The sequence below is a fragment of the Mesocricetus auratus genome, unplaced genomic scaffold (genome assembly GCF_017639785.1).
Source record: "Mesocricetus auratus isolate SY011 unplaced genomic scaffold, BCM_Maur_2.0 Super-Scaffold_100048, whole genome shotgun sequence".
NCBI classification, from domain to species: Eukaryota; Metazoa; Chordata; class Mammalia; order Rodentia; family Cricetidae; genus Mesocricetus; species Mesocricetus auratus.
In genome coordinates this window covers 5027605-5170635 of record NW_024429225.1, presented here as the reverse complement: position 1 = coordinate 5170635, position 143031 = coordinate 5027605, and the positions used below count along the sequence as shown (strand labels likewise).

General features: G+C 46.5%; 1 protein-coding gene and 4 long non-coding RNA genes across 10 annotated transcripts; 3 read left to right on the top strand and 2 right to left on the bottom strand.

The window, feature by feature from the left end:
- Positions 1 to 14803: 14803 nt before the first annotated feature.
- Positions 14804 to 19384, bottom strand: LOC121136120. The gene is made up of 3 exons (XR_005873247.1): positions 19208 to 19384; positions 18428 to 18557; positions 14804 to 15294 (listed from the first exon to the last, which is right to left on the bottom strand). It is a non-coding gene; the product is annotated as an uncharacterized LOC121136120 (long non-coding RNA).
- LOC121136121 lies at positions 15723 to 19470 on the top strand. Its single transcript, XR_005873248.1, has 2 exons — positions 15723 to 17574; positions 17726 to 19470. It is a non-coding gene; the product is annotated as an uncharacterized LOC121136121 (long non-coding RNA).
- Positions 19471 to 25483: 6013 nt separating this feature from the next.
- On the top strand, positions 25484 to 29526 carry LOC110339248. Its single transcript, XR_002381361.2, has 3 exons — positions 25484 to 26008; positions 27005 to 27152; positions 28049 to 29526. It is a non-coding gene; the product is annotated as an uncharacterized LOC110339248 (long non-coding RNA).
- A 22205-nt stretch (positions 29527 to 51731) lies between these two features.
- Positions 51732 to 118517, top strand: Fermt2 (FERM domain containing kindlin 2). 6 transcript variants are annotated; one of them, XM_040735730.1, is made up of 18 exons: positions 51732 to 51856; positions 52177 to 52342; positions 74771 to 75004; positions 96831 to 96965; positions 101364 to 101396; positions 101686 to 101911; positions 102163 to 102265; positions 105129 to 105236; positions 108365 to 108499; positions 109132 to 109181; positions 110260 to 110384; positions 112239 to 112345; positions 112468 to 112689; positions 114268 to 114291; positions 114798 to 114818; positions 115325 to 115449; positions 115707 to 115848; positions 117263 to 118517. In XM_040735730.1, exons 2-18 carry the CDS (start codon positions 52186 to 52188, stop codon positions 117434 to 117436), a joined length of 2121 nt encoding a protein of 706 aa, XP_040591664.1. In that variant the 5' UTR covers positions 51732 to 51856; positions 52177 to 52185; the 3' UTR covers positions 117437 to 118517. The 6 variants fall into 6 exon arrangements, with proteins under 6 accessions (XP_040591664.1, XP_012980501.2, XP_021078497.2 ...); XM_013125047.3 differs by lacking the exons at positions 51732 to 51856; positions 114268 to 114291 and having other exon boundaries at positions 51991 to 52342; XM_021222838.2 differs by lacking the exons at positions 51732 to 51856; positions 101364 to 101396 and having other exon boundaries at positions 51992 to 52342.
- Positions 105236 to 110005, bottom strand: LOC121136089. Its single transcript, XR_005873218.1, has 3 exons — positions 109711 to 110005; positions 108541 to 108574; positions 105236 to 108114 (listed from the first exon to the last, which is right to left on the bottom strand). It is a non-coding gene; the product is annotated as an uncharacterized LOC121136089 (long non-coding RNA).
- Positions 118518 to 143031: the final 24514 nt, after the last annotated feature.

Sequence of the window (143031 nt, the reverse complement as noted above, 5' to 3'; positions counted from 1 at the left end):
TCTTTTTTTATTTTTAAATGATTTATTTATTTTTATTTTATATGAGTTGTTGTTTTGCCTGCCTGCACGTCTGGGTGTCAGATCCCCTGGAACTGGAGTTACAGACAGGTGTAAGCTGCCATGTGGATGCTGGGAATTGAACCCGGGTCCTCTGGAAGAGCAGCCAGTGCTCTAACCACTAAGTCATCTCTCCAACCCTGGCTTTCTTTAATTCTTAATTTTTATTCAGTAGTTCAAACTGGAACATGAAAATCGAGGGAATGTGCTTTCACATTTTCTCTTTCTACCAAAAATTTGCTTGTTGTGCCCAAATTCTGAACCCCAAAATCACCAAGAGACCCTTTCCGACAAAAAAGCAATAAGTCTTTTATTATTAAATAGTTAACTGCATTAACGCCAGCCATCGTCCATTCACTGATGGTGTGAGAAGGTCCCAGAAAAGCCGCGAGGTGGGGAACTTCTTGGGGTGTGCAAGGGGAGTGGCCTATAGGCCCTCCAGGGCAGTCGCTGTGCTGTGCACGAAACTGTTAAGCCACTTTTACAGTAAAGTGCCATAAAGCGCGTCAGCTGACTTCTGATTGGTTCCTTGCCGCGTGGAGGGTAACTGATGTAGGGCAGCTCCTGCAACCAGAAGGCTGGAAACTAAGCGCTAGGCAGGGACCTTTGTCTCTCTAGGTCTTTTCTGCAGCCGGTCATGGCTGCTAAGGCAGGGGGCTGGGTGAGGGTCTGGTCCCTTCATTGCTCAGTGCATTGATTTGTATGAATATATAGCAGCATTCCTCGTCTGCAGGCGGCCTTGATGTTACAAAGCGGTTAGTACCATTCTTTGCGGATCGGTTCCACTGCCCTCCTAGATGCAGGAGGGGAAAAAGCCTGAGCTTCCTTCCGTCCCTGCCTTCACAACCCCCTTCCGTCCCTGCCTCCCCACAGCTTTCCAGCCTCACACTGCAGAGATGTGTGTCAAAGGAGACAAGCCAGCAAAAGCAAGAAACAGAAGTTCATCTGGTTAATATGCACACTCCGTAATCAGATCCTCACTGCGATGGTACTTGTTCAGTCCTCATTGGCGTGAATGATGTTCTTGTTTGAATCCAAATCCTGCCAGTACCCAACCCCCAGACTGGATTTCCCTGGAGCGCCGTGGTTCTTAGAGCACTGCCAAGGAATAGCAAAGGCTAGAGGCCTCCCTTTCCGTACAACATCCCCAATTCTTGATGCTGGTGAACCTGAAGATGTAGCAAAGGGATTTGATTACTGTCAGAGTGTTTGATTTCTTTCTTTCTTTGTTTGTTTTCTCCAGACAAGGTTTCTCTGTGTAACAGTTCTGGCTGTCCTGGAACTCAGTAAACCAGGCTGGTCTTGAACTCACAGACATGCACCTACCTCTGCCTCCTGAGTGCTGGGGTCAAAGGCCCTGCTGAGAGTTGACTTCTTACAAATGCAAAATACTTCATTTCCACAGTCACGTGCCACATAGAAGATAGGAGAAAGGCGACGTAGGTGCACAATGCCCAAAAGACATACTGTCGTCTGTGATGGGTAGAACACATTTTTACCATGTGTATAGCTTTGGATTCAATCCAGCATCACAGAAGAAAAAGTGAAAACAAAACAAAGTCTTCACACTAGCCAGAGGGAAATGTTCCTGGCCTTTCAGTCAACGGTGGACATCCTTGGGATTGAACCCAGGCCCTTACACACATGCTTGGTGCGTGCTCTCCCAGTGAGCTACATCCCCAATCCCCACCCCCCACCCCCCCACCCCCGTCCCCACCCCTGCAACTTTTCCTTTCATTTTGAGACAGTCTCTCTAAGTTACCCAGGCTGGCCTCGAACCTGCAATCCTCTCTCCTTGCCCTCCTTCATAGGCCCAACCCACTTCGTTTTTTAAATTAAAAATAGATTTTTCTATACAATATATTCTGATTAGGGTTTTCCCTCCCCCAATTCATCTCAGATCCTTCCTGCCTCCTCTCCCATCAAATCCACTTGCTTTCTCTCATTAGAAAACAAATAGGCATCTAAAAATGTAAAGTAAAATAAAAGCAAAGTGGTAGGACAAAATGAACAAAAGAAAAAGCACAGTAAACACACACAGACAAAGAGACACATGTTCCCACATACAGGAATCTCATAGAAACAAAACTGGAAGCCAGAATATATACACAAAGGATCTGTAAGGTTAAAAAAAACCAAAAGGCTGTGTGGGACGCACGTATCTTTGGTCCCAGCACTGGGGAGGCAGAGGCGGGCAGATCGCTCACTGAGTTTGAGGACAGCATAGTCTACAAAGTGAGTTCCTGGTCAGCCAGAGCTACACAAAGAAACCATCTCAAAAATACCAAAAGAAGGGGAAAAAAAGCCCAATAAAACACTAGATAAGACATGTACCAGCTGGGCGTTGGTGGTGGCGCATGCCTTTAATCCCAGCACTCGGAAGACAGAGGTAGGCAGATCTCTGTGAGTTCGAGGCCACCTTGGTCTACAGAGTAAGTTCCAGGACAGCCTCCAAAACAATACAGAGAAACCCTGTCTCGAAAAACAAAAAAGACAGGTGCCAGGCCTTTTCCTTTTGGGCCACCAACCAGCTCCCAAATCACGACAGAGATGTCTTACTGGTTTTGGATGCTCAGCCTGTTTAGGCATGTTTCTCCTAATCTACCCTTCCCTCTGTTTATCTTGCTCTCACAGCTTCTGCGTCTGGCTGGCCGGGGCTGCCTAGCTTCTGGGCATCTGCCTCATTCTCCTCCAGTTCAACTCTTCCCACTAGACTAGATTTCTCCTCCTATTTATCCTCTCTGCCTGCCAGCCCCGCCTACCCTTTCTCCTGCCTAGCTATTGGCCCTTCGGCTTTTTATTAGACCCATCAGGTGCCTTGGGCAGGCAAAGTGAAACAAATGAGAACATCTTTTCATAATTAAACAAATGCAGCATAAGCAAATGTAACACTCCTTCACACATTAAAGTGAAATTCCATAGCATGAACAAATGGAGTGCATCTTTACCTAGTGAAAATAATATTCCACAAGAGACAAAGGACCTCCAAAGATGCCACTGAGATCACTCGGTGTTGGCCATCTACTGGGGCATGGGACCGCCCTTAAGAGTGATTTCTGTCACCAGTGAGTCTCCATCGGAGAAAAGTAAGCAAGCAGCTGTCAGTTGGAAAGAGCTTCTGGGCTAGGGATGTAGGGATGGAGCTTGTGTCCCCTTCTCTCAGCACTGGGACCCCATCTGGTGCTGACCTCTGTACGTCCTGTGAGTTCATATGTGCATCGGTCCTACTGACTTCAGAAGACCTTCTTTGATGTCCTCCATCCCCTCTGGCTCCTTGCCCTCTTCCACAGGGTTCCCTGAGCCCTTACAGAACAGATTTGATGGAAATATCCCATTCAGGACCGAATGTTCCAAGGTCTCTCAGTCTCTGCACATTGACTGCCTGGGGGTCTCTGTGTTTGTTCTCATTTACTTCGGGGGAAGCTTCTCTGATGATGGCTGAGCAAGACTGACCTATGAGTATAGCAAGATGTCATTACAAGTCATTTTGTTGCTACACTCCTTTAGCAGAGCCGTTGTATTTAGTTTTCCTCTAGGTCCATAGCCTGTTGAGTCTCAGGGTTTGGGCCACTTAAGTAGTGTCAAGCAGGGGTTCTATCTCATGGAATGGGCCTTAAATCCAACCAGATAGTGGTTGGTTAGTTCCACAAGATTCTGTGACACTGCTGCCCAGTGTATCCTTCGGGTAGGTCTCCATTGTAGATCACAGGGTTTGTAGCTGGTTGGAGCTTACCTTTCCGCTACTGTGAGCACTAGCCCACAGAGGTGAAGGCTTTAGGTGGACACCAGCTTGACTTCTCTACGTTCAGTTAGTGTTGCCAATCCACTTTCTTGATAGATTTTTTAATGCATCCTTTTTGCCATATAACCCATAAATAGTTGATATGTAATAAGTGGGTTTACAACCTTCACCCTCTGGACTAATACACCACCTAATTTTCAGCCATCCTCCTCTTGGTGGCACCACCCGTTTCTCTGGAATCTCCTGTTCATCAAGGAGCCAGCAGTTCAGGGGGCCACTCAGTCAGCCTTATCGCCAGATAGAAGTGAGCTGTCTGTCGCTTAAAGGTGCCCCTCGCTGAGCCTTCGCTTCATCTGCTTCCTCTGGGACGTGGGGGCTGGAGCACTGTGCTCCCTATTACGGTGGGTTTTAATGTCAACTTGCCGCAGATTAGAGTCACCTGAGTTGGGAGCCTCACCTGGAGAACTGGCCAGTAGAGCCCCACCCTATGAGTGAGCTGCATGTTCTAGTTACGGCACATGAGAAACAGTGTGGACAGAGAAGGCTTGCCTGTGTGTGGCTCACTCGCCTACCTCTTACTGAGGAGTTGATTCCTTTGCTGATATTACCCAGCATTTCTGGGTTTCCATCGTGGACCGAGGACCAGCTTTCCCCAGGAACCTTCCAGGTTTGGGGCATCAGATTGGGACAGCAACCACAGGGTTGTCAGCCTCTCCGATGAGAGACAACTACTGTGGTTGTCCCTGACTGCTGAGCCACCCCACCTTGAGGACCAAGCAACTCTGGGTTCTCAGCCTCTCAGATGTGACTCAGATGCTGTTGCTATTTTAAAGTAGGCTTAGCTTAATAAAGTCTTGAAGGGGCTGCAGAGACGGCTCCCAGGTTAAGAGCACTGGCTACTCTTCCCAGAAGCTATGTAATGGCTCAAAACCATTTGTAACTCCAATCCCAGGAGATCTGACACTGTCTTCCCTCCTCTGCAGGCACCAGATATGTACATGGTACACAGGCACACATCCAGGCAAAACACCCATACACATAAAGTAAAAATATAGGGAAAATTAAATAAATAAATTCTTGAAATACACACACACACATATATGTACACACACATCAGTTAGGGATGATGGGGGTGGACTCCCCCACTTTCAGCAGCTGTAACAAAATATATGAGCTGGGATAATATATAAAGAGAACAAGTTTATCTAATTCATAATTTTAAAGGTTCGAGAGCATGGTGCCAAGACCTGCTCAGCCCTGGTGAAGATCTGGTCTTGTTCACACAGTAAACAGCATCCTGGTAGGATTGAATGCAAAAGGAAAAAATGGAGCCAGAACATAGAGAGGCCCAGTCTTCACAGAACTGTTTTGGGAGAGCTAACCAGGACTTCAAAAGAACTGTATTTGTCTCTTCTGGGAGTCATGTCCCCAATGACTTAATCATCTCCTATTAGACTTTTTATTGTTTTGAGACAGGGTTTCACTGTGTAACCCTGGCTATCCTGGAACTCACTCTGTAGACCAGGCTGGCCTCAAATTTACAGAGACCCGCCTGCCTCTGCCTCCCGAGTGCTGGGGTTAAAGTCGTGCGCCCCCACTTGACTAGAGCTTTTTAAAGGGCCCACCACTTATAAATATGATTTCTCTAAGAACCAACCGTCCAGTGCTGAGCCCTGGGGTGACATGCCACATACAATCCACTGCATTTGAACTTCTAGATGGTGGAGAGGGTGGAGGGATCTAGGTTGGGCTGTGCAGTCCTCTAGAGATGCAGCAGCCATCTACACACAAAATGCTGAACACTGGTTTTAATGTGGAGTTGAATAAGGTGATATTCATTGTCAACAGGAGTGAAGACGAAAGTTCCTGTCCCACCAGGTCCTGCCACCCTCCAGCCCCAAATAAGCACACAGATGCTACATTATTTACTAAACTGTGTGGCCAATGGCTAGGGCTTCCTACTGGCTCACTCTCCCTTAATTATTAACCCAAAACTACTCATCTACGTATTTCTATATGGCCTTATCTTACCAGAGAACGCCCGGTGTGTCCCATCTTCCTGGTCTCTACACGGAGTCCCCTCGAGGCCTCTCTGCCTCCCTTCCCAGCATTCTCTTCCTCTCCTAGCCACTCCTGTCTTCCTGCCTCTACTGGCCAGTCAGTGTTTTATTCATCAGCCAATAAGAGAAGCATGTGCAGAAGGACAACCCCCATCACAGGAGTGCCAGCTGAAGAACCTGAAGACCTCCAGAGTGTGCCCAACAGAGTGACAGACCCAGAGGCACAGCTCGAGCCAGGGAAGTGACACACATTTTCCTTTGCCACTGTACCCGCAGGAAATATGGAGCCTGGGTATGGTCACACCTGTAATCCCAGTGCTCAAGAGGCTCAGGCTAGATCACCATAAGTCCACATCCATCCTGGGCTACATTGTGAGCTCCACGATAGCCCGTGTGAGAGCCTATCTCCACACGAACTCAATACTAGAGAAGAAATTTAGGCAGAGGCAGTGTTTAGCGAGGTGAAGGAGGGGTCGGTCAGCACCCCCTGGATATTCACGCCTCAGAACCCATCGTTAAAGTAGAGGATGGTCAGTAGCATTTCTTCACTGAGGCTGGTGTGCCCTCTCCCCATCCACTCAGAGAGCTAGCTCCCAACCTACTCATATTGCCGGGCCTCCCAGACACCCCCAGGCCTCGCAATGCCTATTCTGCCTTTCCAGTTTTCTCAAAGTGAGAGATTACCTGCATCCTGAGCAAGAGGGGTCTTCAGTCAAGCCCACATTGTCTAAGGGAGACATAGACACCTTTTTTTTTTTTTTTTTTTTTTTTTTTTTTTGGTTTTTACGAGACAGGGTTTCTCTGTATTGTTTCGGAGGCTGTCGGTCCAGCCCGGCCTCGAACTCACAGAGATCCACCTGCCTCTGCCTCCTGAGTGCTGGGATTAAAGGCGTGCACCACCACCGCCCGGCGAGACGTAGACACTTTGGTAAATCCTGGAAGAAGCTCACCCTACCTCTGAAGCACATGGAGTACGTGTTGGCTCCCTCTAAATGTGAATGCAGACACGTTGTGTGGGTCGGGATGCAACAGAGTCCAAGAGAAAGCAAGCCGGGGGACACGTCAGTCATCAGAGTGCCGGCCTGGCGTACAGGAGGACACGTCAGTCATCAGAGTGCCGGCCTGGCGTACAGGAGGACACGTCAGTCATCAGAGTGCCGGCCTGGCGTACAGGAGGACACGTCAGTCATCAGAGTGCCGGCCTGGCGTACAGGAGGACACGTCAGTCATCAGAGTGCCGGCCTGGCGTACAGGAGGACACGTCCGTCATCAGAGTGCCGGCCTGGCGTACAGGAGACCCTGCTTTGGCTCATCAGCACCTCAGACAGGGCAGCACACTAGTGCATGCCTGTAATCCCACCATTCAGGAGGCGCAGGCAGGAGGATCAGAAACTCGAGGTCTTCCTTGGTCTGAGGCAAGCCTAGGTTTCATGAAACTCTGTCTCAATGAGTGAATAAAATGGCAGAAGTCAATTACTGTAAGCCCGCTGTGTCACTGCAAGTCAAGGGAACAGTGTGGCCAGATTAGGGTCTGTGGGATGGATTTATGGCTCTCAGATCCTGTGAAAATTGACAGATTTGGTTTCCCTTTGAATCGGTTCTCTCTTACTAACCTGCTTAGCGTGTTGGAGGATGAGGGAATAAAGACGAGAGCATTCTGCCCATGTAAGGGTTAACCCTCCACTCTATCTCATGAAAAGGGTACCCAGCTGCTGGTAGAAAAGGGTTTGCTCCTCCCCAATGATGGCCACAGCTCTCCACTTGTTGGCAATCCAGCATCATGTGCACGTGAGACCCAAGGACTTTTTTTTTTAGCTTTTTTAATTAATTTAGTTTTTTTACATTCCAATCCCAGTTCCCCCTCCCTCCTCTCCTCCCACTCCCTCCACTCTTCCCTCCTCCTATCTGCTCCACAGAGAGGGTAAGGCCTCTACGAGGTCTAGTAAGTCTGTCCCATCATCTCCTTGAGACAGGACCAAGGCCCCTCTCCACCCCACACCCCTGTGTCTAGGCTGAGCAAGGTTTCTCTTCATATGGAATGGGCTCCACTAAGTCAGTCTGTGCATTAGTGTTAGATCTTGGACACACTGCCAGTGGCCTCATATATTGTCCCAGGGACATCTTTTGAGGCTCCATCATCTTGGGCAGGTTTTAATCAAGATTGGTCTCCATCAGGCAACAAGGTTTTCAGGTCGGTTCTCAGAGCAGAGAAATAAAAGGCCCCTTCCCATCACATGGCATGCTGACAGACACATTACGGTTTTTCTACCGAAAGATGTGCAGTAAGGACTCAGAAAGGCATGGTGGGAGAGGATGCCGAGGATGCCGAGGTGGCCTGACAGTGCACAGAGAAGTCCTCTGAATAACTGTGCCCATTCCCGACCCTGCTGGACAGATAAGGGGTTCTGAGGTGACCCCTCATTTGTCCATTTGTCACCTTCAGCTAATGAGATCAGCTGAATGCTTCAGCTAATGAGACATTGTCCCACAGACTCGGAGGAACCATCTGGGGAGGATGCTGCAGTCTGGTGGGCGGAGGGATTCTTATAACTTTCTAGTTTCCCCAGTGCCCTGCAGTATTGTGTCTGCAGATAAAAGGAAACGCGCAGAGGAGGCTCTGCAGATGGCGGCGTCAAATGACAGCATTCAAGTTACTCTGGGGGTCATGCTTTTGTGTCTGTAAGTGCTCAGTTTGCTGGGCAAAGGTTATTGATTTTCATTCTATTTTTCTTCTTGTTTTCAAAGAACTCTGTAGCTGTTTCTATCACAGTGCTGGAAGTCTGACTCACCAAGCTGGCCACTATTTTGGATTTGCCTCTTTATATCGGGAGATTTCCTATCAGGAGGGACATTTCACATTTTCTGTGTCTGGGGCCTTCGCAGTATGACGTTGACAAATTACGTGAAGCACTCCACAAGGGCAGTGGGATGTCATGAAGGCTGGAGCTAGATGTGAGCTAAGTCACCTTGGGACCAAAGATCTCTGCACTTACTCCTTCATATGCTGAACAGGGCTTTCTAGATGTCCTGGCCACCTCTTTCTTCAGTGTAGGCACCTCTGTGGGAGCAAAGGGAATTTGCCTTACACTTTTGAAAGGTTCTAATTTGAGTCTTGAAATAAACGGACAGGCAGTGGTGTTACATGCAATCCCTGCACTCAAGAGACAGAGGCAGGTGATCTCTGAGTTTGAGGCCAGCCTGGTCTACAGTTTGAGTTCCAGGACAGCCAGGGCTACACAGAGAGACCCTGTCTCAGAAAACCAAAATTAAAAAAGAAAAAGAAGCTGACTGGAAAGATGGCTCAAGGTTAATAGTTCGGATCCCAGCACCCATAGAAAAGCTAAGTGTGGTACCGCACTTGCCTAGAACCCCAGGACTGAGTAGGACAGAGACGGAGGGCCGGTGGGGCTTGCTGTCTGCCAGCCGAGTCAGAACAGTGTGAGCTCCAGGTCTGGAGAGAGCTTAAGGCCTCAGTGTATATGGCCTTGGGTTCGGCCTCAGTCCTTTCCCCAGACACGGCCCGAGAATCCCAAACAAAACTGAACTTGTCCTCAGACCATCACAGTGGAGATCCTCTGCCTTCTGCATCTTTCACCTGGATTGAAATCCTACCAGGGGCCCCAGGAAGCACCCAGCGGTGAGACAGTAACCTCAAAACCCAGCGGTGAGACAGTAACCTCAAACCCCACCAAAGCGGGGCAGGGCTTTGGAAAGACAAGAGCTCCGGCTGTCTTTAGAGAAGCTCGGGCGTGCCTACTCTCTTCTGAGGGTCCCTGCTCTTCTCTTTCTCCTAACCTTCACGATTAAGCCTGTATTAGAATAGCTTTAATAAAATCTCCAGCTCTCCTTCGTAAACTGGCTAAGCCTCACGTTCTCTTCAGTATCAAAGCCATGAACCCTGATTTCCTATCAGTCTAGATCCCTGAAAATCTGCGAGGGGCGGTAGAGATGATCTAGTAGTTACGAGCACTGCCTGTTCCTCCAGAGGTCCTGAGTTCAATTCCCAGCTTTTCCACACTCCACTCTGTTAAAGCAGGTGGTTTTATTTAAGCCTGGAATCAAAGCCTGGTTTCCCAAGCTACCCTTTCTTCTGAGTCTCATGTATAAGGCACATGGGTTTTGAACCTGGGTTGTCTCATCCTTATTCATCTGTCTTCTGTTCAAGTGTCTGCCCCATGAAGGCCTGAAAAACTTTCCTCTCAAACGTTCCGGCAGACATTGCTCTACCAGTGGATGTGGTTTGTCCCCTAGCAGGTCACCGGAGGGAAATCTGGTCTACATTGTTGAGTGGTGCTGAAGAAGGTGCTTGTTGGGGCGGGGTGGGGGGAAGGTAGGGAGAGGTGGCTCAGAGGTTAAGAGCACTGGCTGCTCTTCCAGGGGTCCTGAGTTCAATTCCCAGCAACCACATGGTGGCTCACAACTATCTGTAATGAGATCTGGAGCCCTCTACTAGCATTAAAGAGATAGAGCACTCATATACAATAAATAAATAGAAAATTTAAAAAAGGAGGTGTAAGTGGAGGGGCCCTTCATAAAGGGCCTGCCCTCAGAAGCGGATAAGGTAATTCTGTGGGACCACTCAGCTTGTTCTAGGAATAAAGTAGTATATTGGTCAAGTCAGGGTTCTCTAAAGGAAGAGAACTGAAAGTGTGTGTGTGTGTGTTACAGACTGTGGTCCAGGTAGTCCAACATCTGTCTCTTGCAGAATGATCAAGAACCCCGAAGTTACTCAGTCCATGAGATGGCGTGTCTCAGCAGCCCCAATTTTGTGCTGGATCTAGAGGGTTCCTAGAGCGCCGCTGGTCTTCAGTCTGAGGTGGAGTCCTGGGGAAGGAAGTGCAGCCACTAGGAAGAAAATGCCTCAGCAACGGGGCAGGTGAACAGAGTGAGGGCCGGCGGGCAAGCGCAACACCTCCACGTCCTTTCACGTGGGTTGCCACCAGAAGGTGTGGCCCAGAGTGAGGCTGGGTCCTTCCATCCCAGAGGACGTGGTCAGGACGATCCCTCACAGGTGTGTCCAGCTGCTTGGGTTTTAGTTGATTCCAGATGTGGTCAGGCTGACACCCAAGATCAGTCATCCCAGGGGGTGAAGCCTTATAAAGAGTGAGGGCTGGCAGCCCCTCCCCTCACGCCAGCCTCCTGCCTTGATGGTCTTCCTGTGTCCCCAGCACTGCAGAGTCTCTGCCCTGAGTCAATGCTACCACCACCCCCTTGAACTTCCAGAACCTTGAGCTAAAATAAACTTTTTATTCCTTAGTATGTTCCTTTACCCTCAGTTTTTAATTTTGTTTTGTTTTTTATTGCAGCAATGGAAATAGACAAATCTAATCCCCCAAACTGGCAGGAGAATCTGAAGAAATAAAGAGCACATTGCGGCTGGGCGTTGGTGGCGCACGCTTTTAATCCCAGCACTCCGGAGGCAGAGGCAGGCGGATCTCTGTGAGTTCGAGGCCAGCCTGCTCTACAGAGCGAGTGCCAGGACAGCCTCCAAAACAATACAGAGAAACCCTGTCTCGAAAAATCAAAAAAAAAAAAAAAAAGAGCACATTGCTTCACACCTGTAAACCCACTCTCAAGGGGCGGAGGCAAGAGTATCGTGAAGTCAGGCCAGCCCGAAGCTGCAGAGCAAGACCGTATCTAAAAACTGCCCCCAAAAGTAACATGCCGACTGTGAGCCCGAGGCAGTCAGATCATGGTTTCAGGTTCAGCCTAGGCTGCCGAGTGAGACCTTGTCTCAAAATAAAAAGGTTTGAAAGGGCAGGCAAAGTGGTTCAGTGCATAAAAGAGCTGAGCAGCCACCCTGGTGCGTGAGTTCAAACTCTGGACTTGTGTGAAGGTACGAGAGAAGTGACATACAAATGTGATCTTCCCACACGCCCCATGGCACGCACAGCTCTCTCTCTCTCTCTCTCTCTCTCTCTCTCTCTCTCTCTCTCTCTCTCACACACACACACACACACACACACACACACACACGTAATAAATGACAATGTTTAAAGTCCCTGAGGCACATTCAGGGTGAAGGCATAATCTTGATATAGCTACTGGAATTCAAAAGAAGAAAAAAGAATTCAGACTCTGGGGCAGATCAAATTGTCAGCTCAGTGGCAAAAGACCACGGAGAGATGCTGATGGAACTACCCTGAGGGTAGTGTATAAACTAAGTTGTGAGGGACAGGCAAAACAGACCTTCTCAGACAGACTGTCAACTGAACACAGCCCAGGGGCATCCTGGAAGAGAAAATGCCACCATCGTATTAGCCTTGGAGTCAGGTTTTGTTGATCGGTGGTTGATGTAGGAGGGCCCAGCCCACTGTGGGTGGTGGCGTCCCTGCAGGTGGCCCTGGGAGGCATAAGAAAGGTAGCAGACAGAAGTCAAGATCACTGCCTGTCCTTCCAGAGAACCTGGGTTCCGTTTCCACCCACAAGGCAGCTCACAACTCTCGTAACTCCCGGCCCAGGGAGATCTAATGCCCCCTTGTGGCAGCTGGTGGCACTGCACCTGTGTGATATAAAATTAAGAGAGAATGGTAGTTGAGCATAGTCCTAGAGGACACACTGTAAGCAACATTCCTCCGTGGCTCTGCTTCAGTTCCTGCCTCCAGGTTCCTGTTTGAGTTCCTGTCCGTGGAGGATTGGGATCAGGACAAATAAAGTCTTTCTTCCCCGAATTGTTTCTGGTCATTGTTTCTATCATCGTCACAGAAACCTAAGACACCAAACATGAAAAGAGTCGGGACACACATAATGGTCATAACTTCCCTTTCTAAAAAACTTTTTGGTGACGTTTGACAGTCAAGAGAGTTAAGAGGTAAAGAGAAGGAATGCGCGAGGCTTTGACCAGGATGGGGTGAAGCTTGGCAACAGAGCGCATGCGTAGCTTGCACCAGGGCCTGGGTTTCCTCCCCACCACCAACATAGTGGAGGATGCCAACACCACAGCTATTAAATACAAAGGAGACCCACATTTCTGCTGCTAACTGGCTTCAGCTGGGAGACGTTCTCCAGATGAGGGTGGGGTTCCGGTCTGTGAATGCATCTTTACTGGCTCAGCTCCTGGCTGCAGCTGCCAGCGGACCAGTTGAGGGAAGGGATGGCCGACGGGCTGGGTTTCTTCCAGAAAAAACGCTTTGCAGCTTTCCTAACAGTGTCTTCCTCATCCCCACAATGCTTTGGCAACTACGGGGCCTCTGATTCTCCTCCCTTTCAATGCGCTTAGTGCTTCCAGCCACAGGGGAGACCCAAAACCCAGCAGAACATCCCGGAATGCCAGGCATTTGCAATGAGTCACAGCTGCGGAGGTGCCCGCTAGGGCTGTTACAGACTTACAGGGAAGGGGCGGGGTTGTCGGCGCGCACAGCTGCAGAACCAGGCTGGACCCAGCAAGAGGAGGGTGGCGATGGGAACCAGAGGAAGCAGCTGTCTGGGGACCACGGCTCGGGACTTCCCACTAGCCTGCCACATTCCCGAGAGCTTAGAGATCCGCACAGGAAACACAGACTTCTGGGTTAGGGGAATTGCAAACTGGCTTTTGGAAAATGATCCCTGACAGCTTGTAACCAACAATCACCAGGGCCTAGCCGGGAGCTGCGCGGCGCTCTATTTTATCTATTTTAAGCCGAGCTTTAAAAATACAGTGGGCAGTTCCCTGCTTTTCTACTGACAGAGGGCCATTCACTGACTGTGTCTGCCCAAAAGTGCGCCCCTCTTTTGAAGTTCTAGAGGGAGTGTTTGGGTGTGAAAACATTACCCACTTTCATTAACAATTGTGAACAGGGAATTCATTCATAACATTCACCAAAAGCAGTCAAAACCCTGTAAAATAAGAAGCAAGTCCCCAGCTAGTGCCTACCCACTCCGGGCTTCTAGGTCCCTGATCTGGAAGCAAACAAGGTGCCTCTTAGTTCCTCATCTATTTTTACAGAAATATCATCTGAGTACACAAGGATGCCTACAATGTGTCAGGTTTTGTGCAAATATAAAAAGCATTACACATATTACCTTCTGGAAACAGACACACACAAAAGCGTGCTTTGAAAATACCCCCGTCAACACAAATAGACTGGCCTTGTTTGTTCGTTTGAGCCAGAGATTTAAACAGGACCTTGTTTACGTGTGTTGCCTATTTTTAGTCTTTCCTTATTATAAACTGCGCATGTGTTGTGGGGGAGTAGGGTCCCTCCCTTCACGCTGTGGGTTCAGGGGGGTAGAACTCAGGTCACCAGGCTTGATAATGTGTGACTTCACTGGCTGGGCCACCTTGCCAGACCTGTGCAGCTGTCTTTGAACGTATATTATGGAGGGGTATACTCTCGGGGTGGAGGTTGCGGTGCAAACGTTAACTCTTTCTGCCTTTGTTATTTGCGGCAAGATTTTGTGATACGCCCCCAGCCGACCTAGTGCTTGCTCTGTAGTGCAGGCTGGTCTCAGAAGTGAGACACCCTTTCTTCCTCATCTTCCCTAGTGCTGAGACTGCAGGCGAGCATTGCCACACCTGGTTCTCAGCTCTGGCGTTTTCACAGCTCTCTCATGGCAAATCATAACCACATGCAGGGGAACATCTTTCTCTGCCATCCCTTAGCACAGGATAGTCTAACGCTTCCACGTTTGCCAGCTGATAGGTTCAAAAACGGTATTCAGAGGCCTAACCCTGCAAGCTGTCCTCTGCCCTCCGTGAGGGCGCTGTGACACGCGCTCTTTCAAGAGTGTGCACACACAGCACAAAGTGACCATAAAATGAGTAAGGAAATGTGATTTCTAATGGTGAGGCACATTCCATCGCAATTTTGATGTGGTTTCTTATGGAGCTGAACAGTCTTGCCTGTATCTGAGAGCTGTTTGCATCTTCTGTCTCGTAAGGCGTGTGCTCTGCCTACTGCTGTTTTGAGCAGCTAGGCTCTATCTATAAGGAAATCACCCTTTGTCAATGCAACCTTGGAAGTTTTTAATTTTTTTTCTTTACATCCTACTTTCTGCATTAAGTTCATACAGAAGTCTTTTTTTTTATGCCATTGAGTTTGTCTTTTCTTTCTTAGCACGGGGCAAAAGAAACTGCCCCATCACTCTCGGGATCTCAGCGACATTGACTATGTGAAGTAAATTGACAGCAGACAGCAGCAGAAAGACCTTCTGCACTCCCTGCAAAGGACCACAGGGAAGAAAAGCAAGCACCCAACAACCCAAGAAACGTCAAACTACCTCCTCTAATGATTTTGGGGAGACTGGGGTTTGATCGCCTCTAATGATTTTGGGGAGACTGGGGTTTGATCGCCTGCGACTACTGTCTGTTTGCTCATCTTTGGTCTTCTTCCATGTGAAATGAGGCAGTCTCCCAAGATGATGAGATTCCTAGGAAGGGCGTGCAGAGCGGTTGACCTCATCGTGTTGGATCCGGCCAAAGGCAGACAGGGAAACTTGCAGCAAGTCTTCCCCACACTGCAAAGAAGGAAAGACAAGATTTCACGGGAGCAGGAGAGCAGTGAGGTCTCGACTATATTTTGGTTAAACCTGAAGGCACCGTGCTCTGAGGTACCAGTCTTTGAGTCCCAACATTGGCATCTACAAAGCTTAGCATTTAGATAACATTTCCTTGAAAGTGTGGAAACTGTCCCTAACATTTTCTGCTTGAAGACTGTTTTAGGTCTAGCATGTAAATCTAGCTTTCTCCAGCTGGCAGTCAGTAGCTCTGACCCCATGGACTGGGTTGGGAGTCCAAGAATTGCGCGCCTTCAGGGTCTTTTATTTTATAACACAAAGCTGTTATTAATGTGCCAGGCGGGGCTGCGGGGGGAAGGGAGCAGCAGGGGCTCCACACGGGGAGGATGTGTTTCCATTCACATGGCTATTAGCAGGATCAACTCATTGCAGATTGTCAGATCGAGGGCCACAGCCCCCTGCTGGCTGTCTCCGTGGGCCTCAGCCCCCTGCTGGCTGTCTCCGTGGGCCTCAGCCCCCTGCTGGCTGTCTCCGTGGGCCACCCTGAGTGCTTACTGTTGGCGGTAGCAAGCACCAGGTCAGCACACTTGAAGTTCATCCCCAAATCTTGTAAATCTTTGGTCATGACTGCCAAAGGCCCTGAGATATAACTGAAATCAAAGTGGTATTCTGGGTAAATAAGTGACAGGCTGGGTGGAGTAGAGACTCTAAAAGTTTAACACCGTGGCTAGGATAGAAGGCAGGAGGAAATCCCACAGCAGGATGTCTTTGGCTCCGTCTCTGGCTACATTGTGTGAGCTCGATTTGTTGCATGCTCTTAAGGACCTTCACTATTCTGCTGCTTCTGCTGAGAAGCAAAGGGGACTGTTACCTCGGGCCGAGCATCGTGTAAAGTGGGCTCCAGGAGCGTAGGAGAGGCTGGTCACTGGGCAGAACAGCTTTTACTGGGCTCCTGGCCCTGAGAGGAGACGACAGTGAAGACTGAATCCAGTGACTGCTGTCCTTGTCAGAAGAGAGAGCTTTGAAACTGAGCCACACAAAGAGAAGGACGGGCCGGACACCGTGAGTCTACACTGTGAAGCCGGAAGACTGGGCCACCAGAAGCTGCAAGGGACAATGGAGGGACCTGATCTCCAGCCTCCCCGGAGAACGTGTCCCCAACAACCCTGTGGCTTCAGTCGCCTGACCTCTGGAAGCAGGACAAACAGGATAGCTCACTGCTGTTCTCAGCTACGACTCTCACCCAGCCAAGGGGGAGAGCGTGGTGCTGACACTGTCACCTCCTAGTGTGAGTGACCCCAGTATTCCTCATGATCCCACACTGCAGAGAAAACCCTGAAGCTCATACTGCTAACTGTATAGGTAGATTTCTTTTTAAACAGCCTATTTCTACATGCTTAGAACTCCAGGTTCAAAATATCCAGGAAAATATCATCTGATGGCTCCGGTGAGAGGGAAAAGAGGAAAGAAACAGAAGTAGGAAAAAGTCGTTTTAAAATCTCTGCAAGGTTTCTATTTTGTGTTTGGTTTGGCAAGGTTTTATTGAGATTTAGTAGGGAAGGGGGGTCTCAAAAATTAGGTGCCCCTGTGTGAGATTTCTTAAAACTTATTTGTTTGTTTGTTGGAGAGGGTACATGTGCATACAGAGGTCAGAGGAAAAAATCTATGGAAATTAGTTCTCTCCTTCCGTGATGTGGGTCCTGAGGCTGGAGCTCGGGTCATCTGCCTTGGTGACAAGGGCTATTATCTGCTGAGGCACCTCGTCAGTCCTTGAGTGAACTTTCAGCTTTTGCCTTCCTTTCATCAGAGAGAAAACAGTGGATGACATTCCTAGTGTTCTGTCAACGGTGGAGTGACTTCCACCAGCACTGGACAGTATCTTCTAACCAACAGTCACATAATGAAAATGAAACATGGATTTGTGGATAAGTTTGATAAATATCCGTGGGATTTTAGTGTTTTTGCTACATTGCTACCACTGGGAGTTTGGGTACAAATCCAATTCTTGGATCTCCACGTGTTTCATTTTTGTTAAGTGACTTTGGACTGTAGAGCTGCGCTGTCCTCTTTAATATGAGTGAATGGAAAATAAGACAGGGGCTGGGCACGGTGGCCTAGATGCTTAATGCCAGCACTCAGGAGGCAGAGACTGGCAGGACTCTGTGAGTTCACCTTGGCAAGGCTGAGGGTGTCCCTCAGAGACACACCGCCTGGCCAGCATGCACAGGCCCTTGTGGTTCCCAGCACTAAGAAGGCACACGATTATAATCAGCGGTACAGGTACGTTCTTCCATAAAGGAAGTGGGGTGGACCACGGCCCCCGGACCCGGGCGTCTGGGGATGGTTACAGTTTGAATGTGGAATGTCGTCACACACTCTGTGACTAAACAGCTGGCCCCAGCTATCACACTGTGTTTGGAGAACCTTTTAGGCATGGACATGGAGCCTCGTTGACCAATGAAGGGCCAGAGGGGACCGAGCCCCGGGCTCCAGTTCCAGCCAGGACCCCTGGACTGCCTCTGCAACATCACCAGCTGCCACACCCTCCCACGGCCCCACAACCTACTTATTGGACCACCTTCCCCATGACGGACTGAGCCCCGCAAACTCCGATCCAAAACAAGCCCGTCTTCCCTGAGGTTTGTCTCCCGTGCAATGTCCACAGCAACAGCATGAGTAACGAATAAAGGGCTTATTTGGGCTTTTTCCTAGACACAAAATCCGAAGCAGACTCATGTACGAATGCCACTTTAAAGACAACGATTATTATTATACTTGCCAGGAAATAATTTGGGAGACTCGAGCCAAAGATAAATACAAAATGGCTCATTCTTTCTCTCATTCAAATTCTTGCCTGCGTGTGCTTTATAATCTCTTAGAGGCTGTGGAAAAAGTCTATCATGCAGGGAAATAACTGTCATGATGGGGTCAAAATTGTGTGGGAGTGTGCTTGTGTGAGTCACTCTGATGGTCACAAGAACAGACCACAGGGCCCACAGGACAGGGACTGTGCATCTGGGGAGCGGAGATGCTAACGGACGGCCAGCCCGAGGCGATCGGTCCTGACAGTGCGTCCTGGTGTCTCACTGTCTGCGGCTCCGGGCCATCTGAGCAGCCCAGACTTTCCTCCTACCTTTGCACTCTCGTCTGACTGCTGTTGTCATCTGTTCCCTTTGGGCTGTTAGCCACTTTCAAAGACCCGGCTGGGCCTTACGGAAGATGACAGCCAGGCAGAGACAGGGCACAGCCGGAAGCAGTTCTCACTGTAAAGAGAGAGAAGGGCGCTATGAAATTTAGAATTGTACAATCCTTAGTTGTGCGATTAAGAATTCTTACAGTGCTTAAAAAAATAGAATTGTGTGCTTCTCCACCCGCTCCGCGGCCAGCAAAGCTAACTCTCCATGACTGCAGCATATTCCAAAGACCTGCGTAGAGTACCAAGGGTCCCCAGGCATTTGAGCTCAAGAGCAGTGCAAACACAGCACTTCCCGTTTTTATTACTAAAGCAAGCAAAACAAGGAGTGACATTTACAGTTGGCCTAAGCAAACACAAGCACAGCCAGGGAGTGCACCTGGAGATACGTCTCATCACCTTTGGTGGTGTGAAAAGAGCCAAGAACTTTCCTCCCAGGCCCTTGCTTTTCCCACAGACAATACGGACACGCGGGGTATGACCGTCACGTCCTTGCTTCCGGGTGCATCTACAGCTCAAGCACTTCTTCCTGGAAGGCCACCTTGTAAGTGCGCGGTTCCTGCCCCATCCATGGTTCCCAGTGAGTTCCCAGTCTTCTTACACACACACACACACACACACACACACACACACACACACACACACACACAGCTAATGCCCAGGAGTGTGCTCCAGGCCTCTCAGGACACGCAGCAATCTTCACTCTTAGGAATTACACACCAAGTTCACAAGCCTGCTCAGAGTCATTCGGTCCCATCAAGATCCTGGTTGGGGTTGGAGCGATGACTCAGCTGAGCTCTTGTGGCTCCTCAGATGACCCGCATTTCAGTCCCCAGCCCCTGTGTCAGGCAGCTCACGACTGCCTGAAACCCAGTTCCAGGGGAATCCAAAGCTCTTTTCTGGGCCCCACGCATGAATACACTAACTCATATACAAAAAAGTTGTAAATTAAGCTAACTAAATAAAAAAATTTAAAGCGTTAAGTTTCTTACTTAGTAGGAACCTATTGTGCTAAAAGACACTGTGGTGGTTTGAAAGAAAATGACTCCCAGCCGGGCGTTGGTGGCGCACGCCTTTAATCCCAGCACTCTGGAGGCAGAGGCAGGCGGATCTCTGTGAGTTCGAGACCAGCCTGGTCTCCAGAGTGAGTTCCAGGAAAGGTTCCAAAACTACAGAGAAACCCTGTCTCAAAAAAACAAAAACAACAAAAAGAGAGAGGCGAAGGGGGTGAAAAGGGAGGAAGGGAGGGAGGGGGAAGGAAGGGAGGGACGGAGGAGGGAGGGAGGGAGGGAGCGAGGGAGGGAAGGGAGGCTCCCATAGGGAGCAGCACTATTAGGAGGTGTGGCATTGCTGGAGGAAGTGTGTCACTGTGGTCACCCCTACCATACCCCACACTCATCTGCAAGCTCCCCTGGGACTGCTGTGTGAATAAGAAGCAAAACATGTGGTGTTTGAGTCATTACACATTGTGAGGTCAATCATCTCCTAGAAAACTCTTCGTCTTGGGCGTTTTTGGAGAGGATACATCGAGGAAACTTAACTATAATATTTGTGTCAGATATCCTTCATTTGACCTTCAAAGCTCACCCTCCGACCTCTGCACCCTGAAGACTGACATACTTCATAGCCCTCTTGGCTCTGGGGCCGCCTGAGGCATGAGGATGGAGGGAATGAAATGCGACCTCTCCTTTGGCTGGTTGGTTGACACGGGCCCTGTTAGGTAGCCCAGGCTGACCTCAAGCCCCTCCTGCCTCAACCTGCTGAGTGCTGGGATTACAAGTGCCAGCCACCGCACTGTCTGGTGTTCACAGCTTCTCCCCTGGACTTGCCTTATGTGACTCCCTCCACTCTGGACTCCTATCTCCATGCCCTGCCATTGCCTGAGACCCCTGGAGTGTGGCATCAGGTTACCACAGCATCCCTGGTAAAGATGCTAGACCCACACCTTGACACAGTCCTTCTCAAGTCAACACCCCTGGAATCGCTGTCCCTTGAGAGCACCATCTGTCTCCCATTAGCAATCTGGAGGCTACAACATTGTTTTATCGTCATGCTCGCAGGCAATGGCAGCCAATGCTGTTATTTCCACACCCAGTGAGTACTTGTACTTTTAGAGCAATCAATAGCACTCACTAGCCATAGGTCAAGGCCAATTAAGGTATCTCCCTCTAATGGCACCTCGAAGTCCTCAGCAGCTCCAACTTCACCTCACCACCCAAACCTAATACTAAATGCCCTCAGCCCTCCATCGGGCTCAGCTCCTCAGCCCAGGGTCCAAAGTCCTCTGTTGGTCCCCACACCATCACTACCAATCATAGCTTTCTGCTCTCTCTCCTAGTCTACATCAGATGCCAGAGGGACTCTGTGGTCCTCTCTCTGGAGTCTCCTTCCATGCTCCTTTTCACCTCACGCTTGGTAGCCTTTCAAAACTTGGCCCATTCTTGGACATACGTCCTCAACCAAGATGCGTGACCACCCATATGCTACCCACCTCCCCAGGCTGGCATCAGTCTCCGTATCCACATAGGGTGCTGCACATACTCCGCTAACCAGTTTACTGCTCTCCTGCTCTTTACTTCCGAACTGTGGTCTTCTGGACATCTGAGACTGCCTTTTATTTAGATACGTAGATCCTCACTGCGCAGCCCAGGCTGATCTGTAGGATCCTTCTGCCTACTGGTTGTAGAACACTTTCTTCCAAGTACGACATGGCCATTGGTGTTTTTTTTTTGTTTTGTTTTTTTTTATTTGTTTGTTTGTTTGTTTGTTTTTGGTTTTTTGAGACATGGTTTCTCTGTATCGTTTTGGAGGCTGTCCTGGAACTCGCTCTGTAGACCAGGCTGGCCTCGAACTCACAGAGATCCGCCTGCCTCTGCCTCCCAAGTGCTGGGATTAAAGGCGTGCGCCACCAATGCCCGGCTGGCCATTGGCGTTTTGAAAACAAGCATCTGTGATTAGTCGCACAAAGCCCCCACAATATTGCCTCATGGGAGAGGGGGTTCACAAGGCTCATAGGGTGGGCAGGGCTGACAAGTATCAAACATGGCTCACACCAGGGCTCTCTGATCCCTGAGGATGTGTGAATGGTTGGCAATTGCTAGGAGGGAGTGTCCCCCTCAGTGTTACAGAAATTGTTACTCGAAATTGTTCACACTCCTGTAGGCATCTCTCAGCAATGTTCCTGTAAGTAACTACAGTTGAGTTCACTGTTTTTTTTTTTTTTTTTGGTTTTTACGAGACAGGGTTTCTCTGTAATGTTTTGGAGGCTATCGGTCCAGCCTGGCCTCAAACTCACAGAGATCCGCCTGCCTTTGCCTCCGGAGTGCTGGGATTAAAGGCGTGCGAGTTCACTGCTTTACCGAGCTCAATTTAGGCACAATTGTTTCTTTGGTGTCATTGGTTCATGTCTCATCAAGAAAGGTTCACCCAAAACTGCTTCTCCCAAATCCTGGAATTACAGGCAAGCACCACCACCAGGGCTGGGTTACAGGCAAGCACCACCACCAGGGCTGGGATTAAGGCATGCACCACCACCAGGGCTGGGATTAAGGCATGCACCACCACCAGGGCTGGGTTACAGGCATGCCCCATGATGCCAGGGTTTGGGGTCACAGTCATGCACAACCACGCCGGTACAGAGATCGATGATTCTTAGCGTCACAGTCTCACTCCAGGTACTTTAGAAATGCTTGTTAAATGCAGTCTCTAGTGGTTGCAGGCTTTTACCTCACGAGAGCCTGACCATTCCCACAGCAATAAAGATAAAGCTGAGAAAAGAAGACAGACACCAACACTCCTCTCTTCCCAAAAGAGCCTGGGATATGGAAGGAGAGGGCTGATCTTCACTTCCAGGACCCCATATACACCATGGTCATCACTACACGGTGTCTCTTGGAGGCCTCTCTGCCTCTCTTCCCAGAATTCTCCTCGTCTCCTAGCCCTGCCTATCTTCCTGCTGAAAGACCCCGGCCCAGCGCAGGCAGCTGAGGCTTATGGAAAACTCCTTTCCCCCTCGGCTCAGCCATTTTTTTATCAGGAGGGAGCTCAGCTCAAGGTCTTCGCAGCTGAATAGTCACTACTATCTCTGTCCAGATAGGGGCCCAGGTGTCTATGGTCTGCACAGCCAGCCCAGAAAGATTGGGCAGGCACAGAAACCTTTGTTCTTCAGATAGGGCCAAGGCCGAGAATTGAGTTCTGAGAGAAACCTTAATTGCCTCTCTGTCCAGATGAGAGAAACCTCGTTCTGAGCCCCAGCCTCATTTAAATTACCCAATCAGGGTCCCGTAACTAGGCTTCTCGCTTCTGTACTGCGCTTTTTGCTATAAAAGAACCCCTGAGTCCCCAGCTCGGGGCTCTCAGTTCCCGAGACTGAGATGCCCCGGGTACCCGTGTATTATCAATAAAGCCTCTTGCTGTTGCATCCAAGCTCGTGGCCTCGGTGTTCCTTGGGTTCGGGTCTCCCTCCCGTGAAAGTCCCCCGCCTGGGGTCTTTCACTGCCTGTATTGGCCAAACAGTGTTTTATTCACCAACCAAAAAGAGAAACATATACCCAGAAGGACATCCCCCATTGTGTATGAGTAACAATAATAGCCGAATAAGAGAAGCCATCGATTTGAGAGTAGGTAGGGACATGCTAGGGATTGAAGGGAAGGACATTAGCGGGACTAGAGGAACAGAAGGGGAGGTGTGATACGATTAAATTTTAATTTAAAATGTTAATTAATTAAAATTTTTATTCAAAACGTTAAAGATACTCCCAAATAACAGTGCATACTATAAAGAATAGTTGACAAGCAATGTAACTGCCAATGGCTGTTGTAGAATGATCTTTTTGTACACCGTGAAGATGTGCACTTGGACTGATTTAGTAAAAAGCTGAGGGGCCAATAGTAGGCAGGATTTGGGGGGCAGAGGAAGAAGAAGGAGGGTGCTAGGATACAAGAGGATTAAACAAGAAGCACAAGACGTAAGAGCGGTAATGCCTCCGGGCGGTGGTGTCGCACGCCTTTAATCCCAGCACTCGGGAGGCAGAGGCAGGCAGATCTCTGTGAGTTCCAGACCAGCCTGGTCTACAGAGCGAGTTCCAGGACAGCCTCCAAAGCCACAGAGAAACCCTGTCTCGAAAAAAAAAAAAAAGAGCTAGAATATAGAATAACACAAATGGGTAATAAGAACTAGAACTAGTTAGAAACAAGCCTAAGCTATTGGCTAAGTTTTCATAATTACGTCTCTGTGTGGTTATTTTAGAGCTGGCAGGCGGGACAGAGAAAGACTCCCTACAAATGGCTTTGTCATGGAATGGTCAAAATAGTGTCACCGGCTTTGTCATGGAATGGTCAAAATAGTGTCTACAGAAGGCGAGAACGGGCACCGAGACCAGCAGGTGAGACGGAGTTGGCCATTTGAGGAGCTCAGGGGAAGAACCTTCCGGCAGACTGACTGTGGTCTGTTTGCTTAGCTCTTTGTACTTCTTCCAGGCAAAGTCAACAAGAACCACACCTACTAATTACTGTACCTAACGGGACTTGCAATAAACATCTCTGCCTAAAAGAGGGAACTTTGGATACAAAGGCTCCTTGAAGGCCTGGATTGGACTTGACTCTGAGATACAGGTAAGTTTTGTTTTTTTGTTTTTTTTTTTTTTTTGGTTTTTCGAGACAGGGTTTCTCTGTGGCTTTGGAGGCTGTCCTGGAACTCGCTCTGTAGACCAGGCTGGCCTCGAACTCACAGAGATCCGCCTGCCTCTGCCTCCCGAGTGCTGGGATTAAAGGCATGCGCCACCAACGCCCGGCCCAGGTAAGTTTTTTTATTTTAGATTTTTAAGTAGGCAGTACATTCTCTTGAGTTAAAACCAGTATATGTAAAAATATGACAAAACCTGCACCTAAGTTGTCTCCAGTTTTCCCAATTTCATAGGTAACTGTTTTCTGTTTTTTAAGTATAGTTACTTCCAGAATTAGCTAATGGATGTGCAACAAATGCAAATATGCCTCCTCCCATCTCTTCTTCCTTTACCAAAGATGGAGTAGTTTTCTGAATTTTGCTTTATTTATAATAAGTTTTAGACATCTTTTATTACCTGTTTGCTTTCTTTCCTCTTGTTTTCTCATTATTTTGTACAACTCCATAGCATTCCAGCATGTGGATATAACATGACATCAAACTTACTGAGAGACATTTGAGTTCTTTTTAATGTTTTAAAAATAATTATTTAGTGATGCCCACTTAGTTTCCTATGGTGTTCTATAATTCAACGTATAATTCTTTTAACTTCTGGATTTCATTCTTCATTTCAATAGAGTTTTAATCTCCAAGCCAACTAACACATGACATTTGCTAAAGGATAAATTATTGTTACACCATAGGTCGGTGGCCTAAAAAAATTATTCAACTTTATGAGTTCATTTCTGGGCATGGATCCATAAGAATATTGGCTGATACAGCAAAATATGATTTCATTTCAACTGAGCAGGCAGCATAAGTGTAAACGCTGCAGGGTCGGCCAAGGTCGTTTGGACAAGGCATTCCGGAGCTCCCCCCAGGGAAGATGCTCAACCATTCTGGTCCTTCTGAGTATCAAGAATAATTTTACCTAAATCCTAACACAGCATAGGGACATGAGCTCAGCAGGTCTCCCTGTCACCACAGTACCAAGGATGTTCTGAGAAGAGCACAACTAAGCTATAATCTCAGCATCTGGGAGCGGAAGATAGGAGGATCCAGAGTTCAAGGTCACACTGGACTGCACAGTAATTTCAAGTCCAGCCTGGCCCCAAAAAACAACAAAACAGACCGAGGTCCTCCTAGCCCAGAAGAAAACGCGTGGGCTCCTGTGAGATTATCTTGCATGTATCTACTGGGTGACTGGTGTTCCATCTGGCCCCAGGGGAATTCCACCCAGCTGTCCCCTTCCAGGAAGCTTGGTTGGCAGGGTGCCTAGTGAGGAGAGCAGTCAGGCACCGCACATGCTACCTCTTTCAGAGGGCAGAGTAACAGGCTGGATGGGGCCGTGTTAACACTGGAACTCACACAAGGATTTGTAAGAACTCACTCAAATGTAGATGGAGGGGTCTTCATGAAGCTTTGCGGCCTGGGCAGGGCCCAGACTCAAAACAGAGGGCCTGCAGTCGGAAAGGCTAGACCTCATCCCCTCAGGGGTGGACCTAACAGGCTCAGTGAGCAGGAAGGGAGGGGAGAAGAGGGGAGAGGGAAGGAAGGAGAGAGGAAGAGGAGGACGGAGGCAAAGGAGGCGGGAGGAAGGGCTGTTTCAAGCTTCAGCCTTCCTACCCTTTCTGAGCTACTGAGAGTTGTATTGTGTGTGTTTTGCGGCCTTCCAGAAGGCTCTCCACTTCCTCGTGTTGCTTCTTCCCATTTTACCAGCCATCAGTTTGCAAACTCCAAAGCGGATGAACATTTCTGACGGTCATGAAGGTGAGCTTCTTCCTGTCCGGTGACCCACCAGGCTCTTCCACGTGGTAGCCCGGACGTTAACCTGCAAGCCCCGCCTGCCCAAAGATCAGGTAACTTCCTGAGATTCTGAGAATTGTAGCTCCTGAAAGCTAACACCTGCCCTAGGCCCGGGTAACTTCTTGGGATTGTGGGAATTGTAGTTCTTAGGAACTAACAACAAAGCCTCATGGAAAAGTACAGTGGCCTATGGGTTTTGCCCGTGTAAGCTCCGCCAACGCGTGTCTCGGCGCCACTTACCCGGAAAGTTTCCAGGTGATGGTCCTGGCCATATTCCGTTTTGGTCAGTATGTAATATTTTTAATAAAAACTTGTTTAAATTCAGCCACAATGATGGAACTGGTTTTTCTGGTGAATTTTAGGAAAAACGTAAGAGGCAGGCTGAGTACCACTTATGTGGGGGCATAGCCATGAGCAAAGCCAAAAAATTATGGTTCTGCCAATTTCCATATGGAAGGATGGAGTGTGGGCAAGAAACTTCCAGTAGCCAATAACTGAACATGGGTTAGTTTAGAGAGTCTATTGTTGGGGCTTGTCTGGCTTCTAGCCCTAGTGAATCCTGTCCTGGAGAGCTTTTATCTGATACACACTAAGGCCTTAGCAGGTAGATACCCCTCTCTATCTATTCCTCCTCCTCCTCCCTCCCTCCCCCTTCCTTCCTCTGTGTGTGTGAGTCTGTGTGTGTGTGTCCACGTGCGCTTTCATGTGTATTGAATGCATGAGTGTTCATCCAAATACAGCTAGCCAGTACCAAGCAGTCAGTGCCTCAACCAGATAATTCTCACCATCAGACCCTTACCACACCTCTGGACCCCAACTCCTATCCACTCAGCTTCAGCCTCTATGCAAAATATCAAATGTGCTCAGCCATCAGGACATCTGCATGTACCATTTTACTGTCTGGAATGCGTTGTGGAATGTGACTTTAACTGTGTAAAGGAGTGTTACATTGGTTTATGCTGCATTTGCTAGTGATGTGTGTTTATTTATGAAAAGACGTGTAGCATTTGTTTCATCTTGCTAACGGTACCCTTTGTTCTGATAAAAAGCTGAATGACCAAAAGGGAGGAGGAGAGGAGAGAGGAGAGAGCAAGGGAGATGCTCGGAGCCACCAGGCAGCCACTGGCCTGTAGACACGCGAAGCCGTGGAAGAAGATACACAGAAGCAAAGAAAAGTACAAAGCCCGGAGACAAAAGGTAGATAAGAGAAACAGGCTAATTTAAGAGCTAGCCAGAAACAAGCCTGCGCATGGCCAAGCATTCAAAACTAATATTAAGTCTCCGAGTCATGATTTGGCAGCTGTTTGGTGGCCTGGTACGGAAATACTCTTCCCCAAATATCTGCATGTCTCTTTCTTATTCAGGTGTCTTTGCCCCTCACAGCTTTCTTAAAGCCATTCTGTCTGAATCGTAACCCATCACCCCATGTTTTACAGGTTCCCCCGCCCAGCCCATACATTTTCCCTTCTCCATACTTAGCATTATCTAATGTTTCTTATGAACATTTTCTCTCTCTCTCTAGAGCAGTGGTTCCCAACCTTTAGTCATGACCCCTTGAAGGACGCTTTCACAGGGGTCGCCAAAGACCATAAAAAAAAAAAACACAGATGTTTACAGTTCATAACACTAGCAAAATTACAGTTATCAGTTAGGACAAAATAACTTTATAGTTGAGGGTCAGCCCAACATGAGGAACGGTATTAAAGGTCACAGCATCAGGAAGGCTGAGAACCCTGCTCTAGAGGAAAGTTCTCCGCGAATACTTAGTCTACAAGGGCAAGAATTTTTGTTGTTTTGCTCAGGGTTGTGTCATGAGTATCTGGAACTGTCCCACAAAGATGGTCCCCAGTGAGGATGCTCCCGAGGAAAAAAAGTGCTCCCTGGGTGACGGTACTCCGGATAGACCGGCTGTGCTTGAACCCTTGAAGTGTTTATCATGTGGTTGGCGCTGACTTCTCTTAGATCTTAATCCTGCCTGCGTATCTGCCTGCAATGCGTTCCTCGAAGTACAAGACAGTTCCTCACAAGTGTTAGTTGTGAGTTGGGGTAGGTTTTCAGTAAATGTTTATTTATTGTCCCCTTCCTTTGCGAAGACTTCTGCCTCAGCTCAGAGGAGATGATTTGAAAAGTCAGACGCGGGGCGTTGACTTTGAAGCTCTTGCCTTGTGCTGGATGCGCCTGCTGAGTCACCGCGCAGCTCTGTGAGGTATTTCTGTGAGCCTAAGAATGTGCAAGCCTCCCGTGCTTCCTTCAGGCGGATGCGAAGTGGCCTTTACCCGGGTCCCCTCCTCAGAGGCAGCCTGGGAGCAGACAGCAGGACAACTTCCTCACCTGGTGTCTTGATGAAGCAAATCGGGCCTGAAGTGCTTCGGTGGCCCCAGTCCTGGGTAGAGAAAGCACTTCCCGTGACCACAAAGCCGGCTGGTTCCGCAGGGGCTCTCCTGTGTGAGCCCGGCCTTCTCATTGGCATGTTACGTGTGTCTGGCAGACAGGAGGAAGGGGGAGGGCCAACAGGCGTTTGCAAGCTTTGTTTGATTGCACGTGTCCTGACTGGGAGGGCAATTTCAATGGTGCTTTTCAGGGGACAACATCATCCCCGTGACAGGCCCATATGAAGTTGAGCATCTGCCTGCACCCGGCACTGTGAACAAAAACAGAACAAGTCCCAGCTTCCAGGACCCGCAGCAGATTGAACACCTCGTCTTTATAATTCCTGCCTTAATGGCTGGGAGTATATGCAATGAGAGCATTGGTGGTTGACACTTTTAATCCCTGTAGTCCCAGCACCCGGGAGGCAGAGGCAGGAGGATCAGAGGTTCCAGGTCACCCTCTGGTACACAGCAAACATGAGACCTGTCTGGCTACCTGAGACCTTGTCTGAACATCAAAAGAAGTAGCTAAAGAGACAAGAGCAGAGCTGGACCAATTCTTACTCCTATTGCTAGCACGTGTGAGAGGCGGCCATGCTACCACTGCCCTCTTCCGTCACACCGTAACCCTCTTGGCCCTGGCCTTCCCCAGTTGGCTCCCTCTGCTGGCCAGGTCATAGACTATAGGTACCAATCAGGACTGTAATTAAAGCATAGCACCTCATCACCACACAGGACACAAACTACTAAATGCAAACCAGAAGACATTCACAAGTCATTCAACTTCCCCATTCAGCTCACTTAGGTTGGAACAGCATGCCTTGCTTGCTACCAAGAGAAGCAAAAGCCTCAGCTCACCCTGGGCGATGTCTTGTTTTGTGAGCTCAACACAAACTAGAGTCAGCTGGGAAGTAGGAACCTCATTTGAAAAGTTGCCTCTGTCAGATTAGCCTGTAGGGCAGGCACGTCTGTAGGGCAGCGGTTCTCAACCTTCCTAACGCTGTGCTCCCTTAGCACAGTTCCTCGTGTTGTGGTGACCCCCCCCCACCATAAAATTGTTTCATTGTTACTTTATAACTGTGTTTTTGCTACTGCTATGAATTGAAATGTAGCTATCTGGTACCCAACTCTGAACTCTGTTGGGGGTGGAAACCCACAGGTTTCCAATGCTGCTGTAGGGCTTTTTTTCCTTCAATGGTCTAAGTGGAAAGGCCCAGCCCACTCCCAGTGGTGCCGCCCCCCCCCCCCGCAGGTAATCCTGGGTTGCAGAGGTAAGCCAGCTGAGGAAGCCATGGATAGCAAGCCAGTCAGCAGTGTCCCTCTCCAGCGGCCGCCTCCAGGGTCCTGCCCTGGCTTCTCTCAACCATGGACTAACCTGTTAACTAAAATAAACCTTCCTCCCCAAGTTGTTTTGGTTAATGTTTTATCACAGAGACAGAAAAGCTCACTAGGACACTTTCCAACAGTGTGGGAGGTTGCGCTAAATAAACACCAAGACCTTTACCTAAATTTGGAGTCAGTGAGAGCACTGAGAACAGGCAACGTGAAGTGAAATATTTTCCAGCACAGGTAATGCTGTGACCTGAATGTCTGTAAGGCCCCCATTCACACAGCCTTTTGTTTTTTTAATATTTTATTTATTTAGTGTGTATACAGTCTTCTGCCTGCATGCCAGCAGAGGGCACCAGATCTCATTCAAGGTGGTTGTGAGCCACCATGTGGTTGCCGGGAATTGAACTCAGGACCTCTGGAAGGACAGTCAGTGCTCTTAACCGCTGAGCCATCTCTCCAGCCCCCATTCACACAGCCTTAGCGTCCCCAATCTAAAAATGCAAAATGGAAAATGCTCTGAAACCTTAAAGTTCAGTTCAGAAACAAGTATTCTAGATCTTACATGTGTGTGGGGGGGTAGGGCATAAGATACTCAACTTGTAAGCAAGTATCGAAAAATCTAAAGGAAGAGAAGGGGGAAGAGGCAGAGGAGGAAAAGGAAGAGGGGAGGAGGGGACAGTAGAAAGGGAAAAGGAGGGAGGAGGACAAGGAGGAGGAGGAGCAAACTATGCAGATGTCTCATTTCAGACATTTCAGATAAGGTGTGACCGGTATGTTGAGATTTAAGCCCAGTATGATAGTGTCTAAGCTGCCTTTAGGAATCGTTAGGCCACAAGAGTTCCATCTTCGTGGATAAGGTCTGGTGCCTCGTAAATGGAGCCCCAAAGGGCTTTCTTGCTATGTCTTGCCAGGTCGCTGTCACACCTGTGAGGCACGGGACCTGACCGGACACCAATTCTGCTGGCACACTGACCTTGGATTCCCAGCTTCTCAAACCGTGGGCAGTAAACTCACTTAAAATTACTCAGTAGAAGGTGCTTTGGTAGTGCGCCCAGACCTCACCAAGCAGAACTTACAGCAACCCCTGAGAACAGGGTTTAAAGGGCTGAAACACGGGACCAATGGTGCAGAGCAGTTGTGGCACCTTCAGGCTGAGCTGCGTGCGTCCCTGTTCCTGGGTCTGCTCAGTGGGCGGATCCCTAATCTGACATTCACTTGTTGCAGGGCCCCGGGGCTCTTTTCCATGTAGCTATTCTTTCTGCCGGGGTGATCTCAAAACATCCTCGCCGTTCACGTATGTACATGATACTAGTGATTTGCTAATTACTCTATCTATAGTTTCTACTGTATATATGTATGACTCTCAAGTGCAGAGTTGTCCCCGCTGTGTCCTCAAACTCCTGATCTACAAAGACAATGCCTCCTTTTCTTCGGAAATTTAAGGGTCATTTTATGGTGATTTGAGAGGAAACTAACCACTGGGCAGGCAAGGTGCCTAGAGGAGGCAAGTGAACACAAGGGAAAAACCAGACCTTTGCCTATCTGCTCCATAGCCATCTTTTTTTTTTTTTTTTTTTTTTGGTTTTTCGAGACAGGGTTTCTCTGTATTGTTTTGGAGGCTATCGGTCCAGCGCGGCCTCGAACTCACAGAGATCCTCCTGCCTCTGCCTCCCAAGTGCTGGGATTAAAAGCGTGCGCCACCACCACCCGGCCCATAGCCATCTTAAAAAAAAAACCAGACCTTTGCCTATCTGCTCCATAGCCATCTTAAAAAAAAAAAACAGACCTTTGCCTACCTGCTCCATATCCATCTTTAAAAAAAAAAAACAGACCTTTGCCTACCTGCTCCATGGCCATCTTAAAAAAAAAATGTAATAAGTCTATGAAGATAACAAGAGACTAGAGGCAAGTATAGGTTTGCAGAACAGCAATGAAAACCATTGGTTGAGGATATTAATTTCCTTGAGCAGACTAAGGAAATAGGTGGCCCCTTGGGGAGTTCTTGTATACCAACACCATCTTTGGAAATTTTTACCTTTCACAGAGAGGAAGTACTTCATCTCCAAGAGAACAAAATAAATTTAAACATTTGGGTTGATTACTGGAAACACTCCCTATCTGGGAGAGAAATATTGAATTATGAAATGGCCTCCTCGGGAAAATCTCGAGAGTCGCTATCCAAAATATTAAAAATTAAATCAGATAAAACATTAGCTGGCCTAATGTAGGAAATGATCCTGTTCTGGTTTGGGGGAGAGACTGAAAAACCTATTGGGGCTTTTCTATTATTTATTTTAAAGATTTGCCAAGAAGCAAAACCCACACAGCCGGAACTCCCAAATTGCTCCTGAAGAGCCAGGTTATGAGGGGTCGGACACACTTTGGGTGGTGGTGGTCTTGCTGTATTGAGCCCTGGGAAAGCTCAGCTCACTGACAGAGCTTCCTTCAGTTCCTCTCGGGCATATGACGTTGTCTGTGACTCCTCAGAGTCACCCCCTTCCCGAGTGAGCAGACTGACAAAGAGACTCTGTGAGCTTTGAGGATGGAGATTAAGAAATATTGGGGTTTTAAAATAAAAATGTCAGCTGGGCACAGTGGCGCACGCCTTTAATCCCAGCACTCAGAAGGCAGAGGCAGGCGGATCTCTGTGAGTTCTAGGTTAGCCTGGTCTACAGAGCAAGTTCCAGCACAGCCAGGGCTATGCAGAGAAACCCTGTTTTGAGAAAACAAAAAACGAACCCTGAGATGTATTTGAAAATTTAGAAGGGAATATGGGGCTAGAGAGACGTCTCAGAGGTTGAGTGCTCAGTGGTTGCCCTTGCAGAGGACCTGGGCTTTGATTCCCAGCATCAAGGCAGCTCACAGCCACGTGTGTCTCTGGTTCCAGGATAGCCAACTCCCTCTTCCAGCTCCTGCATTCAAATGGCGCACATAAATTCATGCAGGTAACACACAAACGCGCACACTCCAGTAAGGAAGTGAGCGATGATCTGGTTGGTCTGGCCCTAGTGGTTTCCTTTTTGGGGATGGTATGTGGCGCCATGGGATGCCACCCCTAGAAAAAGACCTTTGAGTGACAAGAGGAGGGAAGCTTCAGATAATGACTCAAGAACTCCAGCCAACTGGTCACAATGAGGTAAAGGGTCTGAGAAGGAATGAGGGAGGACCAGAGGAACATAGCGATGCTGGAGCCAACAGAACGGTTGTAAGGAAAAGATGAGTTTCAGCATCCAAAGTTGCCAACGGGAGTATACTGCAGACAGACTGGGTTGGCAGGGGCCAAGGCTCGAGACAGGGTTTCTCTGTGGCTTTGGAGGCTGTCCTGGAACTCGCTCTGTAGACCAGGCTGGCCTCAAACTCACAGAAATCCGCCTGCCTCTGCCTCCCGAGTGCTGGGATTAAGGGCGTGTGCCCCCAACCCCCGGCCACGGTCCTGATCTTTAACCCACTCATTTCCATACTCTTACTCATTTGAAGCCTATTAAAGAAATTCAAAATTGCTGGTCCAGGCAAAGAGTGGTGTAGGCTCGGGCGTCGCCCATAGAGTCCTATCGGGCGCTTAGGGTGCCACGAGCCAAGGCATGTGACTACTTTATGAAGATGTAAATACCTGTCCGACTGTTTCTCCCCCTCTCGCAAGTTCCTCAGAGACGACCCCTGCTGCTCTTTCTAGTGAGCCTGGTCCATCTCAGTCAACCCACACAAACCCTCGAGCTCCCAGGCATCTATCTCACCTGCAAGGTGGCCCGGCAACCGGGAGGGGAAGTCTCTCAGGGGACCGTGCCGCGAGAAGAGGCCCCGGGAGAGCGAGCGGAACGAGCCTCCGCTTCGGGACCACTTTTCTTTACTGTTCCTCTAGTGAAACGTGCACTTGTGCAACGGCTAAGGGTTCCTTTCTCGTGTTCACAAAACGCAGCACACGAGCACAGGGTGGAGGGTTCTGAGAGTCATCTGTAATTCTTAAATAAAAGGATTCTTTAACTGCTGCAGTCAGTGAGTGTGCATGCCTCGAGGGCATCGGGGAAAAAAAAGAAATACGACATTACTAGGAAAAAAAGTGCTTAAAGATTGTTCTAGCGTTCTCTAGGGTAGCAGAACTTACAGAAATAATATATATTGGGGGATTTATTAGAATTATTTACGGGCTGTGGTCCAGCTAATCCAACAAAAGCTATGAAGGGAAAGTTCAAGAATCCAGAAGTTGCTCAGTCTAAGAGGCTGGACGGCTCAGCTGGTCTTCACTGTACACTAGAATCCTGAAGAAGTAGGCTCTAGTGCCAGTGAAGGAATGGCCTTGCTAGCAAGGCGAGAAAGAGCCAAAGCTTCCTTCTTCCATGTCCATAGAGGCTTCCAGCAGAAGGTGAGACCCAGAGTACAGGTATGTCTTCCCACGCCAGTCTGGACTAGAAGTGGATTCACCCACTCCGAACCAAGTAAAGTCTCTCTCCCAGGTGTGCCCTCCATTTCTGGATTATAGTTCATTCCCGATGAAGTCAAGTTTACAACCAAGAATAGACATCCCAAAGACCTAACCTTTTTTTTTCTAGAATCATTTTTAAAAAGTTGAATGTTATACTTCAGTAAGTATCACCAGTAGTATTTACTTGTTATTATTGCTGAGGATTGAAGCCAGGCTGTTCCACCGGTGAGCAATGCCCCAGCTGCACAGTTGTTTACACAGGGCTGGCTCACAGGGAACTTTCACGTCAGCTTATGTCAGTGGGTCATTACTGCTGTGAGAGTCCTGCTTTCAGAAAGCTGTTCCATTCCAAGCTGATGGCTCGGCACCCGCCCCAGCAGCCCCACTCTGGGTTGGGCAGTCCAAACGGTGGCCTGCCGTAACCAACGCTGCACCAGCCCAAACCTGCGCTGTGTTTCCTTAGGTGAGAGGAACATCTCTGTGTCTCCCCTCTGTAACGGCAACTATTTCATCGGTTTACTTCAACAGTAAGCCACTCTTCTCTGACACCCTCCAAGCCTATGATAAAAGTTGACCTTCCTCCCTTCCTTCTCTCTTTTTTAAAAATATCAGATATATCGGTTTTTAGGCAGTTCGTGACCCCCACATGAGCTGTAAGGAGCAAACTGATTCAATGGCACTGAAACAGTGGTAAGCAAGTAGAGATGTGAGTACGGGGACAGTGCCAGAGGCGTCTTTGGAACGTTGGAGGACAGCTGCGAGGGAAATGGGAAGGGCGGGACATCCTGACCTTTCCTCCACCCAGCACAAGAGGGAAGAGCATAGTCAATGCTGTGAGGGAGCTCTAGGTTAAGGAGAACAGTCAGAATTCAAGAATAGAAACTAGGAGGCTACAGGCTGCAGCCCCAGGTGCACTAGCCTTTGACGACGATTTGGACTCCTCCTTGTCGTGATCCTGCCAAGGGGCTTGAAAGAGAGTTGACAGAGAAGGCAAGGGGGCTTCTCCCTGAGGGCTTCAGTTTCCATGGGGCGCAGAAGTCATGCGAGAAGGAACAATAAGGCTAGGCTGGCCGGGGCCCAGGTTGGCTATTGAAGGGCAGCGGGAGGGATCGCAGCACAGTGTCTCTGAGGAGACTGCCTATGTCCACAGCACAACCGTCAGAAGCACCACGCTATCGAATAGAATGTTCATGCGGAGAAAGGCATCAATATTTATCTGTGATGTTTATGTTCTTGGTTCTAATGGCCTTCCAAGAGAGTTTAAGTTTCTTGGAAGCATAGAACCTCGACAAGGCACACAGCAGGGCTTTTTTTTCCCTTACTCTCTCCATCTTTTATTCATGCAGGAAATTTATTGAGCACTAGCCATGTGCCAGGCACTGTATTCGGTTGGGGTGTGGTTATGAACCAGGCTAGAACAGTGTCTGTGGGATGGATCCAGGAGACTCCTCCCCTCAAAGAGCCCCGGTTCTGGGCATGGAAGTGATCGAGCACACAGGCAACCGTATGATAATTGCATATATATTTTGACACGTGTGTGTCTTCTACGACAATAGAAGCCAATAGGGAAATAAAAGGTAAGCAGGAAGAAAGGGAGGCCCCTACGCCTTTCTGAGCGGAGCCACGCAGAACCACAAGGATGCAGGAAAGGCCCGCAGGTAGTGGGAGTGTGTGTGTGGCAAGACGGAAAAACAAGGAAGCTGGTATGAGAAAGCTCGAGAACAAGAGGTCAGGAGGTCAGTTCAGGCCAGATCACTTGAGTCTTTTCAACTCTGGCTTTCATTTGGAGATTGGTAGAAGGCGTGAGGGTTATTGGAGAGAGCACATATGTGAATACGCAACCATAGTAGGATAGCTGAGACTCTAGAGGTTCAGTGGAGATTGAAAAAGGAGGCTGGATTCCGGGTCTATTCCAGAGGCAGACTGGCGGAACCTGGTGTCAGGGTGGTCACTGGAAAGGCAGTAAGCGACAGCAGAAGACCAAGCTTGGCCCCTCGTTTTTAAGCTGCACAAGTGGGTGCCTGGTACCATTCGATGACATGAACGATGATCACGTGGGCGCACGATTCTAGAGCCCCAAGACCAGGTCTAGGCGAGAAACTTGGGGCTCATCAGCGCGGGGTCGCGGGCCTCCAAAGAAGAGAAGTCCAAGAGAAGAGTTGTGAAAGAGAAGAAGACAACAAAAAGCGATCCTGGATGGAAGTACCATAGCAAGCAGGATTTACAGTGAGTCAAAGAAGGACCCTTCGAGGAGGGCACAATGAGAACATAGCAATGTCTAGGTTCTAGGAGAAACCAGAGCCCTGGAAGAGAGAAAGGACAGGTCAGAGAACGGCTGAAGAGGAACTAAGAAAACCTACTAACGCGGAGGTCATTGTGGATACTAAAAACAGTTTGAGTGGGATGGTGGAAACAGTTGTCAGAGGTGAAATAGTTCTTTTGTAACCCCTTGTAGTTCTTAGCTGAGACACAATATTAACGCACTCAGTGGGCATCACACAGGAGAAGCCTCGCGGAAGACAACTCAAGGCAGAGGTGCAGAGCTCTGGCTAACACAGCATCTTCAAGCAAACGCAAGAAGCCGGAGCCAGGTGGAGGCACATGCTTGTAATCCCAGCCTATAGGCACGGGGAATGGTGTGTGCCATTCAGAAGACAGAAGAGGAAGAGTGTGAGGTAGAGACCAGCCTGGGCTACACAGCCAGACTTTTCTAAAGAAGAAAAAGGAGGGGTGGGGGCTGGAGACGTGGTTCAGCCGCTAAGATCACTGGCTGATCTTCCAGAGGACCCAGGTTTGAATTCCAGAACCCACAAAGTGGCTCATAACTCTATAACTCTAGTCCTAGAGGACCCGATGCCCTCTTCTGGCTCCCACGGGCACAGTCACACACATGGTATACATACAGTAGGCAACACACACACACATCAAAGAAAATAAATGACGATAAACCACAGGACCGGGGGCACATCTCAGCCGTAGAACTCTCGCTGCCTTCACAACACCTGGGTTCAATCCCCCGCACTGCCAAATGGAAAAAAAAGGTGTGCAATGGACAGTGGCGCACGCCTTTAGTCCCAGCACTCGGGAGGCAGAGGCAGGCGGATCTCTGTGAGTTCCAGGACAGCCTGGTCTACAGAGCGAGTTCCAGGACAGCCAGAGCTTACACAGAGAAACCCTGTCTCATACACATTTATTTATTTATTTATTTATTTATTTATTTATTTATTTGCTGTTCACTTACTTTTAATATGCATAAGTCTTACTTATGCAGCAGCAGTGTTTGAATTTTACCAATGGAAATATGAAGGAATCCTGTCTTTTCTCCTGGCAGAGCTAGGGAATGATGGACTTCAGACTCAGGATTTGGATAAAGGGGTGAAGACATGAAGTGAGTTTGACCAGAACAAAGCTGTGTGTCCCGAACTGTCAGCTATGTAAACCAGTTTCATACAGGTTTCCAACTGGCTTGAACTTTTCATATCTGGTTCATGTGGATTGATCTTCATGCTTCTTTTCCTGAGGATTTTTTGTTATTTTTCACTTTTTAATAGTTAGTAATTGATTTTTTTCATTTATTTTACATAGTGACCCCTCCCCACTTCTCTGTCTCATACATTTTGGTTTATTCTGAGCCAGTTTAGGGCTGAATGTAAAAAGTAACCTGCAGCTGAAGTGGAGGGCCACTGAGACAGGTCAGCGGGTAAAGGCACTGTTGCCAAGGCTCACAACCCCAGTCCCATCCCTGGGACTCACATAATGGAAAGAGAACCAACTTCCAGGTCTTGTCCTCAGACGGAGGCACAGAGGACTTGTGTACACACACACACACACACACACACACACACGGGTGGGGGGATAAAATGCAATATAAATATTTTTAAAAGAAGTAGAGACATGGCATTCAAGCACAGTGTTCAAGTGGTCCCAAGTGGCTTAAGGTACCATTATCTCTGAACAGGTACTGGAAGCATGTGTGTGATCTTTCCCTGTGCTTCTGAGGTACAGTCTGCATGCGTAGCAACAGGGATGATCTGAAGCAGGAAACGCCAATCATGTGGGGGGCGGGGCATCCTAAAGAGGACGACATCTCAGGGAGAAGCTCATCTTTCCCCAGTTTTATTATGATGGAAACTTCCATCTCACCTGCTTTTTAAATTACATTTATTTAATGATGAGGGGTTGCACATACCATGGCGTCATATGGAGGCCAGGGAACAACCTGTGGTAGCCAGTTCCATCATGTGGGTTCTGTACATGGAACTCAGGTCATCAGACTTGATGGCAAGCATCTTTACCTACTGAGCATCTCACCGGTTCCTGGCTGGAAAAAGGTATGTTGAGAAATAGTCTCGCTGTACATCCGTGACTGGCCTCAAACTCACAGAGATCAGACTTTCTGTGCCTCCCAAGTGCTGGGTTAATGTCTGGTGCCACTACAGCCCAGCTCTGGCTAAATTTGTTTTTTATTTTTATCTTATGTGTTGAGTGTTTCTTTCTGCACGTACATCTGTGCACCACGTACATGCCTGATACCTACAGAGGCCAGAAGAGAGCATCGGATCCCCTAGAACTGGCATTACTGTTGGTAGTGAGCCTTAATGGTTTGTTGAGATTAGTTCAAAGGAGAGAAGAGCTTCAAAGTGACACCTCCCAAGCACCAGATGGCGCTGTTCAGCTGCTGGACTCTTCTCTGTCACCTGAGAGAGCCTCCTTATGACCTAGCAGATTAAAAACAAAACACTTTTGTCCTTATAAATTGGCCTCGGGGCAATTGGAATTGGAGGTGACTTTCTGGCTTGGCTTTCAGTGGCCCTGCAAATCCTGCCTCAGGACCAACAATGGGTGTTTGTGTTTGCAAAGGACACTGTGATACAGAGGACTAAGCTAGAGAACATTTTCTCAGGATGGAGGGTTGGGCCTGCCACTCAAACTAGGACAATGAATAACACTGGGAATCAGGGCGGAGCCTAGCACAGTTATTAACAAGCATCTTGGACTGAGGTGGAGTTCCTGTGGAGTGAAGGCAGGTCCCTAAGCTCCTAACCATTCACAGTGAGCTCCTCACTGTCCCCAGACCAGCTTCCTAGGCCAGGCACATTTGCATGTGTGAGGTCACCACTGGCTTTCCTTTAGGAGTCCTAGTTGTTCTGAAATTATCTTTCAATCACATCCTTCCCTTCCTACACCCTGGCCAAGCTCTGACCTCCTGGAGGGAGTCCATTGGAGCCGCACAATAACCCAAGCAGCCCCACCCTCCCATTGGCTAGTAGCCACAGTATCTGTTTAAATATGTTTACACTCTGGTTTGCTCTCTCTGGCGGCGCCTTTCCGCTGGTATAAGTCGTTCAGGGCCCCCCCCCCCGCCACCCAATCTTACTGGGGAAGGTTTGTGTGTCACCTCTGGCTTGCCAGGACCTCCCCTGTACATCCCTTGAGTCACACTCAGGTTTCATTTGTTTTGAAAAGGCATCTTTACTCCTCCTGCTCTCCCCACAAATCCCCATTTATTTCTCGCTCAGCTTTTCCAGACGAATCTGCGTTTAGCATCTTTGCCTTTGTTCCCGTCCACTCTGGAATTGTCTTGGGGAGTGAACCACTTTCATTCCGGGCCTTGCAGCAGCATGATGGCCTTTCCTTCCTTGAAATGGAGGCTTGCTTTCTGCTTCCACCTGCCCCCATCCCTCTGTCTGGCCTTAGGCTGACCTCATTTCTCCCCACCCCTTTGGTCCTTTCTTCTCTGTCCTCAGTCACCTTGGGCGACTCTCCATTCTTCCTGCTTCTGCCCTTGGGAGGCTGTTATTCAAGGAGGCGTGTCATTTGGGAAGGTTGAACCATCCATTAGGTTCACCTCTACCTTAATGAATTCCTTGTGTGATCTGATCCTCTCTGAAGATTGCCCGGCCTACTTATCTAATTGCCCTGTAGAATTCCCCACTGGATAGAATGCTTTCACCCCCCCAGGTTAGGTATTTCATACACGGATCATTTTATGTGTGTATGGTGCCTGCGTGTATAAATGCACATCAGATATGTGCCTGATGCCTGCAGAGGTCCAAAGTGTTGAGATTCAAACCCAGGTCCTTTGCAAGAACAGCTCTTACTCGATGAGCCATTGTTTGAGCCCCTGTGTTTTCTTTTCTTTTTTTTTTTTTTTAACAAAATCTCTTCAACTTCCTCAGCACCCTGAACTCTCAGCATCACTTTCCCAGCCCAGAGACTCCATTGCTCTCCCCACCATCCACACTAATCACTTGGAAGCATTTCTCTTTTTCAAGCCCACATCATGCTCTCAATTCTCCCACCCGATAGCTGTGTGGTTCAGGATGAGTTGTGTGACAAGGTGACCTATCTGGTCATCAGTTTATACCCATTAAGGATAGGTGTGTGTGTGTGTGTGTGTGTGTAGAGAGAGAGAGAGAGAGAGAGAGAGAGAGAGAGAGAGAGAGAAAGAGACAGAGAGACAGACAGAGAGACAGAGACAGAGAGAGAGAGAGGCACATACTCACACACTGGGTATGGGACAGTCTTCTCATCCTAGCTACTAGGAAGAAGATAATGAGCTCAAGTCCTACCTGGGCTTCGGAACAAGTTCAAGTTCTGGGCAATTTAGTGAGATTCTGACTCTAAGTTACAAAAACAATAGCAACAACAAAAAGATTGCTGGGATGTAGCTCAGGGGTGAAGTACTCATATAGCATGCTCAAAGACCTGAGTTCAACAGCCTCCAAAACAATACAGAGAAACCCTGTCTCGTAAAAAAAAAATATATATATATATATATATATATATATATATATATATATATATATATATATAAAGACCTGAGTTCAATCCTCAGTACAAGAAAGGAAAAAGCAGAAAACAAAACCAGGTTATTTGGAGGAACATTGTAAATGGCCTAACACAGCACCTAGGACATCAGAAATGCCTACAATATTGGGGGCAGGGCTGAAAGCAATTCCTTTAAAATCTGCTGCTTTCGACACTACCTATTATGCAACTTAGCAGCCAAAGTCAAAGAAGCTTTTTCGGTTTTGTTTTGTTGCCCTGCCCTACACCTAAGCTATGAACAGATGTAACCAGCTTTGTATTCTAGTACCTACCTTTTCCAATATGTCATGCATGTTCTTGCTAGGCCGATTTTATTTCAGCATTGCTTTCAAGATTTGGGGACATGGGTTGACCTTCAAAGAGCTCTGGGTTTCCACCTAAGAGTCTTAGTTTTCTATCCTCCATGGTCAGATGCCCTCACTCCACTTACTCTCCCAGTGTTTCCCAGGCTTCTCTTCCTGTCTCCTGGAGGGGAGCATGTTGGTTCAGTCCTTCCTGTGTCCTCCTGGAGGGGAGCATGTCGGTTCAGTCCTCTCTCCTTTCCGGGACAGACCCCGCTTTGTGCTTCAAGTCTCCACAAGAGGACCTGTCCCTGCCTGGCTTCATTCCAGGCCCTCACTGTCCCTGCCCTCAAACTGTGCCCACGCCCCACAATTTAACCTTTCAGTTTTTGGGTTTTATCCCTCCTTTCTCCTTTTGAGAAACAATAGCTTTAGGAAGACATAACTCACATTTTAAACTTTACTCTCTTGAGTAAAGAGTACAGTTCAGCAGTGCACAGCTGGGTCAAGAGAGTGTACTGACCTCACGATTAACTTCCAGTCATTGGAGATGAACTGCAGCCTTGTGTGGTGTCACACGCCTTTAATCCCAGCCCTCAGGAGGCAGTGGGCTGCGGCGAGTTCGAGGCCAGTTTGGTTTACATAGGGAGTTCTAGGACAGCCAGGCCTACATAGAGAGACCCTGCCTCAAAAAAGAAAAGTGAAAAAAAAAAACCCTAAAAATAAAGTCAAGTAAATAAACAAGAACCGTGTCTACCATTCTCTCTGTACACCTCTCGCTCACAGGGTGTACACTGAGTCCTCTTTCTCTCTGCTGTGTCCCTATTATGGATATTTCACAAAAATGGAATCACATAATCATCTTTTGTGGGCCTCTGGCTTCATTCACTTGACATGATTTCAAATTCGCATGCATCGGTGTTCTGTGTGTATGTGTGGTGGCCAGGACTATTAGTCACTTTTATGTCACTGAGACCAAAGTGCCAGACAGAAACAACTCAGGGAGGAGGGATTAATATTTTAAACTTTTATTGTTATTTTTAAAATTTCATGTGAATGGGTGTTGTGTGTGTGTGTTGTGTGTGTGTGTTGTGTGTGTGTGTGTTGTGTGTGTTGTGTGTGTTGTGTGTGTGTGTTGTGTGTGTGTGTTGTGTGTGTGTGTTGTGTGTGTGTTGTATGTGTGTGTTGTGTGTGTGTTGTGTGTGTTGTGTGTGTGTGTTGTGTGTGTGTGTTGTGTGTGTGTTGTGTGTGTTGTGTGTGCGTGTTGTGTGTGTGTGTGTTGTGTGTGTGTGTTGTGTGTGTTGTGTGTGTTGTGTGTGTTGTGTGTGTGTTGTGTGTGTGTTGTGTGTGTTGTGTGTGTGTTGTGTGTGTTGTGTGTGTGTTGTGTGTGTGTGTTGTGTGTGTTGTGTGTGTGTTGTGTGTGTTGTGTGTGTGTTGTGTGTGTGTTGTGTGTGTTGTGTGTGTGTGTTGTGTGTGTTGTGTGTGTTGTGTGTGTGTGTTGTGTGTGTGTTGTGTGTGTTGTGTGTGTGTTGTGTGTGTGTGTGTTGTGTGTGTGTTGTGTGTGTGTGTTGTGTGTGTGTGTTGTGTGTGTGTTGTGTGTTGTGTGTGTTGTGTGTGTGTTGTGTGTGTTGTGTCTGTGTGTTGTGTGTGTGTGTTGTGTGTTGTGTGTGTGTGCTGTGTGTGTTGTGTGTTGTGTGTGTGTGTTGTGTGTGTTGTGTGTGTTGTGTGTGTGTTGTGTGTGTTGTGTGTGTGTTGTGTGTGTGTGTGTGTGTTGTGTGTGTGTGTGCGCACGCTGGTGCTGAAGATCAGAAGAGGGCAATAGATCCTCTGGAATTGGAGTTTAAGATTGTTGTGGGCACTGGGAATTAAACCCTGGTCTTCTGGAAGGCCAGCCTGTGCTCTTAACTGCTGAGCCGACTCAGAGTCTGAAAGTGTGGAGAAGGCTTTGTGTAGCAGGGAACAGTGAGTGGTACAATTGGGACTCCTCGAATGTGTGTGGACTAGAGGGCAGAGAGCAGGATGAAAACACGTGGTGCTGTATGTTAGAAGTCCACCCTAGAGACTTCCGTGAAGCAGCCAGGCACTGTATCCCTGAAGCTCCACAGCCTCCCCAAACAATGCTACCAGCAGGGACTCAGGTATTCAAACATATGAGCAGGCAACATCTCATATTTAAACCATAACAGGACTTTGAACACAGCAGGCAAATTCCTTTTTGCGGGTTTGTTGTTGGCTTTCCCCTTAGACTGAGCCATAGTCCTTTACATGGGCCGGGCAGCAATATCCCGTCGTGGAAGAGAGAGGCACTCATGGGCCTCCACCAAGCCCTGAAGATGTATAATACAAGCTAATGGGTAGATAGCAGAGAGAGAGAGACATTTTCTTCTGTGGAGTATGCTGTGGAGGATTTCTTGTCTTGCCAGGTCCCACCGCCCTACTCAGCCCCAAATAAACACACAGGCCACAGACTCTGTATTAGTTATTAAACTGTTGGCTGATATCTAGGGCTTCTTATTGGCTAGCTCTGCTTTAACTATTAACCCATAACTACTAATCTATGTATTTCTACATGGTCTTGGCTTACCGAAGAATGCCCAGACCTAGTTTTCCTTTGGCAGCTACACGTTGTCTGTCTTTGATGGGCTCCCTCCGCCTACCTTTCCCAGAATTCTCCTTGTCTCTCACCCCGCCTATCTTCCTGCCTCTATTCACCAAACAGTGTCTTATTCATAAACCAATAAGAGAAACATATATACAGAAGGACAACTCCCATCGGGAGTAGCTGCTGGTGAGTTGCCCATGGTTCTGTAAACAAACCTTCACCCATGTCCCTGTAGAAGGGACAAGAGAAGACAGAGAGTAACATGTGTGGGAATATGATCAAAATACGTTGTGTACTCATATGAAAATGTCACAATGCAACCCATTATCATGCATAATTAATGTATGCTAATAAAACACTAAAAGTATTCCATTGCATGTATATAGCATATTTTATGTATACATTAAAAGATATTCAGATTACTTTCACCTTTTAAAACATTATGAATATTCACATACAAGGATTTTAGTGGTTTATTTTATTATTTTTGTTTTTTTTTTCAATACAGGGTTTCTTTGTGTTGGCCTGATTGTCTTAAAACTTGCTCTGTAGACCAGGCTGGCTTCAAACTCACAGAGATCTGCCTATCTCTGCCTCCTAAGTGCTGGGATTAAAGGCATGAGTCACCACTGCCTGACTGGCTTTTAGGGTTTTCAAGATTTTTTGGGGGGGTGCTGGAGAGGTGGCTCAGAGGTTAAGAGCACTGGCTGCTCTTCCAGAGGTTCTGAGTTCAATTCCCAGCAACCACATGGTGGCTCACAACCATCCACAATGAGATCTGGTGTAATCTTCTGCCTCCAGGCATAAAGGTAGGCAGAACACTGTATATAAATAAATTAATTAATTTAAAAAAAGACTTTTTCCCCCATTTTGTTTTGTTTCACAGTTCTGGGGATTGAGTCCAGAGCTCAGAAAATGCAAAGGCAAACGCTCTGACAATGAGCTCACACCCTCAACTGGGGCATACAAGTTTTTGTGCATTAAACATTTTTATTATATACCTAGGAACAGACTTTGGGGCTTACATGTTATCTTAGCCTATTTGGACTGCAAAATACTATAATCAGGCAGCTTATAAATTAAAGAATTTATCTTTCAAGTTCTGGATGTTGGGAAGTCTATTTGTGTCTGGTAAGAACCCCTTTGTTTCAGAGATGGTGTATTCTAGCTATGTCCATGTATAAGAGTCAATGATCTAATCAACCCTTAATTAGAACCTGTGGTCTAATCAGACACCACCTTTTAGTACTATTACTTTGGAGGTTGGGTTTCAGCTTAGGAATTTGGTGGATGCCTTACAATAAAGCTATGTTTAACTTTTTGAGGGACTGCCAAGTTGTTACAAAGTAACTGGCCAATGCACATTCTTTTCAGCAATATGTATGAGCTGCAGTTTCTACAGAAATCAGAGGGTGGGATGGAGTTGTGAAACACTCATCTGGACATAATTCGTCTGTTGCTTTCATGAAATCCCAGTAGTTGTGGTCACCTGCAAAGGACTGCGTAAGATTGAGCCATCAATACCCCATCATTGGTTGGGGAAATAAGCATTAGGCCCCACCCCGAGCTGTGGAACTACCGGCAGGTAAAGGTTGCCAGGAAGAGAGACTCGGTGTTCTACAGGGTGTAGCTACTGGTAAATTGCCCATGATCCAATAAATAATCCCACACTCATGCATAAACAAGCAACCCTAATTAAATTCCATAGCTTAAGTTTTTAAAGAACTTGAGAGCAGATGGGGGATGTGTTGGAAAGGGGAATTTCAGAGGGAGTTGGGGGAGGTAAGAGAAGGAAATGAGGGTGAATATAACCAAAGAATGTTATATACACATTGTCAAAGAATAAATAGCAATTGTTAGACTGTTAGACAAGTAAACAAATAAAGGCATTGTGATTTTTTTCAGATCATAGACAGCATCGCCTATTGTCATCTGTTTTTATTCCTGTAAAGAGACACTATGACCATGCCAGCTCTTACAAAGGAAAACATTTAATTGGGTGGCTTACAGTTTTAGAGGTTTAGTCCATTATCTTCATGGTAGGACATGGTGCTGGAGAAGAGACCTCTGTCCCACATAGGTTGTAGCTTGAGCATATGAGAACTCAAAGCCCACCTCCACAGAGACACACCTCCTCCAACAAGGCCACACCTCCTCCAACAAGGCCACACCTCCTCCAACAAGGCCACACCTCCTGATAGTGCCACCCCCTGTGGGTCAAGCATTCAAATACATGAGTCTACGGAGGACATTCCTATTCAAACCACCACACCATCTTTTAAAAAACTTTTATTTATGTGCATTGGTGTTTTGCCTGCATGCATACCTATATGAGGGTGTTGGGTACCCTGTAACTGGAGTTACAGACAGTTGTAGATGCCACATGGGTGCTGGAAATTGAACCAGGGTCCTCTGGAAGAGCAGCCAGTACTCTTAACCACTGAGGCATCTTTGCAGTCCCCCACCAGCTTTTAAAATTGTAACTAGCCGGGCGTTGGTGGCGCACGCCTTTAATCCCAGCACTCGGCAGGTAGAGGCAGGTGGATCTCTGTGAGTTCGAGGCCAGCCTGGTCTACAAGAGCTAGTTCCAGGACAGCCTCCAAAGCTGCAGAGAAACCCTGTCTCGAAGAACCACAAAAAATAAAATAAAATTGTAACTACTGTAGTATGTATGAAGTATTAACTCCCTGTAGCTTTGGTGTGCATTTCCCTGATGACAAATGGCACTAAGCATCTTCTTAGATACCTATGGTCATTTGTATATCTCCTGCTTATTATCATTCTTTGCCCATTAAAAATTATTTATTTCTTGCCAGGCATGGGGGCACAAGCCTTTAATCCCAACACTCTGGAATCAGAGGCCGATGGATCTCTGTGAGTTCAAGTCCAGCTTGACCTACACAGAGAGCTCCAGGCCAGCCAAAGCTACATAATGAGACCTTGTTTAAAAAACAAAACAACAATCATGATAATAATAGTAATAATAAATCTATTTATCTCATATTATAACAGGTTTTTGTATATTCTAGACACAATTTGCTTACCAAAGGTTATTTTCAAATATCTTTATGCTTCTACAGAGTTTGTTCCTTACATTAAAAAAAATATTTGCTGGGCAGCAATGGAGCATGCCTTTAGCCCCAGCACACAGGAGGCAGAGACAGGTGGATATCTGTGAGTTCAAGGCCAGCCTGGTCTATAGAGCGAGTTCCAGGACAGGCTCTAAAGCTACAGAGAAATCCTGTCTCGAAAAAAATATTTTATAACCTGGTGTTGGTGGCACACACCTTTAATCCCAACACTCAGGAGGCAGAGGCAGGCAGATCTCTGTGAGTTTGAGACCAGTCTGGTATACAGATGAGTTCCAGGACAGCCAGCAGGGCTGTTACACAAAGAAACCTTGTCTTGGGAAAACAAACAAAATTATTTGTGTGTGTGTGTGTGTGTGTGTGTGTGTGTGTGTGTGTGTGTGTGTGTATGTATGTATGTATGTATGTATATGTCTGGGTACTGTGTGTGTGCCTGATGCCCACAGAGGCCAGAAGATGAGCGGCCATCTGAGTGCTGGTAGCTGAACCTATGTTTGAGCATAAGCCAAGCCAGTATCTGCACAGACTTACATGAGCCTGGCCCTCACCTTGTGATAAAATCCAAATTCACCTAGATTTCTTTATGACTTTTTTTTATGTCTTACCCAACAAGCCACTGCCTTATCCAAGGTCTTTGGTGGTTCCACGTTGCCTTTCCTCCAAGAATGTCGTAGTTTTAGAACTCTAAGTCTGCCCTCTATTTCAGTCCCCTTTGTGTGTGTAGCGTGAGGTACGGGTCTAACTTCATTCCTGGGTGGACACTCTTCCTAACGTTTTAAATGTAAGCCACTGCCTTGAGAGCTTTGGTGCACCCCACACCTGCCAGCTTATTTCAGCACCTGACCTATCCTGAGGTTCAAACACTCAAACGTAAATCAGAGGGAGACGACTTCCTAGAAATAAACAAGCAAACAAGTAAAAAACCTTTCTGGATTGAGAATAGTATGTATGTGCTTGGGAGGCAGAGGCAGGCGGATCTCTGTGAGTTCGAGACCAGCCTGGTATACAAGAGTGAGTTCCAGGACAGGCTCCAAAGCCACAGAGAAACCCTGTCTCAAAAAACCAAAAAACAAACAAAACAAAATAGAATAGCATGTATATGTCTTTTCCCTTGGAGTGGAGATTGCACTGTTACCTCAGAGCCCTTCCTTTGGTCTGGGTGAAAACAGGCCTATGCTTTTGCTTATACATTTCTTTGTTTCATAGCTTACCAGCCTTTTTCATGTTCCCCTCCCCCACCTCCTATCCTACCCAAGTGCCTAACCACTTATGTCAAAACAGCGGCTGTGTAACCTTCCTCCCTGCCCTGCCTTCCTTGGTTTCTGTCTCCTTGGTAGCTTTTCATCCCTGTCAATCTGTTTACCTGGTATTTTGATAGGAAGAATCCATTATACCTCATCTTGCTGGCTTCTTATTACATTTCAAGCCCCATCTTACATGTTCATGCTGGAAACTTCTCTCCTTTCAACCCCAGGATTATGTTTTGTATCGATGCTTTAGAATAACTTTTAAAGTACACTGTAAGTAGGTCCAGAGAAAAAGCCAAAGTCAACCTGAGGATTACCAAGCCCAGGGCTGCATCGGAGGACAGATCTGTGAGGTATCATTTGGTCTAAATCTAAGCCCAGTGCTTGGTACCTTATTTGGATATTGCTGCCTTCAAAGCCTGTGCTGTTCTTCCAAACACTGGAGTTCTCGGCTACTTTTCAGCATGATGTAAGTACCACAAGTATTGCTTTGTCTTAGAGGTTCTGGTGTGTACGTGTGTGTGTGTGTGTGTGTGTGTGTGTGTGTGTGTGTGTGTGTTTGGGGTGGCGTTCAGATAAGAGTCTATATCTAAATATGTTAGAAAACATTAGGTAGAAGTAAATATTTAAGAAATGCACTTGAAGACCTCATTTGATGAATTAGAAGGGGGAAAATATCCTAGTTTCAAAGGTTTGAGTTTTGGCTCCTTCTTAATCGTCACAGCAGCAACAGCTTGAAACACTCAAAGCAAAGGCATGAAAGAGTCGGCTGCACCCACCCTAATTATTCCTTCAAAGGTATTTAGCCAAGGGTCTCTGCCTTCTGGTGCTTTATACCATTCCAACATCCTGCTGGCTTTTCTAGGTAGCATGCAGTCGCTTGCAAAACTATAATTTAAATGGGGCAGTTATTTACAATATCAAAAACCCCCATGGCTAATTGTAGGGAACATTTACTGGAGTAGATTAAAGAAACACGGTCGTCTAAATGGCAGACACTATAGTGGAAGGTTGTTCAGAAAATAGCTCACTGGGAAATAGCTAGAATGTGGAAGCTGAGGTGTGAGAGGGCTGTGAACCACCGCACTTGGCTGCAGCAAGTTTGTCTGCTGGAAAGGAATATTCAGAAAGGACAGGGATAGTTTGGGTTCTAAAGGCATGTTAGAGAAACTAGTCATTCTGGGCTTACCAGAACACACACATACAGGTCGTCAGGAATAATCCTGGGACTCATTCCTGATTCCATTTCCATTCTCTACCCTGCCCTTCTAAGCCTCCGACATCTTTTTTTTCCCTTTTGTGACACTTCTAATGTCTGCTACCTCCTAGTTTATGCATCCTTATACATTGCCACTATTTTTATAATTTATTTTTATGTTAATTGTTTTGCCTGCATGTATGTCTGTGTGAGGGTGTTAGACCCTGGAGTTAGACAGTTGTGCATTGGGTGCTGGGAATAGAACTCTGGGTTCTCTGGAAGAGCAGTCGTGAAATGTTCACACAGGGATTTCGTTAATAATGAGATTTCTCTATGGGATAGATCACTGATTCTCTGATATTTGTTTTGAATTGGTACCGGTATATCCTTTGCACCAATCTATTTGTAAATAAAATGTATGCATAACTCTTATTTGGAGATACTACACACACACACACACACACACACACACACACGCACGCACGCACGCACGCACGCACGCACGCACGCACAGAGGTGGGGGGATCTTGCCCACGAATGTGGTAGCTGCCCTAGTCAGAGTCTGCCCATCACACAGAGAGGAATTGTGGTACTGAAAGCAGTTCTTAGCAGTGACAGAAAAGTCCATGATGCTGCAGGTTTTGAGTTGGCAGAAAGACTAAAATCAACAAAACCAAACCAAACCCATCATGATTCCAACACTCACTAATTAATACTGGGGGATTTCCTTCTAGGTTTTTTTTTTTTTGTTGTTTTTTGCTCTGAATATTTTTAAATGGATGAATTCTTGACTTTACAGTTGGAGGTACAGTTTTCTACAGATTTTGTTTGTTTTGAGAACGAATCTCTCTACACAGTCCTGGCTGTCCTGGGACTCAGTGGGTAAAGCTGGCTGGCCTCAAACTCATAGATTCACCTGCCTCTGCCTCCCGAATCCTGGGATTAAAGTCGTGTGCCACTATGCCCGACTGGTACAGATTTTTTACTCAAGTGAGTAGTTCTCTACATTATTAGAAATAGTCTCCTCTGTTTTTTCCACCCTGAGCCAACACTGATTCCAAGTGAACTCCTTGCAGCGTTGAAATAATGAGAGAGGCAAGCCTGGCGAAAGACATCAGTTTCTCCATGATGAACAGCTAGTGTAAGGAGAGTGGTTTCTTCTTTTTCCACCCCCAAACCTCTGGCATTTGACTAAGCTTCCCCGCTTTCACTCCCTATGGGTGTCCACCCTTTCTGGAGGCAGCGCCCTTTCTTTGCTGTAGTGTGGATGACAAAGGGCCATTTGCCCAGCAGATTCCCTTTTGAAGTGCCCGAGGCAGCTCAAGAAGTCCAAAAAAGTCAGGATCTTTCACCGGGTGTCTTATCTGAGCCTTGCTGACCTAAATAATTCTGAGCCATGGATTTGCTAGATGAGGCAATTTCACTGACTTGGTGATTCTGAACAGTTTCCTTCAACAGTTAGCTGGGAAGATGAAGCGGGCGGCTCCCGGTCTCTAGTCAGTCTTCAACAGGTAAAGATCTTCCCTTTGTGAGCAAACCGTTCAAAGCTCCTCAGATCTCTTCCAAGTGTGGCGGAGAGTGAGGAAGACAACGTGCGCGCATCCAAATCACGGAATGCTCTTAGCTTGAGGATGAAAAGTCGCAAGCGCGCGCAAACAGTTGGAGAGGGCAGAGAATCGGTCTCGGGCAAACTACTGCCCCAGGGGCTGTGCTCCCCCGCCCCCCTTTCCAGCAGGAACGCAGTGGCCGCGCTCCGGCTTCTGGCAGGCGCTGGGGTTGAAGGGGTTAGGAATGCTCGCCCACGCCCGGGGGAAGGGAGTCCAGCAGGAGCTGAGGACTGGTGCGGGACCCTGCTTGCCAGGCAACTTCTGTGACTCATTCGCCCCTCTGACCTTTCTCCCGCTTTTGGGGGACGCTCAAGGCGCACGGCGCGAAAGTCTCTGCATCCCGACTCCTCTCCCTAGCTCCCCGGCGCGATGCCCCCCGCGGCCGGGCCCAGGTTCCCCCTTCCCCCGCACACGTCCCCGGGGCCTGGGAACCTCCCGCCGCCGCTTCCCACGCGCGAAGCCCAGACCCCGGCTCGCAGGCGGGCGCCGCCTCGGCCGGGCGCGCGCCCCCGCCCCCTCCTCCCCGTCCCCAGCTCCGCGGGCCGAGAGCCCGGATGTTGGATTCCATCCCTGCGCCTGGTCCTTCATTTCCATAAAAGGGCAGCGCTCCGCAGGGCCGAGATTGCGGCCGCCGCCTCCCCCCGCGGCGCTCCCCCGAGGCGCGCGCCGCCCGGGCCCCGCCGGAGCGCGCGCCGCCCCCCCTTCCCCGCGGGAGCGCGGCGGGCCGGAGAGGAGGGGGCGGGGGGCCGGCTGCGGGCGGTGCTGCGGGGCGGGGGCCGGGGCGGGGAGACAGGGGGTGGGGCGGGGGCCGCGGCGGGCGCCGGGACTCCATTAGCGGCGGCGGGAGGCTCCGCTTCCCTTAGCGCAGAGACGCGGGTGCCGCCGGCCTCGCCTGTTGCCGCGGGAGCCCGGCGGGAGGAGCACGGTGAGGGGCGCGGCGCGGCGGCGGCGGGAGGAGCGCGGCGCGGCGGGGAGGACGCAGCAGCGCGGTCACCCGGACCGGGGACGCGGGGCGGGGCGGGCCCGGGCGCGGCGACGGCAGGTGAAGGAAGGCGTCCGAGTCCGCTAGGCGGGCGGAGGCCGGGGTCCCGGGGTGCTGCCTCGGCCGCGCTCGCGGTGCCTCCGGTCAGTGCGGCGCGTAGACGCGGCTCCTCCGCGGCCGCGGCCGGCACAGCCGGAGTCAGTGGGGTTTGTCTTCCTTTGGGGGAGTGACGCTGACGAGAGCCATTTCCTCCGCGCTCGCAGGAAGGAGCCATGGCTCTGGACGGGATAAGGATGCCAGATGGCTGCTACGCGGACGGGACGTGGGAACTGAGCGTCCACATCACCGACCTGAACCGCGATGTCACCCTGAGAGTGACCGGGGAGGTGCACATCGGAGGGGTGATGCTGAAGTTGGTGGAGAAACTCGGTGAGTGGCACCCCAGATGCCTCCAATAAAGACCTACCAGATTGGGAGGAGGGGGTGGGGAGGGAAGACGGCGGGGGGAGGGGTGGAATTGGGAGAGCCCAGCACCCGGCATGTGCTGCGCCTAAAGGGCGGAATTTGTTACTATCAGGGCGCATAGACCCGCGCCCCTTTGCGTCCTGTTTTGTTGTTTTGATTCCACGGAAGGCAGTGATTCGAGCCTACCCAATACTTATCTGCGGATTCCCGGGACGACTTGTTGAAAGCAACGAGGAGAGCATGCGGGGGAAAGTTGCGAATGGGGTGTTGCGGGTCTGTGTCCCCGCGTCTTACCCTCCTCGAATCTGGGTGTTGATGACGATGGTTACTGGGGGGAATGTGCAGCTGGCGTCGGTCATGAAGTTTCTCTAGCTGGACTACGTGATGGAGTGCAGTGAAATGTTCCACTCATCCGCTCTTGGGAGGGGTGGGGCAGTTCTTGACAAACTTGGTATCTATATTGAGCTGGAAGCAAGCTATTTCAAGCATTTCGTTTTTTTATATTAAGAAGCCCGTAAAAGAACTTCGTGTATTTTTTAAATCACATTTTACTAAACTAATTTGAGGTTGACAGAATTTGAGTACACGTAGGTACTGGGTTGATTGTGACTCCGATGGGAAGTAAAGGGCCATCACACAGGATATTCGGAAAAACTTGCCTCTCCACACTCGGTGCTCAGTCAGACCATTTTCACCGGGCAAAAGCAACTAAGATGGGTGATTTTATCGGAGAGCCTTTTGAAAGAGGGCTGGCTGCTTTCCTGGACTGTAGACGGCTTGCTGCGGCATATAATGAAGTTGTGCTGAGTTGTGTTGTGTGGGGATGTCACTTTAGGCAGCTTTGGTTGGTTTTAATCAGCATTCATGCTTCAGGTCATCCTTGAAAAGTAAGGAATATTCATTCCTCAGGAAATGTATTTCTTATGAAGGATGAGGGGGACTGTGTGCTTACCTATGAACTTAAGTGAAATAGCAGGCTGGTACATTTTGGAAAATTAGACTGAATTCGTTTAGGTGAACCTGCTTTATGCCTTGCAGGGAGTTTAATTATTGAAGGAGCTCGTGCAAGGGGGCTTCTCCTTCACAGGGTCTGTTGTTTGACTCTAGAGACAGTCCAAGAAAGAGCCCCCGAGGAGCCTTTGAGAATTCGATTTTGTTGGCTTAACCAAGTAACTGTCAGTGTCCAGGTTTATTTGGTTCAGGTAAATCAATCACTGTTAGCAAAATATTTACCAACCTTTTTTGTCCGGCCCCACTTGAGGGTGAAAACTGTCCAATACAGTTCCTGTTGGACAAGGACCCAGTCATTTGTATCAGATTTTCTTACTTTTGATAAGAAGCAGACCTTATTAATACATTGTAGTTTTAAATTATTTACTTAGTTAATTTTTGTTTTTGTTATTTGAGACAGAGTCTCCCTATGTAGTCCAGCTGACCTGGAAATTGCTGTGTAGACCAGGCTGACCTGGAACTCACAGAGATCTGCCTCTGAGTTCTGAGATTAAAGGGCTGCCTTACCCATGCCCACAGCCCAGCTCCTACATTGTAATTTTTTAGAAAAATAATGCAATAAAGGATCTGCTAAAGGTGACTTAGACAAGTTGGGATTCTCAAAAAACAGGCTTTAATGAATAAATAATGATTTCTATATTTACATCACTTTGACTGTTATTATGAAATCGCAATTATAAATAGAATTGTAGGGGACGAGCTGTTTGTACACAGGACTGGGGTTATTTTTGAGTAACTATAATCTTAATAAATAATGCTGATGCAGATTATTACATAGGAAAAAAAGCCTAAAGGGGCATCCGGGAGCTTTCTGCCTTTCTTCAGTTGGACCAATACTGATTCTCTCATGTTTTAAGTTCCAAATAGGAGACATTCCTTGGCAAACTTGACAGGTAAATAGGGCAGGGTGCCACTAAAGAATGTCCACAAACCAGGCTGGTCAAATTGGAAAAGAATCTTGTAGTTTTCAGGTTTGCCTTGAAGCTGGAATGGGCTGCCTGCTGAGGCCCTGCATCATTCTCACGGAAGGGACTAAAGGGTAGACTTGACGGCTGCTTGTCCACAGTGGCTACCTAGACCAAAGCAGCCTACAGGGCCAGATGAGACGGAGGGCATTGTAGCCATGGGACAGTGCTACCGCGTCTGGGGTCTTCAGGCTGCAGGACTGGGCATGCACAAAGGCAGGCTGTGTGGCCATGGACCAGTTAATGACACTACTGCAGGCAGCCATAACCTGTATCTTCAGGCTCCCCCTGCCTGTCTGATACCCTTTTCATCCTCATTGCAGGGTGTATGATTACCAAAGGCTTTAGAACTCAAAGCTATCCTCCCCATACTGTGCGCGTGCGATTCCCTGGAGTTAATAGATCCTAGGATGACCCCTCCCTGAGATGGCATTAAGTGTGGAAGCTCCGGGAAGAGGGTACTTTTGCTGTCCTTAGGTCCTCAAAGATGCATGTGAGCAGAAAAAGGAACAGCCGTACAGACCAAGACAAAAGGGTCAATGATGCTGTCTTAGGATGTGTCTTTGTATTTGATTTCGGTGTTTTATATAGAATATTTGCATTTCAGGGAATGTTATTAAAGCCCGATTCTTAGATTTATTACTTTAATTTCAAATATCTGGAAAGTCTCTCGTGTCTTAGTGTAGAGTACATTTGTCATTCTCCATTAGACATTTAAAAGAAAACAAGGAGTGTATGCTGTGAGTATGATGTGGGCTTCGGGGACTTGCTGTTATCATAGACCCCATGTAGGCTGATCTTAAAGCAGTCTCATTACTGTATACCTCAGTGTACGTGAAAAATTGTTTTTTCATCTATTTTAAAAACCACAATGAACACTTTAAATATTACTGCAATTGCTTTTTTTTTTTTTTTTTTTTGGTTTTTCAAGACAGGGTTTCTCTGTGGCTTTGGAGGCTGTCCTGGAACTCACTTGGTAGTTCAGGCTGGTCTCGAACTCACAGAGATCCGCCTGCCTCTGCCTCCCGAGTGCTGGGATTAAAGGCATGCGCCACCAACGGCCGGCCTACTGCAATTGTTATTAAAAGTAAAAATTTAAATATGCGTAGTGTAAAATTTTTTTCTTGTGTATGTTATAAATACCATGTTATATAACGAATGGCATTTTCTATTGTTTGTTTAATGCTTTACCGTTATTCTCTTTTTATATATTTTATTTTATACGCACTGGTACTTTTGCCATGGGTGTCAGGGCCCCTGGAACTGGAGTTACCGACAGGTGTGAGCTGCCATGTGGGTGCTGGGAATTGAACTCAGGCCCTCTGGAAGAGCAGTCAGTGCCCTTAACTCCTGAGCCATCTCTCCAGCCCCCATAATGGCATTTTCATACAGATACATGGCATGTGTTGAATGTATATTGGTTTGTTTTGAAGCAGCATCCCATTATGTACTCTAGGCTGTCCTGGAACTTACTGTGTAGCCCAGGCTGACCTTGAACTTAGCCTCCAGGGCACTAGGATCTATTGGTACACTGCCGTGACTGGCATGTTTACGACAGTTTTCTTGTTTGCTTTGGTTTTTCAAGACAGGATTTCTGTCTGTAGCCCTTGTCTGTACTGAAATTCGCTCCTAGACCAGGCTGGCCTCAAACTCAGAGATCCACCCACCTCTGCCTCTTGAGTGCTGGGATTAAAAAGGTGTGTATCCCCATACCTGGCCTTTTTTTTTTTTTTTTTCAGAAAAAAAGATTAAACTATAGCAAGGATAAGGATTATAAAAATAACATAAAAGGGTACAATTTAAAATAATTGTGTCTGAAAGGAGGCTTAATTGGATAGGATTCCTCTGGAGATCACTGGAGAGTGATTACAGACCTCTGAGACTTAGCACTCCAGCCCGCACTGAGGGTTCTGAGGATCAAAGCGAAGCTTAATTGATGTTTGCTTTTTCCTTTTTCCTTTTTTTGGTTTGTGTTTTGTTTTTCAAGACCGGGTTTCTCTGTGGTTTTGGAGGCTGTCCTGGAACTAGCTCTTGTAGACCAGGCTGGTCTCGAACTCACAGAGATCGGCCTGCCTCTGCCTCCCGAGTACTGGGACTAAAGGCATGTGCCACCACCACCCAGCTCCTTTTTTTTTTTCTTTTTAAGATAATCTGAGCTAACCCTTGCCTGAGTTTTTGTTCACTGAGTTTTAGAGTGACTTTACAAGTCTTTTTAGATGATTTTTTTTTTTACAATTCCGTGGGAGCCTTTCTAAAAGAATCTATAATATTGTGGAGCTCACTTAATGGACGTCTGAGCAGGCAGCCCTGTGAGCTGGGAGGAATCGACTTACCAGACTAATTTCTTCTAGTTCTGAGTCTGAAGTTAAATCACATCAGGTAATACAGATCACAAATGCAAGTTTCAGGATTCAGGTATAACAAAGAAAAAATTAATGGGATTGACTTAAAAAAATTGAAGTTTGTTGGGCCTGGTTGGCACATGCCCTTATTCCCAGTACTGGGGAGGCAGAGGCAAGTAGAAAGAACTCTGTGAGTTTGAAGCCAGCCTGGTCTACATAGTGAGTTCCAGGACAGCCAGGGCTATATGGCGAGACATGGTCTCAGAAAGGAGGCTTGGGGGGAAACCCAATTAGGTAGGGAAGTTAGCATGCATGATCTAAACTAAACAGAAGTATTAGTAAAGTTACTTACAGATTACTCCAAGTAATCTCTAAGTGTACATTTCGGAAGTGCAAACAGCTGTTTTTTCCTCCAGGAACTCTGAAAGTAAGTTTTAGTTGAGTGCCCAATGAAGGGAGGAGTGACTCACATTAGGGGCTTTATTATGCAAAGTACCTTAAGGTCGGATGTTGACTAGGTGTCCACAGGGGGTGGGGCCACATAGCTGGAAGCTTTCTTCCTGTCCTCATGCATGAGGCAGACTTATTTGTAGAATGGTGTCCATGCTGGGAAAATCCTGTTCCCCCTTTGAAGGCTACAAGTGTGTTAGTGTTATAAGGCATGTTCATGTTTTTAAGAGGCTGGGGGGGGGGAGGGAGGAACAGCTGGGACATCTCCAAAGCGGATTGAATCCTAGTTAAATCTGATAGCACTTTTACTCAGTGTTTCTATACCATGACTGATTGGAGGAATTCAGTATTGAATTTTATTTGTTGCTTAAAAACTTGCAAGTTCTTTGGGCACGAGAGATGGTTCACCGTAGGTAGTGGACAGTGCCCGCTGCCAAGCGAGGCAGCCACAAGCTGAGGTCACTTTCTGAAACTCAGGTGATAACTGACTTGACAAATTGTCCTTTGTACTGTTGCACACACACCCCCCAAAACATGTTTAAAAAACAATGTTGGTTTTTTTTTTTTTTGTTTTTTCGAGACAGGGTTTCTCTGTATTGTCTTGGAGGCTGTCCTGGAACTTGCTTTGTAGACCAGGCTGGCCTCGAACTCATAGAGATCCGCCTGCCTCTGCCTCCCGAGTGCTGGGATTACAGGCGTGCGCCACCAATGCCCGGCTTAAAAAACAATGTTTTTAAAATCTTAAGCTCCCTAAGAATGGAGGACAATATGTATTTCACTATATTCTTTATAAGCCCCCAATGAAGCATGAGCTGTTTTGTTGGGTGTGTTGGATGGTATTCACAGGTCTCACTAGGTGGGTCCTCCTGCCTTTGCCTCCCTACTGCCATCGTTTTTTTTTCCTCTGCCATGTTTTATGCCCCGGTTTTCTACAAAGTAAATAAGTCTGTTAGATTCCAACTAGAATTAACTTATTTCTAGGGCTAAAGGCTATGTTTGTTTTTATTTAGTTATTTATAAAAGGACTTGTTAAAAGTCTTTTTGTCATTTGAAAGAAAATATTTTTAAGTTTTAACTTTAATCTTCAATGCATCTTTAAAACTTCAAACTAAGTCAAGAAGGGCTCAGTGAGTACTGTGTGATCTTCAGCTCTGTCGTCATTGGATTTGATTGCTGGAAAACACAGATTTTAGGACTGGTTGAGTAGGTTGTTCCCATCAGAACCTCTTGTCTTTACTCAAATACATACTGCCTAAAAAATGAGGGCTTCTCTCTTAAATGATTCGCGTACCCTCTTTCTCAAATTCAGGAAATTTAATACTGATTTAATATTGTCATCTGTTATGAATCTATATTTAAATATATTCAGTTTTTGCTTGTCCCAACAGCGCTGATTGTAGCCAGACTGGCCTCTTCTTTAATATACAAAATATCTAAGTGCAGAGTTGAAAGAGAGCATGCAATTAAGATGCATGTAGAGTAACAGTGTCTGTTTCCAGACTTCATAGCCACATTGTGTCCAGTCACTATAACCACACTGTAAAACAGCCTTGTTAAGACGTACCTTTGCCTTCCAAAGCAAAAGTATCAGTGTGGTGCTTGGTATTTTTCTAAGTTTGCTTTCACATACTGTTATCTTTACATTCAGTTTAACTCAGATTAGATTATTGGGAAGGTTTTAATTTTAATATTCTTTTTGTGATGGGTTCTCCTTATTTTGCCCAGGCTGGCGGGGAATTCCTGGGATTAATGATCGTCTTGCTTTGACTTCCCAAGTATAAGGATTATTATGGGTGTGTATCCTGCACCCAGCACTATTAGTAACATTCTTAGACGTCACTGGCAATAGATTACCCCTAGTACCGGCTGTCCTCAGATGTTTTAGATGTTAGTGGATACACAGATCGGTAGGAAAAGAATGTGTTGTCTGTCAGCAGATCTGATTTCAGCTTCTGACCTTGTTTGTCACTTCCTGATTTGTGTGATCCAGGGCAACCAATCCACTCTTCTGATTGGGTCTTGACTTCTATAAAATGGAAAAACCAAAGTTCTTACACCAAGCTTGGTGGTGCATGCCTGTAATCCCAGCAGGTGACGTCCAGAGTTGGCTACACAGTGAGTTGGAAGCCAGTTTGGGCTCCATGAAACCCTGTCTCAGAAGTAAACAGGTCCAGTGACACACCTCAGCAGGTAAATTCCTAGGACTTGTATGGTAGGAGAGAGCTGACTTTTAAAAGATGTCCTCTGACATAAACACACGAGAGCACGCGCGCGCGCGCGCACACACACACACACACACACACTCAGTATACGCACAGGCACATGCTTGAGAACAGATGTAATAAAAAATCGAAAGACAGATTCTCATAGGTTTTGTTGAGACTTAATTGGGTTATTAAACATTGAAGTGCTTTATAAAAACTATTAGTGCTATGCAGATGTAGTGAATACACTTTGTCTACATGGAACGTCTCTGGCCATATACTGTCGATGGAGGAAGGGTCTCTAAAGTGCAGTGTAGAATACTTAGTTTCATATTTGTGAAAGGAGAATTGTACACCTCAAAAGGAGTTTAGTGTGGGATTACTGTGTGTTCCCCTTCTCCTAGACTAAAAAGAAAAATAGCCATCACTCTGCTCTCTGCCTCACTTTGAAATACACACCTGCCCCTGTAATGGAACAATGAGCTATTTAACCACCATTTTCCTACGATTTCTGAAATGCAATTGACCAGTAAGTGGATGATGGTATTTCAGGGGTTTGAAAAATTTATAGCCAGTGGTAAATTAATTCCCTCCTTAATCTGTTTTATAAGAGGGATGTTTTCTATTCATTTATAATAAAGGAGTGAAGTAAGATTTTTCGGCACATGAAACAGCTTATTCAGAACCTCCTGAAAGTGCTTTGAGAAACAGCTCATGTGTTCAGATTCCTTGTTTGTTTGTTTTTGATGCTGAGACTCAAAGCCGTAGCCTCAGAGATGCTAACCGAGCAAGCACTCTCTCTGCCACTGGGCCACTTCAGTCGTGGGAGCAGGGGCTTATTTAATACTTCTATACACATATTAATATCCAAGTATTAATGCTTTATGTGAAGTAAATACCGTGCAAGATGTTTCAAAACAACCCTTTTATTATCGTTTTGAAGATTTTATTTATCGAATGCGAGAGTTTTGGCTTTATGTATGCGTGTGTACCATGCGCACGCCTTGGATCTTCTAGAGCTGCTTAGGGAGGGTTGTGAACCACCATGCGGGTGCTAGGGGTTAAACCCGGGTCCTCTGGAAGAGCAGCCACTACTCCTAATCGCTGAGCATCTCTCCAGCATTTATTTTGTTCTTAGGTGTGCCAAATTGCACTTGCATTTGTGATTACAAATGTCTACCCACTGAAATCCATTTTGAAACACATGCAGGTTGTTATCAGCATTTCTGTGTTAGACCGTCAGCCCTTTTGCATACTGCTGCTACTGTTTTCGTTCTTTGGATAGTGTCTCATGCAGCAAAGACTCTGTAGCTGAGGGTGACTGCACATGTGATCCACTTCCTCCATCTCACAAGTCCGGGATTACACCGTGCACCTGTATACCAGTAACGCAGTGCCAACGGGCACACCCAGGGCTTCTGCATGAGAAGCAGTCACTCCCAACTACATTATATTTCTGGCCCTACTATTTTTTTTTAACATGTGCAAGCCTTTTCAGGTGTAATTCACACAAAGCAAAAATAGTGCTTGAATATAATGTTGTCTTAATAAATTCACAGTCATGTTAAGCAACCATAATCAATAAATAGAAATAGGCCCCAAGTTTCTTGGTATTCCTCCATAGTCAACGTACCTCCCCAGCCTGAGGTCATTAAACAATTGCTGATTTGCCTCTTCTGGGGAGCCTTGAGGGTGGAACATACTGATGTATCTCTTTGGACCTGGTTTCTTGATACAGTTTGACCCTTTGGTAGTTTTTAGGCAGTCAATGGAATGGATGTATACTATACTGGTGTGTGTGTGTGTGTGTGTGTGTGTGTGTGTGTGTGTGTGTGTGTGTGATGTGTAGAGGGTGGTTAGAGGTGGGGGTTTTTCTGTGTAGCCTTGGCCGCCCTAGAGCTCTGTAAACCAGGCTGGTCTCAAACTCATAGATCCACTTGCTTTTGCCTCCTAAGTGCTGGGATTAGCGGTATGAGTCACCGCCACCCAGCTTGGTTATGTGCTATAGTTTTATCAGTGAAGACATTTGAGTTGTTTGCAGTTTTTGAAGATTGTGAATAGAGTTGCCATAAACATGTGTGTGGACATAGTTTCACCTTTCTCTTTGATAAGGAGTGGAATTGCTGGGCCTAAAATTAAGCCTAATGTTACAAGAAACCGCCCAGCTTGTCCAGAGTCATTTTTGCCTATCTGTCAGCATCGTATGAGAGTTCTGGTTGGCCTTCAGCACACAGTAGTCAGGGTTTGTTGTTGTGTGTTTTCATGTTAAAACTGTTCTGACAACTAATTTTGCTTTTGGGTAGTGTCTGGAATGAGTAATGGCATTGGTATATATATATGTATATATATATATATATTTTTTTTTTTTTTTTTTCGAGGCAGGGTTTCTCTGTGGCTTTGGAGGCTGTCCTGGAACTAACTATTGTAGACCAGGCTGGTCTCGAACTCACAGAGATCTGCCTGCCTCTGCCTCCCGAGTGCTGGGATTAAAGGCATGTGCCACCGACACCTGGCAATCCCGTTTTTATCTTGATTGCTTTTATTTTTAAAGCTTTCCTGTATCTTAAGTGTGTGTGTGTGTGAGTGTGTGTGCGTGTGTGTGAGTGTGCGCGTGTGTGCGTGTGTGTGAGCGTGAGTGTGCGTGTGAGTGTGTGAGTGTGTGAGTGTGTGTGTGAGTGTGTGTGTGCGTGCGCGCGCGTGTGTGAGTGTGAGTGTGTGAGTGTGTGTGAGTGTGCGTGCGTGCGTGAGTGTGTGTGTGTGTGTACACGTGTAATGCGGGTGCCTGCAGAGGATGTCTGGCTTGGGTTTATAGGCAGCAGTGAGCCACCTGGCATGGGTGCTGGCAACGGCACCTGAGTCCTCTGCAAGAGCTCCCATGTGGTTCCTGAAAAACAAACCCGGACCTGTGGAAGAGCAGCCCCTGCTCTTAAACTCTGAGCCCTCTCTCCTGCCTCCTTAAGGACAAGCATTTCACATCAGTGTCATTTGTAACCCAGGTTGACCTGGCACTCACTGTGTAGCCCAGGCTGGCTTTGAATCCATGGAAACCCTCCTACCTTAGCTTTTTTTTCTTTGTTTTTTTTTTTTTTTCTTCTGTTTTTCTGAGATGGTTTCACTGTGTAGCTTTGGAGCCTATCCTGGAACTAGCTCTTGTAGACCAGGCTGGCCTCGAATTCACAGAGATCCACCTTCCTCTGCCTCCCAAAAGGCATGCACCACCACTGCCCAGCTCTGCCTTAGCTTTTTGAGTGTTGGGTTTTACAGATGCTAGGGTCATAGGATTGAGACTTGTCTCCCATCTAGGTACATGAGGATTAGCCCTGGATGACCTTAACACTTATCTAGGTTACCCATCTGAAAAACACCAGCAGAAGCATCTGCTCTAAATTGATCATCTTTTCTTAGCCCTATATCTTATATTATGATTTTAAAGATTGGTATCTTAAAGCATCACTATAGTGATGTTTTTAATATCTTTTTCATAATAGAACACCTGGAGTTGTGAGTAAGACGCCACTGAAGTGCCGGGGTTATCGACTGTAGCTTTCTATTGGTTAAGTACCTTCTGGTGTAATGTTCCTAATGTAATTTTGGGATTCTGACTTAACAATGTTATAAGCCTTACAATTAAAAATAACTTGAAAAAGGCAAGTGATTGCTGTATCGTATCAGTTTTTAAAAGCTTTAGACAGTGTGAAGCTACCTGTGCCAGGATCCTGACTGTGCCATAGACTAGCTGTGTGACATTGGACTGTACCCCTCATTTGTAGAATGGGGGTAATCTGCAGCCTTGCTAGTAGAATGATTAGAAGGACTGCATCAGCAAACACATGTGGAGTGTTAGAACATCTGTCATGATAAGCACAGTACCACTGTCAGTGGTGACATCATCACAGTACCAACATCAGTGGTGACATCATCACAGCACCAACATCAGTGGTGACATCATCACAGCACCAACATCAGTGGTGACATCATCACAGTATCAACATCAGTGGTGACATCATCACAGCACCCACATCAGTGGTGACATCATCACAGTATCAACATCAGTGGTGACATCATCACAGCATCAACATCAGTGGTGACATCATTATATTACAGAACATCAGTGGTGACATCATTATATTACAGAACATCAGGGGTTTGCACAGTTTTCTTTCAAGCTGAACTAGAGAAGTAATAGTATTTTGTAACAGATATTAAGGATGTCTTTTATGAAGTTAAACTGGCTAGTATTCATTTATTCTCTATCGTATTAGAAGTATGTTGAGCTTTATGGTACTATTATTACTAATATTATGAAGAGTTAAATATGATGTTTTACAAGCAGTAAATGTTATGCTTCAGTATACACTGTCGTGGCATAGAGGGTGTTATATAAATTTAGTTTTCTGGTTAGACAAATGTCTTTATTATTTTTTTTTTTTTGATGGCAGTTAAAAACTTTAAAGGCATGGCCAGAAGTTGTGTGTATTGTAGACTAGCTTTAGTTTCACACCTACTTCTTAAAGTTAGTATCTGTGATAGTCAGTAGAAAGTCAGTAAAAATATCCTTCAGCCAAGTGTATGGCACCCAACTCTAATCCTGAATTTGGGAGATAGAAGCCTGCAGATAACCTGAGTCAGCAGGTCAGCCTGCTCTATGTAGCAAGTTCAAAGCCAGCCAAAGCTACATAGTAAGACCTTGTCTCAGAAAAATAGTGTGTAAACCAGAAGCATGAAGGTGAGAAATAGTTTAAAATATAATAATTGTAGCACTTAATTAGAAATCTTTGGTTTAGTTTTTTGTCAAAACCACCTTGGAAGATTTTTATTTTCACCAATTCTGTTTAACAGTGTGACGTCTGATTACTTCCCTAAAGTAAGACCAGATGTGTTTGAATACTAGCTTGATAACATGTGTTCTGTGGTCTTGCACTGTTTCTTAGAGTCCTTAGTTGTCTTATGAGTGAGGTGGGAGTAGGAATGTACTTACCTCCTAGGGGTAGAGCAGTGTATCACTGATGGTTACAATTTCCTTTTGGCTCCTTGAAATTCACTGTTGTGTTTCTCACCATGTGAGTTTGGGGAATAAATGTCTTAAATGATGATGCTGGTTGCAAAACAGGGATGTTAGGGTGAGATGGACAGTCACATATGCGTTCTGTATATTCACGGTGCACCATGTTATAGAGGTATGTAGCTGTGTGGGGTGAAGAAGTATGTGAATTCATCTCTCCCAGGAACAATAGCAAACACGGAGGGGTAAGTGCTATTTTAGTATGTCCTTCCTGTTGTCACTGGGAGCTGCTTTCTGATAACAACGTGAAATAAATTACTTTGAGTTGGTAGACTGGCTAAGAAATAAATGTTGGGTAACTTGTGCCCTGGTATAGGGAGACGGTGGGGACTTAGAAGCATAACCAGTGGCTGGCCTTAGGGTCCCTCAAAAGTCAGACAGGCACTCTGGGTGGGAGAACTGCCGGAGGCCACTGAGAGAGTCTGCAGCAGATGACAGCTAGTATTCTACAGGTCGACCCACCAGGTGAATGACATGAGGCTGGCCTTGGACTCACAGAGATTTACCTGACTCTGCCTCCCGAGCGTGGCATTTCAGTCTACTTTCTTAGAGCACTGAGACCCGCCAGTCCAAGGGGGCAACACCCAACCATGGGTCGTGTCCTTCCACATTAATCAGTAACCAAGAAAATGCTGCACAGACTTGCCACAGGTCAGTCTTAGGGAGACATTTTCTCAATTGCGGTTCCCTCGTAGATAACTCTAGTTTGTGTTAGGTTGGGGGGAGGGAGGCCGAAACGGACAATGACAACCAAGACAGCTGGCCTCCAACTTGTAATTCATAGTGTTGGGATTACAAGTATATTCCTAACTTTTACTTTGTTTTGAAGAATGAATTCCAAATCTTTATTAGTTTTATAGAAGAAATAATAATTAGCCAGTGTTTGCTTATAAGTTTATTTTTCTGTTAGTTTATCATAACTAATATCAGGAATTGTGTGTCTTTAGAGCAAGACTTAGTCCTCGCAGTTCGGTGACTAAGTCCCAGCCAGCCTGGTCTCTTTCCTCTGGAGGGAGGGGCTCCCAGCTTTGTCCTGACTTCTGGGGTTCCCGATACCACCAGCAGAGCTCTGCCCTCTGTTCCGATTTCTTCCATGAAGCCCCATTTCCAGATACCCTGGGGAGTAGTGTTTCCACATGTGTTGTGAGGGGTTACAAATCCTCATTCCATAGTGGTTTCTAAATAGTTCCTGGCATTGAACACGCCCCCTTCAGTTAACCTCAGAAACCTTAATGTAAACTAGTACGGTCTTTCACTAATTGAATGCCAGGCTTTAATTGAAACGTGTTGGCAGTTTGAGTGGTGTGTGTAAACTTTGAAGCATTTCTTATTTCTGCCAATAAGTTAACATTTTAAAAAAATGACATAGATTTTTCAAAACGATGCCTTACCGTCAGTGTCTGCCTATAATCTCAGTGCTGGGGAGGCAGTCCGGAAACCCCCTGTAATTGGTGGGCAGGCAGTCTAGCTGAAACCATGAACTGCGTGGTTTAGACTGAAGACCTCAGTTAGTTACTAAAACCTGTGGTAGAAGGAGAGAGTCCACTCCTGAAAGTTGTCATTTGACACTGGTTCCTTGGAGTCATCAACCTCCTCTGACTCTTAAAAATCTTCCCAGCTCCTCTTCTGGGAGCCACGTAGGACCAAGTACTCCAGAGTCTCTTGCCCTCTGCACATTGTGTAGTGTGGGTCTCTCTGTTAGTCCCATCTACATAAGAGGAGCCTCTCGGGTGAAGAGCAAGCAAAGCACTGATCTGTGGGTGCGTCAGAATGCCATTATGTGTCACTGTATTGCCGGCTTCATTTAGCAGAACAGCAGCAGTAGGTTTTCCCCTCGGCCTAGCTCGAGTTCTTGGCTACTTAAACCCATTCGAGAGGAGGTTGGTTACCCCGTAATGTCTGTGCCGCTATTGTACCAGTATATGTTTTTGATTGTTTTTTGGTTGGGGGGGGTTAGTTGTTTGTTGTTTTGCTGTCCTAGAACTCATCCTGTAGACCAGGCTGCCCCTGCCTGCTAAGTGCTGGGATTAAAGGAGTGGGTCATCAGGCCTGGCTGGCACCAGTGTATCTTGCAGGCCGGTTGCTGTTCTTTTTGGTTTTTTGTTTGCTTTTAGTTTTTCAAGACAGGGTTTCTCTGTATTGTTTTGGAGGCTGTTGGTCCAGCCCGGCCTCGAACTCACAGAGATCCGCCTGCCTCTGCCCCCCGAGTGCTGGGATTAAAGGTGTGGGAAACTACCGCCTGCCCCTCCCCCCCAGGTTGCTGTTCTTAGTTGCAGGCTTTATTTACTGACTCTTTCTCTGCCGTCCTGCCTGTCTTCTTTCTCAGTCTTAAATGGCTCGTTTTCCTGTTGGGAATGTTGAGCGCATCAGTCAGTGTGGGATCTTTGTGGTTCTTCTCTACTCCTTTAGCTGTCCTCTCTCCAGTAAATAGTCAGACTGGTTGACAGGCCCCAAAGAAACCCCAGCTCTCCAGACCCCAAGGGCAGCGTATGTCCAGAAGTGTCGGTTGTGGCCCTGTTCAAACTTTGCTCTGGAAGGATTTCTGGTGGCTAGATAAAAGCCAGCATTCCTCAGGAACTTGTGAAACAGGTTCCTGTCATCCAGAAGGAATCATTTCCCTCACCTTTGGCAAAAAGGGACATCTGTGGCTCTTCATTGACATCTGTGATACCTATCAGCATATCAGAGTCAGTGCTAGCCACCTGCTCCCTCTGTCCGTACTCACAAGGACTCGGAGTTTCCTTTAGACCTGACATTCCAGCCTTCTGTTGATGATAAAGGATGAGCTCTGACTGCTTCACAGCTGGGGAGGGCCAGACAGGCTGGAATGCTGGCCAAAGGTGGGGGGGGGTCAAGTAATGACAGGAGACATGGAAATTCCATCAGAAGCTTCTGGCTTTCGGCCCAAGCCTGAAGAAACAAGGTGCCATCAACATCAAGGTGCAGTCACATTGGCTGGACTGGGTCATGCTGGTTTTAATCATGACGAGGGTTCACTGGTGGGCTCTGCAGTTGATTCCTGAATGTTGTTTGTCAGCTGAGACACACACACACACACACACACACACACACACACACACACTTCTTAGCATGATCGCTGTCTGTCATTTGCACATTTAAAATTCTTTTTGTAGAATAAGTTAGCAGCTGGAGTAGGCTCACACCTATGAGCTATAGCAAAACAACTCTTGAAAAGTTACCAGCATAGTAGAAGCATAAACATTCATTTGTAGTAAGAAATTTCTCAGCAGGGAAGAAGACAAAGGGGTCCTGGGTCCTCTCTCCTAAGGGCTGGGTATACACAGTGAGAAAAGCGCTTTTAAGTCTATTTAGAAAACAACCCAAGACAATTTACATTTTTGAGCCTGTGACTATAATAATAACCATTGCTTTTGTTACCAAGACCAGATTAACAGTTTATCAGAACCCAGTCGATTAATGTTAAACCTTGAATTTTGAAGTCTTAATGACATATGTATAATCTTCAAGCCTCATTTTGTACACACCTCAAATCACTTCCTTAGAGATTTACAACTTACATAAACCTTTCTTCCATCTGGAAACATCCAGTCATTTACCACGAGACATAGGTGCTTGGTTACTGAGAGCAAGTTCTTTTAAGTAAAGCAATAGTGAAAAAGTAAATTTCCAGCCACTACCAGCAGCACAGTGGCTTCATTTGTCTTTCGTTGAAACCTGCTTTGGGAGTCTCCCTCTCTCATCTTGAAGCCTGTCGGCCGGTAAGCCTCCCTCTGCCCATGCATTGGCTCTTGGGCTTGCCTGTGAGGCAGCTTGTCAACTACTGCGCCATTCTCAGGCTCTCCACGGCTGTGAGACCTTGCTTTGTCTTTGTGAGTAGAGTGGATGTGTTTGGTTTGTGGTATGCTCTGTGGAGACTGCTCCACGGTCTTTCCAGTCATGGTTAAAATAATGCTGTAGTGTCCTTCCCTTCTGAAAACCAGACTAAAGGACTCCTTGGACCTGCCATCCCTTTTCCGACCACCTGTCACCCGTTGCCCTGCCCTTCGCCATAGCCAAGTATCAAAGCCACCGCGTTTTCCTTGTTGATGGACTCTCGCCTGGCCATCAGGGCTCAGTTGGCCTCTGGGCTCTTGTTTACTTTGCATTCTCTTGGTGAACACTACTATTGACATAGCTGATTTAAGGTAATGGTAGGAGATACAAAACTTTTTAAAAATGCAGCTCAGGCAATTACAAGGATGACCGGACTGAGGGTCACTAAGTGGCTTATCTCACACAGTAAAACCTGGACAGCTTTCTACAGCAAACAAGGCTCCTGCTGCCTGGGCTCTTCACCTGCTGACAGCAGCCCTCTGGTCATCAGTTTCCTTGAGGTACGGCAGCTGTGTCTCCTCCAGCACCAACCGTTTCTACCATTGGAACAGTGCCTTTTGCACACAGGTTAATAGATGTTGGTTAATGCATTGTTTGAAGATGGTGTTTGATACTCTGTAGCAGTGGACTCGGTTGGGAGCCTGTTGTTGTTTTTTTTTAAAAGATTTATTTATTTATTACATATACAGTGTTCTGCCTGTATGCCAGAAGAGGACACAGGTTGAATTGTAGATGGTTGTGAGCCACTATGTGGTTGCTGGGAATTGAACTCAGGACCCCTGGAAGAGCAGTCAGTGCTCTTAACCTCTGAGCCATCTCTCCAGCCTCAAGCCTGTTTTTTTTAAGAACGCCACTAGAGGGGCTTGGAGGTGGCTCTGTGGTCATGAGAACCCACAGAAGGTGGATCCTTGATTCTGTAAATTATCTTCCGAGCTCCATGCAGATGCTGTGGCACACACTCCTGTCATACCAGAGTGTTCACTGTGAGTGTATGCTGCAGGCTCCACAATTCCTTTTCTGTCTACCTTCCAACACCAGTTTTCTTTTGTTTAGTGTGTCTTTGTGTGCGTGCATGCACATGTGCCACAGAAGTTGGTGTCATTGTGTGTGTGTGCACTCGTGTTCCAGAGGCTGATGCCAGTGTGTGTGTGTATTTGTGTGTGCACTCGTGTTCCAGAGGCTGATGTCTGTGTGTGTGTGTGTGTACTTGTGTTCCAGAGGCTGATGCCAGTGTGTGTGTGTATTTGTGTGTGCACTCGTGTTCCAGAGGCTGATGTCTGTGTGTGTGTGTGTGTACTTGTGTTCCAGAGGCTGATGTCTGTGTGTGTGTGTGTGTGTGTGCACTCGTGTTCCAGAGGCTGATGCCAGTGTGTGTGTGTGTATTTGTGTGTGCACTCGTGTTCCAGAGGCTGATGTCTGTGTGTGTGTGTGTGTGTGTGTACTCGTGTTCCAGAGGCTGATATCAGTGTGTATGTGCACTCGTGTTCCAGAGGCTGATGTCAGTGTGTGTGTGTGTGTGTGTGTGCACTCTTGTCAGGTGCTGCATACATGCTGGATTCAGTGTCAAGTGTCTTCTATTACCTTTCCCCCCTTTGAAACAGGTTTCTGTCCTGGATAGTTTTATGTCAATTTGACACAAGCTAGAATCATCAGAGAGGAGGCAGCCTCAATTGAGAAAATACCTCCATGAGACTGCATGCAAACCTGCAGAGCATTTTATTAATTAGTCCCTGAGTTCTGTAGGAAAGCCGGCTGAGCAAAGCCACGGGAACTAAGCCCTTGAGCAACACCTTTCCATGGCCTCTGCATCAGTTCCTGTCTCCAGGATCCCATCTTTTTTAGTTTTGTCCCGAGCTCCTTTGGTTGTGGACTGTGATGTGGAAGCATAAACAAATAAGCCCTTTCCTCCCCGGCTTGATTTTGGTCATGGTGTTTCGTCATGGCAGTAGTAACTCAGACTTAGGACAGTCTTTCTATGTAGCCGTAGCTATCTTGGAATGGAATTAGCTGTGTAGACTGCCTGCCTTTGCCTCCCAAGTCCCAGGATTAAAGCTGTGCACTGCCACACCTGACCTCCATCACTCTTCACCTCGTTTTTCTGGACAGTCTGTCCCTGAAGCGGAAGTTCACCAACTCTGGCAAGACTGGCTAACCAGAGACCTCCAGCGACATATCTGTTTCTCCCCTACAGTGCTGAGTTTAGGTGTGCTATATTTGCCCTGCCCTCCCATAGGGTCTGGGAAATCTAAGCTCAGGTCCTTTTCTTGTGGATAAAACACATCTGTCTCTGCTGTGTTGCCATTGGTAAGAGCGTCTATTGTACGGTGGGTGAACAGAACTCACACAGGGTTTCTGGTCCTTGTACCTCGTGTTTGTCCTTGTCTGTGTGCTGGCAGGCTGCTCCTTCGAGGAAGAGCCAGATAGAATTGGCTTTCACTGGTAGAACAGGCTTTAAAGGGAAGGAACAGTGATCCGCTTGTGGTGTATAAACACGTGCGGTTTATTTCTGTGCTACTGTGTGCGTTGTGTCTCTTTCAGACCTTGCCCCGATGTGCTGTGTGTCTGATGGGAAACAGAAACAAGGAAAATGGGCCTCAGGGAAGGTTTGTGCCCTGGGCCCAGTCTGAAGACTGGGTGATGGAGAGTTGAGGGTTTTGGGGGGTGGGTTTCTAGTTTTTTTCTATTTTTAAAGGAGGCTGGGTTTCAGGGTACAGCCCATCGTGGGAGGGGACAGATGTGATTTTATTGTATCCTTATCTGGGGAAGTTTACTGTAACACTGCTTCTGTGGAGTGCTCAGGGTCAGCCCGCACAGTGCTATATTACAGGACTGGAGGGCCACAGCTTGCCCTTCAGGATGACGTTGGTGTTGAAGGCAGACACATCATAGTGCCTGAACAGATGAATGTGGCCATGTGCCACACCACAGCTTATGGACCCTGAAACCCACTGTTCGCTCCCTCACCTCTAGTTTACATCTTATTTCCTACGCTAGAAGGACAATTTTTGACCACGTGTAACTGTTGTGGTCGGGAACAAGTTGCCTCTCTGTCAGAATTTATGTGTAGCTTCTGTTTCAGATCCCGCTCCTCAGGCCTCTCTGTCAGGCACTTACTGCAGACCGCGTTTGGCGTTGTTGGAGTCTGTCCTTAGTTAGGGCTGAAAGCACCGCCTCTGCCTTGCTGCCCCTGTGAAGCAGCTGCATTTCACATCAGTCAGCATTTACTTCAGGCTGCTAGCAGGTGCTGGGGAGCCGCCCCCACTCCGGCTTCACCGGCAGCTGTGAGGACAGATTCCTGACGTGCTGCCGGCAGCTGCTTTTGCTAAAGCACGGAGATTTCTGGACTTGCTGCGCCTGTGGAGTGCGTGGCCCTAGGCCCACTAGAGAGGTTGCCAGGAAGTTCAGGGCATTTAATGACCCTAGAACAATACTTAACCTAGGAAGCAAAGAAATACCAAACCTGGACCTTTTCTTTTTCCTTGCTGCGTTAGTTCTCAGAAAGAATGGGCTGCAGTTGTCCACATCAGTTAGTGGCCATTTTTTCCTCCCTTCGTAACTGCCTCACTCCCCTCTGCAGTGCTCTTCCTGGGACCCCCTGCCCTATTCCATAGACAAGTCCCAAAGGTACCTTTGGGGGAGCCCAACTCTTCTGAATTTTTGGAATAAGAGTGACTTTTTAAAAATTAATTAATAGTTAATTAGTTTTGGGGCTTTGGATACAGAGTTTCTCTGTGTAGACCTAGCTGTTTTGGAATTCGAGCTGTAGACTACACTGTCCTTGCACTCACCAAGATCCATCTGCCTCTGCCTCCAGAGTCCTAGGATTAAAAGGCCTGGCCACCACTGCCCGGCTCAGTGACTTTAAAAGAATAATTGTTTGTATTTATTTTATGTGTATGGATGTTTTTTTCTTGCATGTATGTGTGTGCACCATGGGCATTCCTGGTACCCAGAGAGGCCAGAAGAAGGCAGTGGATGTCCTGGAATTGGAGTTACAGATCTCTGGGAGCTGCCATGTGGGTGCTGGGAATCAGACTCATGCCCTCTGCAAAAAGCCACAAGTGCTCCTAATGGTTGGGCCATTTCTGTAGCCCCCAGGGTAACTTTTATTATAAGCTTTTCCCTCCTTTCTTTTGCTTGCTGGAAATACATGACTTCATTTCCTTAATGGTGACGTTGTCACCAGCATCTTTGCAGAAGTGGCTGGGTAGAGGGGGGAGGAGAGGTTGTGTCTACCCACAAGTAAACCAGTTCAACCCAGCCTTGTGCTTACCTTAATCTCTGTGCCTAAAGAGAAAAGCAGCGTGTGTGACGGAACCCCCCCCCCCCCGTGTCTCTTTCTGTGTCTCTCCTCTCTCTCCCCAACTTCAGCTGTCTGCTCTAAGCTGTCTAAGCTGATTCAGAACTTGCTACTTCCAAAAGTTATCAAGTTCTGTGCTGGAAAACAACTTAAGACGTGAATGCTGCAAAACAGCAGTTCCACATGTGTTGGGGGGCAAATATTGAAAAAACCTTTGAATTTAATTTTCAGGGGGGTCTGGAAAGAGGGGAGGGCAGGGAAGCTTTGGTTAGGATGTAAAAACAAGAACATAAATAAAGAAACATGTAAGTTACAGTTTGGTGGGGAAATAGCTTGAAGACTCATCCTTGCTTTGAACGAGGTAACACTTCCGTAGTCTTAGAAACAGGCCGCGTGACTGTGGCTCCTCTGCTGTAAACTATGGCTGGGTTATTAGCAGTGGGTTAGGAACTGTGTCCTCCCTGTGTCAGTCCTGCCGGTTGCCAGCAAGAGCTTCCCCGAGTGTCTCAGCCATCTTCATTTTCAGGATGCTCACGTCAGTTTCTTTGCTGTTGCTGGTGGAGAGTTCTCTTTGGTTTGGTCCTTACGTCCCCTGGAGTACTAGTTTGGTTGTATTCTTGCTTTCTTTTAAGTCATTTCTCCCTTTTTTGGCAGCTAGTAAGCTTAAGATAGTTGATCCAAAAATATTTTTCTGTAAATACTACTTTAAATACTAGTTGAAGTTAGGTTGTATGTCTTCCTGTTACAAGTTTATTGTTACTGTATTCCTTATTTGATTGTAGCCAAATCTTCTGTATTTGGTGTCTAAAGCTACTAAAACATTATGTAGATATTAATGTTTTCTATATATTTGTACTGAAACATGTTCAAAGAAAAAAACTTGGGCTGTGTGATTCTTATCCTGGTTGGCTCTTGCCAACATGACACAAACCTAGACATATCTGGGAATAGGAAATGTTAGTTGAGAAAAATGTCTTCATCTAGTTGGCCTGCAGGGCATTTTCTTGACTCATGGTTGCTGTAGGAGGGCCCAGCTCACTGTGGGCCGGCCGTACCACTCTTGGGCAGGAAGCAGAGTGACCAAGCCAAGGGGAGCAAGCCAGTAAGCAGCCCTCCCCATGCCGCCGCTGCGTAGTTCCTGCCTCCCGGTTCCCGTCCTGACTCCCCTCAGTGGGAGTGTGACCTGAGAGCTGAAATAAGCCCTTTCCTCTCTGAGCCACTTTTGTCACAGCCATGGAAGCGCTAACTGTGGCTGTGTCCGGGTGTTTGGGACACGTGTTTGGGCTGCAGGCTGACCACGCTTGTTTTGGAGTTCTTTCTATGCTTCCTTCACCCAGAATGTCACCCCCTTCACTTTGATTCCCTGTCCCTGTCCTATCCTTGCTGTCCTAATGAACACATTATTATTTCTTCTTCTTAAGGCTGATTTTATTTTAATTCTGTGGGTGTGTGTGAACACGAGTGCCGGTGCCCACAGATGGCAGAGGTATCAGTGTGCAAGCGCAGCAAGTGTGCTTAACCACTGGCCGAGCCTCTGCAGCCCCCACCTGCGTGTGTGTGTGTGTGTGTGTGTGTGTGTGTGTGTGTGTGTGTGTGTGTGTGTGTGTGTTTAACCACTGGCCGAGCTGCCTCTGCAGCCCCCACCTCCATGTGTGTTCGTGCGCACATGTGTGCGTGTTGTCTGTGCGTGTGTGTCTGCAGAAATGAGCTGTTTTATATTTATTATGGGAGTTCTTTTATCTCCAAAGCTAAATTCCAAATCCACCACTCTGTATTAACCCTTCCTATCCTAGTCCCAGGTTTCTGTTTGTCTTCCAAGGTCCAGGTCTGTCTGTCTGACCCTGGGGTTTTCCTGGGATCGATGTGCACTTGGTGTTGAGGATACAGAAAGTGTTTTCTTTGCTATTTCTACTTTTTGCACCTCTCACTAAGAGTTTCTCTCTTTTTCTTTCTTTGCTTTTTTTTTTTTTTTTTTGGTTTTTTTGAGACAGGGTTTCTCTGTGGCTTTGGAGCCTATCCTGGAACTCGCTCTGTAGACCAGGCTGGTCTTGAACTCACAGAGATCCACCTGCCTCTGCCTCCCGAGTGCTGGGATTAAAGGCGTTTTCTTAAGAACCCCGTTTTGTTTTGTCTTCTGTCTTTAGCTGCTCTGCAGCTGTTGTGTGATTTGCGTCTGAGTGTTTCTCTTGTTTGCTGTTCACAGACGTGAAAAAGGACTGGTCTGACCATGCTCTCTGGTGGGAGAAGAGGAGAACGTGGCTGCTGAAGACGCACTGGACCCTGGATAAGTACGGCATCCAGGCGGACGCCCAGCTGCACTTCACCCCCCAGCACAAGCTGCTCCGGCTGCAGCTCCCCAACATGAAGTACGTGAAGGTGAAAGTGAACTTCTCTGACCGCGTCTTCAAAGCCGTGTCTGACATCTGCAAGACCTTCAGTGAGTGTCCGCCCTGTTAAAGCCTGATGCACACAGGGCTGTGGCATTGAGCTTTCCCCGGGGGTGGCTTGGGATGAGCCCTGTGTGCATCTGTACTTAAAATTATTATTTCTGTAGGTTTTTTTCTAAGACTTATTTATTATGTATACAGTGTTCTGTCTGCGTGTATGCCTGCAGGCCAGAAGAGGGCACCAGATCTCATTACAGATAGTTGTGAGCCACCATGTGGTTGCTGGGAATTGAACTCAGGACCCCTGGAAGAGCAGCCAGTGCTCTTAACCCGTGAGAGCCATCTCTCCAGCCCTATTTCTGTAGTTTTTAATGTTAGTTTTAGATAAAGAAGATTGGGTTAAGGAGGAACAGGAAGAATTAGATTTTTCCTCCTGATTAGAATCCTATCATGTTTCTTATTATATAAAAGTTTTTTTTTCTGATAAGTTTATTATTTGACGTTGTGGGGCTTGAACCTTGGGCCTCAGTGCATACAAGGCAAGTGCTTTCGCACAGGTTACACCCTCAGCCCCAACAGCATTGTCTGTCAGAGGGAGGGGAAGGGAGCAGGCATTGTTTTCAGAGGGCTGTGGCTCTCCAGTGTTTCCTTCATGTAAGTCACTTTGATTTTAGTAAGTCAGAGAGATGGTGCCACTTCCTCTGACGAAGTCCTGCCTGCTCCTGAGGAAACCGTGAGGACTCTTCCTCACCCAGTGTGAATACCCTGCACTTTCAGAAACAACATGTGGATTGTCTTTTACTTTGGCTGACCTGGTTATGATGTATGACAGGAAGCATTAGCCATCAGAGGAAATGTGGATTTTCGTCATTACCGCCAGAACATAATTCTTAGATACATTCGATGATTCTCCAGATTTTAGTCCCAACTAGAACTGGAACTCTGTTATACATGTTACATTTTCAGGTGACACTAATAATTCATGAACATACTGCCACAAAAGGACCAAGACTAGACATACCCAGCAGATGGTCCCTTCCCAAAAGTAACTTTGATCTAAAGTTTGCTTTGCTACACGTGTGCTTGTTCAGGCCATTTCCTGTGTAAGGTGTTTGTGTGGTGTGTGGTGTGTGGTGTGTGCATATGTGTGCTCCAGTTTCACAGGTGTAAAGGCGATAGGACTGTGTATGTTGGTTGTCTGTCCTACTTTTCTGCCCCATTTCCGAAGTGTAGGATTTGAGTTGGTGTCAGCGTGTCTGGCTTAGGCTTGAGTTTAGCAGTTTTTCCATGCTGTACCCACAGAACCATTTCCCAGTCCTATTTTTTCCTCTTCAGTCATTGCTGTTAGAAATGCTATTGACTTTTTTTTTGTAATCTATCTGATGTCAGCTGTCTTAAATCTTAATTTATATTTTCACTTTTAAGTCACACCTCTCATAACTTACCGTCCTTCTCATTTTGTCCCTTGTCTCCCCGTAATGAATTAGACTTTAGTTATGCTGAGTAACAACAGTAACGATATTGTTGGATTGTCCCTGATATCTTACATTGAGTTTACATTTTATTGTATTTGGGAACTTTTCACCTAGTCCTAACTCATGAAAACACAGAAAATGTAGTTCGATGGGGGTCAGGGAAGCCCATGTGGTATGCAGCCCAGTGGGGAGGTCCTGCATGTGCGGGTTGCCGTTAGAGCTCGTCAGGGTTTAACTTTGCTCGTGTTTCCTCGTTATCATCCGCGTGCTGTCACGAAACCTTACCCTGTGAGTGTCTTAGGCATCCATCGTTCCTCCCACACTCTCTTCTTGTGAGTGACGGCGAAGGTGGGGTGGTATTTAAGTTTTTATACTTAAATTTCTCCACCTTCCCCAGTACAGCTGTGCGCATGATTGTCTGCGTTGTGACGACTTTTACTACTGCTATTACCATGCCATTTTCAGCCCTGAGTATGTCTGGCTTGCTGGACCCGTGTTCTAGGATTCCTTACTTTAGATTTCTGGGAGGAGATGAGATGGCCCCAGCCCCAGAGGCCCCACAAGCTGTGTCTGGCACTGCCAGCTGGAGAATGAAAGTGGAGGATACCCACATTCAAGCCATAGATCCTCAGGCTTGGAGGGACCCAGAAGAGCTCAGACTTAAAGATGTGATAAAGGAGGCTGGAGAGATGGCTTAGTGATTAGGAGCACTGACTGCTCTTCCAGAGAACCTGGGTTCAATTCCCAGCTCCACGTGGCAGCTCACAACTGTCTGTAACTCCAGTATTTGACACCCTCACACAGACAGACATGTAAGCAAAACGCCAATGCAAAGAAATGTTTTTAAAAAAAGAAAGATGTAATCAAATCACTCTGGAGTTGAGGTTGGTTATAAAAAATGACCAAGGCAGAACTTAACCTTGAGTGATTCAGTAACTACTTGTTTAATTTATCTAGTAAGTAGTAATTGAAGATTGTTCTTCTTGTTAAAAAATATTCCATAAATGCCCTAAAATGTTATTGTGTGGGTTGAGAAGGAAATCGTGCGTGTTTGATCTGCAGTTGTTAAATCAGGTGGCAGACAGTGTGCCTGTTTACATTTGTATCATTAATGAGTGAAGCATGATTAGGCTTTTGTAGCCTTAAAAAAACTAAATACTTGAGATACATGAAAATTGTAGAACCCTAAATTCCCCTGTCTGTAAGTAAACTTGTATTAGCTCACAGCCAGGCTGCCCTGCCTAGTGTTGTCTGGCTGCTTTTGGATTAGAAGGCAGGGTTGGAAAGATCTGCACAGGGGGTGAAATACTTTCTGTCAACCTTGTGTAGGAAAAGCTTGCCAGTCCTGAGCTCACTTATTTGGAGACACTCTGTTCATCTTTCCACCACTGGACACCAAACACTGAAGTCACTTCGGAGCTACTCCCGAGAATGATTTTCTCCTGTTAGTCATTTAATATTCCAGCCCAGTAATTTTCCTCAAATTAAATGGATTCACTTAAGTGCTGGTCACTGAGGTTTCATTAGTTGAACTCTTCTGGCTCTCGATCACTGGAAGAAAAGTAGAACCGAAAGGAAGAAAAATGACATGGCCAGTGTTACCAAGTGTAGTTAACATCAGAGCCCGGAGTGTCCTGAAGGATGCCAGCTACCAGCAAGGTCAGCCGTATAAACCGACACCGAACTGAACAGGAAATTATCTAATTTTGCTGAACACTGACGGCCTTTCCAAGTTTTCTTTGTTTTTAAAATTGGTAAAAAATGATTTCTTTTGCAATTTAACTCTTACAAAAATTCCATATAATGACTAAATGAGAGCGGCTGGCTTGCCTCTTCCTTTTTTAAACGTTGTTGGCAGAGAGTGTCTTATCTAACCTGTACGCTGGCATGCCGGATTCACAAATGTGCACCCCGTTTGACAGTGCTCTGTGCTCACGGTGTGTGATGCTGGTGTTAAAGACTGGGTTCGGGTCTTCCCACTAGTGATAGTATTAGGCACATGCTAACGCATCCCGTTTTCCCTTCTGCCCTGGCCCTGGGGAGAAACCTGTATTTGGTAGAGACGCATGCATGATGACAATAGAGCAAGCAGGTTGGAAGGCTCCTGTAAAGATGAGAAGAGAAGGAAGGATCAGTCGGATCGTGGCTTTATACTCTATGCTTGTTTCTTTTTTAAAGATTATTTTTATTTTATGTATATTTTGTTTTGCTTACTGTAATAGATGGGTGTGAGCTGCCGTGTGGGTGCTGGGAATTGAACCCAGGTTCCCTGGAAGAGCGGTCGGTGCTCTTAACTGCTGAGTTATCTCCCCAGACCCTTATTGCTTATTTCTACCTGCAAAGAGTTTTGTTTGTTTTGTCTAAAAATTATTTAGTGCTTCGTGTTAACTTTATTTTCAAATTACTTTTTCTATATATTTTGTTCTTTATAAGTTTATCTTGGCTGTAAGTACTAGAAGTTCAAGCTCAGCTGTGTTCCAGGTTCACGTTTTCACATCTTGAGAAGTTACTGATTAGTTAACTGCCTCCAAGGACAGGCCCATCTCCCTTCTGATGTGGGCGTGGCCTCCTGCTTGTAAGGCCTTGCATTTAGTGAGGTTTCTGTTGCATCTTGGGGAGAGAGGGTTATTTCAGCTCACAGCTGTTAGGTCACACGCTGGCACGAAGGGGAGTCAGGGCTGGAGCTGGAGGCAGGAGCAGATTCCAGAGCCATAGAGGGAGGAGTGCTGCGTCAGGCTTCCTATGGCTCACCCCGCCTGCTTTCTTACAACGACGGGCACTGGCCAGGGTAGGCATCACCCACAGAGAACTTGGCCTGCCCACATCAACCATTAGTCAAGAAAATGCCCCCACAGACTTGCTTACAGGAGGTGTTTTCTCTCTTGGGGTTCCTTTCCCTAGACAACTCTAGCTTGCTTCAAGCTGATTTAAAAACCAATCAGGACAGATCCCCTTCAGGGTATTGAGCTGTCTCTCTGACTTGGCTGATAGGTGAAGCAGAAACATTCCAGAATCTTCCTCACATCTCATTGCCCACCTGTATCGTGTGGCCAGTCTTAGCTGCAAGAGAGACTAGAGAAACAAAGATATTAATGTTTGCAGTTTTCTTATATTAGAGACAAGCAGAGAAGAGGGCTGAGAAATGATTAGTGAATTCACCATAAGCAGGTCTGCCACTCGTCCTTGTCTTAAGTCTGTAATGAGCCAAACTGAGCAAAACAAAGATCAAATGATATTTTGAGTAAAGTGACTATATGAAAACTCTTTAAACTTCCTTCCTTCCCCTCCACACCCTCCTCCTCTTTCTCTGTGTCGTGTCTCCCCCCCCCCCCCCCATAACGTTTCTCTGTGCCCTGGCTGTTCTGGAACTTGCTTTGTAGACCAGGCTGGCCTCAAACTTACAGAGATCCGCCTGCCTCTGCCTCCCAAGTGCTGTAATTTCACTTAACTTTTAAGATTTAGTTTGTGTGTGGGTGTTTTATCTGCATGTATGTCTGTGTACCATGTGTGTATCTGGTGCCTGTGGAGGCCAGAAGAGGGCTTCAGATCCCCTGGAACTAGAATTATAGATGGTTCTGTGCTGCCACGTGGGTACCGGGAATACAACCCAGGTCCTCTGGAAAACTCAAGTGTTTTCAGCAGCTGAGCCATCTCTTACGCCCCTCACTTAGCTATCTGGTCAGTTTGAGGTATATAATCTTCCAAGTAAGATTGAGTGCATTTTGACAAATTTACAGCAGGGTGATAGGGCACGTTTCATCGTTTCCTCAATCCCCTTTGCTGTTCTGACCCCCCCAACCGCTGACCTATTTTCTGTGACGATAAGGGCTGCCTTTTCCCAAATGTCATTTAAGCAGAACTGTACGGTATGTAGCCTTCTATGGCTTTTCCCACTTAGCATAATGCTTCCTGCCCTCAGTGTATAATTTACCTGTGGTGGTTTGAATGGGAAGTGTTCCCCGCAGGCTCAGGCATTTGCACTTTGGTTCCCAGTTGGAGGCACTGTTTGGGAAGGTTTGGGTCACACAGTCTTGCTGGAGAAAGTATGTCACTGGAAACGGGGCTTTGAGATTATGTAACTCACCCTGCTTCCAGTTCACCGTGCCTGTTTTGTGCTTGTAGCAAAAGATATGATCGAGTAGCTTCCTAGTCCTGCTGCTTGTCGCCATGGTTTCTCATCATTATAGACTGCGTGGTTTTTCAAGACAGACTTTCTCTGTAGCTTTGGAGTCCATCCTGGAACTCTGTAGACCAGGCTGTCCTCGAACTCACAGTGATCCACCTGCTTCTGCCTCCTGAGCGCTGGGATTAAAAATGTGCACCACCACCGCCCGGCCATTATAGACTCTTACTCTTTGAGACCATAAGCCAAAATAAACTTCTTCAATTACTTGCTTTTGGCCATGCTATTTTATCACAGCAACAGAAAAGTAGTAATACACCACCAATCTAAGGGCATGTTGATAAAACAGCACAGTAGGTAAAGTCACTTGTCACCTAACCTGAAAAACTGGGTTCAATTTCTGGGACCCTTACTACGAAAGGAGAAAACTAATTCCTGCAAGTTGTTCTCTGTCCCCCATACACAACACCCACATATAACACATGCAAAATAAATAAAATGTAATAACAATTTTAAATAAAGATAGACCATTTGTAGTTCTTATACAAATTCTGGGTTGTAAAATGTGAAATTTAAAAGAGTGAAAATTTCCAGCTCCATTTGCAAACTGGAAATACTGTTTTGTGTTGTGACCAGCAGTACTTGAGCGTTCCAGCTGCCCTGTGGTGGTTTAAATATATTTTAATACATCTATTTGAATACAGTCACCAGGGAGTAGCACTATTTGAAAGGATTAGAAGGATTAAGAGGTGTGGCCTTGTTTAAGTAGGTATGGCCTTGTTGGAGGAAGAGTGTCACAGGGAGTGGATTTGAGGTTTCAAAAATGCATGCTAGGCCCAGGCATGCTTGCTCTCTCTCTCTGCTCATAGATCAATATGTAGCTCTCAGCTATAGCTCCAGTGCCTGTCTGTATGCCTCCATGATTCCTACCATGATGTTAATGAACCACATCTGAAACTATAAGCAATCTCCCAATTAAATGCTTTCTTTCATAAGCGCTGTCTTGGCCATGGTGTCTCTTTACAGCTGTAGAACCATGACTGAGACAGAAGTTGGTACCAGGGACTGGCATATTGTTGTGACAGGCCTGACCATGCTGTTTATTGGAGGAGTATGGAGGACCTTGAACTAAAAATGTAGTTGAACGCTTCGGTGGGCTTACTGGTCCACCCTAGTAAGAGCAAGGACAGTGGTGCTGAGAGCAGCGTCGGCCCAGCTCAAGTTTCAGAGGGGGATAATATTAGTAACTGGCCTAGAGACCATTCTTATGATATTTTGGCAAAGAATATGGCTGGTTTTTGTCCTTGTCCTAAAAATCTGCCTGAAGCGAAATTGAAGAGTTCTAGATTAATGATTTTGGCAGAGGAGATTGTGAAACAGCCCAGTATTGACTGTGCTATGTGGTTATTAGTGGCCACTGTTGTGAAGATCTGTAATGAAAAGGAGCAAGCTGAGCAAGGAAAGATGTAAAATGTACAGTTTGAGGAGAAAGGAACTCTAGGAGGTGTAATGAGCCAAGCCCAGTGCTCAGAGATAACAAGTTTAAAGAAAAGTCTGCTGCTAAATGGCTTAAAGGGAGTGGTGACCTCAGGCAAGACCCCACCCAGCTAAGCTTCCCAGTTGCAGAAAGGAATTAAAGAGAAGCTTAGACCAGGTCGGGAGCCACACACAACACAGCTGAGGCAAATGTAATTGAACAGGGAGCTAGGTTCCAGCCCCACCAGGCAGCGGAACTTGGCAGCTGCAGCCCCATGGTTCTGGCTTTGGAGTCCAGGGTACATTAAGGGGTTGTGGATTCTCCTTCTATGGGTAAGGAAGATTGCTGAGATCAGACATGTGTCCAGTGTCTGCATGGAGGCCTGTAGAGTCCATGTATAAAGTTGGGAAGGTGAAGCCTGGATTGCTGAGGTCAGACATGTGTCCAGTGTCTGCATGGAGGCCTGTAGACTCCATGTATAAAGCTGTGAAGGTGAAGCCTGGAGTTCACTGGAGACCCAAGATGTTGGAGATGCCAGATTTGTGGGACACCTGCCAAGGAAAGCTGCAGACCAGGTCTGTAACCAGCCCAAGAGAGTGAAGTGTGTTACGGTCAACAAACTGAAGAGGAACTGGTGATCTGAAGAGTGCTTTGACTTCAGACATGGGGTTGCAGAATTTAGAGTTTGCCCAGCGAGGCTCTGGACTTGACTTTGGTCCAGTATTTCCTCACTACGCCCCCTTTCTCCCATTTGGAATGGCAGTGATGGTGCTGTGTGTATTGGAAGAATGCACTATGCTCTTTGTTTTGTTTTGTTTTCTTTTTGGAGACAGGGTTTCTGTATGTAGCCATGGCTGTCCTAGAACTCATTCTGTAGCCCAGGCTGTGCTCATCTTAGAGATCCTCCTGCCTCTGCATCCTGAGTGCTGGGATTGAAGGTGTGCACCACCACTGCTTGGTTTGATATGCCTTTTGGTTTTATAGAGGATTACCGTTAAAGAGATTGCCTTGAAACTCAGAAGATAGTTGGGACTTTGAAACAGTGTTGAGACTTTAAGACTGGGGGCACTTCCTAAGGTGGATTGAATGCACTATGATGTGGCTACAAGCCTGTAGGGACTGGGAGGCGGGAAATGGTGCTTTGAATGAGAGAGGCCCCCATAGACTCATTTGAATGCGTAGTCACCAGGGAGTAGCACTATTTGAAAGGATTGGAAGGTGTAGCCTTTTTGGGGGAGATGTGTCACTGCGTTTTGAGGTTTCCAAAGCCCATGCGAGGCCCAGGCTATCTGTCTCACAGATCAGGAGGTGGCTCTCCAGCCAGCTGCGGCTCCAGCGTCTGCCGGTAGGTATGCCACCACGCTTCCTGTCGCAATGTAAGGGCCAGCCCTGAGACTAAGCAAGCTTCCGGTTCAGTGCCTTCTTTCCTTGGTCACCTTGGCCACAGTGTCTCTTCACGGCACCAGGAGTGACCGAGACGCCCAGGTCCTGTCCTCGTTAGATCAGAATCCAATGATTGGTAGCACCTTGGGGGCTGTCATGATTTGAACTGAGATGTTTCCCACAGCTCATGTTTTGAAGCTTGCTCCCCAGATTGCGATACTATTTTAAGAGGCTGTGGAACCTTTGGAGCCTCTTGGCAGCTGGAAGTAGGGCACTAGGACCAAGCCTGATTCCAGGGCCCTTTCTGCCACGTTCAAATAGATAGACCCACACAGGCTCCTGCCGCTATGCACCTTTCCCCACCCTGGAGGAGTGAAGCTGAGCAGGAGTAAGACTTTCTTTCTACAGCACACAGGGGACTGCAGGTGGGGTGTGTTTGAATTATTTGTCTTTCTCTTATAAGTGAGCCGTCTGGTTGAACTACAGGCATTCTTTGCATATTCCAGATGTAGAAACTGTTTCTCAGTGTGTGGCTAACTTTTTGTGAAGTGTTACTGAAATAGAAAAGCTTTAATGTATATGAAAAACAACTTGTGATCTCTGTTTTATCTTTCTATCCCCCTTCATTGCTTTTTATTAAAGGGTTTTAGTTGTCCTTTGTGGCTGTGTTGTGCCCAGATGCTGAACCCCAAAATCACCAAGAGACCCGTTCCGATGCAAAAGCAAAGAGTCTTTTATTGTTGTTGTTTAATGAGCTAACTGCATTAGCTCGGGCCCTGCATTGTTCATCGAGGCAGATGGCAGAAGAAAGACCCCCAGAAACCACAAGGTGGGGGAACTTATGGAGCAATGTGAGGCGTACGCAACAGTCTCAGGATTGGTGCGCTTCCAGGCTTGAACGACTTGCCCTGTGTTGATTGGTCAACTGGTTGTTATGGCCCATAGGCCCTCCCAGGGCGGTTGCTATGCTCTGCACATCACTGTTGTACACTTGTCCGTAAAGCACAGCCCCACCAGCTAACTTCTGATTGGTTCCTTGCCACGAAGAGGGCATCAGACCTAGTGACCAGGACAGGAACAGCAAGGTCATGCAAGCACATGTTAGCCTGTCATGGCTGCTAAACAGACCAGAAGAACTCCTGATATTGAAGTGACCAGCCCCCCCCCGTTTTAGCAGGTCCAGCCTGTTGTGGGCAGCATCATTCCCTAAGCTGAGCTCTAAACTACTGTAAAGAGTGAAGAAAGCTAGTTATAGGCAGGCAGCATGGGTGCATTCATTTCTCTTTGTATATGTAACAGGACCGGTTGCCTTGAGGTCCTGCCTGTGAGACATCTCTGCAATTACAGACTAACCTGGAAGTGTCACCCAAATAAACCCTTTCTTCTGTAAGTTGGTTTTGGTCAGGTTATTTTACCACAGCAGCAGAATTGAAAATGGCACAGGTGGGTTTTCACTTGTTCTTTACCTTTAAAAAATTTTTTTTTGGCTTTTGTTTTTGAAAAACACTATATAGCTGAAGAATTCCAGATTTTCCTCCCTCCAGTACTTGATGTCTGTAAGCTGTTTTCTGGTCACCATGATTTCAGAGAAGTCTGTCTTCCTCTACATGCTTTCCGTTTGCCTTTTAGTGGTGCATAAGTGTGCTTTATTTTCAATATTGTCTCTTGTTGCTGCTGTGCCCAAGTTGCATAGAGACCACCAGGAAGACAGACCCACTAAACTGAAAAAGCAAGGTTTCAATTGTTCATCCAACCATGACAGGGACTCTGTCCAGCAAGCTGACGCAGCAGCCTCCAGAGGGAGTCAAGTTCCCTGTTTACTGCTAGGTTTTAAAGACAGGATTACATCAGTAGGTACGGGTTGGTTTCTGTTTGGTTAATATTTGGGAACAATTAGGAGAATTTCTCAAAGGTATATTTTGGCATGGAATACCTGTGTACCAATTAGTTTCATTGGTCAGTGCTGAGAGGGAACATTGTGTGGTTTCTATGGCATTGTTTTGTTACTTGCAGGTGGCCTGTTGTACATAGATACCGCTGGTTTTCAGAACTATATCCTGGAGACTACAGGGGAGGTTTGGTCCCACCTGGAGTTTCTTTTGTGGCCAAACAGTTCCCAGGAACCAAGTATCTAGGAGGCTGGGCGTGGGGTCTGGAGTTTTGTGTTCAGTTTTGCCCCTAGGCTCTGGGAGGCCAGGGGATCTGGAGTTTCCTTGTGTCAGAGGCCTATGTATCTTTTCTGTAGCCTGTGGTGACTGCTAAAGCAGGGGCCTGAGTGAGGGTCTGCTCCCTTTATTTCTAAAATTGAAGCCTTTGAGTTTAGTTAACCCTTTCAGCTGCGTCTTGAGTTCATTGGCTCTTCACATCGGTGATGGTGCTACCCAGTGTACTTTCCATGGCACGTGTGTTTTCAGCACTGCAAGTTGGGCTTTACTGCTTTTATTTGAATCTTTCATTTTTTGTCTTCATTATGTTTTCATTTCTCCTTTTAAACATATGGACTCTACATAGGACAGCTCCTAATGTTCGTTTGGGTAATTTCTGCTTTCCTTCCTGGCTGATGCTTTGTTTGAGTTCATTTTTTTCTGCTTCCCTTCCTGTCTCCTCCCCCTTTCCTTCGCTCATGGTTATGGATTGTATGTCTTTATGACATAATACTTGCTTGTGTATGACGCTTTATTAATTTAATGTGGTTGGTAGCTGGATCCCCCCAATTCCTTTAAATGATGCAGCCTTTTTTCTGCTCACCAGTAAGATTGTAAGGAAATTGGTTGTTTTTTGTTTTGTTTTGTCTTTTAGGTTTTTTTTTAGGGTAGTTATGGAACCAGTTTAGCCTAACCCCTAAGGTGTTGTCTTTTGAGAATTCTTTCACTCTTCCTGGTAGCAACACGGTTTCAGTTATGGATCCTTTCCTGTTTCCTAGTTTTGAGTGGCTTCTGCTCACAGAAATGGGTCACAATTCAGCCAGGCACCAGGAAACATCCCTGAGACCTTAGGCCACCGCTCTGTAAATAGAGGGCTTCAGGCCAGTTTGACCTCCCTGACCTCCATCTCCAGTGTCTCAGCTCAGCAAGAGCCAGCTTTCCCTGCAAGATCATTTCTCCCATCGACATTTAAAACTGAACATATTCGTGGCTGCATTAAGATCACTGGCTGCTGCTTTTCCAGAGGTCTTGAGTTCAATTCCCAGCAACCACATGGTGGCTCACAACCATCTTTAGTGAGATCCGATGCCCTCTTCTGGCATAAAGTTGTATATGCAGATAAAGCTCTCATGCATAATACTGAACATGCTTGTGGTATTCCCTTCCAGATCCAGTCTTCTCATCCCCCCTTTCATTACCCCCACCCCGAAAGTAGAAGGCTCCATCTACCACCCAGATGTGTATGCCAGGGACAGAGCGGTCACCCTTAGCACTGCTAATCTTGTCACGTGGTGGACCTTAGACTCCCCACAAACGTCTCGAGGCGTGCCTGAGGGATTATCTAGAGTAACTGGGGTGGGAAAAGCCACCCTAACTGTGGACAGTCCCATTCCGTAGGCCGAGGGCCTGGACTAAGCAAATAGGAGGAATGGGGGCAGCTTTGAGCATCCACTCCTCTCGCTCCGTGACTGCGCCTACAGCGCGACTCGTTGCTTCATGCTCCTACTGCCACGCCTTTCTGTCATGGTGAACCACGTCCTCAAACCATGAGCCAAAACAAACCGTTCCTTTCTTGCTTCTGTGAAGCATTTTGTTGCAGAATTAGAAAATGACTCATCACATGTAGATACTGACCTTGCCTCCTCCAGATGTGTGTGAATCTTTCCACGTCATCTGTGCTGCACTGACAACGCATTTGCCACTGTCTCCTCATGGCTATTCCAAGCAGCCTCTTGAATGTTCTTCTTTGACCATTCTTGTTCCTTCTGGTACCCTCCTTAAGCAGAAACATTGAAGTTGTTTTCTTAAGGAGTTGGAGAGATGACTCAGTGGTTGAGAATGCTCACTGCTCTTACAGAGGACCTGGGTTTGATTTCCAGCGTCCACATTAGGTGCGTCACACCCGACTGTAATTGCAGTTCCAGGGGTTGGTCACCTGCTTGCCCCTGCAGGCGTGTACATATAAACTCATGCAACACATACGTGTACATGTACACTCAAATTGAAATGTCTTCTGTCATGTTTGATCCCTACATCGTCTTCCTTGGTGTCCCTCGGGTGGAAAAATAAAAGAGCATCTATGAAGTAAGGGAAGGGTGAGTAGGATAAATAATTTAAAAATGTTAATTTGAAACTGACTTTATTCTGCCTTTTAATAATTACTGGATTGAGAGTTATTTTACCCCCTGGGTTTGGAAGTCACTGTTCAGTTGTCTGGTGGGTTCCGTGTTGTGACTAAGTCTTGGTAATGCTGTAAAGGTTTATTTTCATCTCTTTGTGGATGGCTTTCTCTGGATACCTGTGAGGTCTTTTCTCCTCTGTGAAGCTTCACAGCAGTGTCCCTGGTTGTCCCGGGTTCGGGATTCATTTCCATCTGTTGTTCTGGAGAGTCCTGCCCGTGGCCTGCTTCCTGTGTGAAATGTTACCGCTTCCTTTCTCTCTCTCTCTCTGTTTCCTCGTTTGTCTTCAGTGCTGCCCAGTGTTCGTGGGTTGACCCTCTCACCGACTGCATCTCTTCTGTCGGGTTTTTTCACTCTGGCCCCACATCCTCACTTGCAGTGTTTGGAATCTCCCGTGTATTTGTTGCACAGACGACGATCAGTAGAGTTAAGTGTTGGCTGGTAATGCAGGTGAACTTGAGCAGAACAGTGAGGGTATGTAGACAGCCCTGTTGATATCTAAAACTTGTTAGTTGCTGGTCCTTTGGCATCCTGTCCGTCTCACAGATAGGCGACTTCCTCGCGTTCTTAGCCTATGAACTGAGGTGGTTCTACCTTGTACTCAGTATCGTGCTTCCCCTGTGTCACTATTTGTGCATGCTAACACGAGCTCTACTACTGAACTATGGCTCTGACACTCTTGTTTGAAACCGTTAGAGTTTCATTGCCACTGTAAAGAAGTATCATAAATTTAGCAGTTCAAGCAGACAAACAGCAAAGCCTTACCTGTGGAACTTTGGGAAGAACATACAGGGAGTGCTGAGCACTGAGCACTAAGGAGGGAGGTCCCCGAGCACATAGTTTAGTATTTTAACTCGACAGGCAGTTTGCATTGGCCCAGATGGTTAAGAGCTGCTTGTCTGCTTATGACAGACTGAAGTTAGTTAATAGTATTTCTTGCTGTTGCTTTAGTTACATTCATAGCTGACTCATGAGCTGGACAGGAAATGACTTAGGGACAAAAATCTCAATGTATGAACTGTGCAGTACAGAAATTCTCGGGACCCAGGAAACATTCCAGAAACACTTGAAGAGTTCAAACGACATGCTTGTTTTCCCTTGCCAGCTGGACAGTCAGACGGAGAGCTAGTGGAAGTGTGTCACAGCTCTAAGGGGAAACAACCATGGAGAGAGAGAGACACAGAGAGAGACAGAGACCACCCTGCCCCAGTACTGAAGCATGGTAGAGGCTTGAGGTTTTTGTTTAAAGGATGTATTTATTATTTGAATTATGTATATCGTCTCTCTGTTTGGGGGTATGTGCACATGAGTACAGGCTCCCTCAGAGGCCTGAGAAGTCAGATCCTCCTGAAGCTGGAGTTAAGGGTGATTGTGAGCTGCCTGTGGGTGCCGGGAACTAAACGTGGGTCCTTGGCAAGAGCAGTGCATGATCTTGACTGCTGAACCATCTCTCCAGCCCAGCTTGAACTTTCTTCTCTCCCCAGACATGGCAGTGGTGGCCCTTAAAACCAAGGGTGCACTGAGAATTAAAGAGCAGGTCATAAACCTTTATGTGTGTTAAAGTCGCCATGACAACTGTGACCCGCAGAGAGAAACAGCGTAAAGGGAGGGAAGGTTGGATGGACATCAGTTTTATCAGTTTTAGAAGCATCGACCCACCGGGTCAGGGAGCGCATGGTGGAGCGGAGTGGATCACATCTCGAGCACCAGGAAGCAGAGAGCGCCTGTGCGGTGGACTTCTTTGTGTCTTCTCATCCCATTCAGGCCCCCAGGCTATGGGGCGGTGCCATCCACTTCTGGGCAGCTGTCTTCTCCTTAGTTAATCATCCCCAGCAATGGCCTCACATACATACCCAGAGCACTACTTGACCTGTGTCGTACAGTTTTCTCTGCTGTGAAGAGACACACCATGACCATGGCAAATCTTATAAAGGAAAATATTTAATTGGGGTGGCATGCTTATGGTTTCAGAGGTTCAGTCTGTTGTTATCATGGGGGGGGGGAGTATGCAGGCCATACAGGCAGACATCTTAATCAGGAGACAATAGGACACCAGGTGAAGCTTAAGCAAAAGAGACCTCAAAGCCCACCTCCACAGTGACACACTTCCTCCAACATAGCCACACCTCCTAACAGTGCCACTTCCCTTTTCTTTACCTGCCGCCACAGACTTCACATGTCCATGCTGTCTAGCCAGTGAAAGTGACAATCAAGAGTGACCACCATATAAAGTCTCAGATGTTAAATTTGTTCCTTCAGCAAGTTTGGGGGCTGTGGATATAGCTCGGCAGTGGAAAGCTCTTGCTGCACCAGCAGGGGGAGGGTGTAGAGTTTTGGATCTACAGAACCCATCTGCATTCTGGGTTGGCCTGGTGACTGTCTTTTACAAGACCGGGCAGGCAGAGACCAGGGGTCTGAAGCAAACTGGCTAGCGAGACTAGCCATATGTATGCGTTCTGATGTAGAGACTCCTTCAGTAAGTAAGGGAGATAAATGGTGGAAGGAGATCCCCAACACCAGCGTAGGACTCCACATGCATGTGTACACACTGTGCATGCCCACACACACATGAGAACACATATGCACATGGCACATTCATATGAAAAAAGGAAAGGTAGGCTGGGAAATGGTGATGATCAGAAGTTTATCTGAAATACTGTGGGTATGTAGACATACCCAGTCATAGAAATGATGCATCCAATACACAAGCCACATGTGAGGGTGAGTTACTGCTACATGTTGAGTGTATAAGAATGAAGAGCCAGCCGTGGTGGTGCACACCTTTAATCAAAGCACTTGGAGACAGAGGCAGGCAGCTCGCTGTGGGTTCAAGGCTAACCTGGTCCACACAGTGAGTTCCAGTCTAGCCAAGGCTACATAGTGAGGGAGACACTTTCTCAAAAGAAAAGAAACCCTTGCTATTTAGTTATGTAACTGAACTATGCTGTATTCTTTTCATTGGTATCACTATTCGTATTGGGCTTCATATGACATTTTCCTACATAGGTTATTGTACTTGGCGCAGATTCCACCCCATTGCTGGCTCTTGTTTTTCTACCCCCAATAGCCTCTTCCTTCTATTTTTATGAAATATTGTATTTATATATCACACTTTCTTTATCCATTCACCTGCTGACTATATAGGCCAGTTCCAAATCTCAGCCGCAGTGAATAGCATAGCAATAAACATAGATGTCCAGGCACCCCTGTGGGATGCTGACTTACTAAAAGACCCCGTGAGTCTATACGCAGGTCTGCTACAGCTGGATCACATGGTAGCACTATTTTCAGTTTTTAGAGAAGCACCAAACAGATCTCCTTAGTGACTGCGTGAGTTCACACTCACCGGTAGTAATAAGGGTTCCTCTTTTTTTCCATTATTTTTTTTATTTTGTGGACATCAGTGTTTCCCTGCATGTATGTCTGTGTACCGTGTCTGTCTGGTACCCAAGGAAGGAAGAGAGGGTTTAGATCCCCTAGGACTGGAGTTATATAGGCAGTTATGAACTGTCATGCCCATGCCGGTGCTGGGAATTGAACCTGGGCCCTTTGGAAGAGCAGCCAGTACTCTCTGGTTGCTCAGCCATCTCTCCAGCCCCACACTGGTTTTCTTGAATGATAGCCATTCTCACTAGGATGAGATGGGAGTTTTGATGTAAGGAAGGGTTTTGTTTTGTTTTGTGTAGACCAGACAGACCTTGAACTCATAGAGATCCATCTGCATCTGCCTCCTGAATGTTGGGACTAAAAGTGTGTGCCATCATTGCCCAGGCTTTAATGTAGTTTTTGTTTGCATTTCTTTAATCATTAGTGATATTAAGTTTTTTAAGTATTTATTGGCTCTATATTTCTCCTTTAGAATTTTTTAATCTTTATTTTATGTGTATGTGTTGCTTTTGTGTATGTCTATGTGAGCAGTGCTCATGGAGATCAGGAGAGGACAGTGGATCCTCTGGGACTGGAGTTAAATGCAGCTGGGAGCTGTCATGTGGGTGCTGGGAATCAAACCCAGGTCCTCTGGAAAAGCAGCCAGCCAGTGTTTTGTTTTGTTTTTTTTTTGGTTTTTTGTTTTTTTTTGGTTTTACGAGACAGGGTTTCTCTGTATTGTTTTGGAGGCTGTCGGTCCAGCCTGGCCTCGAACTCACAGAGATCCACCTGCCTCTACCTCCCGAGTGCTGGGATTAAAGGCGTGCACCACCACCGCCCGGCATCAGCAGCCAGTGTTCTTAACCACAGAGCAACCTCCCCAGCCCTCTCTCTATTTCTTCTATGGAATTCATTTGCCCATTTTTGATTGGATGATTTAAGGGAGGCATTTAATGCTTGAGTTTTTTAAATATTCTAAATACTAAGCCCCTGTCAGATGAGATATTCAAAGACCCAGACCTAGAGAATGGTGCTGCCCACAGAAGGCTGTGTCTTAGACAGTTCCCCACAGACGTGTCCATAGGCCAGCTTGATACAGACGGTCATTCACTGAGACTCTTCCCAGGTTGTTCTAAAGAGACAAAAAAGAAAAAAAAGCCATCCTAAGAGAAACCAGAGCAATTTTAGGTTGTGTCAAGTTGCCAGTTACGAGTTGCTGTCATACCTGCCATCGTCCAGCCCTTGGAAGGCACTGGATTCAGGAGGACCTGGAGCTGAAAGTCATCCTCAGCTAGGCAGAGTTAAAAGCCAGATTAAGAAATAAGATCGTGCCTTCTCCACTTTTGCCTTAAAACTGGCACGGCCTCGAGTAGTAATCCCATAGTTCACAAAAATGAATTGCAAAGGAAATGTGTATGGAAAAAGATTAGCATAGGCATTACAATGACATCAGTATGAGAAGAAATGGTCATTATATTTACACAGAGTACTATATAGGTGTTAAAATTATTATCTGCACAGTTGTGCTTCAATAAGAAAATGTTTAAAGGGAGGCAGAGGCAGGTGGATCCCTATGTTCAAGGCCAGCTTGATCTACATAGTGAGTTCTGTGACAGTCAAGGTGCATAGCAAGATCTTGTCTAAAAAAAAAAAGGAAGAATATAAATAATTCATACATTTTTTTCTATTTTCAATCTTTATCACAGCTATATTTCTTTTATAACTAGAAGAAAACATTACATGAGGTGATCCTGCCACACCACCTGTGGTTTCCCTTCCCAAGATTGCATTTACCAGTGGTCAGACACAGTTCTCTAGTGTCTAATAGAAAATTCCAGAAGTTGACAGCCAAAAGCTTTGTATCCTTCTGCGCAGTGTAGTTAAGTCTCATCTTGCCTCACTGGTGGTGAATCACCAGTGTATCTGCTGTATATTCACTGCCCTGCCCCTAGTCACCCAGGAGCCATCAAGGTTCCTGCTCAGTAGTCACAGGTCGTATTTAACCTTTATTTTAGTGGTCTCAGAGTGCAAGAGACACGATGCTGGAAATTTGGGTCGGCAAAGAAGCCTGAAAAGTGCCTTTGAAGAACTGTCTAAGATACCATAGGAAGAACAAACACAGATATTGGTAACACCGTATTTATGCACCGTTTGTTTGTCAGAGTCTATGTAGTAATTGTTGTTTCGCTACTGGTTGCCATGTAGTTTCTTACTGTGCCTTATTTAGAGGTACACACAGATCTTACCAGAAACATTTATAGTCACTGTAGAGTCTGATACCGTCTGCAATTGCAGGTATCCATTGGAGTTGCGGAATGCGTGGCTCATAGACAAAGGGACAGTTGCAAAATATATAAGACAAAATAGTCCTTGTCCCTTAATTTTTATAGCAGTTGATAGAGAAGCCCAGACCCTTGAGGGCCGTGTAGCTTCCCTGAATTCCAGGAAACATGGATCTGGGGTTGCGTTCAGGTAATCTGGCTGTGTGTTTCTAACTGTAAATTGTGTCTCCCAGGCTGGAGAGATGCTCAGGTTGAGCACTGACTGCTCTCCTGCTTCGGCGTGTTTCCGGCTTCTCTCAGATTTTCCTCTTGGTAGTGCTCAGCTGCTCTCCCCCTGTCGCTGAGATTTGTTGGCATTCTGTGGGATTTTATTGGTGGAATCATAGATTTTAATCATGAATTTTCTCCTTTCAAATTAGCTTCTTCCCACATAATTCGATTCATTCACTTTATTCTATGTGTCAATAGGTTGCTTCTTTCTGCTGATGAATGGATTCCATTGTGTGAGCATGGTTTCCACTGATCCGCAAGTTCCACATTTTTTGCTAACCCCCTTGAGTTACTCCCAGTTGGGTTTTATGAACACAGTGCTGTGAATGTTCCTCTCACTTTCGGGGCTAAATAGAATAATATCCAATTCTGTGTTAGCTGCATGTTTAAACTATCAAGAAACTGAAGAGCCGTCCCCACATCTTCTCTCATTTCCCATTCCAGCTGGATGGGTCTGAGAGCTGCAGACGGGATGGCCCTCTCCTCGTGTCATCCTTCCCACCCTGTGTATTGTTGAAGGTGCTTTGCTCTGATGGGTATAGTGCTACCTCGTCACAGTTTAATTCACATGTCTTTGATGGATGGTGATTCATTATCTTTTCACGTACTTCTGGGCCGTTCATTGATGAAGAGCTTTGTCGCACTCGCTGAGCAGCCTGCATCCGAGAATGTAGCGAGGTGGTCAGGATAGATAACACAGAGACCGGTCGGTTGCTTTGAGAAAACTTTATGCTCCCCAAGTCAGCTTAGGAGAACTCCCCAAGAAAAAAAACGCTTCCCTTTTTAAGGACTTCTGCCATCCATACACACACAATTCTCCAACCGAGCTCTCAGACACCTCTCACAGCTCTCCCAGACTTCTCACCCTCCTAGCTGGTTGTTAAAATCTCCGGCACCAGAATTGGGGAGAAACAGCAGGGAGCAGGAAGAAGCATCTAGCCGTAGGGGGGATCAAAATCATGGTGTTTCAGTGAGCGAGCCCTTTTGGGAGCCCTAACAAGAGCTTTATAGCACTGAATTGTTTTCAGTAAACATTATTTCGCAGCTGCCTGCTCCCAGGCTGATGGAGGGGTGGGTTTGCAGCCAAGGTCTGTGATCCCCACAGAGCTTGTCCCAGTCGTTAGCCCAGTGGCCTTGTTCTGGAATTGCTTATATTCTTCACATATTTTGAATACAAGTCTTACATATGTGCTTGAAAATATTTTATGCCAATGTATTGCTTCTCTTCATTTTCTGAACAGTACCTTTCAAAGAACAGGTTGGTTAATTTTTTAAAATTCATTTATTTTTATTTTATTTGTACGTGTTTTGCCTGTGCGTTTATCTGTGTACCAAATGCATGCAGTCCCCTCAGAGGCCAGGAGAAGATATTAAATAAATCCCCTGGAGCCATAACTACAGAGGAGGATCTTTGCGTTTTTATTTCATGCCTGCCTGCATGTGTGTATATGTCTCACATGTGTGCCAGTGCTAGCAGAGACCACAAGAGGGCACCAGATCTCCTGGAACTAGAGTTACAGGTCAATGTGAGCCACCTGGTATGGGCACTGGATCTTCTGTGAGAACAGTAAGATCTCTTAACTGCTGAGCCATTTCTCCAGCTCCAAAGGCAGTATGTGGGGCGGGGGTGGGGGAGGTATGTATCTGCATTAGTTACTTTTCTGCGGCTGTGACAAAATACCATGACCAAAAGCACCTGACAGGTGACGGCATTTATTCTGGCTATGGTTCCAGAGGGATGAGTCCATCGTTCGGGGAGGCGTGGCAGCAGGAGCAGGCCTGGTGGGTGGTTGGGTCTGGAAGCTGACTGATGGCATCTTTACACACATGTGAAGCAGAGGGGGCACTTGAGGTGGGGCAATGCTGTAAACCCTCAGAGCCCTCTGTGAGCACCACCTCCAAGTGTGCAGTCCTTCGTCAAGGCTCCACAGCATGGAGGGCCCACAGCCTCCACCAGCGGCTCCAGCTGGGACTCGGGTGTTCAAAAATGTGATGTTGTCGAGCATTCAGAGTCCACCACCCGTCTTAGGCAATCTGTGTAGCTCTCCACAGTTGAGGGCTTCTGGTATGAATTTGGGTGGGGGCTCAGTTTTCTTTAAGGGGCTGGCTACCAGGAGTTTGACCATGCCTGGGCAACACAAGTTGGACTTGGTTTTTTTGGTTTGTTTGGTGGTTTCTGTGGTGGGTGGGTTACAAGGATGGGGTGTGTGGACCTGGGTGGACTGGGAAGTAAGTGTGACTTGGAGTGCATGCTATGAAATTCTCAAAAAGTCAATAAAACACTGTATTGTGGAAAAAAAATAAGGTAGACAACCATTGAGGAAGATACCTGATGTTAACTGACCACTGGTCTTCACGCATGCACTCACGGGTGTTTGAGCACACACAGTTTTCAACCTGCTTATCAACTATGGGGGGAGTTGGCTGAGGTCCCACTGATTTGGGAGGAGGGATAATGTTGAGTCTTGCAATTCTGGAACATGGTATATACTGTATCTGATTCCAGCTTGAGTCAGGGAAAATGGCCCACGATAAAAGCACTGGCCTGTCTTCAGAGAACTAGGGTTAATTCCCAGCACCCATAAGGTAACTTACCCATAAACAGTGCACAGACATACATGCAGGCAAAATACCGTCCACATAAAGTTAAAAGAAAATGCCTGTTTATTAAATGTAATCATTGCAGATGCTTCATGTACCACGTGTACCTTATGACATAGAGAATGGTCAATACCAAATAATATAAATTCTTAGATGAAAATTATATGAATAAAATTTCTAGGATTTTCTTTCTGGTTTTGAAAAGTGGTTTTTAGACATGACCTGGCACTTGCTATGGAAACCAAACTGGCCTTGAAGTTACTTAATGCACCTTCCTGAGATTAAAGGCAGGTGGGCAAGTGCTTTGGGTTTTTTGTTTTGTGTTTTTGGGGTTTTTTTGTTGTTGTTGTTGTTTCTCCAGTCCTGGAATGGATCCCAGGGCCTTGTGTGTGCTAGCCAAACATTCTCTTGCTGTAGTTTTGGGGATTTTTAGCATCTCGTCTATCACTCTTTCATGTGGTGTCGATGTTGGGCAGAACACTGACATCCACATACGCAGAAGGAAATTGCAAATTCACGTCTCAGTAGACTAAGTAACTGTGCTAACTCATTTCACTTAATCCATTCCTTAACAGATATAAGACACCCTGAAGAACTTTCTCTCTTAAAAAAACCCAGAGATCCCACTAAGAAAAAAAAGGAAAAGCTAGATGACCAGTCTGAAGATGAAGCGCTTGAATTGGAAGGACCGCTTATCACTCCTGGATCAGGTGAGACCCCGATCAGGGTCCTCATGCCCTGCATGGTATCTGTGTTGTTAGGGGTGTGTGGGGCATATAGGTCCGGAGGGTGACCCAGTCCTCCTCACCCTCTCTTCTGAGTCATACCAGTGTCTTGTAGGGCCTCTCGTGTGCTGGTCATCAATGTTAGTAACTGAGTCGGTGAAGAAGAAACCTAGTTCTTTGCTTGGGCCCGGAAAGGATAGTGCCAAAGTTGGATTTAGTTCTTTAGTTTGCAGAAATTGAAAGCTTTTTGGTAGGTAGACTGTGTGTGTGTGGGGGGAAATCACTATTTTGTTGATACATTAGTACCTAAAACTTTAATTACTTAAGACCTTTTCTGAGGTGTGTATATCCTGGTCTCTTTGCATCCCTACCTTTTTCTTTAGAAGTCATTCTTTGGAGATGCTATCTCCCAATCCCACCCATTCCTCCCCAAGCTAAACTGGGTATTCTCCTATCTTTAGACTTTTGTGTTTAATATGCTGAGGTGTGCCTCCTAATAATTGTGTGTTCCCTGCACAAAGGGTGTGTTATAGAACAATTGGCTTCTGAATTATTTACAAAGAAAAGATTTTAGAAAGATTGTTTAGTTTACTTCTAATCATTTTGGAGGAGGAAATGGGTGGTAACTTACACACAGTAAAAGAGACTAGTTGTGACATAAGTTTTCACTTTGAGATTTTTTATGTAATTTTATGTGTGTGGGTGTTGTGCCTGCATGCATGTTTGCACACACCATGTGTGTGTAGGGCTCACAGAGGCCAGAAGAGGGTGTCAGAGCCGCTGGCACTGGAGTTAGAAACAGTTGCAAGCTGCCATGTGTGCGACCAGTCTTACCCACTGAGCCGTCTCTGGCACATTCAGGAACCCTTTAGGAGAGGAAAGCCAGAGTTGCACTGGAAGATTGCTACATTGAAGGCCCTTCCTAGAGCAACTTGTTTTCCTCTAGCCTCGGCTCTGACGTTGTTACTGTTTACCGCTAGCCTCGGCTCTGACCAATAGGTAGCATGAGAAACACAAACTGAATCAGGTGCCTGGAATCAGACACCCAGGAAAGGGAAAGCCAAGGTTTGTCAGGTCCGCCCTCCAGCTCTGACCATCTTGCCATAAGCCTCTGACCCCCTTACTGAGTGCACAAAGGCCCTAAATTTAGCAGTGTTCCAGTAGCCAAAGGCCAGAATCTAGCTTTCACTGATTACTTTTTAAACTTTGATTACTTTAAAGAGAAAGAAATACATTTCAATTCCCGAAGGGATCCATTCTGTATATTGTGTGTATCGATCAGAACAGTTTGAGGTCGCCCACATTCGAAACTGCAACATGGAGGATCTTGTCAGTCTCGGGCACTAGAGTCTGGGAAGCTGAGTGAGCTTTGTAGCCCACCAGCCAATCAGTGGTGACTACAAGTGTGCAAGAATTCTAAGACACACAGTTGTTTCAGTTATCCAGAGGTGGCTAGAAATAGCTTCTGAGTACGAGAAAGACAGAAAACCCTGTTTACATAGATACCAGCAGAGTCGGAAGCATTAGGTAATGCTGTTGTAGTTTTTTAGGCTCTTTTTTCCCTGCTGCCCCCTGCGCTCTCTCTCTCTCTCTCTCTCTCTCTCTCTCTCTCTCTCTCTCTCTCTCTCTCTCTCTCTCTCTCTCTCTCTCTCTCTCTCACACACACACACACACACACACACACGTGAATCAGTCTAGAAGAGAAACCGAGTTCACGCCTTTAGTCCTAGCACTGGAGAAGTATGTAAGAGGGAGCGGGGTCTTGGATTCAGGCTTTCAGTTCAGTCACGGGGAAGACAGGATCTCCATTTCAGCCTTGGGAGAGCTAAGAGCTACTGACTGGCTGCTTTGCTTGCCTGGTCTTCAGGCAAGCTTTACTCACGCAGGGACAGTGTCTCAGCACAAAGGCTAACGTGTGCCACATGTGGTTCTTCAGTCTGATGACTTTTTTTTCACTGACCAATACTTTGACGCTTTCTCTGCAGCAAGCAGAGTTCTCCCAAGTCCTTTTAAATGCTCTCAGAAGCTGCTTCTGTAAAACCGTCTGTCTGTTCTCTACTGAATGGTATTACCTTGCCACATAAACCGCAGACGCTGCTTCCCGTCAGTCACGTGTAACAGCCTCTTCATTCCCTCCTCCCAGTGTTGAACTAACTCTGTATCCATCTTTTTACCATTTGACAGCAAGCAGTGTCTCAGGGTTACTCAGGTCCCCATTTCCTTGACGGGTGCTATCAACACTGGGATGCTAGAATGCTATTTCTTATGTAAGCCTTTTATCTCTCTTTTTTTTTTTTTTCTGGTTTTTACGAGACAGGGTTTCTCTGTATTGTTTTGGAGGCTGTCGGTCCAACCTGGCCTCGAACTCACAGAGATCCGCCTGCCTCTGCCTCCCAAGTGCTGGGATTAAAGGCGTGCGCCACCACCACCTGGCCCTTTATCTCTTCTTACTCTGTTGATGTTTCACTTGCCTAGAGGACGCTGTGCATTCGTATTTCAGTCTTTGGAGACACTGTCCTTATGTTAGAGTCTCACCTGCACACAACCATCTTGCTTGTGGTCGTTTACTGTGTTCTAATACAGCGGCCCTCCTCAGAGCCACGTGACACTATTTATCTGCAGCGAATTGTGTGTCGTGGCCCAGCACATCGTGCTCTTTGGACGGGTTTCCTTTTGAACTATTTCTGTTTAGTTTTCAAGTATTCCTCCATAATTTGTCGCTGACTAAATCTGTTACTTCATCTTACTCTGTTTGACTTCTGCCTGAAATAGATATAAAAGCAGGCAAATAGGAAAACAAGTTAGGGTTAGCCTTTGAGCTGGCCCTGAAGGAATTTCAACTATGCATGCCCTCTGACCCAGAAGTGCAGCTAGAGTTGGGAAATAAGCAGAAAACGACTGAAGCTTTGCTGGCCTGGCCACCAGGAGTCTACGCGGTCAGGCACACACGGGTTGGGGATGGTTTGAGTTGCGCCGCGTGAAGGCGGTGAGAAAGCGGCCGAGACCGGCTGATTCCCGGCGGGGCCCGCAGCTTGCTGCCTCTTGACTGTGGGCAAGTCCTTTAGCCTCGTGCCTTGGTCTTGTTCTCCAGGGTGAAGAGACATTTGTTGAGACCTGAGGTGTTATCTTGTAGTATCCATAAGACAAATAGGAACTATAAGTAAATAGGATTAAGAGCGGGCTCCATTAACATACTTTCTGTATTGGAAACTTTATAGAGTTGTCAATTTTACCTTTACTTGGCTCTAAGTAATTCTAGTATATCATACTAGGAAAAAAATGTCAATATCTGACATTCTTCATGAAGGGTTTTATTCAACAATTTTTTTAAGTAAACTGGTTTCTGCCTATTAGTTAATATTTCCCATTATAGCATTTGTGTGTGCTCCCTCAGCAGAGTCACTGTCTGCCCCGATGAACTGGAGAAGTGATTCCTGCCTTCGATAAGCATGGGCACCATGCTTCAGTGTCCTGATTTGAAGTTTAACAACGACTCACTCACTCCCCCAGAGAACTGTGTCCCCGTATCTCCTTTAAGGCTGAAGCAGAGAGTTCATACATAGTTCCACTCTGCGCCCCACAGCATTCCGATGGACAGGTTGTTTGAGCGTAACCCAGGACACAGGGATATTGAGTCAGATATGGATGGCTGACAAGATTCTCTACGTCCAGTGAAAGTCCTTCCGTTTCACGTGCCGTCTTACGGCTTCTGTGTCACACGGGGGGGGGGGGGAGGAAGGAGGGCTCCTAAGCATACTCTTCAGTTAGATAACAGGGGGGGAGGAAGGAGGGCTCCTAAGCATACTCTTCAGTTAGATAACGGGGAGTTAGTAACCCTCTCCCTTCCACATCCAGTGACAGTGGGCAGCAATTGCTTGTTTTCTTTCTTAAAAGCATGGTCGTAGCCAGAGAACGAGTCAGGAGGATCACTCTAAGTTTGAGGACCACAGTGTGAGACCCTGTCTCACAAAGCAGGCAGAGTTAAGACATGTTTTCACTTGATGTCTTTGATAGCCTTAGTTCTGTTATTCAAGTGAATGAGCGTGCATTATATCATTAGGCAGTGTGTTTTACATACATGACTACTGTATGCCTAGCCCTGCCATACTAAGGAGCCCTTAGATAAATGAGGTGCCGCCGCCGACTTTAGTTCACCTGTACATAAACCAAGTCACGGTACGCTCGACCAAAGCACAGCTTCGTTTTGCATTGAGCAAAACATTGTTGTGTTTATGTTGACGCTCCTGAGGTTTTGATGCGCTTACTTATGGTTCAGAGTTGGGGCAAGTCTGTCTCCGCCTTCCCCCATTTCCTCTGCATCCTTTTGCCTTCTGTTGTTGCCTCTCCCTTGCCTTCTGAATTCCTCTCTCTCCTTTCCTATAGGCATCGATGTTCTTTACATTGGCCCTCTGAAAGGTGAGCCTCACCACAATCGCACACACACAGTGTCGGTCTGTGCGCTTCAGCTTTATTTCCTAGTTCCTCAGAGTTTCCGCCACTTTAATCACATCACAGATCACATCACAGCTTTGGTACCGCGTGTTGTGCTCTGCGAGCGGAGCTGTCTCCGTTGGAGGCAGTGAATAATGTGCTAAGCTTTCCTTCCAGATTGAAGCTTGTGGCTTATTGTGCTTCATGCCGTGGTGTGTCCTTAGTGAGCTAAGAGCCTGAGCCTGTCCTCATACCGCCTCTTCTCACTCACTAGGAAGCATATACTCCAGCCCCGGACTTTACAGTAAAACAATGACCCCCACTTACGACGCTCATGATGGAAGCCCCTTGTCACCAACTTCCGCCTGGTTTGGTGACAGTGCCCTGTCAGAAGGCAATCCTGGGATACTTGCTGTCAGTCAGCCGGTAACATCACCAGAAATATTGGCAAAGATGTTCAAGCCTCAAGCTCTTCTTGATAAAGCAAAAACCAACCAAGGGTAAGTTTTTGGGTTTTTTGAGACAGGATGTCTCTATGGAGCCCTGGCTGTCCTGGAACTCTCTGTGTAGATCAGGCTGGCCTGGAACTCACAGAGATCTGCCTGTCTCTGCCTCCCGAGTGCTGGGATTTAAAAAGGCATGCATCACCAGGCCTAGCCACGGGTAAGTTGTAAGAGGCCAGGCACAGCAGAGAATGTCCCTGGTGGATTCTTGGCTGACTGTCTGCTTTGTCCTCCCACGATTCATCCAGGTGGCTTGACTCCTCGAGGTCGCTAATGGAGCAAGACGTGAAGGAAAACGAGGCCTTGCTGCTCCGCTTCAAGTACTACAGCTTTTTCGATTTGAATCCAAAGGTACCAAGGACCTGAGGGGTCTTTTCTGCCTGTTTCCCTCCTCATCTGAGCATTAAGAAACTGTAGCAAGTTTTGAATAATATTCAAAACCCAGACCGTTAGGCAAAGGTGTTTGTATTCTGAATAAATGTAGTATTTTCCTAGGTTGGAAGAATGAGTTAACTTTTTTCTCTTTTGATAAGGTAATTACATTTCAAAGGTACTGGTTACTGGTTAATTTAACATCTATCATTATATTGTAAGGGAAAGAATAGTTTTCTAAGGCGGGCAGTGGTGACGGACACCTTTACTTCCAGCACTCTGGAGGCAGAAGCAGACGGATCTCTGTGAGTTTGAGTGTGAGACTAGCCTGGTCTGCAAAGCAAGTTCCAGGACAGGCTCCAAAGCTACAGAGAAACCCTGTCTCAAACAAACAAACAAACCAAAAAAAAGTTTTCTGAAAAATTACTCTTTGTATGTATTATTTTGAGGGGTTTTGTTGTTGTTATTTATTTTTTATTTTTATTATTTATTTTTTGTTTTGTTTGTTTGTTTGTTTGTTTGTTTTTTGAGACAAAGTTTCTCTGTGTAGCCCTGACTATCTTGGAACTCAACTCTGTAGACCAGCCTGACCTGGAACTCAGAGATCTGCCTGTCTCTGCCTCCTGAGTGCAAGGATTAAAGGCATGTACTGCCAAACTGGGCTTTATATTGTTTTATAGTCTACATGCTATAGTACCTTATAGCTAACCATTGTTACTTGATTTCTGTGACTGGTGAGTCTGCTCTGTTATACTGCACTTTTCTGCTACAGTTTAACTTTGCAGTGAAAGTCTGGTTTTTTTCCCTAAGGACAGGCACAGCGGTTTGTAGTCTTTAGGGGAGAGAGCCGCGGGCTCCCTGCTACGTTCTTCGTGTCTGAATGGTACTTATTCTAACTAGAGCAGTGGCTCTCAACCTTCCCAATGCTCGAGCCTTCACTACAGCGCCTCATGTTGCGGTGACCCCCCAACCATACCATCATTCCCGTTGCTACTTCATAGCTACTTTTGCTACTGTTAAGAGTCATACTATAAATATCAATGGTCATGGGTCACCCCTGTGAAAGGGTTGTTCAAACCCCAAAGGGGTCAGGACCTACAGATTGAGAACCACTGATCTAGTATCTTATCTTTCGTTGTATGCTCAAGAAATTTTTTTCCGAGACAGGGTTCCTCTGTGGCTTTGGAGACTGTCCTGGAACTAGCTCTTGTAGACCAGGCTGTTCTCGAACTCACAGAGATCCACCTGCCTGCCTCTGCCTCCCGAATGCTGGGATTTAAAGGCATGAGCCACCACCACCCGGCTTCGCTTCAAGTAATACTTTTACGTAACATATATACAAGAAACCATGTAATAGAACTATAAAAGTATTTTCAGGCCACATTGTATCTACTTTTAGTTGTAGGTTGGGGAGTGGAATGTTTGGTTAACATTTTAAGAGAACGCTGCGTTTTGCTAATATAATTAAATGGACAGTCTAATGACAGATACATTTCAAAAAGGGTGTCTGTTCTGTCTGTTTTGGATATTTAAAATAGCCCCTCCTCCCAAGGGTCTACCTCTTTGGTATTTTTCCTCTTTCAGTGAGGTATTTCCCAAAGTAGTTAATTTGGTCTCACACTGGGTTCTGTTGTGGCAAGTCAGAATCACGGTGTTAGAATCTGTATTTGCGCCTTGTTTTAATTCTTGCCAGCTAGAGTTCTCATTTTTCCCTCTCCTCCCGGCTCCTTCTCCGGTGTCTGCTCCTTGAGACAGAACCCAGCCATTCTGCATCGCCGACTTGGAACTTCATATGAAACCCAGGCGGCCTCAGACTTGGGATCTCTCCGAATTTGGGTGCTGGTTACTAGCATGTGTCAGCACCCAGTCTTGTGGGCTTTGTCTTCGAGACATGAGCTTGCTGGGCAGCCGGGCTGGCCTAGCAACCAAGGGTCCCCCGCTTTACCTTCCCAGTGCCAGCACGGCAGTCACGTACAGCATGTCTTCCTTCAAGTCAGACTTCGTACGCTGAGACTGTAGCCTTAGTTGTTACATGAACCAACCCCCTTTTTTCCTTCAGCACAAGAGATCAAATCCTCTCCTGGTGGGCAACCCTTCCACCTACTGAGCTACATCCCTGAGTAATTTTCTTGTCGTATTTTATGTCATCTTGACACTAGTAGATCTCTCCCTTTTTCAGAGTTAACCATTTGATAATGAATATGTACCTTTATTCGCTTTTTGTCATGCTTTACACGTGAGTATTTAGCTGGGCGTTGTGGCGCAAGCTTTTAATGGCAACACCCAGGAGGCAGAGGCAGGAGGATCTCTGACTTCAAGACTTGTTAGTCTAAACAGAAAGTTGCGGACCAACTAAGGCTATTTGTTAGTGAGACCCTGGTCTCAAGAAGGTGTGGTGGGGTGCTAGAGAGGTGGATCACTGCTTAAGAACTCTTGCAGAGGTCCTGGATTACTTCAGCACCCACCCGGTAGCTTAAAGCATCCATAACTCCCATTCCAGGGGACCTAACAGGCACCAGGCATGCATGTAGTGTTCACATGTACACAGGAGCCGAACACTCATAAGATAAACAATTTTATTTATTTAGAGACTTTCTATTTTAAAATTTTCAGTGTATGTAAGTGCAGGTGCCCATAGAGGCCAGAGATGTCAGAGCCCTTGGGAGCTGGGATTACAGGCATTTATGAGCCGTCTTACATGGGTGCTAGGAACTGAACGCCATTCCTCGAGGTAGCACCCTTAACTGCTGAGCCATCCCTCCGACCTCGGGTGAATAGTCCCGGCTGAGAGCTCTCTGGTATTGGAGACTCTGTTACAGCCCATGTTTCTTTCCTTCTGCAGTATGACGCTATCAGAATCAACCAGCTTTATGAGCAAGCCAAGTGGGCTCTTCTCCTGGAAGAGATTGAATGCACCGAGGAAGAGATGATGATGTTTGCAGCCTTGCAGGTAACAAAGTCATGGTGGGTGATTCTCCCGGGAAGGGGGGGCAGGGCTGCAGTGAGACTCTGGTTTTCAGTGGTGTCCTCACCTCCGTGTGCACACGTGAATGGCACATGCATGCACACACTAAACATGAATATTTTAAACAGTAAAAGTGGACATTTACAAAAGTAGACGTGGTTGTTTTTTTTCTTCTTACTTTTGGTTTTTCTAAACAGGGTTTCTCTATGTAGCCTTGACTGTCCTGAAACTCACTGTAGCCCTGACTGTCTCTGACTCTGTAGTGCTGGGATTAAAGGTGTACACCACCATCACCTGACTTATAATAGATAAATCTTTTCAAAAATTATACATATGTATTTAAGAATCAGTGGTACTTTTGGTTACTTTCCTGTATCTTGTGGAAAAAATTGGTCTTTTCCCTCCCATTGCATAGTAACTTGAAGCTAATTCAGTTTTCTCTTAAAAATAAAATACTAATAATATTAAATTGATGACAAGGCACATTGCAAACTGGCTATGGCAGAGATAACACCTTTAAATAATAGGGGTTCAAGAGACAAGGATAAACACAAATGTTTTTACAATATTAGTTATTAAATAGATAGCTAATGTCTCTTTAAACTAATATTTTTCCACATGTGGGCTTTGGATACCACATGCTTCAGAATTATATTGTTACTTATTAAAAAATTAATTACCCATTCCCATTACTGCTCCACCCTCCAGCAGAATGGCCTTAGACAAATCAGTGTGCTTAGAAGCAGTGAGGTCCATTGTCACCAGATTGACTCTCCAGATGTCAATGTGTCTGAGTGGGGCTTTGGCCGGCATTCCTGGGCTGTGATGGGATCCTAGTCTTCCCCAAGGTCCCAGTGCAATTAGTACTCCTTAAATAGAAGTGGGAGAAGCAAGGCTGGCCCTCAGTGAAGAAGCTCTCACCCTGAGGATTTCACTTCTCAGAACAGAAAAGCGCTCTCAGCCTTCCAAATGCACCAGTAAGTTCATTTACAGCCCAGGGTCACTGTTGGGAAGTAGAGGGCACAGGGCGGCCCAGTCCATCAGCTCTTCCAAAGAGCTGACTGAGCAGCTGGTTAAGAATCTTACAGTTTCCTGGTCGTTTTGACTGTCCGGAGAGCTTCCCAAATTAAATCTCAGCGCGGTTCCCTGAGAGTCTCCCACTTGAGCAACTCTTTAAATATCTCTTTTGCACTTTAGATACAGACTCATTGTCTTCTGCCAAAAGCAAGAATAAGACACGTAAAATCTATCTGTAAAAAAGCCATAGGTTTTAATTTTATAGCACGTTTATAGCTCAAAGTCTTGCACATGCTAAGTGAGCATTGTACCAGTGGGCTGCATTCTACCCACAGTCACTGAAGGCCCCAAAGCATAGCCGCTTGGACTATTTCAGTAGATAGGTAGGTAGATTATATGACTATATATAATATATATGAGGGGTAAGGGAGGGAGTGGCTTTTGGAGTGCAAATCCAAAGGCTGACACACGGGCTGGCGGAGCCATCTTAGTAAGAGGAAGACAGTGTGACCACACTGAATAAAACTCACGTTTCTGCTCTTCACCATTGAAAAGGATGGTTAGAAGCCTGCAGCCCACACATTGGACTGCTCTGTCCTTGGAGCACCCAGACCCCTTGGAAAATAGGCAAGAAGAAAGAAGATAATTCAGAATAAACTGTGGATAAAAGATAAAGTTATCGAGTTAATAAGATAATAACAGGACTTTTTGTGTCAGGATCAGTCCAGTGCTTTGGAAAAATGCAGATTTCAGGCTGAGTCTCAGAGTTGCTGGGTCAGGATCACTGGGGTGGGGTGGGGATACAAGGGGAGGGGCCACATGATTCTTATTAGTCTCAACTTTTGAGGCCATGCCTGACAGTGACTACCCACCTTGTTCTCATTGGTTGTCACAGAAGTCTCTGTCATCACAAAGTTCTCATTTTTGCCCAACTTGAAGGTATAACCACTTACTGCGGAGTCTTAGAATGCAGGACACTGGTAATTGACCCTGGACCCATGCATTGAGTGTCCCCACAGAGACTTTATCAGGTAGATGGATGCTTCAGAAGTTCACAACCATTTTTGCTTTGAGAAGCAGATAATGAGAGTAACACCAGATTCTGTTGATCTCTCCATAAAATCTCTCAGGCATCAAAACTTAATAGATTTTTAATACCCTGACTCACCAAGTATATCTAAAGCAACTGTTTTATACTTTAGAAGATTCTATACCAAAGACTGTTTCCTAGCTAGATAGAAGTGTCGTCTAATTGCACTCACATTCTCTGTTCTGTTCACACATATGGACAGTTATTCTTAGATAGCTGGGACTGTGAAGCTTTGAAAGCAGAGCTTGGGAGAGCAGAGCTGGCTTCCACCTTCTCCTGAGGTTATAATGGTAATTAGAGATTTTCCCCAGTGATCGGGCCTGCCGGCCCATGAGGACTAATTTTCTCCAGGATGTGAGACAGCGGGTGAATGGTGAGTTCATCCCCGCAGAAGACTTCACGCCTGACCTGAGCCCTCATGGGACTTGCTTCTGTACAATGTCTTTTCCTAAGCCCAGGAAGAACGCACTGGAAATCAGCCACCCCGCCGCAAAACAGCCCAAGCCCGGCAGACTCTAAATTCCCATCACACCCAGGGAGGCAGACACCAAATTCCTTGGGTCGTGTGTACACAGAGCCTGCACGCCTTTTGCTTAATTCTTTCTGAGCGGGGCTGTCACACTGATGCCACAGCCCTGGAGTTTTTTCTTTCCGGTCTCAGGACACTACTTACTTTCATGTGTCCAGGTGTGTTATCTGCTCTTTTGTCTGTGCGGTATCCGTGGAGACTGGAAGAGGGTGCTCAATCTCCGGGACCTGCAGTCACAGAAGGGTGTAGCTGCCATGTGGGTGTTAGAAATCAAACCTGGGTTCCCTGTGAGAGCAACCAGTGCTTTAGTGCTTTTAACCACCGAGCGTCATCTCTCCAGCCCCGCCCCGCCCCACCACGTCTTATCTTCGCAAATCAGATGATAAAAAACATCCAATATAGAGTCGGGTAGTAATTTCGTCTTAGAGAGTTCTGCAACTGAACAGTCATTTCGGAAACATGTTGTTGTGGTTTCAGTATCATATCAATAAGCTGTCAATCATGACCTCAGAAAACCATCTGAACAACAGCAACAAAGACATTGATGAGGTCGATGCTGCCCTGTCTGATCTGGAGATCACTTTGGAAGGCGGGAAGACATCAACAATTCTGGTAGGGTGGATCTTTAGCTAATGACTTAAGGTGAAGCTTACCTTTTGTGGGTTTTTCCATTGCCATGTAAGGCACCTAGAATAGAAGGTGGAGAAAGGTGCTTAGTTCTGTACAGAAGTTGGTCGTAGATTTTTCAGAAGTTTTGTGGTGGGAGAGTCAACCTCAGGACCTCACTCTCCACCCCAGGGAACCTTCTGGGGAAATAGTGTCACTAGCCCCTAGGGCTTCCCACACTGAAGCTCTCTCTAAACGTTGTTTTGCAAGTGGTGTAGGGGAAGCACCATCTAGTCTGGGTAAGGTTCCTATGGTAGTCTTGATACACTACAGAGAGAAGTGAGCCTCCCTGTTTTTAAAGCTAAGGAAGGAGTTATTGTGAAGAAAGATTTTTCTTGGTGCCATTATGATTTCCAGTGTTTCCATATGTTGCGTAAACCATTCCAGCTATAATTTAGAAGTAACAATACATTCTTGGGAGTTGTACAGATGTCAGTGCCTTTGTAACAAGGCCATTAATATGATCATATCATTAGTATCTTTAACCTCTGTATTTTAAATATTAAGCAGTTTTTAGAATCAGATACCAAACTAGATTTAAAAGATTAAGAAAAATATTATTTTAATTCTTTACCTAGGGTGACATTACTTCAATTCCAGAACTTGCTGACTATATTAAAGTGTTCAAGTAAGTATAAAAGTGGGAGGGACTTCAAATAACAATAAATAATTTTGTCAACTATTTGTAAAATAAATCTGTAAGATTTACCAATTAGATAAACACTTAAAACTAAGATATTCATGTTGACTAAGGTAAAACCACAGCAATCATTATTTTATTTGATCTTCATATCTTCAAGGCTGATTGTATCATACAGTAGGTAGTGGTGGCTGCCCCCAGGGGTCTGTGTTAAAAGTGGTGTCCTGTGAATGCCAGTGTTGTGACCTTGCTCAGAGCTCCAGACTCCATTGGCTCATGTTCATGTACTGCTGGGCCCCTTCCTGTAAGGTCCCAGTAGATTTTCCTAGACTTTTTTTTTTTTTTTTGGTTTTATGAGATAGGGTTTCTCTGTATTGTTTTGGAGGCTGTCTGTCGGTCCAGCCCGGTCTCGAACTCACAAGAGATCCGCCTGCCTCTGCCTCCCGAGTGCTGGGATTAAAGGCGTGCGCCACCAACGCCCGGTTTATCCTAGACTTTTAAGCAATCCACTTCTAACCTTCAAAATCGAGAGCTGAGCCGGGAAGCCGGAGGGAGACGGAGATGCGGTACCGATTGTCCGCTGCCCTACTGGGGAACTGGCGGTGTAAAGCGGTCCCCTGGGGCTAAAAATACTGTAGATCACTGTTTTATAGAACGCTTCTGAGACAAAGGCGCGAGTTCAGAGCTTCCCTTTTCCTCGATTTCCGGCTCCCTGTACCTCCCCTACGCCATCTTCCTTCCGTGTTTGGCTCTCGAGGGGGCGTGTCCGTGCCATGACTCGAGGCCGTCATGCTGAGTACATGCGATGTAGAGGATCCAGCAGCAGCAATGCTGTGGGCACCACTGCATGTGCAGGCTTTGGTGGCGGCAGCTTGAAGTGACAAGTGGGGGGCTGTGGGCCTCTGCTGCTGGAGCAGACTGCGAAGGGAGGGCACACCAGGAAAACACCGGCCGACGCTATAATTTCAGCCTGTGAGACTGGCCGAGTTTCTCAGCACCGAGACTTAGCTGCTCACACGCCTCGACAGTTACTTCACGGTGGTTATTGTCTCTGCTTGCTACGCAGGCCCAAAAAGCTGACTTTGAAAGGGTACAAGCAGTACTGGTGCACCTTCAAAGACACGTCCATTTCCTGCTACAAGAGCCGAGAGGAGTCCAGCGGGACCCCTGCTCACCAGATGAACCTCAGAGGTAGGGCCTCTGGGGACCTGCGGGACATCTGTCGGTCGGTCCTCGGCCGCTTAGCGCCGTCTTTACGCGTGTGGGGTCTCCGCAGCATTTGATGTATCCAGTTGTGTGTGGATGTTTTGTTTGAGCTCTGGGAGGACCTCACTTGTCAAGTGAATTCCTGATGTGTCTTTTCTGACCTTGAGCACTAAGAGCATTAGGGTTCCCCCACCTGCAGCCATGTGGCTGTCATGTCTGCATTTCCTGTCCCCTTGTCGCTGGCATCCTGCTGCTGCTTCACCCTCGGTCGCTGCAGAGCTCCTAGCCTGTTTCCCTGGCACCGGCAGGGTCTTTAGGGATGTGGCTCCAGTCACCCACTCCTCATCCAGTTCTTGTCTTCACGCTGCTGGCCCCCAGCTCCTGAGGCAAGTGCAGGATGTCCCTACTGGGCTCCTAGTTGCCAGCTTGAGTTTCCTTAAGAGTGTCCGTGCGTGCGTGCGTGCGTGCGTGCGTGCGTGCGTGCGTGCGTGCGTGCGTGCGTGCGTGTGTGTGTGTGTGTGTGTGTGTGTACACCTGGCAGTCTATAAGAGGGTATCAAATCCACTGGATGTCCCTACTGGGTTCCTAGTTGCCAACTTGAGTTTCCTTAAGAGAGTGTGTGTGTGTGCATGTGTGTGTGTGTGCATGTGTGTGTGTGTATGCACCTGGCAGTCTATAAGAGGGTATCAAATCCACCAGAGCTGGAATAAGAGGCAGTAAGTTGGGAACTGAATTCCTGTCTTTTGCAAGCATGCTATCCTTATGCGTCCTTAACTGCTGGGCCATGTGTGTCCTCCAGCCCCTAGCTGCATCGTTTATTCATTCAGGCCTGTGGCTGGAACTTAGCTTCATTTGCCATTTTGGTAGTCTCTGTCACGTCATCGTTTCTCCCTGCTGGCTCGGGTGGAAGGAGTCTTTACCTCTCCATGCGGGGACTGGAGTGGCATTCAGGAGTAGAGTGTTTGTCTGGTATGTGTGAGACCTGGGCTGCGGTTCCCAGCACGCTTTGGAAACCACTGCCGGTTTAGGCAGCAGTGGTCGGCGCGAAGGGGCTGGTGAGAGCTTCTGCTTTTTATTCTTCCGTGAGCGAGGGTGTGAATGTCATGGTGTAAATGGGGTCTGGCTCACGATGCAGGGAGACCCCAGTAGAGCTCACTTGTAAAGAGTGTGCGAGAGTGTCTTGTTCCACCTGAGCACCAAAGTAAATAAAAGAACATCTGCAGGAGACCTGCCGAGGGGCAAAGACAGCCAGCTGCCAGAAAGAGCCTTCCAAGCAGAAACTCAGCTGGTGCAGCTGGGCAGAAAAGGGATTTGAGGTTGGAATAGAACAGGGTTTAGGGAGAGAATAGTTAAAATGTGGATAATGGGTCAAGGAAAATCCATGGTTCGGTTTTTGGTATCTTTTAAGGGCTAGTTACAGAATTATGAACTCTAAGTCACCTTGAGCAACCAGTCAGATTTGCGTGTCTCCACACATCTGTTTTAATTTCACCACACAACTTCCCCCTTGTTCTACAAAAGGCAACTGTTGGTGTGTAATAATGTTCCTGGAAAGAAGAGAGAACTCTTTACCTACTCTTTCCTTTAATACTTTAAACATTTACTCAGAGGCCAAAGTGACCATTTGGATTCTTACATAGTTCATAACTGTATGTATTTCTGAATCTTGGCTCTAGAGAGTCATTTCAGTACCAAAACTACACCAGTCACCTTCCACCTCATGGAGGCGTTCTTAAAATGTTGTGGCAGAGTTCAGCGTATAAGATCTCACAAAATGAGGCTGTTACGTTGGCTTAGGATTTCCTTTATGCACTTTTATAATTAAATTTATTATTACAGGATGTGAAGTTACCCCAGATGTAAACATTTCGGGCCAAAAATTTAACATTAAACTCCTAATTCCGGTTGCAGAGGGCATGAATGAAATTTGGCTTCGTTGTGATAATGTAAGTTTTCCAATTAAACCTCACTTTTCTTTGTACTCCCATGAGAGTCGGCCAGCTGTCCCTGCCTTATACCTAGGTCCTGAGCACCATGTGGCATCATCCGTCGTGTTTCTTTTCCCCAGGAGAAGCAGTACGCGCACTGGATGGCAGCCTGCAGGTTAGCTTCCAAAGGCAAGACCATGGCAGACAGTTCTTACAACTTAGAGGTTCAGAACATTCTCTCCTTCCTGAAGATGCAGCATCTGAACCCAGACCCCCAGCTAATCCCAGAGCAGATCACAACGGACATCAATCCTGAGTGTCTGGTGTCCCCTCGCTATCTGAAGAAGTATAAGAACAAGCAGGTATCTCCTTCTGCTTAATTGGCTGGTTTTATAATTTTATGCACATGCTTTAAATACTGTTTTCTTCTCTTAAAGTTACCCGGCATTGGTAGAACATAAAACAGGAAATGGGGTTGGCGTAGGTCAGTTTAAACTGGTTGTTACTGTTCTAGAAAGTTAATGGGATAGATACTGGGAAGCAGTGCCAAGAGCCTGTTTATTCTACACAACTCCAGGAGGTCACTCTCAAAGGACCATCAAGAACTGAACCAGCCTAAAGGGCCCAATTCTTTGGTTCCCTGTGGACAAAAAAGCATGTCAGCACTTCCCCAGAATATCTTTAACACTTGTATGGGTGAGATAGATTAACTGGCTTTTTAATAAAATGTTACATGGTAGAGATAGTTTGCCCTCCATCAATGTCTTAACACTAATAGAACCTTAAAAAATCTTACACAGAGTTACAAAGTTTGATGAATTTTAACTTAAAATTTATGGCTTTTGTTCACTCTCTTTGGAATTCCTGTCCTGGAAATTAATACCATAAAAGGTTTGCTATTCAGGAAAATGGCACTTTGGTGACCACACAAGGTCCTCTGCAGGGGAATTCAACTGGAGAGCCCCCAGGATTCTCTACACTGAACAGCAAGCCATAAAAGGGAAGGCTTCAGATCGGACAGGGAGCAGAGAAGACCTCTAAAATAAATAAGTCATTTTTATCGAGCTTTGCTTTTATCTTTAAGGGATCATTCTAAAACATTAAGGTCCAGATTAAACAGAACGTTACCTTCCTTAAGTTTAAACAGTTTTCTTAAATGAATCTGAAACAGTTTCGCTTTCCACAGAAATGTTCAGAACGTTGACCGGGAATGGTCTGTGTGTGTGGTTAAGGCTGTGTCCGCCACAGGGACATTGTTTATCCCGGAGTCATGGGCTGTGGGAGTGAGTGGTGAGGAATGGCAGACGTGCCGCCCGGGGAGCCTTGTGGAATGCAGATCTGTTAGAAAGGAGGGGTAGGAGGCACTGGCTCTGTGCCGGCTGACTGAAGAGCTGTGTGCCAGAAGACTAGTTTCTACAGATGAACTCATTTACCTTCAAATGCTTTCAGACCTTAGCGGTTTATTATTTTGATGTCAGGTATCCAGAGATGATAGTTTCCTGTCTTTGAGTTGTAGACAAAATGTGACCTAAAATCCTCTGTTCTGTCATCAGTGTCAGGAAGGCAGTGTGTGGCCTGTGGTTAAGGACTGTTCCGGACTTTAGTCTTACTGAGTATAATACACAGACCTGTCTGAGTAGCCTCTGACCATTGCCCCCTTTGCATGGCTACCCTGGCTGCCAGGCAGGAGATAAGATGATTTGCTGCAGGGGACCCTGCCACAACACAGTCTCCATCAGCATAGCCTCTGATACTTAATCTGCTTTTCTTCCCCCAATTATGCATATTCTAGCTAAACTTTCTAGGATTCTTTTGAGTGGGTATGAGTTTTTAATTGCAAATAAAAGAATTACCCTGCCATCCCAAACTGAAAAGACGTAATACATGTGTGGCCACAGCTCCTAAGGCCCTGTTTGGCAAACTTTTGTTTTTCCTTCCAGGAAAAAGGATGCAAAAAGCAGATGGTAATTGGGGCCTGCTGCCTTTTTGTGCAAACAAAGGAGCAGTGTGGCCGATGAGCTCTTAAGGCAACCCTTAGCTCCCTTCTGAGGAGCTGAGCATGCGCCATGTCATCCGACTAAACCTCAGAAAGCTGTCATGGCTTCTGATGAGTAGTTTTTGTTTTGCTACTAAAATAATTAGCTTTACCCTCACCATAAGAACTGACAGGTGAGGGGAGAGAGAGGGGCTTGCCTGTTTCCTTCTGTGAGTTTCCGCCTTCAATCTGAGTGACACTTACGTCTGCGGTGTTGCACGTCTCCGTGTTTGAATGGGTGGTCACCTCTGCTTCCTCGTTTTCATTCTCATTCTTGCGTTGACCTTGCTCTTCTTTCTGCATGGTTTTCTGCTGGAATTTTGGGGTGCAGCTGCTACAACCTTTTCTTTGCTTCATTGCTGTTTTCCTGATCACCTGTTTTGTTTCTTTTTCTCTTTCTGCTCCCTTTTTCTTTCTTCGCATTGCCATCTACAGCCAGGCTATGTAAGAGACTTGGTAAGTTGGGAATGTGGAGATACTTTCAAAGAGACAGAAATTCAACATTCTAAATCCATACTCAAAGCCACCCCTACCCGACCCCTAACCCCACCATCCTAACGCGTGTAGGTAAATTAGTTCAGTTCTGTTTGGCTGCCGTAGACACATGGATGGCACTGTCCCTTTCGTGTTCAGGTCTCTGGACTGGAGCCCCGTGCATATTGTTGCTAAACTTCAACCAGCATCTAAATATGCATTTGAATGTGTTATCTTGTCATCGCTCGCCAGTGTCTGTCCACTTGGAACATTTCTCAGTCCTGGCAGTCATACACTAGGAATAATGCTGCTTGTGTGATACACAAAACTGAAAGTAACATTGTTGCTTTATTGAAATTCCCAAATAAAGCTTTGGATAATTTTTAATTCCAATTCAGTATGATTTTATGGGGTACATAATTAAATTTTCTATCTTGTTTCTGTCACAAAAGATATAATCTGATTACTTAATACTTGATCGTGTTTAGATAACAGCAAGAATATTGGAGGCCCATCAGAATGTAGCTCAAATGAGTCTGATTGAAGCCAAGATGAGATTCATTCAAGCCTGGCAGTCTCTGCCTGAATTCGGCATCACACACTTCATCGCGAGGTCAGTGTGCTGCTGCGACCTGTGGGTGTTCTTTATCGACTTCATGTACTCGGATCTTAAACATGGAAAGCAAAGCTCCTTAGACACACTAACCTCTTCTGCAGCAAACCTCTAAAAAACGGTCTGTCCTCGGCTGTCCGTTTGCCATTAACAACTCACAGTGTTGCATTTCTGTCTGTCTGTAATAGTTTGGTTGTTCTCAGGGTTGGGGAAAATCCCCCTCCCCTATTCTGAGGGGTTTCTCTTCAAAATTACAGATTTCAAGGCGGCAAGAGAGAAGAACTCATTGGGATTGCATACAACAGACTGATTCGGATGGATGCCAGCACGGGAGACGCCATCAAAACATGGCGGTTCAGCAACATGAAGCAGTGGAATGTCAACTGGGAAATCAAAATGGTGAGCGTAGCTGAGGGTGTGCTGGTCATGCACTGGGTCGGATTGGTTCCTCCGCACTTAAGAAGAGCAAAAGGGGAGAGCCTTACAAACCCTGGAGACTGGGTTGTGTGAGGCAGTTTGGCTGATATTTGATACCCCCATTAGCTGCTGGGACCAATTCGGCTTGTCTGGCTAGTGAGTTCTGGTGTCCCCTTCGCCTCTCATGCTTGTTGGTGGGAGAAGACAGCCTTCTTTCTGCCAAGAGTATGTGAGCAGCTGTGCCCCCATGCTAGAACCTTCAAACAAGCTTTCAAAGGCCACCACTGGGTAGGAAGCCAAGCTTTCAAAACTCCAGCCTCATCCAAATGAGGCCCTGCACAGGGTAGTCTCCGTTTGTTTACAAATAAGTAGGAGTTGAGAGCTGGCTCAGCAGCTAAGAGCACTTGCTGTTCTTCCAAAGGACCCAGGTTCAATTCTCAGCATCCACACTCAGTTCCAGGGGATCTGACGCCCCCATCTGGTCTCACAGACATGTATACAGACAAAATACCCGTACTCATAAAACTTTAAGAAAAAAATAATAAGCCTAGGGATAGGTAGCTCAGGTACTAGAGAGTACTTTCTGGCATCCCTGCAGCCCTGGTTGGTTGGAGCGTCTTGGAGGGAGCAGAGGTTCAAGGGTATCTTCCCCTGCGTAGCACATTAGAGGCCAGTCTGGGCTACAGGAGACTGCCTTAAAAATACGAGTAGTAAAAAAAACAACCCTTAGGATCCAAGTGTAGAGCATGATGTTACCTTTCCATACTAGGTGGGTCCCATCCCATAGCAGCAGTCAGAGTTGTGTCCCATGCCCCTGGACCAGGCGTGACACTACATGTTTGCATTTATCCTCATCTCAGAGCCTACCGTGTGGCTGTTACCGTGCACCGTAGTGACTGGCTCAGCGTTCAGCCTCTGAACTCTGCTGCATGTACCACTGTGGAGCCCCTTTTCTTGGTTGCATGGACATCATATAAAACAGTCTCACCTGGCAGGTGTTTGGCTTGGCACATTGGTTATGTTGTATCAGTTGCTAACAGAAAAACCCGTCTTTCTGAAATATTTAAACATAATACCTAAAGGTTAAATACTGGAGCAAATGTTAAATAAAACACAGGAAGTAGATTTTCTCCCAGGACCTGAAGAAAGACATTCTCATTAATTGCATTACCAGAGACCACTCGGGAACTTAATGGCTTGAACCCCTTGAGAGCTTGCAAACTAAAGGAATGGGGGAAGGGATGACACAGATTTCAGTTTTCTTACTGTTAGATGCACAGACATTATTGCTGTTCTTGGATAATTATCCGGGGAGTGGGAGCATTTCAGTGGACACCTATGAAATGAACTTACAGAAGCTCCTGAGGACAGTGACGATTCTTTGTCTCTGTTCCAGGTCACCGTGGAGTTTGCAGATGAGGTCCGGTTGTCCTTCATCTGTACTGAAGTAGACTGCAAGGTGGTCCATGAATTCATCGGTGGTTACATATTTCTCTCAACTCGAGCAAAAGACCAAAACGAGAGTTTAGATGAGGAGATGTTCTACAAACTCACCAGTGGTTGGGTGTGAATAGGAAAACTGTGTAATGAAACTCCACAGCCATAACAATATTTAACTCTAAAGCTATTGTTTCCTATATATGCTGCTTAATAAAGTAAGCTTGAAATTTATCATTTTATCATGAAAACTCTTTGCCTTATCAAACCGGTTAATATGTGCACTAACAAGCACGGTTATTAATCTGCTGCCGTGATGCAATAGGTGGACTGTGGAATACCAAACGTTCCCTCGGGCCACCAATTGAAATTTGAAGTAGTGGGTGACCAGGAACCAGCTGTCGCTGATTGACACTAGCCAAACTAAGAAACAAGCCATCTACTACCAAGTTACCCAGAGCATAACCTATATGAAGTCTATTTATCGTGTAAAATGCATGTGTTTAATGTATGTTTCATTTGATGCCCTCTTTTAAAATATCATACTTCTGGTAGCCAATTAACCCCTCTCCTAATATAAAATCGGGTCTGCAATAGATGCTTGTTATTCAATGACGTCATTGACCTTGAAGGAAGCGCTGATGATCTGTTGTGCTTGACTGGGTTTGTCCTTGAATAAGCATGTTGTACATTGTTTTGTGTTTATTTTTTACACCAAACTGTATTACAACACTCTTAGTATTCACCAGCATATTCACTATCTGCCTAAAATATGCAACCTTTGTGTTACAATATGAAGTAAAGTTCTATGAAGTATTCATTTTGTGTAACTAATGTACAAACACAAATTTTATAAAATTGTACAGTTTTTTAAAAACTATTCACAACTAGGAAATGGCTTAAATGTAGCATCCTTGCATTAATTAAATGCTTTTAAAGTGTATAATTAATATGCAGTTTCAGTATCTGCTAAATTAAGAATGCCTTCATGATGGTCATGACTTGCCGCGATGTCCTTACCTCTGCCCCTGGACTGGCTGTTTTCTGGTCTGTTGCGCTGTTACAGTCTGCATTGGTGCTAGTTAGAAAACTCCTAGCTCACGAGCCCAGAGGGTGCCAGGAGGGGTGGACTTACCAGTATTGTCCAATAACCCATGACTTAAAGACTGTATAAATGCATTTTATTTTAAATAAAAGCAGAACCTTTTATTTAACATTTTCTTTTGGTGCTTTGGTCTCTCACACTACCTACATCTGTGTTGTTAGATTGGCCGCTGGCGCTGGGCCAGATCCCAGATGGAGAGTCTTTATCTCTGAGGTACATTCTTTGCTGTTCTTCAGTTAGACTCCAAACTTTGAATTGTGTGCCTTCCCTCGGCCCTGTCGGCCTGTGGCTGTTTCTCTAATACACATGAAGCAAAAGCCTAACCCTAGTGCCGAGGCTCTCCACCTTCCTGATGCTGCGACTCGAACCTAACACAGCTCCTCATGTTATGGTGGCCCTGAACCTAGCACAGCTCCTCATGTCATGGTGGCCCTGAACCTAGCACAGCTCCTCATGTCATGGTGGCCCTGAACCTAGCACAGCTCCTCATGTCATGGTGACCCCCAAACCTAGCACAGCTCCTCATGTCATGGTGACCCCTGAACCTAACACAGCTCCTCATGTCATGGTGACCCCTGAACCTAACACAGCTCCTCATGTCATGGTGACCCCTGAACCTAACACAGCTCCTCATGTCATGGCGACCCCTGAACCTAACACAGCTCCTCATGTCATGGTGACCCCCGAACCTAGCACAGCTCCTCATGTCATGGTGACCCTGAACCTAACACAGCTCCTCATGTCATGGTGGCCCTGAACGTAGCACAGCTCCTCATGTCATGGTGGCCCTGAACCTAGCACAGCTCCTCATGTCATGGTGACCCCTGAACCTAGCACAGTTCCTCATGTCATGGTGGCCCTGAACCTAACACAGCTCCTCATGTCATGGTGACCCCCGAACCTAACACAGCTCCTCATGTCATGGTGGCCCTGAACCTAACACAGCTCCTCATGTCATGGTGACCCCTGAACCTAACACAGCTCCTCATGTCATGGTGACCCCCGAACCTAGCACAGCTCCTCATGTCATGGTGACCCTGAACCTAACACAGCTCCTCATGTCATGGTGGCCCTGAACGTAGCACAGCTCCTCATGTCATGGTGGCCCTGAACCTAGCACAGCTCCTCATGTCATGGTGACCCCTGAACCTAGCACAGTTCCTCATGTCATGGTGGCCCTGAACCTAACACAGCTCCTCATGTCATGGTGACCCCCGAACCTAACACAGCTCCTCATGTCATGGTGACCCCTGAACCTAGCACAGCTCCTCATGTCATGGTGACCCCCGAACCTAGCACAGCTCCTCATGTCATGGTGACCCCCGAACCTAGCACAGCTCCTCATGTCATGGTGACCCCCAAACCTAGCACAGCTCCTCATGTCATGGTGACCCCCAAACCTAGCACAGCTCCTCATGTCATGGTGACCCCCGAACCTAGCACAGCTCCTCATGTCATGGTGACCCCCAAACCTAGCACAGCTCCTCATGTCATGGTGACCCCCAAACCTAGCACAGCTCCTCATGTCATGGTGACCCCTGAACCTAACACAGCTCCTCATGTCATGGTGGCCCCTGAACCTAGCACAGCTCCTCATGTCATGGTGACCCCCGAACCTAACACAGCTCCTCATGTCATGGTGACCCCCGAACCTAACACAGCTCCTCATGTCATGGTGGCCCCTGAACCTAGCACAGCTCCTCATGTCATGGTGACCCCCGAACCTAGCACAGCTCCTCATGTCATGGTGACCCCGGAACCACAAGGTAATTCTCATTTCATTATCACTCCATAGCTGTAATGCTATGGAAGTATCTGTGTTTTCTTTTTTTTTTTTTTTCTTTTTTTTTTTTTCCTTTTTTTTTGGTTTTTACAAGACAGGGTTTCTCTGTATTGTTTCGGAGGCTATCGGTCCAGCCTGGCCTGGAACTCACAAAGATCCGCCTGCCTCTGCCTCCCGAGTGCTGGGATTAAAGGCGTGCGCCACCACCGCCCGGCTAGTATCTGTGTTTTCTGATGGTCTTAGGTGACCCCTGTGAAAGTATCACTTGGCCCCTAAGGGGTTGAGACCCATGGGTCAGAACTAACCGCCGCCCCTGACGTTTCGGCCCGTGTTCTCTCCAGCCCCGTGCCTGCTCTCCTGCTTGTAGCTTTTCTTCCCTAATGCTCTAAGTGCCTTGGAGCCGAGTGTGCTCTTCGCCTTCTCTGAGCTGCCAGCTGTGTTTGGTGGATGCCGGGGCAGAGCTTGACTCGGGCAGTCATGAGGAGGGCAAGCCACCTGTGCCCCAGGGAAGCCTGTGGGCAGCAACCTCGGACAATGAGGCACTGTGTGAGAACACTGGCTAGGACCCCCAGAAACCTACATTTGAGTTTCTGTTCCCTGGGATTGACGTTCACAAAGGCACAGGACTAGCCGAACTCCATCCAAATCTTGTTCTCAGTCAACAGGCTGGTGGCCTCTTAGATTCTCCTGATGCCGTAATGTCAACCCTGCACCAACTGCTTCTTTGTGACCTTGAAAGAGAGACATTTGCAATTCTTGACTCTCCAGTGTCACACATCCAAAAGGCAAAGACAGGGCAGACCATTTCTTGTTGTGTTGTTTAGTTGTGGTTTATGTCTTATTAAAAGGCTTTAAGCCAGGCAGTGGTGGCACACACCTTCGATCCCAGCACTTTGGAGGCAGAGACAGGTGACTCTCTTGAGTTTGAGGTCAGCCTGGTCTACAGGGCAGGTTCCAGGACAGCCAGGGCTACAAAAAAAGTCTTAAAAATTAGCAGTGATAAGGAAGGACGAGGCCAGCCTCCTCGGTCCTGTCCCTTAGCTAAAAAAGGGTTGGGTGTTGACCATAGTGAACACAGTAGTAAAGCATGTTTTTCCGCTTCTCTGTGCTATATCTGTGCCCAAGTCACTTGGAACATGGACCTATCCTTAGCACGAGAGAGCTTTCTAAATCCGTCCCTTTGCTTCACATCACATATCAGGACTGCCTGTCCAGAGAGCGTGGCTGCCCAACCACCACCTACACCGGCTCAATTTCTTGCCATGTCCACAACACTGTGGCGGCGGCCGCTGTGCCTCCTGTCTTTGTAGCAGCCGAAGCACAGAGGCAGGGATGAATCGACCTGCTTTGTGGGTGTAGACCTAAAGGCTGGTATAAGAGAAACTGATTCAGCTTTTAATTTTACAGAAGATCCGCCGTGCCCTCTACACAGTAATTCAGGAAGCTGCCCCTTCCTGGGAGCTCCGAGCTGTTCGGCAAATGAACTGAGTTTTTATCTGGCAGCCCACGAAGGGGGGGATCAACAGGAAATGGGAAATTGGAGTAAGGGCAGTGAAATTCTCAGTGGATTGCAGAGCCACCCAGAACAGGAAACAGAAGCCAGAAGCTTATCTAGTGACCTTATTTCTCACTGTGCGGATTCCTCTACTTAATTAAACAGTGTAAAGTTTCCCAGGCTGAGCACATACATGCCAAGTGCCCCTTCTCTGAGTAGATTCACCCCCAGTTCAGTTTTCCTTTGGCTGCTTGTGCCTGGGCCTAAGTATTACTAAAAATTACAAGCACTTAAAAATAATTTGAGACCATTATTTCATGAGATCTAATTATAGTCTCCTGTGGCTTCACTGGTCAGGCATTATTCATATTACTGCTCTGGGAACTGGTCCAAGTTCAATGTTAATTAAATTTGTGATTACAAACAGCACAATGAACCAAACAAGTTTAAAACCATGTCTGATCAAATGTGGCCAGTGCTTGAAAAGAAAACACAGATCGTGGAATTAGGACCTCAGGTTTCTAAGCTTCCAAGAAAATTAGGTGAACACATCCACTCTGAATCCTCTCAGCTTCTTGCCTAATTACGAACTCAGCACTCAGAACACTTGGAAGAGCCAAATGCTCATAAGAAATAACAGCAGAGGGACCAGCTTTGCCAAATAGCAGTTAACAGAGAGCCCTATTGAAGGAGGGCAGTTCAGGAGTGAGAACAAACCTACAATGTGGATACGAAAATACCGCAGCAACTCCCCCTCCCAATCTGAATAAGTCATATCCTAACTTTAAAGTTTAAAAACCCCAGAAAGCGCTGGGTGTGGTGGTGCACACCTTACACGCCTTTGACCCCAGCACCCTAGCACGCAGAGACTAGCCTGATCTACAATAGTGAATTCCAGGGCCACGAGACTGACTCAAAAAGAAAACCACAGACAACAAGAGCATGGTGTTGGCACAGGGATGACAGAGACACTGAAGAGTCGAAGGACTTGGAACTGTGCGCAGAGGAACTTCTTTCTGAGGTCATCACAAAAGATTTCCCTAAAGGGCTTGGACCACAGCCTCATCTCATTATGCAGTTACCCGAATCAGTTCCAGGTGGGTCAAGGACTGAAATTTGTACAGCAAAATGCTCTCATTGTCTGAGCGAAGGAATGTTGGTATACAATGCCGTGGACAGTACACAGCCAAGCTAATTCCATTGTGGGGAGTACTAACTATAGGGTTAAGGCCAAAAAAAAAAAGAAAAACGTCAGGAAGATGATGAGTTTGAAGCCAGCTTGGACTATGTAGCAAAAACTTGCCTCAAAACAAGAAATAAAAGACAGGCGGAGGTGGTGCACGCCTTTAATCCCAGCACTCGGGAGGCAGAGGCAGGCGGATCTCTGTTAGTTCGAGACCAGCCTGGTCTACAAGAGCTAGTTCCAGGACAGGCTCCAAAGCTCCACAGAGAAACCCTGCCTCAAAAACCTGAAAAACAAAACAAAAAACCAACAAGTAAAATGTGGGGAAGGCATTGTAACATAATTGACTGGAGATGAACACTATAAACACAAGCACACATGCCTGTGCTCACACAGACCAATCCGAAAGGAAACAGACAAAACCGTAAGGTAGCCACTTCTCAAGACTGGAATGCAAAACCGCCCCACTTCTCAGTGCCCTGGAAAGTGGACACTTTGTGAGTGCTGAGGACGGCCCCAACCCAGAGGGTCTTGTGTATTAGCACAGGCTCTACCACACAACTCCATCCCCGGTGCCACCAACTCTACTATATTGCCTGTCATATTAGTAACAAATGAGGATCTGACAGTACCAAGCATTGCCAGGATAACAAAAATATTTATTGGTGCAATTATAAATTGTAGCATCAGGGCCGGGCGTTGGTGGTGCATACCTTTAATCCCAGCACTTGGGAGGCAGAGGCAGGAGGATCTCTGTGAGTTCGAGGCCAGCCTAGTCTACAGAGTGAGTGCCAGGGCAGACCCCAAAGCTACACAGAGAAAACCTGTCTCAAAAAAAAAAACTAAATAAATAAAATAAATTGTAGCATAATTAGAAGTACCTTTTGTCTCCTGGTAAAATCACACACACATCCAAGGATCTCGATCCCGTTATTAGGAATGTGTGTCTGGAGAAAGGAATGCATATTCACGCTCCCAGGAACCTTGCTCTAAGACACACAGAGCTGTGACCCCCATCTACTGAAGCAGGAGAATCACAATGCCAGCCTGAGCAAGTCAGTCAGACTTTCTGGAAAACCTGTGTGTAATTGTGTAACTCTGGCACCTGGGGTGTAGAGACAGTGAGATCAGGAGTTCAAGACCAGCCTGAGCTACCTAGGTGTCTCTTCCCCACTTCCTGTACCCCACCCCCAAAAAAGGAAGGAGGGAAAGAAGAAGAGCAAACTGGCAGTGTAGCTCAGTGGTAGGGTGCTTGCCTGACGTGCAGAGTCCCAAGTTCCATATCTAATGCTGAAGAAAAAACAAACAAAAAAAACCTTGGAGCTCACTGCATAAAGCAGCAATGACTTGGAAACAAAGATATGCAACAGTAGAACAAAGAACTACATGCTCCAGCTGGCAGAAAACAGAATGTGGTTAGCTTTTAAACATGCAGGATTCAAAATGTGAAGCAAAGGAGACTCGGGAAACGGGTGTCACTGTAGGGGACAGTGTGCTTTTGCATTTTCATTATTAATGAGAAGGAAGGGATGAGCACGTGACGGCCCTCCCCTCCCACCCTTACATGGCTTCCAGAATCTAAGGTTCTTAGGCGCGAGTGGCAGGCAGCTCACCCCGCTCACCATCTCGACAGCCTCCAAACCATATTGAAAGACTCGGTAGTTCTGATGTCCCATGTGTCACTAAGTCACCGGAGACCAGGGGAAGCGAGTGGCTCCCAGCAGCAGCCTCTCCACTCCTGGATGCCTTTTCCCAGTTCAGGCCTCTGCTTCCCAGTGAATCTCCAATCGGCGGGCTGCCTGCCTGCTAGGGTTTTAAGAAGAGGGCTGGCTAGTAGCCTGGGATTGGGGGACCAGCAGCTCAAGGTCCGGTTGACCTTGCTTGGCTTCATACTCACAGGCTACATCAAGACCCCATGAAAGTCACAGACCACCAGGACAAGCGGGACAGCACTGCCTGCTCACTGGGAAAACAAGCTCCAAGTTTGCCTCAGCATTCAGTGGCTGCCTTCCCAGTCGATGGTGCCAATCACCAGACACCTGCCAAACACCTAAACCAGAGCTGAGAAATCACTGAAGCTGCTCACATCGCTTCTTGCAGCCTCTCACAAGACGGTGTGTGTGTGTGTGTGTGTGTGTGTGTGTGTGTGTGTGTGTGTGTGTGTGACACGGACGGACGGGACGGGACGGGACGACACACCTTCTGCCCTAGAAAGCAGAACTGAACTCCCTGCCGTGCTTGCTGTATGGTGAATGGGGCCCACACTGGGGGCCTGACCTCTTTTTCATGCCCCAAATTCTCCCTGTGAAGATCACTAGAAAGGAAACTGGACGATGTCTCCTTTCATCTCCACTACTTCCGACAAATGGGGGACCTGCTAAGCATTTTCTGTTTGGGTTTTGGCTTAGGGGAACAACATGAACCCAGCAGCCTCTCCTCTAACCCTAAAAACTGCTGCAGGTCAAATTGCGTTGACCTCTGAACAAAAATGATCTCTAAGGCCATGAAGTGTGGTTAGAACCCCTCCTCTTTGATACTTTAAGCACTTGGGCTGAGAAGTTGGGTCCCAGAACAGCCTGAGGGCCTGGTCTGTGGCAGCAGGTTAGCCGCTCTCTTTCCTGAATGGCTTGGGACAAAATAACTGTTTGATAACCTGGTTAATTGGGTGCCGTCTCTAAGGAAGGTCATGGGTCACTAAAGAAGCAGCTAGTTCATTCTGTTCTCAGAGAGCTCAGCTCGTTCTCCCAAAGGTCTCTGCATCCAGACCCAAATACGTCACGACCACCGAAGGTGGGGGTAAGAAGCAAGGAGATGTTTCGATGAATCTTTGTGTGTGTTCAGGAGAAGAAACTGTGAAAGCCTGTAGGGCTCAGAGCCGAGAGACTGTGTGTCAGAAGGGTTGCAGTGTGAGCGTCACAGCCTCACGGCCGGCCGTTAATGGCTAACTGCAGCTAAGATGGAGGCGATAAGTGCTCATGAGACACAGCCCTGGGAAAACCGTGTGACCAACCGGACTCTTGTGACCGATGGCCCAAGGGAAGCCAAGCAGGGAGGGTGTGGAGACCAGATGTCAGGAAACAAGAAAACCCAAAGCCCATCCCCCAGGAAATGGAGAATCTCAAGAAATAGCCCTCAAAACCTCAATGAACACTTGAAAGACCAGAAAGAAAAAGAAATTATGGGGAGTAGTGAGGGATGTCTGAGTTATTGAAATGCAGCTAAATTTAGGTGTTTCTGAAGTACCGGTGGGAAAACCAGAATCCCAGGGAGTGGAGCCATTAAAAAATCACCCTGGAGAAACGAGGCCGATCAATCAAATTCCATGTGAACAACAGCCATAACCCGAGTCAACTTAAACGCCTGTGGTTTTAAGAGGCGGTGGAGGAACATCAAAGAGAAGGCAGCCAGAAAGTTCTTACGACTGAGAGACTGAGACAAGGGGCCTGGAGCAGAAGCTCCAGAGCAAGATACTGCAGGAGACCCGTGGGAAAGCCAGCTTGCATTTTTCAGAGGCACTCTCCATTGAGGAGGAGGACATCACACCCAAGAGTGCATCCTGCTGGAGGGCAGAGGGGAAGGGGTCACAGCCCTGCCGGGGGACAGAGCATCGTGGGAATCTCAAAACGGGAGGAGGCTGCGGGGACCTTAGACCCGGAGCAGCTGTGCCTAACTGCTCTTCTAAGAGAAGGCGTGTCCTTTTTGCTCAGGGAAACTTCTGAGGTGACTGAGAAAGCCCACTGCCAGAAACAAGTCTTCAAAGCCAGCTCTTTCTAGCACATGCCATGGAGACTCGAAAGAAATCAAACCTAGGAAAAGCTGTCATCACCAGCCAGGCTCTGTGCTCATGACTTCTTAGGAGACCGTCACTGACAACCACCATGAGGTGTCCTGCTAGGCCTTACTACTCAGAGTGCCTCCACCCGGAAACTAGGAAGCAGACCTCCGGGCCACACATGCCAGCACCTGACCCAGCCGCGCATGCAGAGTGGCTTGGCACAGACTTCCGAGTGCAGCGGGCCAGGTCCAGACACAAAGCAAAGGATCGGCTGTAAGAAAGCATCCTGACTGCAGCGCTGCGTGTCTGCTGAGCACCTAGCTTTTTCAAGGCCCTGGGTCCGATCCCAGAACTAGCCAGGGCCTGAGAGCTCCGAGCAAACTGCATTCAGGCCCCAGTTTGAATACAGCTTTATACTTGGCTTTTTGTTAGCCAACTAGGAATATCTTGTTTTTCTGTTATTTTTAGATTCAAATATCTTAGCCTTCCCTCTCTGCTACTGTTTTGAAGTCAGGAGATTGAGCCAATTTAAATAATGGCCCAATCAGAGCTCTTTGGAGGCAGGTGCTTCCAACAGAAAACAAGTTAAATTCAAAAGCAAACAAAGAAAAACAAAGCAAAAAAACAAAACAAACAAACAAACAAACCCAGGGATCTTCTGGGCTATGCTGTTAGGCAAAAAGGTGGAGCATGCCTTTAATCCCAGCACTCAGGAGGCAGAGGCAGGCAAAAATGTCTGAGTTTGAAGCCAACCTGGTCTCCAAAGGGAGTTCCAGAAAAACCAAGAGGGAAAACAAAACTGCTCTTTCGTCTGGATGGAGGCATTTATTCTCAAGTTAAAGTCCCAGAGAGGAGCTCACTACAAACCCTTTTCTAACTTTCTCCCAGGTGAAGTTTCCTGGGATCGCAGCACACCCATTCCACAAGCCTCAGAAAGCCGTGCCTTAGCTAAGCAAAGGATTTCCAAAGGCATTTAAGAACGCGTTTTTTCAGATTACAGATGGCTAAAAGAGATGACTAATACTCATCTCCAAATTCAGAGGAGGATGCAAACTAACTTATGGCTGCATTCTGAGATGAGCACAAATCAGCAAGCTAGAGTCAGAGTCACAGCACAGAGAGGAAAACAAAACAGCCTGACATCCGCCATCGACGTCCACCACCGCAGGGCTCCACAACCCAGGAAGGGGGGCAGGGGCCGGGTCCCCCCGGGCTCACAGTCAGTGCCCCTGGGTAGGTACCCTGACCAGACTGGCCTCTGGGAAAATCTCCCATCATCCCCCACTGAACACCACCATTGTAGCAGGAGCTGTAGCCAGGAATCACGTTGATAACCGAGCAATGATATTAATTTAGGTGTCTCTCCTGGCCAGAAACCCCGGCATGCCCCCACCTGTGGGGTCTCAGTGCTGCTCCCACTGCTCTGGCTCCTCGTAGGGGACACCTTTGAGAACCAAGGCAACTGGGCACTTTCCTTCTGAGGACAGGGTGTGGCCAACTGCGGGCTCACTGCACCAGTGCCAGGATTGAGAGCAGGCGATCTAGTGCTCCATACCTTCCACAGCCCCGCCCGCCCCAGGTCCAGGCACTCATTACTGCCAAGAAACAGCAAACATAACTGTTCCTGCTAATGGCCTGCTCACAGGGGCACGCTCGGAGACCTAGAGCAAATCTTCCGCTGTCCCTGGATGTGCACAGCTAGAGGGCACAGAGAGTGACTTTGCCCAGCCGGTACTCAGCGCCTACTCAGTCCTAGGAAGGACGCTAGTTGAAGGATGAGCAAAAGCTGGCCCCTGCCAGGAGCTTTACCAGGCATTAGTCACCCTCCTGCTCCTAGTCAGGGGGTGAGGGACCCCAGTTCCTGTTGTCACCCGCCTTTGTGGCTCCCACTTCCCCATCCAGGTATCTGGTCTACCTAAACACTGCTGTCAGGAAGGCATGAGTACCAGCAGGAAGTAAGTCCAGCTCCCCAGCCCCCACCTCGGCAGCATTTGGGCCTGCACTACCAGCGCATCACAGATAAGTGCCGCTGACACCCTCCCACCCCCCCCACCTCCCACCACCCCCCCCACCTCCCACCACCCCCCCACCCTCGTCAGCGCCAGGGCTACACTACCAGAGGCCCTGTTGATACAAGAGCAGGTAAACAGTGCCTGAGGACATCCCTGTCACCTCAGAGGGGCCAGCATTCCCACTGCTGTCTACACCACACCTGCCTGGACTGTTAAGAAGTCGTACCAGGAGAGGGAGGCCCAAGGTATTGTCAGAGGAGGCCCCAAGCTTCAGGTGCAGAGTAGCATCAAGGCAGCCACGAGCTCCAGACCTGGGAGCAGTGTCAGAGAGAGGCCCCAGCCTCAGGCCCACGATGGAGGAGTGATCGCTGGGTGAAACGACAGAAGCGGTTTCCAGCAGTAGCTTCCGGAAACTATCACAAAAAGTTCCTCTGGGAAAGATCACCTGTGTCCCAGCCAGCATCCACTGCCATTTCTCAGTTGGAGATACCCTGCTACTGCATTAACCACTGAAACTTCAGCCCCAGCTATACCTCCAATGGGAGGTGCGTCCACTGGAGCCATAGCCCCACAGGCACCTCAAGGAGTGACCACCTAGGCACTGGGCCCACTTCCACCAGGAGGAGCGATCACCGGAAGCTCTGATCTACTTGTGCCTGAAGGAGCGGTCAAGGGAGCCACAGCCCCCAACTCTATCAATTGGAGAAAGAGAGAAGCCCTGCAGCACAAGCTGCACCTGTACCTATGAGAGGAAGAGATGCGTAGACAACCAGGTAAGGACATGCTCAACAATACAAAGAGCAACACGGCAGCACTAGAGACTAGTGTGCTACAACAGCGAGGCCTGAACATCCCAACACAGATGAAGAAGAAGAAAATGACCTAAATATAACCATATGAGGATGACTGAAGCCCTTAAAGAGGACATGAAAAAAATCTCTTAAAAGAAATGGAGGAAGCCGGGCGTTGGTGGCGCACGCCTTTAATCTCAGCACACGGGAGGTAGAGGCAGGCAGATCTCTGTGAGTTTGAGGCCAGCCTGGTCTACAAGAGCTAGTTCCAAGACAGCCTCCAAAGCCACAGAAAAACCCTGTCTCTGGAAAAAAAAAGAGGAAAAGACAATCAAAAAATTGGAAGATATCAACAAACCCCTTCAAAAAAACAAAGAAAAAGCAATCAAATGAAAACTATTCAAGACATGAAATCTGAAATAGAGGCAATAAAGAAAACAAAAACAAAGGGAATTCTGGAAATGGAAAATCTTGCTAAATGATCAGGAACCACAAATGCAAGCATAAACAACAGAATACAAGAGATGGAAGAGAGAATTTCAGGCATTGAAGATAATTTGGAGGAAACAGATTCATCAGTCAAAGAAAATGTTAAATTCAACAAATCCTTAACACAAAACATGCAGGAAATCTGGGACACCATGAGAAGACAGAACCTAAGAATAATAGGGATAGAATAAGGAGGAGTCCAACTCAAAGGCACAGAAGATATATTCAACAAAATCATAGAAGAAAACAGTCCCCAACCTAAAGGAGGACATGCCAATGAAGATACAAGAGGCTTACAGAACACCAAATAGGCTGGACAAAAAATAAGTTCCCTCACCATATAATAATCAAAACAATAAACACACTGAATAAAGAAAGAATATTAAGAGCTACAAAGGAGAAAGGCCAGGTAACATATAAAAGCAGGCTATCAGAATTATACCTGACTTCTCAGTGAAAACAATGAAAGCCAGAAGATCCTGGTCAGAGGTTATACAGATACTAAGGGACCACAGATGTCAGCCTAGACTACTTTACTCAGCAAAGCTTTCAATAACCATAGATGGAGAAAACAAGATATTCCATAATAAAAAAGAAATGTAAACAATGCCTATCCACAAAACCTAGTTTTGACTATTATAGGTAACTATCTATAATCTGTATTTAATTATACATTACATTTTTAAATGAGTTATACAAACACAATGCCTAAACAAGAGGATATATATATATATATATCACAAAACTGATCTTAAATTTGTATCAACAAATGAAAATCCATACCAATACAAAGTATTCATATTCTCCCTTTTACCCAAACACAAAAGAATATACTTTTTTTTTCAACATCTCATGGAACCTTCTCAAAAACAGACCACATACTCAGTAACAAAGCAGATACAAAGAAAAATTTGGAATAAACCCCTATACCCTATCAGAACACCACAGCTTACAGTTAGACTTCAACAGCAACATTAATATCAGAATGCCCACAAACACATGGAAATTGAACAATGATCAACTGAACCACCACTGGGTCAAGGAAGAAATAAAGAAACATAAAACTTCCTTAAAATGTAATGAAAATGACCTCACAACATGCCCGCACTTATGGGACACAATGAAAGCAGTGCTGAGAGGAAAGTTTATAGTACTAAATGCCTACACAAAGAAGCTGGAAAAATCACACACTAGTGAATTAACAGAACAACGGAAAGTGCTAGAACAAAAAGAAGCAAACTCACCCAGGAGTACATGACAAGAAATAGTCAAATTGAGGGCTGAAATCAATAAAGTAGAAACAAAGAATCAATGAGACAAAGAGTTGGTTCTTGGAGAAATTCAACAAAACAGACAAACCTTTATCCAAACTAACCAAAAGGCAGAGAGAGAATATCCAGATTAACAAAATCAGAAACAAAAAGGAGGACATAACAACAGACACTGAGGAAATCCAGAGAATCATCAGATCATACTTCGAAAACCTGTACTCCACAAAATTGGAAAATTGTAAGGAGATGGACAATTTTCTAGATAAGCTACACATACCAAAATTAAATCAAGAACAGATAAGCAACTTAAATACATCTATAACCTCTGAGGAAATAGAAACAGTTATCAATAGTCTCCCAACTGCCCCCCCAAAAAGCTCAGGCCCAGATGGATTCAGTACAGAATTCTACCAGATGTCCAAAGATCTAATACCAATACTCCTCAAATTATTTCACAAAATAGAAACAGAAGAAACAAACTCTTCTTTTTTTTGTTTTTTGTTTTTGTTTGTTTGTTTTTGTGAGATAGGGTTTCTCTGTATTGTCTTGGAGGCTGTCGGTCCAGCCCGGCTTCGAACTCACAGAGATCCGCCTGCCTCTGCCTCCCGAGTGCTGGGATTAAAGGCGTGCGCCACCAACGCCCGGCAAACAAACTCATCTTATGAGGCTACAATTACCCTAATACGCAAACCACACAAAGACTCAATTAAGAAAGACAATTACAGACCAATATCCCTCATGAACATAGATGCAAAAATACTCAATAAAATACTGGCAAATCAAATTGCAAAACACATAAAAAAAATCATCCACCATGACCAAGTAGGATTCATCCCAGAGATGCAGGGATGGTTCAAAATACGAAAATCCATCAATGTAACCCACCATATAAACAAACTGAAAGAAAACACACACACACACACACACACACACACACACACACACACACACACACACACAATCATCTTGCTAGATGCTGAAAAAACCTTCCACAAAATTCAACACCCCTTCAGGATAAAGGTCTTGGAAAGAATAGGGATACAAGGGACATACCTAAACATAATAAAGACGATATACAGTAACCCAACAGCCAACATCAAACTAATGGAGAAAAACTCAAAGCAATCCCACTGAAATCAGGAACAAGACAATGCTGTCCACTCTCTCAATATCTATTGAACACAGTACTCGAATTTCTAGCTAGAGCAATAAGACAACAAAAAGGAGACCAAAGGGATACAAATTGGAAAAGAAGTCAAACTCTTACTATTTGCTGATGATATGATAGTTTACATAAGTGACCCCAAAAATTCTACTGGAGAACTCCTACAACTGAAAAACACCTTCAGTAATGTAGCAGGATACAAGGTTAACTCAAAAAAAAATCAGTCTTTCTATATACAGATGACAGGTGGGCTGAGAAGGAAATCAGAGAAACATCACCCTTTTTTTAATAATATATATGTATATACATATGAATGAATGAAATGGGCACAATGACTTAATTATACTTTAATTTCAAAAAAATGAAATGTCAGAAAAGATTTGGCAAAGGCTGCCCTGTTTGTTGTTAATAAGTTAAAAATTAATAAAAGACATATTTGAACAAAAAAGAGAAATTATACAATTTTGTTGTTGTTGTTCTCAATGGTCATTTCTGAGCCACAGATTCCCTTATTTATGAAACATCACCCTTTACAGTAGTTACAAACAACATAAAATATCTTGGGGTAACTCTAACCAAACAAGTGAAAGACCCGAATGACAAGAACTTCAAGTCTTTAAAGAAAGAAATTAAAGAAGATATCAGAAAATGGAAAAATCTCCCATGCTTTTGGATAGGTAGGATCCACATAGTAAATGGCGCTCCTATCAAAAGCAATCTACAGATTCAATGCAATACCCATTAAAATCCCAGCACAATTTTTCACAGAATGTTGTGGGTTACCCTACTGGGACACCCCTTGGGAGAGGGAGTGAGGACATAGCACCAAGGATTCAGACACCCGGAGTCAGCGAGTAGCACAGCATGCTACAGACTCATTTATTCAGGAAGTTAGGCCTGCCTTTAGACCCCCTCCTAGGGTCCTATTGGCACAGGCGGCTGACTCTGACTCACTGGCGTTTCTGGGTCAGGTGTCTTTCTGTCAGGTCTCTGGGCATCGAGGCAGGCTTGGTGGCTTGACTCTGGGAGGGAGTGCCCACAACTCCTGTGCTTGCACATGCAGTCTGGCCTGTGCACCTGAGGGGGCTGGGGCAGGGCAACTTCGGCTTGGGTAGGCTGACTGGAGTTTCTCCTACAACAGAACTTGAAAAAGAAATGTCCAACTTCATATGGAAAAACAAAAAACCCAGGATAGCCAAAACAATCCTGTACAATAGTCATCTGGGGACATCACCATCCCTGACTTCAAGCTCTATTACAGATCCATAGTAATGAAAGCAGCTTGGTATTGGCATAAAAACAGACAGGTAGACAAATGGAATCGAATCAAAGACCCTGATATTAACCCATACACCTATGAACACCTAATTTTTGACAAAGAAGTTAAAAATATAAAATTGAAACAGGAAAATATTTTCAACAAATGGTGCTGGTATAACTGACATGTAGAATGCAGATAGATCCATATCTATTGACATGTATAGAACTCAAGTCAAAATGAATCAAAGACCTCAGTATAAATCCATCCACACGGAACCTCATAAAAGAGAAAGTGGGAAATACATTTGAACGAATAGGCACAGGAGACCACTCCCTAAATAGAACACCAGTAGACACTGAGAACAGCAATTAATAAATGGGAACTCCTGAAACTGAGACGCTTCTGTAAAGCAAAGAACACAGTCAACAAGACAAAACCGCTCCCTTCAGAATGGGGAAAGATCTTCACAAACCCCACATCTGACAGAGGGCTGATCTCCAAAATATACAAAGAACTCAAAAAAACTAGAAATCAAACTATCAAATAATCCAATTAAAAAATTGAATACAGATCTAAACAGAATTCTCAACAGAACAATCTCAAATGGTGGAAAGACACTTAAGGAAATGCTCAACATCCTTAGTCATCAGGGAAATGCAAATCAAAACCACTCTGAGATTCCATTTTACACTCATCAGAATGGCTAAGATCAAAAACACCAATGACAGCTTATGCTGGAGAGGATGTGGAGCAAGGGTAACACTCCTCCATTTGCTGGTGGGAGTGCAAACTGATACAGCCAATGTGGAAGTTAGTGTGGTGAATTCTCAGAAAATTAGGGATCAACCAACCTCAAGACCCTGCAATACCACTGTTGGGCACATACCCAAAGGAGGCACACTCACACCACAAGGACATGTGCTCAACTATGCTCATAGAAACATTATTCATAATAACCAGATCTTGGAAACAACCTAGATGTCCCTCAATTGAAGAATGGATAAAGAAAATGTGGTATATTTATACAATGGAGTACTACTCAGTGGTAAGAAACAATGACATCCTAAAATTCTCAGGAAAATGGACAGAACTAGAAAAAAACATCCTAATTGAGGTAACCCAAAACCAGAAAGACAAATACAGTATGTATTCACTCATAAGTGGACATAAAGCAAAAGATACCCAGCCTACAATCTACAACCCCAGAGAAGCTAGAACCCTCTTCCAGAATCAGAGGGAATCAGATGCAGAAATCCACAACTAACCAATGGGCCAAGCTCCTAGATTACAATCCAAGTGAGAGAGGAATGATAATATGAACAAAGGAGTCAAAACCAAGATGGGGAAACCCACAAATCAGCTGACCTGAGCTAGTGACAGATCACTGACTCAGGTCTGACAAACGGGGAACCTGCATAAAACTGAACCAGACTCCTTTAATATAGGTGACAATGGTATGATGGGACAGTACATGAGGCCACTGGCAGTGTGTCCAAGATCTAACTCTAATGCACAGACTGACTTAGTGGAGCCCTCTCTATATGGAGAGACACCTTGCCCATCCTAGACACTGGGGAGTGGGGGTGGAGAGGTGCCTTGGTCCTGCCTTAATGAGATGATGGGGCAGATTTAGTAGACCTCGTAGGGGAGGCCTTACCCTCTCCAAGGAGCAGATGGGAGGTGGAGGGGGGGAAGTGAACGAAGCAGGAGGAGAGGAGGGAGGGGAAACTGGGATTGGAATGTAAAAAAATAAATTAAAACAATATAAAAAGAAGTTTCACTGGAACAGTCCATAGAGTCAACAGGTCCCTCTAGCAACACATTACATCTGTGCTGTGCCCAAAATCTAATAAGCAACCCTGAAAGCTGTAAGAGACTATCCTCCAAAGCCAACACTGCCTAATGAGCTGATGCTCCAAGACAGACTTTCATCAGAAAACCGCTTACTAAGATGACTTCCCCATGAAAGCTGCAGGCAGCTCTTACCTACCATATGCATGAGTACCAATTATGTCAGGACAGCTCAACAAGGTACAAAAGAACACACGCCAGCAGTTCCATGAAGTGATGAAGATGCTGGGCACGACTGGGAGACTCAGAAAAGAGCGTTGTTTTAAAAAGGAAACAAAGCTCTCCGTAGTCACATAAAACACACAGGTGGAGGTCTCTACAGTAGACCAGGTAAAGCATTGGACTGCCCTGGGAGACAGCTCTTTTAAAGTATCCCAGTCAGAAGAGGTGGGAATGGGACATCTTGTTTTCCAGCAATGTCATTTTTGAAGATGCTGTCCTGTCTCAGATGTGTGTGTTGGACACCTCTGTAGACACCACTTGGCTGTAGACACCTAGGCTCATGTCTGGGTTTTCTTTTCTTTTCTTTTTTTTTTTTTTTTTTTTTTTTTTTGGTTTTACGAGACAGGGTTTCTCTGTATTGTTTCGGAGGCTGTCGGTCCAGCCCAGCCTCGAACTCACAAAGATCCGCCTGCCTCTGCCTCCCGAGTGCTGGGATTAAAGGGGTGTTCCACCACCGCCTGGCTCTTTTCTTATTTTTTTAGTTTAGTTCTTAGTTTTTGTTTTTTGTTTTTTGTTTTGAGTCAGGGTTTCTCTGTATAGCCTTGGTTATCCTGGAACTCACTCTGTAGACCAGGTTGTCCTCAGACTCACAGAGATCCACCTGCCTCTGCTTCCCGAGTGCTGGATTAAAGGCGTGCACCGCTGCTGAACCTGGCTGGGTTTTCGAGTCTGCCCATTGGCCTCTGCGTCTGACTTCATGCTGCTTTGTTGCGGTTCTGTGGTATATTTTGAAATCAATAATTTAATGTTTCCAGCTTTGTTCTTTTCCTCCAAGAGTGATTCGGTTATCTGGAGTCTTTTGTGTTTCCAAATGAATCCTGTAATTTTATTCTATGTCATTTATTTTTTTCATGCTTGTTGGTCATTTATATTTCACCTTTGAAAAGGATCTATTTAACTCATTTGCTCACTTTAAAAAAAAAAGATTTATTTATTACATATACAGTGTTCTGCCAGAAGAGGGCACCAGATTGAATTATAGATGGTTGTGAGCCACCATGTGGTTGCTGGGAATTGAACTCAGGACCTCTGGAAGAGCAGTCAGTGCTCTTAACCTCTGAGCCACCTCTCCAGCCCTGCTCACTTTTATTTTAAGTATTTCTCTCACCTCAGAAAGTGCCCCAGAGTCCTTTCTAGTCATTTTTCCTCATAGCAAAGGCAACCACCACGAGGTCATCTCCCTCATCTATCTTCTACTGTGTGAATTCCTGTCTCCCCTGCCCCCACTCTCTTCTCAGTGTGTGTGATAGATTTACCCACTCTTGTTGAATGCATCATCATTTTTGCTTTGTCCTGCCCATTGCAGATGCTTCCGCTCTGGCCTGCTAGGGTTAAAACCTCTTGCCCACGCATGCCCTCCCTCTCTCGCCCTTTCTCTCTCTCAGTTGCTCCTCTCTCCCTCACATGTATATCTCCACGTGTTTTCATTCCTCTAGGAATGAAGATTGTAAATCGGGAGGAAGACGTATGTCTGACTTTGCATAAAAGTCCTAAACATCTTCCAAAGTGGACATGTTACCAGTATTCTGTTTTAGAGTACTTGATCACACTACATGAAAATGTGTCTCTGTTTTACCTTGCCTGCCTAGGCACCTTCTGATTGGTTTAATAAAGAGCTGAACTGCCAATAGCTAGGCAGGAAAAGATAGATGGGACGTCCAGGGAGAGACAGAGGAACTTGGGGGAAGCATCTGGGGGGGGGGAGATTTTTGCAATCAAGACACAGAGGAAGTCAGAAGTACAGTGTGGAGGAGCAGTAACAAGCTACGAGGCAGAACGTAGATTAATAATGACTGGTTAATTTAAATTATAAGAGCTAGTTGGTAGTAAGCTAAGCTAAGGCCAAGCTTTCACTCTTAATAAGAAGTCTCTCTGCTATTATTTGGTTGCTGGTGATCCAGAGAAAGTCCCACTACTGACTAGGTGAGCTGGCTGGATTTCTGCCTTGCCCTAATCGTGCCTATCATTGAGGACAAGTTGTCTGCAGGGCAGAAGTTCCTCTTCAGGTAGCCTAGCCAAAATCAATTGGATGTAAAATGAGGCCGGAGTGACCATCAAACAACTTCCAACCTCATTATCGTCCGATTTCCATATTGTCACTCTACCTGCCAGCCGCCAGGACAGGAAGCACCGGGCTGTAGCAGGAGTTGCAGATGACCCCACCATAAGGAAAGAAGCGCCTATGCTCGCTGCCATCAGCGCCCCCTCCACATCTTCTGCTCCATACCTGTAAGGTCCCTTCCTCAAGGGGCTGGAGAAGGGGGTTGTGGGCCTTGCCTGCTGTCCCTCCACTCCTGGCCACTTGAAGTAACTTTCATTTTATCTTCCTGGCTTTGTGACGTCAAGGGACGTAGATCTCACCCCTAATGGGAGGCCCAGCAGCTGGGAGGTAACAGATGCACTGGTTTTTTTTTGTTGTTTGTTTGTTTTTTTGGTTTGTTTGTTTGTTTGTTTGTTTTTGAGACAGGGTTTCTCTGTCCTGGAGCTCCCTCTGTAGAACAGGCTGGCCCCAAACTCAGAGATCCACCTGCCTCTGCCTCCTGAGTTCTGGGATTAAAGGTGTCTCTATTACGGAATTTGTTCTCCTGTGGAACGGAGGTCTTTATCCATTCAGGAAACAAACCCTCTACTGAACGTGTGTTCATATCTTCTGCTAGGCTGTGGATTGCTTGTTTTTCTTAAGGGTGATTCTGCTAACTAGAAATAACTAATTTTTGAAGAACCCTAACTTATAAGTTTTTTCTTTGGGGGGTCATTATTTTATCAGTCCTACTTAAAAATAGATGTCTCTCCTCAATTCACTATAAAGGTCTCTTGTGTCCTTTCTAAAGTTTCACAGCTTCACGGTGCAACACCCCGCCATGATGGGTCTGCTCTGCAGGCTGAAGCAGAGGATTGTGGCTCTGAGACCAGTGTGGCCCACATAGCAAGACTCTGCCTCAGAAAAAGAAAGAAAGAAAGAAAATCATAGTTTTATTTCTGTCATTTGAGTATAACACCTATTTTAAGTTAATCTTTGCCCGTTGATATAAGGAGTCAGTCAAATGTGTTGTTCTGCTTTGAGATGTGTTTGTTGATGTGGTTATTTTGACATTGGAGCTACCTCATCTAGCCCAGGCTTTTGATCCTCCTGCCTCTACCTCCCAAGTTCTGGGATTATAGGTGGGTACCACCCACCCTATGTGGTGCATTCTGTACTGGGGGTTGAAACCAGGGCTGCATGGTAGGCAAGCACTGTACCAACTGAGCTATAATAACTGGTCCTGGTGGGTTTTTGGTTTTAATTTGTGGGGCATATAGATATTTGTGAACTATATGACAATACTGTTGTTTTCCTTTTGACTTACCTTCCTTCTTTTACAAATTTCTGTTGTCTATATAAGAAAGGATCTTCTTTGGTGGATAATAGAATCTGTTTTGTTTTGATAAGTATTAAATCCAGACATTTTAAGTTTTTTATCTTATGTATTTACTTGTTGACACAGGATCTCACTTTGTAGCCTTGGGTATCTTGGAACTCACTTTGTAGACTAGGAATGGTCTCAAACTCACGGAGATCCACCTGCAACTGCTTCCCAAGTTCTGGGATTAAAGGTGTGTGGCACCAAGCCTGACATCTACCCACTTTTTAAAGATGGGGGGGTCTTACCTATCTGAACCATAGACGTTTGCTTCATAAATTTCTGTTTTGATAACATGGCTTAAATTGCAAATTGTGAGTCATAAATAGAAGTCTTCCACCATTATTCCATTGGTTTGTGGTGTGTATATGCCGGTATGTGTATACAGGTCTGTGTGTGGCAATGAGGGTGTGTGTGTGTGTGTGTGTGTGTGTGTGTGTGTGTGTGTGTGTGTGTGTGTAGGCCAAAAGTCAGATCCAGGTGTGGTGGAGACATCCACCTTGTTTCTTGATACAGGATCTCTTCTGTGTGGCCTGGAGCTCAGGGCTTAGGCTGGGCTGGCTGGTCAGTGAACCCCAGGAATGAATCGCTTCTGCCTCCCCAGCACTGGGATTAAAAGTGTGTGCTGCAGGGTGTTGTTTTGTTTTATTTGTTTGTTTGTTTTTCCAAGAGAGGGTTCCTGTGTATAACAGCTCAGGCTGTCCTGGAACTCACTCTGTAAGCCAGGCTAGCCTCAGACTCACAGAGATCCTCCTGCCTCTGCCTCCTAAACGTTGGCTTGGCTACCACTGCCTGGTGTACTGAAGCTTTTCCATGGGTTCTGCCGATGGGACTCAGATGTGTGTGTGCATCATAGACTCTGAATTTGGAGGGTCGGAGCTGATATCATGGATTCTCCTCACTCTTCCTTCCTCCTAGGTCAACCAGGCAGGGTCTCTCCATCACACCCAGAGGTCAGAGGTCACCAGTATGGCTGACCTTGCCAGGCAGCTAGCTGCAGGGATTTCATCTCCACTTTCCAAGGCTGGAATTACACGCAGACCTCTGTGCCCACCCAGCGTTTACATGGGTTTCTGGGCACCCAAATTCCAGTCCTCACACTTGTATGGTGTGTGCTTTTAGCCACGGAGCCATCTCCCCAGACCAGTATACTTCCAAAGTCATCTTGTCACGAGGTGGGCCACACAGTCTGCAGAAGAGGACCATTTCACAAGGTCTGAGCTCATGAAGCACAGTCTAAAAAGAGCACCAAGAGGACAATAATGGGAAGGGGGAATCCCTGCTTCCTAATGATAACAGAAGCCTCTCCTGGTTTCGGAAAGTCATGTGATTTGTTAGAGAACAAGAGTTAGCTAGGGCAGTTTCTGGCATCTTGTACCCAAGTCAACTTTTGTAATAGCATGGAGACCAACAAGAGAAGCATATCCAGCTGCACAATATAGAGGAAGTTGTCAACAGGAACATAACAGGAGTCCTTTTGGCCTCGGAGGCATGAGATTGACATGTAATAGTAGCTGAGCTCCTCGTGGCCAAATGAATAACTAACGAGATATTAATGACATACAAGTTCTGAATGTAGCCCAAGTAAAAGGAGCTTCAGAGACAAACAAAGCTCTTTGTTTGTTTTTGTTTTTGTTGTTACTGTTGTTTTAGGCAACCTCTCATACCCCAGGCTGGCCTGGAATTCATTCCATAACTGCGGATGCTTTTGAACTCATGATCCATCTGTCTCTACTTCTCAAGGCTGGGCCTGCTGGTGTGTATCAAAACAAAACTTAGGACTATCTGTTTCTTCTGTGTAGTAGAGATGCTTCCAAGACAAAATGCCAGACTCTGGACCTCTAAGGACATCACATTTTTGAAAGCTATAAACAGACAATTGAAGTGTTAGCTCCAATATTGGTAACTCATCTACATTTTAAATATCTGCTATTTAGCTGGGCATGGTGGCCCATGCTTTTAACCCCAGCACGTAGGAGACAGAGGCAGGTGGATCTCTGTGAGTTCTAGGCTAGCCTGGTCTACATAATGAATTCCAGAATAGCCAGGGCTATGTAGAAAGATACTGTCTCAAGGAAGGAAGGAAGGAAGAAAGGAAGGAAGGAAGGAAAGACAGACGTATATGCTACTTACCAGACACCGGAAGTCACAGAACTTGGGAGGCTTACACGGGTAGATCTGGAATTTAAACCAGCCTGGCCTGCAAAGGGAGTCCCGAAGAAGAGGCCACATCATAGCAAAAGCCCACATCAGCTCCTCCTCACCTCCTTTTTCGTTGTTGTTAAATGGGATTAATTAATTCAATTAGATTATAAAATTAGCCAAGTCACCCTTCCCTAAAACAGAACTGCCTTGTGCTCACATGTGTTAGAGGTGGAAGTGGTCACAGGAAGAAAAAGTTAGAGGTTTTGAGGTCTTTTCATATTTCCCTTAAAAGTCAGCTGTTCGGATGATGCTAATAGCGGTATTTCTTGGCCTGGAAAAGCACATACTGATGCCTGACCAGCTTAAAAATAAACACGAAAGGGCGGGTCCCAGCACATCTCGGGATTCTTACACTCATCCTAGAGCCTCTCCCTGGTACAGCTGTGTGCAGAGTCTATCTTTAGACTCCCCACTTCCCCTTCTGGGGCTTGGTCCTCTCTCCTGGGTCTGTCAGAGGTACTCGCTGCCTCAGAGTGACCATGCTGGCCCCACACCCGGGCCTGGCCTCCGTGGAATATGGACTTGTCCCTAAAGCAGGATTTCTTCCCATCTGTTCTCTTCTCCCCAGAACTCAACAAAGGAAAAGACAAAAGGAAGCAGGACAGAGGCCGAGGCCGAGGCTGAGGCCAAGAGAATCAGCCTGGACAACCATAGCGAGAACCTTTCTAAGGAATGGAAAGAGTGTAGGGATGTGGAGCATTTCCGGGGCGCTTCCTTAGCATGCCCGGGGTCCTGGGTTCAAACCTGAGCAGCACGTAAAACCACTCTGGTGGCTTACATACTTAGACGGTAGAGGCAGGAGGTTCCAGAAGTTAAGGCCATTGTTGGCTACATAGCAAGTTTGAACCCAGCTAGAGATACATAGACCCTGTCTCAAAAGAAGGTGTGGGTGTGGGTTGAAGGTAAAATTCCTCTTTTAGCTGATTACTGGGGGAGGGGAGAGGGGGGGCAGTGTTGTGAATGAACTCACACAGAGAGGTGAGTAACCAATGCTATTATTACTCCTACTTGCACAGTATTCTAGAGGAACTCGTGTCTCACGAGAGAAGACACTCCAACTGTAGGATACTAAACAAAGAGGAAGAAAGAATGGGTTCGTTTTCTACTCAGAACTGAACAGCTGAGGCTAGGTGGCGTCATTTAAAAAGAGGCTTATTAAGCTCACACTGCTGGAGGGCCAGCTATGGTGGTCCTCACAGTGGGCAGCATCACAGTGGGGAGAGAGATCTGTGGGTGCGGAGATGCCGAAAAGGCTGCTGAGGAGCCAGGCTAATTCCCCGCGAACAGCCCCTCTCCACGAGGACTACGTTGCTCCCCTCTCAGACAGGCCCTAAAGACTGAGTAGCCCCTCACCATGGGGACACCCCAACACTCAGGACACGCCTCCAGCACAGGCACACGTGGAGGCACACCCAAGTACCAAGTGTGGCAGACACCTTCGCAGGACCAGGGCTTATAACCTTTATGCTAGGCGCTGTCCCTTGGGGGGGGGAAAAACAGTGATGGATGCATAGATTTTACAAATCTAAGGAAACGTGGATGGCAATCTAGAGGGCGAGGTGTAAATTCTAACTCATAAAGTTTCCTTTTCTCAAGGTAAAATAAAACAATGCCCAGAAAAGACCAAGAAAGACAATCTTTTCCCACAAACGGTGCTGGAAAACCGGGTAGCCCCATGCAGTAGAAGGAAACTGGACGCTGGCCTTATACCACATTTAA

Excerpts from the sequence above, each read along its gene's own strand:
- Fermt2 (XM_040735730.1), top strand. The coding sequence starts at position 52,186 with ATGGCTCTGGACGGGATAAGGATGCCAGATGGCTGCTACGCGGACGGG. Across the intron at positions 112,346-112,467 it reads TTTGGCTTCGTTGTGATAAT|GAGAAGCAGTACGCGCACTG; the intron begins GTAAGTTTTCCA and ends TCTTTTCCCCAG. Across the intron at positions 112,690-114,267 it reads AGAAGTATAAGAACAAGCAG|GAAAAAGGATGCAAAAAGCA; the intron begins GTATCTCCTTCT and ends TTTTCCTTCCAG.